At 44.1% G+C, this 144,179-nt stretch overlaps 1 protein-coding gene and 2 pseudogenes across 13 annotated transcripts in view; all 3 read left to right on the plus strand.

Annotated features, from left to right (window-relative positions):
- The first annotated feature begins 30,099 nt into the window (after window positions 1-30,099).
- LOC147636910 (dihydrolipoyllysine-residue acetyltransferase component 3 of pyruvate dehydrogenase complex, mitochondrial-like) lies at window positions 30,100-113,509 on the plus strand. 12 transcript variants are annotated; one of them, XM_086800493.1, is made up of 19 exons: window positions 30,100-30,525; window positions 31,890-31,997; window positions 32,074-32,130; window positions 59,621-59,692; window positions 59,824-59,876; window positions 60,044-60,118; window positions 61,399-61,491; window positions 61,636-61,887; window positions 62,171-62,259; window positions 62,338-62,425; window positions 62,531-62,616; window positions 62,722-62,797; window positions 63,128-63,195; window positions 63,298-63,364; window positions 63,463-63,558; window positions 63,640-63,742; window positions 112,175-112,267; window positions 112,461-112,545; window positions 113,051-113,509. In XM_086800493.1, the coding sequence occupies exons 1-18, from the start codon at window positions 30,456-30,458 to the stop codon at window positions 112,529-112,531; spliced, it is 1,617 nt and encodes a 538-aa protein (XP_086656619.1). In that variant the 5' UTR covers window positions 30,100-30,455; the 3' UTR covers window positions 112,532-112,545; window positions 113,051-113,509. The 12 variants fall into 12 exon arrangements, with proteins under 12 accessions (XP_086656619.1, XP_086656622.1, XP_086656625.1 ...); XM_086800496.1 differs by having other exon boundaries at window positions 62,171-62,243; window positions 62,334-62,425; XM_086800499.1 differs by having other exon boundaries at window positions 62,171-62,192; window positions 62,334-62,425.
- LOC147636911 (puromycin-sensitive aminopeptidase pseudogene) lies at window positions 82,067-83,879 on the plus strand (annotated as a pseudogene).
- A 28,798-nt stretch (window positions 113,510-142,307) lies between the features above and the next one.
- Window positions 142,308-144,179, plus strand: part of LOC147636912 (pentatricopeptide repeat-containing protein At3g26782, mitochondrial pseudogene) — a 4,052-nt pseudogene continuing 2,180 nt past the window's right edge. Inside the window, exon 1 of the transcript XR_015266300.1 lies at window positions 142,308-144,179. This exon is cut by the window's right edge and continues 2,180 nt beyond it. The product of XR_015266300.1 is annotated as a pentatricopeptide repeat-containing protein At3g26782, mitochondrial pseudogene (transcript).

Genomic DNA, 144,179 nt, shown 5'->3' on the forward strand with positions numbered 1-144,179 from the left:
ATGGTGGACCATGTGCACTAAATTCTTAGCTCCAACATTGATCACCTCTATCTTGCACTTTTGGGAAAGCGAAAACATAGGTATGATCTCTAACCCGTGCTAGTGACACTCTCCATTCATCATCATTGTATAGTTTGCAATCCACTTATATGCTTTGTTTTTCTTCTAGGAATCTTTCAATATTGCAATGATTCATGGGATCTCTGACAAGGTGGGGAAGCATGGACGTGTATAGCCTTGGAGGCCTACGCTAGGTGTGGGCCAACAAATCTAGTGCTCTACAAGAACGAGGTTGTTGTTCCTCGATGGAATGTTTTTAGGGAGGTACTTGTGGAGTCTACTTTTATACTTGCTGCAAAGTTCCTATATGCCAATGGCACTATGGTGTGTACTCTACATGTGGAGCACTTGGGGATTGCTATGCGAGAAGCAGGGACTTTGTTCTTACGCTTTCCACGATACTTGTCAAAAGATGGCCAAGAAGAGGTGAGTGAAGGAGTGGTTTTGGAGCTCAATGATTTCCCTAGCATTCTTACAAGTGTGTGCACGTAGGTCACTATTTTGGTCATCGCCATCTTTACTCACCCCACTGAGTGTACGTCTAGTCATCCAAACAGGCTGGGCAGTTGCAGATTATCCAAGTTTCGAGGTGGATGAAGATTTCTTCCTAGAGCCGAAACTACAAGAGGGAACCTCGCCATACTAGTTGGATGCGGATAGGAATCCCATCCAAGATGTTGTTGAGCGTAGCGAGCCTTTTGCAAGGTAATTATTACTCACTTCATTACAATTCGTTTTCAAGTAGTGTAATCATTATATAGTCATTGTCTTTTATTTTGTCATCCACTTAAATAGGCCAATTGTGAACTTTTACTATGGTAGGTGGTTACTCGGGAGACATTCACCAATCGAGAGAGATAAAGTCCTAGATTGCTTTGTCGGTACTGAGACCCTTGCTAGAGCATGTAGGATACTACATCAACATTGCATCAGAGTGGAGAACGATGAGGGGTATGCCTTAGTTTGTGTCTATGACCACTTTTGTACGTTCCTGAAAATTTTGGGTTAATAGTTTTTCAAGGGTGAGTCAATGAGTTTACTTGACAAAAGCAATAGAGGGACATGGGGGCATCGTCTCCACAAGTTCCTCACCCATATCCTCCACCTACCCAGTACCCACCATGAGCCCAACAAGGTCAAGTGCCTCGTCATGGCCACATGGTGTTCCAAGGGAGCCCCAATATTGGCATGTTATGCCACAGATGTCCCCTGTGGGTTCTTTTACAATGCCCTCATCATAGGCACCATGTTCCAAACTTGCGAGGCTGCCATTCCCACCCACACCTACACCATTTGGTAGAGCTCCCTACATGTAGCCACCTTCCTTCTTCCACCAGCACTTGCGGCGTCCTTACTAATGTATTTGACTTGCTTGTAATAAAAGAAATATATTGTTTTAGACATTATTGTGATGCACACTTTTACACTCAAATTATGGCAATGGCATTATTTTTAGCTTTTGCTGTGATTGTTTAGGTAAAAATTGACAATTGAGAGAGATGGAGCAAGATGGATAAAGATCTCAAGGGCACGAGAGAGAGTGTGGGTGAAAGAGAGAAAGAAAGTTTGAGTGAGACCTTAAAATAATTATTTTTATTCTTAAAATAGTTATTTTTGTGCTTAAATAGTTTTTTTTAAGACCTTATAAATACATTAGATTGCCATGTTCTAGTACTCTTCGTCTAGGGACACATCCCACCCCACCCTCCCCTTATATCTTCATACTAGGCATAAACTCAATTATCATGGGTTCATCCAACAATTCCTCTAATACTACTACGTTTGCAAGCATCTTAAGTAAAGCTCTTCATCTTTCATGCACCTCAAAGAAAAGGAACCTAGATCGGATGCCCTTATGGAAGCATGGATAACAACGTCCAAAGTGCTAGGGCTCTTCAAAAAGCTCACAACAGAGAAAGTGGTAGACCTTGTAACATCCATTGGGATATGGAGAGCTTTTGGCATCATTGAAGAGGCAAAAGAGGCTCCTCTTCAAGGAGAAGTTGCCACCTTCATTGCAAATTTAGGGTAGACAGAGAAGGCCAAGATGATAGTTGAGCTCCAAAATGCTATCATGTATTGTTGCATGTGTTCAACATCTCATACGTGTTTCTCATAATATGCTACAATATTGGAATTTTGCTTTGAAATATAACAAAATTTTCATCTCTCTATGGTGTCTATGTAGTAGCCCATGGAAGTAAAGAACATTATGTACACACATGCTTTCATGTATTGTTGTGTGTGTTCAACATCTCGTAGGTGTGTCATGTAATGATGTGGTCTTCTAAATTTGCTTTGGAATATAATGGAAGTTTTAGATCATAATATGGTGTCTTTGTAAATGAATTGCAATGATAGTGTCCCATGGAAGTAAAGAACATTATGTACACATATACTTTCATGTATTATTGCGTGTGTTCAAGATCTCGTAGGGTGTTTGTCATGTAATCCTATGGTCTTGTAAATTTGATTTGGAATATAATGGAAGTTTTAGATCATAATATTTGGTCTTTGTAAATGAGTTGCAATGATAGTGGCACATGGTGTCTAGTGCTCAACATCTTGTGGTGTGACAGTAGAGAGAGAAAGAGTAGATGGAGACAATAAGAGTAGAGAGAGAAACTACTCCCCTCAACACCAAAAAGAGCTCGCTAAAAAATGCTTGCCAAAAAATACACCCATTTATTTCTACCTTAGATAGACCTCCACCATGTCTCTTCCTCTATAAATGTTCCAACAGTTCACCCCAAACCTTCCTCTCATGTCTCTTCTCCTCGACCCTTAACTTACCCACTCTTCTAATAATGCCTTGCATCTCATTAGCAAATTTCCTCCAAGATCCCTCCCGATCCCCCTTATTTCTCAATCTACTAATGGCCTCTTCTCTCAGTAAGGGATATGAATAACTCATACTCATCCTTAAGAAGAAGATTAGTCACCCTCAACTTCCTTGAAGGAAAGTTTATGAGTTCATCTTCACCCCAATCAGCTATATGCCATCCCCATTTCAAAGGCATATGGTCTGATAATATAGAGCCAGACTCCACTTTAGCAAAGAAAGTATGGGGAGCCCAAGAGGCTTGTTGACTTTAAAAAATCCTATCTATTCTTGAAGATGACCCAAAATATTAAAGGCTGAAGTAGGTATGCCCAGGATAGCAGATCCCCAAGCTCCCAATTCCCAACCATCAATAAGCCCCAACTTGCCTCTAAGATTTACCCACTTCTTTTACTCTTGACCCATCAAAATTGTGCTTCCCCCACACCTATCAACATGCTTCTCAAACATATTGAAGTCCCCCATAATAATACATGGGCAGTGAATATCCAGCCTAGCAATACAATCCCACATCCACCCTCTAATCTTATGATTATGAGCTCCATATATATTGACTATATCCACACCTTCTCATCATCTACTTGAATCTCCACAACTAAGATTCTTCTATTAGGATGATTAGCAATAATACTAAGTTTTAAGTACTTCTTAACAATTGTCAAAACCCCACTAAAGCCTGAATTCACTCCCTTATACAAAACCATCCAATCTCGAAAACTCTCCTTTCTCCAACCCTTCATATACCAAATAGATTATGTTCCTGAATTTCCATTTACTTACAACCCCCAAGCCTTCACTAACCCCCAAAAGGTTGAGTTCTTCTTCTTGTTTCTTAATCTCTTAACATTCCAAGTACATCCCTTTTCCTAATCATTCCAAGGCAGTGATCGGGTCCATCTCCACTTCAGCCTCCTTTTCTCCAGTAGATCTTTCCCTTTGCTCCCCTGCTCCTTATTGGACATCCTTCCATGCTGTTTCAAATTGCTAGTTAAATATCCCCATGGAAGATGTTTCACTATCATTACCTGCTAGTGGGCTAAAAGAATTGGAATATAAAGAAGGACTCAAACTGTGCGCTTTTGCCGCACAGGTCGTAGCTGGGGACTTGCCGGACACCGTATGCGAGCCACGAATGGCTGCAAGCATACAACCAGGGAAGGAAGCTCAAACAGAATGCAAAGGGTGTGTCACTCACCGCTCAACCGCCGCCTTGAAGGATTCCCGCGTCGCAGTGAAGAAGGCGCCGCCATCGCCGCTCTACCGCCTCTCCGTCGCCGTGCCGCTACACAGTGCTCGATCGCTCTCTCACTCTCTCGCTCTCTCACTCTCTCTCTCTCTCTCTCTCTCTCTCTCACGCAGGAGAAGGAAACCAAGGAGATAAGGCAAGAGCACTCTTGTATTCACAACACATGAGAATGAGGATTTTAGGGTTACATTTGACTCTTATAGGTGACTTGGCCGTTCACACTTGGGCGCCTATACATGGCCGACCGATCCTAACCCTTATCCTACTGATATTCAAGGTGCGCCTCTCATTGGCGATCACCCAATCCCTTTATCCTTAACATATGGTGCCGACAAGCCCGGCCCATGACTCAGAATATTTAAATAAATGACGTAAAACATAGTACGTCTCAATGTCCGTCTCATGGGTTAACATGCCCCCCTTCCTGATGTAGATTCCGTCCTCCCACTGCTCCATACGGGATTGATACGTTTGAAATGACTCCCCAGTATTACATGGAGGATCATTTCGGGCAAGTCAAGCCTGTATATCAAGCGGCTGCTCTCGCCACAAGAGGGCAAAACCTTAATACCTTGGCGAGGAGACCACCTCTTCAATGCTACGATTGTGGTGGACCGCATCGTGTAGCAGAGTGCCCTAATAGGCTACAGAAGATCTCTACTCAGATGCAACCAAATCAAGGGAGCACATCGGGAATGTCGGTACTTACATGTAATCGTTGTGGCATAGATCATTTGATTGCTAAATGTCCACATAATCCTAATGCACCCAAGATTATGCCATTGAATTTGGTTGAGGTCACCATCCAAGCACGAGGAACCACACCCGTTGTACCCGCGAATGTAGTTACACGGTCAATGCTTCAAAATCAAAACTACATTCTTGAAGAGAGGGATACTGCATCAATCGCTCAGGCAAAGAAAAAGAAAACACGGCGGAAGAGATCGCTTAATGCCACGAGCTCCAAGCCTAGTTCAAAGACTAACATAGGGACAGGAGACGACCCCGTGTATATGAATGATCCTGAAGATGATTTCGATTCAATAGAAACCATGGGGACCAAAGCCACTACCTTAAGGGAGGAACCCACTCGGGAGCTCAATGAAGGAGAATCAAGCGAGTACATAAATAAGGGAAAATAGAAGGAAACTTCCTCGGCCCCACAACCAAGTCAGTTAATGCTCTCTCGACCACCCAAACTGACTGAGACTCCCTAAGACAAGCCACGTCGCCAAAAAACCCTTAAGAAAAAGATTGGAACTTATCCAAACCCAGTTGAGGAGATTGAACAAGTGCAACACTTAAGGGGTTTGGTGGAAGAAACACAAAGAGAACTGGAGCCAAACCCGAGAAAAATCAAAATTCCAGACACAGTGTTTCCTACGCAAGTTCAGCCTCACCGGAACCATAAACCGTTAGCTATACCTAGTATCATTCGGGAAGAAAGTGAGGATAGGACATCCGGAAGTGGGCAAACACCCTTCTTGCTGGAAAGAATGTTTAGTGAGAATGCCTGACCCCATTGAAGAGGAAGTGATTCCATCTTCACCAGTCCCTAGTCAAGGGGTGATGTCTCGAAAAGTACCGTTGAATGTGTCTAAGCTAATGGATTTCATGTCCTCTGAAATCAGAACCACGATCATATCCAAATTATACGGAGATCCTGAGCTATTCTTAGCTCTTCGGGCATTTCTCAATGGAGAACTAAAGGCGGGGCTACCAGAATCTGCAAATATGGATAGAGCCGACACGCTTCAAGATGAGGAGGAACATTGGGATCTACAACCCAACCTAGATGAAAACTCGGTCGTGGAAATACCTGTTAACAAGTTGGGACAGTACTTTGAAGGTGACGAATCTAATGCCACCCTTCCCATTACTACCAAGGGATTAACTCTAAAGGGAATCCTTGATGGTGGTGCAGGAGTGAGCATTGTGACTAAAAACTGTTGGGAATCCATGGGAAGACCTCACCTTGAAGTCACAAACATAGTGGTTAAGATGGCAAACGGAACCGTAGCTAAACCTATTGGAATGTTAAGGGACCTTAAGATCAAGGTCCTGGGATACAAGGTAAAACATACCTTCATTGTAATGGATTTCTCCAAGCATCCTATGTCATATCAAATGATCTTAGGATGTCCTTTCATGAGGGAAGCACAAATGGTACATGACTGGTCGAAAAACCATGTCTACCTACAATTCCAAGACTCTGTCATTCAAGTTGATCTTGAGAATGGTCGTGCGCATCCTTTAGGAAGCAAGGTTATCATCGATAATCGATCGGATACCACTATTCACTCCGCCCCATTAAGGTATTGCTATACATGCAAAAAAGAGACTGATGATGGGAAAGATTCTCCTTATATGGATGTCCTACCAGGTATGACTGAGTCGGATAACGTGGATTGGGTACACCTAGCGGCAACCATAGACACATGGGGAAATAGAGGTACAAGTTGGGTAACACTTGTTGAGGGGCAAGATATGCCACCGTTAGTGCCAATAAACATGATAGGTGTTATGCACTTGACTCCTGATGGCGAGAACATGGCAAACTCCACCAACACTGAAAGTAGCAAGACTCTGACCAATGCAACTCTGAGTATGAATCTCAAGAAGAAACTAACCCTGAGCCTGATGGGGGGGATGAATCAAATAGTCACCCAAATGTGAATACAAGAGTGCTCTTGCCTTATCTCCTTTGTTTCCTTCTCCTGCGTGTGAGAGAGAGAGTGAGAGAGCGATCGAGCACTGTGTAGCGGCACGGCGGCGGCGGCGGAGAGGCGATAGAGCGGCGACGACAGCTCCTTCTTCACTGCGATGCGGGAATCCTTCAAGGCGGCGGTTGAGCAGTGAGTGACATACCCTTTGCATTTTGTTTTAGCTTCCTTCCCTGGTTGTATGCTTGCAGCCATTCATGGCTCGCATACGGTGTCCGGTAAGTCCCCAGCTACTATGACCTGTGCGGCAAAAGCGCACATTTCTGGCGCCGCTGTCGGTGAGGCTGAACTTGCGTAGGAAACACTATGTCTGGAATTTTGATTTTTCTCGAGTTTGGCTCCAGTTCTCTTTGTGTTTCTTCCACCAAACCCCTTAAGTGTTGCACTTGTTCAATCTCCTCAGCTGGGTTTGGATAAGTTCCAATCTTTTTCTTAAGGGTTTTTGGCCCACGTGGCTTGTCTTGGGGAGTCTCAGTCAGTTTGGGTGGTCGAGAGGGCATTAACTGACTTGGTTGTGGGGCCGAGGAAGTTTCCTTCTGTTTCCCCTTATTTATGTACTCGCTTGATTCTCCTTCATTGAGCTCCCGAGTGGGTTCCTCCCTTAAGGTAGTGGCTTTGGTCCCCATGGTTTCTATTGAATCGGAATCATCTTCAGGATTATTCATATACACGGGGTCGTCTCCTGTCCCTATGTTAGTCTTTGAACTAGGCTTGGAGCTCGTGGCATTAAGCGATCTCTTCCGCCGTGTTTTCTTTTTCTTTGCTTGAGCGATTGATGCAGTATCCCTCTCTTCAAGAATGTAGTTTTGATTTTGAAGCATTGACCGTGTAACTACATTCGCGGGTACAACGGGTGTGGTTCCTCGTGCTTGGATGGTGACCTCAACCAAATTCAATGGCGTAATCTTGGGTGCATTAGGATTATGTGGACATTGAGCAATCAAATGATCTATGCCACAACGATTACATGTAAGTACCGGCATTCCCGGTGTGCTCCCTTGATTTGGTTGCATCTGAGTAGAGATCTTCTGTAGCCATTAGGGCACTCCACTACACGATGCGGTCCACCACAATCGTAGCATTGAAGAGGTGGTCTCCTTGCCAAGGTATTAAGGTTTTGCCCTCTTGTGGCGAGAGCAGCCGCTTGATATACAGGCTTGACTTGCCCGAAATGATCCTCCATGTAGTACTGGGGAGTCATTTCAAATGTATCAATCCCGTATGGAGCAGTGGGGTCTATCTCCTCTTCATAATCCCCACACGCACTATGTGACTCACAACCCATCTGGTTTATTGGGGTAATCCTTGGGTGTGGAGGTTGTGGTTCTAGCACTGGCGGTGGTAACGGCACAGACTGGACTACATTCGGATTCCTTGGAACTATGTGCTGTGACAGTTGCTCGACAGGTTGTGCAGGCATTAGCACGGGTACTTGAGGTGTATTTGACCAGGCTAGTGGCTAACATTCGCTTAAGTACTAGGCAATCCTTAGATTGATGGCCGTACTTACCACATGCATTGCAATTCCCATTGAATTTGACTCTGAATGTGGGACATTCACTCGTGCTATGTGGTCCTAAGCACACCAAACACCATTGTTGCTCTCTTCTTGGGTACATATGGCTATTCTGAGGAGCTCGATTACCCCTGAAGTATTCTTGGAGAGCCTTAGTAAGGTCGGTTCACAGACATTTCAGATATCTTGGGCTCCTTGGCAATAGGTTTTACCGTCATTGGCTCGTGCCCAGATACTTGCGAACTAATGGATTTTGTTTCTGAAGACACCTTTTTACCTGCAATCATCAAGTTGTCTTCTAACTGGATTGCATTGGCAGTGACTGCTTCCCACGTTGTAAGACCTCTAATGACTAGGCCATTGTAAATGTCCTCGTGGCGCAATCCTCGGATGAATCTATCGAGGAGTTGGTTGTTATTGAAGCGTTCATCGGGAGTGCAGCGAGAATTTAGATGCTTCAATCGACTTATAAAGTCTCTCATTGACTCCCCTTCCTTGCGTTCAGCTTTTTGGAGTTGAGATGCTACTCCCCCAAAGCACACCCTCACGTATGTATTCTTTCAAGAACAATCTCTTGAGAGTGGGGTAGTGAGTGCGCTCTTCAACCCTTAAGGTTTGATACCAATCTCCGGCCTTCCCACTCAAGGTTAAGCCTAAAGCTTTACACTTATGCAGCTCATTGTGCTCTTCTAAGGAATCACACACGTATTCAAAAACTTCAATGTGCTTCCTAACATCCTCGTTACCCCACTGAAGTTTTGAGTGAGCTTAGCCACTTGTACTGCCTTGCTTCTAGGCTCTCTCTCCGGCATGCCCTGCATGTTTTCCGCAATAGATCATCCGATTGTCTGAGCAAACACTGCGAGATCACCTAAGTGAGCAGGCATAGCTGGTGGAGGCACTTCTGGGATAGCCTGGCTGATAGGAGTTGGCGTTGGTCTAAGTATGTTGGCAAATGACGTAGGATATGATATGTGACTAGGCCTAGCTCCTCTTGGATAAGGGTTGTGATAAGGCGGTCGTGGAGCATACGCCATTGGCATACTAAGAGGCGTAGGAGCTACATGAGCATGAGTAGCGATAGGTACATATGGTTGATAGGCACCAGCACGCACTGTTGTATGTACTGTTCCACTAGGTAGCGGTGTCATACTAACTACAGTGGTAACAGGTGCGCTTTCTGTCATGCTCATCATTGGGGTAGGCATTGTGGATTCCCTAATGGAAAGTTGAGCCAAGGTTGGAAAACTAAAGTTACTGCTCGTGGGCTCAACCTGCATTGAGACTCCAGGCAAAACAACATACGAAGGGTCTATGGGACTCACCGAGGGAGTCTCCAATTGTGATAGGGTTGGTTGTTTGGCCTTGCCCGTATCCAAAAATCTCATAGGGCCAGTGGAAACTAGGTTCACTCTCCTATTTTGCCTCTCAATTTGGATAATTCTATGAATAACCTCACATATCATTTGCTGTTGCTCTTCTAGATTAGTGGCGCTAGATGTAGATCGTAGGACTTCTAACCAACCCACATGGTATGTGTAACCCGTGTATAGGTCCGTTAGAGTCTCTGTGTGTAGATCATATTCCCAATTTTCATTGAGAAATATCCCATCTAGACGGTGTGCCAAACGGTTCTCTTGAAGTGGACGCAATGTCACTTCTTATGGATTGGCTTCTAGGGACCTCTACTTTAGGAAGAGCATCGGAATGTGGTAGCTCAATAGGGCCCTCATTAAACGAAGTGGGTAGAATATCCACATGGACACTCTTTGGGAGCGTAGGGTCTACATGAGATGTGAATGGCGAATCCACTACCCCACCTTCTTCATTTACTTCACTTGTCGCATGTTCAGAGCGTGTAGCCCTACTAAAGGTCTCTATTAGACGACTAAACATGCTAGATCCGGGTTGTGGGGCCCAACCTGGCATATTTTGGCTTGTCTCCTCAGGGTTCTTGGTAGGGTGTCCTTCCATGGCTTCTGAGTCAGAGGACGAGTCACTATCCACTATTCGTGGATCTTGGGTTGCACTCCCTTGGGTTCCAGCCGAAGGCCAAGATGCTAACGTGGAGGGATGGTGTGAGCCTGCGTAAACTGAAACACTTTCTAGTGGTTCAGGCTCTAGCACCCGACCAGAACGTAGATGCATGTGACGTGGGTACCCTACGTGCATTGGTAACTACCCTTGAAACTCACACAAGTGGTTTCTTAGGTGTTTCGCACCCCGTTTTTACTTGTTTTTAGATTGTTTTTAACCCATTTTTGACCCCCTTACTTATGGTCGAACCTGGACTAGGGCGTGTGATAGCTCGAAACGAGCGTATCGTTTAAAGGATCCTAGTGTGCTTGACAGCACCGTGTTCGCCTATCCGGAGCTCTCGTGGTCCTCAAAACAGTCCGTTTCCCTATGGGGGAAGGAGTAAAAGCCTATTTGCTTGTGGAGGAAAGGGTGAGGGCTTTATCCCACATGCTCACTTTACTCCTTGGGGAGTGGGCTACATATAGGGCACAACTTCCCATAAGCTCTCACTTGAAAGAAAGCTATGGAGGCGCACTCTGCTATATATATATATCAAAAGACCGAGGCCGCCGAGGCCGGGGTCGTGGGTCGTGGGTCGATTGGGGTTCTTTCTTTTCAAAAATTTTTTCTCCAAATGAAAAATCTTTCCTCTCCACACGTTTGGTTTTTTTCTTTTTATTTTTTCTTTTTTTTGTTTGGGATAAGTTTTGTAGGCTTTCTATCTAGGGTTCAGCCTTGGCCGCGGTGCAGTTCACACACAGCACAGGTCTGGGGATTCAGAAATCCCTCCTCACACGCAGAAAACCAGATAACAGAATGCACGCCCACACGCAGAAGATAAATTGCAGAAACAGAGATTGAAAACCATAGAAACACCTCAACAGCAACACAGACGCCTTTCCTACAGTGTAAATTAAACTTCACGCAGCAGCCCGAGCTGCAAACTGGAGCTTGGTGCAGGGAAACTCCCCGACAACGGCACCAAAAATGTGCGCTTTTGCTGCACAGGTCGTAGCTGGGGACTTGCCGGACACCGTATGTGAGCCACGAATGGCTGCAAGCATACAACCAGGGAAGGAAGCTCAAACAGAATGCAAAGGGTGTGTCACTCACTGCTCAACCGCCGCCTTGAAGGATTCCCGCGTCGTAGTGAAGAAGGAGCCGCCGTCGCCGCTCTACCGCCTCTCTGCCGCCGCCGCTACACAGTGCTCGATCGCTCTCTCTCTCTCTCTCTCTCTCTCTCTCTCTCTCTCTCACACGTAGGAGAAGGAAACCAAGGAGATAAGGCAAGAGCACTCTTGTATTCACAACACATGAGAATGAGGATTTTAGGGTTACATTTGACTCTTATAGGTGACTTGGCCGTTCACACTTGGGCGCCCATACATGGCCGGCCGATCCTAACCCTTATCCTACTGATATTCAAGGTGCGCCTCTCATCGGCGATCACCCAATCCCTTTATCCTTAACATATGGTGCCGACAAGCCTGGCCCATGACTCAGAATATTTAAATAAATGACGTAAAACATAGTACGTCTCAATGTCCGTCATGGGTTAACACAAACTGTCTAAGGACTCCCCCCCCCCCAACTCTCTTCTCCTCAGTTTTGCTCTGATTTTTCCTAGCCTCACCTTTAACTTGCCTAAGGCTACTTCTCCTTTAGCTTTATCTCTAACTTTAGTCCAGCCATGTTTCCTAGACCCCCTCCCTCCGTGTCCATCTTCCCCTTCCCCTTTTCTTCTTTATTATCATGTTTATCACTAGTCCCGACTTTTCTCCCCCACCTAAGCCTTCTTCCTTCCTTCCCTCTCCACTCGTCTCTATATTTTTATCCAAGCCACAATTTCTAGCTATGTTGCCAAAGCCTCCACATCTAAAACACACCCCCAAAAAGCCCCTAGATTTCAATTTCAAAACCATCTTCCCTAGCTCTTCCAATTCCACTTCAAATACTTTAGGAGTCTCCAACAAAATGTTCCAAGAGATACACACTTTATTCAAGTGGTGCCCATTTTCGTTGTCCCTTGGGACAAACAGCACCACAGGGCCTATTATACTATCCAAGTCCCCCATAGGCCCAAAGTCCCAAAATTTTGACCCACATCAAACAAGCCTCTGGGAGGATCTTATTTACATCAAAAACTGGGCCGAAAGTAGAGTGATTGAAAATTTTGGATAAGTTAATTTAAAAGTTTAAATGGAAAGGATGGATTAGACAAATTAAGAGATTCATACAAAAATAATTGAGTTGAAAAGTGAAATTTATGCAAGGTGTTATAAAGGAATGAAGTAAATATAAAATTTGACTACTATAAGTGTTATAAAGGAATTCAATAAATATAAAATGTGACTCTACTATAAGTGAGTGTGTGTGCGTGTGGGCTAGAGTGTATTTGGTTATGTGTAGGTGTGCTTATGTGTGTGTGTGTGTGTGTGTGTGTGTGTGTGTGTGTGTGCAAGGGCTAGAGTGTATTTGGTTATGTGTAGGTGTGCTTGTGTGTGTGTGTGTGTGTGTAAGGGCTAGAGTGTATTTGGTTATGTGTAGGTGTGCTTATGTGTGTGTGTGTGTGTGTGTGTGTGTGTGTGCAAGCACACGCGTGTGCACGTGCGGTAGAGAGTAAATTTGATAAAGAAAGAGACAGAGAGAGGGGACGAGGGGGCAGTAGATGTGAGTAGACATTTTTGGATCTACTAAAGTGTATTTAGAGGAGTATGTGTGGGTGAGTGTGTGTGAAAATGTATGTGAGAAAAGCTTGACTTTTAGAAAAAGATAAAATTATCTTTTACGATAAAAATGAGAAAAAGAGTGAGTATGCATGAGTACTTTAAAATAACTTACTAGAACTATAAGAGAGTAGTCGAATTAAAAATTCTTGATAATAAAACCGAAGACATAGCATTGTTTACAGATGGATGATGATGTAGCCATGGGAGAAAATTGGAGAGTAACCACTCGATAAAATGGAGGGCTCTATGGTTGAGAGCAATTTTAGCAACAAGGTTGAGTATAGCTTAGAGCACTACGGGTAGTATAGTAATGGATTTGTCGCATTTGGCTATGTTTAAATAGGTCTTCTGGCATATGAAAAATAATGAGTCAACAAGTTAAGGGAAAATAAGGCCGACATAGGCTAGCTTGAGGAGGTTAATGTGGGACTAAAATAATATGATAGTCATTTGTTAATTAGGTGAGGTATGAGCGTGTTGAAGCAACTTTACAACCCAAGTATGTACACGATTAGAGCAAGTACATATTTGGTATGGCTACAAATGGTCAAGATCGGAGTGTTTAATTGGCTATAAACACACTAAACCTAGATAATTATTTTAGATAAGATAATACATCTAATCAAGCTTCATAGATATCATGTGACTCTATAGAGTAGGAACACATATGGCAGAGTAGAGAATGTAGGAGTGATGAATGTACACAAAGTTATCAAGAGTAGGGGTAAAGTTAGCGTCGGCGGGGCTGGTAGTATGGTAAAAGATAATATTTATATATTTATGTTAATTAAGGTCAAGAGAGTGAGATGATGACCATAAAAAGTACATGTAAGAAGGATAGAAAGGGTGGAGTAGAGAGTGGAATAAAATTTAAGTGAAATGGAAAATAAATTATGGGAAGGGTTAAAAAAGAAGTACATGTAAGAAGAAGGATAGAGAGGGTGGAGTGGAGAGTGAAATAAATTTTAAGTGAAAAGGAAAATAAATTATGGGAAGAGTAAAAAATATATATTACTAGAGTATGTGTGTGTACACGTACATGCATATGTATATATGTGTTGAATATCAATGGTCACTTCGTCGTCATCGTAATTATTGTGCAGGTGTGATACGTTACACTATTTTGTAAATCCCCCTATATACTGAGTAGTCGTTGTGTTAAAGGGCACTCAGGCACCTGACAGCTCTTCACAGTACATATTGGCCATATGTTTTTGGATGATTAGGAGATGACTTATGTAGACTTGGCACCATGCTAAGAAGGATGACTAAGAAGGATGAAGGAGATCTTCCTAGGACACCTATTCCTCAAGTTACAGAGCTCAAACGGGCACCTAGATGACCTTGGATGGGTTTAGAAGTTGTACCAAAACCATAGCTTTCTTGTTTGTCTAATCATATGTTCCCAATCAGGTGATGAATCCATCTAAACTAGTAGTAGCATGGCGATGGAGGAACAACCAACATTGGGTACTATGTTTAGACAAGTTTGGTAGCCTCCTTAGCCATATTGAGATCATTGTTGATTAGATCCATCTTCATTGTTGCATTGTGCACCTTTGATTGCATCCAAATTCTACCTAGATCACCACCATTAAAGCTCCTTATGCACGGGTGGGTAGATGCCATCAATTTGTGACTTTGGTTTTATAAACAGTAATTTAATATTATTATCCATCTCTATTGCATATCAAGTTCTTTGTCTTGTGATCACTCTGGGCAAGTTTTTTTAACAATGTGTGTGTGTGTGTAACGGAGTGAAGATGTTGAATAAATTCAACCTCAAAGATCTCAAGGGTGAGACATTCAGTTCAAAGGTTAAAATAGGTTCGAGGGAAGACTTTTTGCAAAATCATATACACAAACTCATGGAGTAGACTATGAGGAAACCTTCTCGCCCATTTCAAAGATGCAACGATGAGAACCATCATTGCTTTAACAGCAAATCAAGGTTGGATATTTCATCAAACGGGTGTAAAAAATGCCTTTCTCAATGATTGCTTGAAGCAAGAGGTTTACATGGAACAACCTCAAGGGTATGAAGACCTACATCATCCAACACATGTGCAACTTAAAGAAAGCTTTATATGGATCAAAGCAAGGACCTCGAGCATGGTTTGATAGATTCTCAAATTATTTGAGAAATATTGTCTTCAACAATAATTATGCAAATCCTTCTCTATAAATATAGAAGGAGGTAACATTATAATTTTGGTACTTTATGTGGATGATCTTATTTTAACACGGAATGATCTTATTTTAAAAAGAAATGATGAAGAAGAGAATGTGATAGAAAAAGCACAAATTTATGAAAAATTCAACATGAAGGACTTGGGAGAGCTAAGGTATTTCCTTGGAGTCAAAATAATCGAAAGAGAAAAATCATAGTGCTTTCACAAAGAAAGTATATCATGGACATGTTGGAACAATATGGTTTGACAAATTGCAAGCCTATAGAAACCATACCTTTGGAGGTGAATGTGAAGTTGAAGTGGAAAAAGGATCAATTTTGGAATATGTAACTTATAAGAAAACTCATTTATCTCACAATTACAAGGCCATATGTTCCACCAATTTGAGATCACTTGAGCCTTGCACAAGGGAGAGAAGAAGATAAATAATGCAAGAGTCCTGCCAGCTTACACCTCTAGCCACTCTTGGTAGAGTAACACTCTCTTGTGAGCTAGGGTCCTCAACCTTGCCTTCCTCATTGTCACCACATGGAAGCCTTGCAAATGGCAACAGTAAAAAATCATGAAAACACTATCTAGAATTAATCCAAACAGAAATAACTACAAATACGAGGCACACTCGCATTAATTATATGTGAATAACCCGCACATGCGAATAACCCGCACCTATCTAATGTCAGCATGTAAAAATGTACTTCAACTAGCCACCAAATGCTAATTAAAGCATTTTTTCTTATGTGCTGTCAGTTCTAGTGAATTAATTTGCTAGATCATTTTGGTCAAGGGTGGTCAAGTGAGGTTGGTTTAAGTGAATCTTGATTTTTTATGAACATTATTACCATGGCTCATATTGACTTCTCAGTCCAATGATAATGTATATCCTCACTCAGGTAGGTAAGATCTTAAATTCCAAGTTGAAGAAGAGGAGGTTGTGGGAAAGAGTGAATTTATGGAAGTGACGAAGCGTCTGGAAGAAACTATTGCCGAATGCCATCATGAGATGGAGTCACTGAAGATGGAGATCTTGACTCTGCACAAAAGGCTCTTTTAGCGGTGTCTCCTGCTTCTACCAAAACAGTTGCTCCATCTTTTGCACCAAAGGTGTACGGCGGTGAGAAAAAGGAGAAGACTCAGGAATGTGTAGATGCCTGGCTCAATAGGTGGACTACACACTTTGCTTTTCATCCATTCACTGATGCGCAAAAGCTGGCGCAGGGGTTATTGAAGGGGAAGGCATTAACTTGGTAGAAGGATCTCAAAAAAGATTCCATTCCTACAACTTGGCGAAGTTTTGAGGAAGCTTTCAAAAAAGAGTTTGTCCAACTAGAGGATGAATTCAAAATAATTGCCAAGCTTGTTAAAAATAGCATCAGTCTTTTGACAATTATGACAAAGTTTAGACAATTAGTTGCCAAAGCCAAGTCTGATGATCATACCTTGTGTGGGATTTTCATCAATGGTCTAGCTCGTGACTCAGTATACGAGGAAGGATCTCAAAAAAGATTCCATTCCTACGAATTGGCAAAGTTTTGAGGAAGCTTTCAGAAAAGAGTTTGTCCAACTAGAGGATGAATTCAAAATAATTGCCAAGCTTGTTAAAAATAGCATGGGAAATTAGTCTTTTGACAATTATGACAAAAGTTTAGACAATTAGTTGCCAAAGCCAAGTCTGATGATTATACCTTTGTGTGGGATTTTCATCAATGGTCTAGCTCGTGACTCAGTATACGAGGTAAAAAAATGCAAGGTCAAAATGACTAAGGATGCTATTCATGTAACTCATGTTTTTCATCAGACTATGGTTGGCACCAACACTTCAAAACCATCGTCCAATAAAAATAAATCCACGTTCACTTTTTAAAATAGTGGACAAAAAAGAAAGTTGGTTTTTACACCAAAACCAAAAATTTTTGACAGCGCTAACAAGAAGCAGAAATTTGTGAGCAAGGATAATATCACATGTTTCAAATACAAGGAAAAGGGACACACGAAGAAATTCTGTACTTTGACCTTTGGCGCCTAGACAAAAGGTGGCACCGAAGAAGTTCATACCAAAGAAATCTGTGCACATTACAAAACTTCAAGGTAAACTTTTTGAAGTCAATATACTGCATCTTGAAGGAAGCCAATGTTTATATTGTACTTTTAGTAAAGACGTTTTTGGTCCAAGTAAATTATTTTGTGTTTATGGATCAATAAATGGACATCAGGTTCATATTTTGTTTAATCCTAGTACTACTCAAAATTTTATTGACAACGTTGTGGTACAGAGAATGAAGCTGGAAACCACACCGAATGATCACATGTACAAGGTCAAGGGGATGACTGGAGGACAAGTCCAATTCTGGGACAAGAAGGTGTCAAAACTACCGTTAAACATCTAGTTGTACTCAAATAGACCTAATTTTCATGTCATAAGCTTGGGTCACGTAGACATCATTTTAGAGATGGAATGGTTTCATCGAAAAAAAAAGGATTTTTATGTTGATTGGGTTAAACATTTGATGTCTTTCCATCACAATGGAAACCTTATTACTCTTAAGGGAATCATTGTTGTACCCAAGAAGGAAACATATTAATGAGCTTGAGTTAATGGAAAATGTTTTTAACTATGAACTTTTCCAATTGGTTATGGATCCAGTGCCTTCATGTGTTCATTTTGATGTCAACACTGTTGCTTTAGATGTTTGGGAAAGTAAAGTGTTAAATTCCATTAAGAGCGAATTTCAAAATATATTTCCTAATGTTTTTAACTATGAACTTTTCCAATTGGTTATGGATCCAGTGTCTTCATGTGTTCATTTTGATGTCAACACTATTTCTTTAGATGTTTGGGAAAGTAAAGTATTAAATTCCTGGTGAGTTGTCTCATGGATTACCTCCTAAACGAGAGTTGGACCATAAAATTAAGATAGCCTTTGGGTGTAGAACCTATTAGTATTCCTCCATATCGGCTTAGCCAGTAGACTGAGGACGACGAGGTAGCAAAGCAACTAGTTGAATACTTGAGGATGAGTCAGATTAGGCCAAGTAAGTCTCCTTGGGGTGCACTAGTTGTTTTGTTTAAGAAAAAAGATCAAGGTATTAGTGGATGTGTATTGATTACAAATGTCTTAACAAGGTTACAATTAAAAATAAATACCCATTGCCTAGATTAGATGATCTTATTGATAGGTTGTATGGAGCTAAGTATTTCACAAAGCTTGATTTGCGAACCGATTATCATCAGATCCATATTGTAGAGAAAGATGTTCCTAAAACTGCTTTTAGGACATGTTACAGCCATTATGAATTTTTAGTGTTACCCTTTGGTCTTACCAGCAACTTTCCAACAAATGATGAATGATATATTTCGGGATCTGTTAGGAAAATGCGTGGTGTTTTTCTTAGATGATATTTTAATATATAGTAAAACTTTGGCTGAGTAGAGGATCATCTTAAAGAGGTTCTAGGAAGGCTTAGGAAGGAGAAACTGTATTGTACGTTATCTAAGTGTGATTTCTTCAAAAAGGAATTGTTATACTTGGGTCATAAAGATGCAGTACGTATATTTTCTTTGGAAAATATTAAAATTTGGCAAAATCTGAGTCCAACTCAAAACCTGGTGAATGAAGGAAAAGCCAACCAATTCTTATTCGGAATGTTCTTTTATTCTGAAATGATAAGGTTTGTGTGCCAGATGTGCCGAAAATTAAACTAAGGATCCTATTTGAGTGCCATGATGCACCATCGGCGGTAGGACATCCAGGCATACAGGGTACCTTGGCTTTGGTTAGAAGGACATTTTATTGGCCAAAAATGAGAGATTTTATTCAGAGTTAAGTGGTCCAATGTCATCAATGTCAGATAAACAAGGCTAAATGCCTTAAATCTGTTAGGTTACTACATCCTTTGGATATTCCATCTCGAAAGTGGAAAAGTATTTCCATGGATTTCATTACGGGACTTCCACGTACCAACAGGAGTCATGAGGCCATTTGGGTAGTCATGGATAAATTCACCCATAGTCTGATGGGCAAACAAAGCATGTGAATCAGATTGTAGAGGACATGCTTCGTGCATATGTCTCTAGAAAACCATTGAGTTGGGAAAAATATCTCGGCCAATGATGAAATTTGCCTATAACACTTCTAAGCATATGGCTACTGGCTATAGTCTGTTTATGCTTATGTATGGGTATCAACCCAGAGAACTTGTTGATGTTGGTCTTAAGGACATTAAGCTTGATGCATCAAGGGATTTCTTGTGTGATATGCAGGAACGCTGACCCAAGCTTAGGATTCTATCAGGAGTGCTCAGGATAGAGCATGGTTTTATGCTGATAGGGGACACTCACCTTGGTCTTTTGAGCCAAGAAAATTGGTTTATTTGAAAGTTCCTAAAGATTCTCAGACTTTGTCAACAAGAAAGTGATCAAAATTATATCCTAGATATTGTGGTCCTCCATTCCGAGTAATACGTCAGATTGGCATGATTGCGTATGAGCTAAAACTACTTCCACATGTTAGAGTTCATCTAATCTTTCATGTCAGTAGACTGAAAGAGAAGCTGGCATAGTTACTCCTCAAGAACTCGTTGAAGTCAAAGATTTATCCTATGTTCCACATGAACCTGAAAAGGTGCTTGAATTCAAGGAAAGGAAACTTCGTAGTCGCTTAATCCCTTAGGTTAAAATTAAGTGAAAAGACAAGGAAATTGAGGATTCGACTTGGGAGTCAGTTGAGAATGTTCTACGCAGGTTTCCTTCTTTTCATTACAAGAGTGCAATGTTTTGAGAGAGGGGAAGTATGTTATGTGTATATACTAGGAGGCTAACCCACCCTAGGTATGTGAGCAAGGGAGCATGGGAACATGCTCTAGTGGGGCAAAGGTTAGGTCTAACCCCTTGAGTTGAGGTTAGGCACGCAACCAAGGGTCACCCATGGAAATGAAGAGTCAAGAGTCACTTGACTGCTCTCCTATATAATAAGGGCATTGTTGCTAGATTGAAGTCATATCTCTTGGTGGTATGGGACACCAAGGTTAGGTATGTGGCACTTCATTGTATTGATGTGTGCACCCTTGGGCTTGGGGGTGGTTGGGTGAATGAGTGTATGCATGTTTATGCATAGTGATTAGCTAGAGAGATCTTTAGGGTTTTATTAATCGGACATGGAGAACCTTGTCTATATCATCTCTCAAATTATTATTATTTTGTTGGCCATATGCCAAATGATTGTACATATTATTTATGATGCGGGCTTGTGCGTGGCATTACTATAATACTAGCACGTGTGTTAGAAGAGTTTTTGGTTATTTACACTTAGTGTGTTTGTCCATTTTGGACTGAATTAGGGTTTTGTACCATGTTGTAAGTGGTTAAAACTGTAAAAAAAGCCAATATGGTTGTAATTTGACTAAACGACAAATTTAGTGAGCTATAGCTTGCTGCCTCCGCAATGATGCATGTGCCACCCTGGATCACACCCTACATGTAGTATACCTCTGTTTGGGATTTGTGCCACATGTCCACTTTCTAGTACACCGCTCAGACGAACTTCGATTGGGATGTTCTTTACATCGACGCGCGTAGGTCTTGGATAGTAGGTTAAGGAAATTCAATTATAGATTTGAAAAAGTCAACCTCCTTTGACCAAAGTTGATTATGCAAAAAAAGTCAACTCTCATGTTTGACCAACTTTCACCAACCCGATTTGACATGGTTGATTACATTGCAAGGGTGTTATTGCTTTGAATGAGAAACTTAGGGTTTATGACTAAATCAAGGTTTTATGCCTAACTATACGTGGGCTTTTGGATGAATTTTGGCACCATCTCCTTTGTATTTGGAGTTGAATCTGAATACCAAAGTGTGCTCTCATCTAATACCAATAGCCGTGTTTGTGGGGTGCTTGCCCAATCATTTGGCATCAAAACATATCATGCATAAGCATCACAATGTCATGCATCAATACATGTAGTCCTTGAAATTTGTAATGCCAAAAGTGTGTTGGTGTATGAGGTTGTTGATGAGCTTTGTGTTTGTTTACCGATCTCCCAGCCAAAAGCCTTCCTACCCTCTTACCGAGTTTTAGTCCAAGGCAAGAGTTGGGGCCATTTCTTTATGTCAGAGTACCTAATCCTTTTCTATATTGCGTCACCCACATCACTCATGGTATGTAAATTTCATGATGCACTCCCCCTTGGCCTCTTTGTCGGATGCTAAGGTACTCTCCTCCCATAGTAGATTCTAATTTCTTTGATGAAATTGCAAAATAAGATCGACTGTATGGAGTAGGGTAAGGATTACTTACATGGCTTGCATGACTCATGCTCATTTAGTAATTTCACTTGACATCTCTTTAGCATGTACTCATGCTTATGCATCACTTCCCTCATCCTTTGTGTAGCTCCAAGGTAGCCAATCACAAACTATCTCACATCAACATGCCCTCATCATGGCATGTAAACATCAAACCAACTAAGATAAGCATAAAGCATGTGTCACATGTAATACACATCATGTCAAACCCATATAACCTCCATCACAAGGTAGGGAAAAACCCTAATACTTGAGATTTGTTGTTATGTGAAGTAAAATGAAGCTTCAATGGTAGAGGTTAACATGGATGGAAAGCTTCAATGATAAGGGTATGCCATGGATAATGGTGAGTATAGCTCTCCAATGACTTCAATGAAGCGTCAAGATTTCCCATGATTCCCATGAACACAAGTTGGCCACCATTTTGTGCCATGCTTCTCTCCTGTTTTTTTTTTGTTCAAAGCATGGTGTATAAGAGTCAATAGGTGAGGTAAAGGAGTGAAAAGGCCTTGGCTAAGCCATTACAAAGGCTAATGAAACACATTAATCTCAAAAACAGGGATGAAGGATGCCTATTGTCAAAAGCTACGCCTGCTTCCCTATGCCCTAGATGAGATGATTAACCCTACTGATTTGCTTAGTAGAGTTGCCATCATGCTAATGATGTGAATCAAGATAATCTAATCAAGAAATGGCTATGGTTTGAGGCTTCACAAAAGCAAGTGGGTAGATCTCAAAAAAATTTAGAGTCATGATAAAAATTTTTAAAAAATTTATGGCAAATGGATCATAAAAGATACAAGTGTAATAATACGAAAAGTGGCATATACATTACACAAAACCAACTAGTATTGACATAAGTAGTTGTTTTAATCTCATCTTTAAGATCCATAAACAGTTGTTTTAGTCTTATCTTTAAGATCCATAAATAGTTGTTTTAGTCTTACCTTTGAGATCCATCAACAATTGTTTTAGTCTTATCTTTAAGATCCATAAACAGTTGTCTTAGTCTTGTCTTTGAGATCCATAAACAGTTGTCTTAGTCTTATCTTTAAGATCCATAAACAATTGTTTTAGTCTTATCTTTAAGATCCATAAATAGTTGTCTTAGTCTTGTCTTTGTCTTGTCTTTGAGATCCATACAAGTTAGATGGATGTGCACATAAGTAGTTGTTTTAGCAAGATCCATAAACAGTTGTTTTAGTCTTGTCTTTGAGATTCATACGGGTTAGATGGGTGTGCGCATGATGGTATAAAAGGCACACATACATTACACAAAACCAATTGGCATTTGATTAAGTTGTTTTAGTCTTATCTTCAAGATCCATACAAGTTAGACATACAAGCTAGATGGCTGTGCACATGTGAAAAAGAGCTCTTCCTCCTGATTTCCTAAAGGGAAAGGGGGGTGTGGGAGGGTTGAGCAGGGGCAGGTCATGGTTGCTATTCACAGGTTTATATTTAATTTTATTTGCCTTGGATATTGTCGAGAGAGTAGATGAAATACCCTCGCCCCCTTGAAAAAAAACCCAACTTGGCATTTCTTGGAGCTACAAACATAATGTCCTTCCATTCAAATGAGCTTTCCCCTTATGATTATGATGTGAATTAGTGATTTTCAGCATGGTACTTCACCTTGTTAAAAATTATGATGTGTGCTTTATTATGACATACACTAGTGATTTTTTAGCAAGGTGCTTCACCTTGAGATGGCTTCCCTCAGAAAATGACTTAAGAGTGTTGGTAGATCATTTGGGGGATGGGCAAGAGCTCTAGGCTTTAATCACCCTTAGGTACCTTCCTGTGATATAATTAACTATGCTGGGACATCTTAGATGACCACTATTTATCTTTTCCATGCCTTTCACACTTTAGATGCCTCAAGTTTCTCTACCAATCCTTCACAAATACGTAAAAACTGGCATAGGATCTCTACATAGGCTTGTTTTGTTGGATGGACATATATGTGTTGCAATTTAATGGGAGGGTGAAAGCTCACACCTTCTAATTAGGGAAATCCCATCACAAGTGAGCTAGAGGGTTCTTTGATATGGTGGACCATGGAAGGTAGGGTAACCTTTTGATGAGTAACCTTGATGACAAAGCAGTTAATTTCAAACATTTTGGAGAGACCAAAATGTCAAAAAATAGCGTTTAGAAGCAAGCCCTAGTAGAGACTCGAAAGCCTTTCTTCTATATCTATACTATATATAAAGGAGACTGAAGTCTCTTTTGACACGTGTCATCAAAGAATGCAAAGAGAGAGAGAGAGAAGAGAGAGAAGAGGAGCGCGCAGCGCGAGCAGGGAGAAGACCACCAATGCGTAGCGCGAGCAGGGCAGGACCAGCGCGTAGCGCGCGCGCGCGCGCGCGAGAGAGAGAGAGAGAGAGAGAGAGAGAGAGAGAGAGAGAGAGAGAGAGAGAGAGAGAGAGAGAGAGAGAGAGAGAGAGAGAGAGAGAGAGAGAGGCCACTCGCGTTCGAAACAGCAGGCGGGAGGGAGGCGACACTTGTTCGAAACAGCAGGCGGGAGGGAGGTGACACACGTTCGAAACAGCAGGAGAGGGAGGCGACAAAGGTCAGCAGGTGGGAGGGAGGTGACACACGTTCGATAGAGGTCAGCGGGAGAGGGAGGCGACAGAGGTCAGTAGGGAGAGGGAGGTGACACACGTTCGATAGAGGTCAGCGGCGGGAGAGGGAGGCGACAGAGGTCAATAGGGTTCCGGCTCTAGGGTTTCAGGCAGCAGTGGAAGAAAATTTTAAAAAAAATCAGGTTTGCAGGTTTTCTCAAGGGTGCAGCAATGGTTCAAGCAACTGTTTAAGGATTTGCAGGTGCTGAATTAGGGTTTTCAGGTGCTGAATTAGGGTTTGAGAGAAAGGGTTTTCTTTGCTTTTGTACATGGATTTGGATGACCCGGCTGCTGCTGTTGGTGGCATGGCTGCCAATAGCCTTAACATGGATCTTATTGAGGAGATGATCGAGAAGGATGTGGGTTATGCTTAAGATGCCTCGGAGCAACAAAAACGTCAAAGGCTTGATGTTGATGCAAGTTACACTCTGGTGAATGTTGGAGAAAATGCAGAGGAAAGTTCTCAGGTACCTTCTCCGGAGTTTGCATGTTTGCTTGCAGATCACTGGTGAGCTTCTGCAAGAATATGTGAAGGCAAATAGCGTGCAAATGGCTGCAGTAGATAATGATGGTGTGGCTGATGTATGCATGGAGACTCCTTTGTTGCTACAACAGCTAGCAGATTTTCATGATTGTGCTGCTATCTTCTTCTTTACTGGGCGTATTCCATTGTTGCCTCGTCTTAGAGCATGGTTGGGCCGCTTGGTGTCGCCTAAGGCACTTGAGGAGATTTATGATGGTCCGAGAGGCTTTTATGAAATACTTTTTCGCACTTCGGAAGCCCGTAGGGCAGTCTTGGAGCAGGTGCCACTCTTTTTGGATGGGCAGTTGGTTCATGTGGTTCCTTGGAAGCCTATGGTAGAGTACCAAGATATGTTGCGCCAGGCTTGCCCAGTTTGGGTTGAAGTGAAACAATTCCCACCAATGTTTTGGCGTGTTTTACCAGATCTCATGCGAGGTATCGGTGATGTCTTGGTGGTACCTCGAATGACATCTAGAAACCGAAATCGTCTATGCATGTTATGGGATACTAGAAGACCTAGGCCGACACATTTGCGTGTCAATATGGCTGGGCTGCAACCTTTAATGTATGAATTGAGGTGGGATACATTTGTTGGCCACTATTTCAAATGTGGTAAGATGGGCCACTTTGTCTCTGAATGTCCTAAGAAAGAACAAGTTGTTGCTACCAAGGATATCGTTGATGGACAGTTGCTCGTGGAAGATGAGCATGATGCTCCTTTACATGATGCCCAGCACATGGATGTACATGTGGATGTTCAGAATGAGGTTGAGCAACCATGGGTGGAAGTACGTGGTAAAAAGACACGATTCATTGCCCCGCGGGGGGATTTCTCAGATGCTGTTTGGCGGGGGCCTTTGCGTACTCATCAGGGGCCCTTACATACATATGCTCGTCGCCCTTTGGGTTCAGGTGCCCAGCAACAAACAACAGACTAGGATTGAGAGGCCGAGAGGCCAACTTTCTCAGGGTTCAGGGGCTCTTGGGGTGGATAGGGTAGAACGCTATCCTATTAGAAGTCGCCTAACAAAAGAAGCACAACAACAATTGCCTCTTATGTTTGGTTCGAAGGGTGAGGTCATCTCGCCATGGGATGGTCATTACTCTTTGGCACATGCTCGGGAACTCCAAGGGCAGTCTGAGATCACAAATACCATGTCTAAAAATGCAATGCTTCAAAAGGTTCGTGATTTGGCAGATTGTCCTTGGCCTAGTACACGGCCTTGTTGATTCCTTTTCTGGGAAGGCTTATGAAAATTGTACAATGAAATGTAAAGGGTATTTCTTCGCGCCAAAAGCAGTTCAGGCTTTGGCGTACAACTTTTTATCGTGGTTGTTGGGATGTTTTGTGTGCAGTTGAACATAAGCAGCATAAGTTGGCTGGCAAAACCTATGTATATAAGGGGTTTCATGTTTTCTACAGCGGACATCCTGGTTCGCAGTCAAGTGTTATGTTTGCTGTTCGTTCACAGTTTCAGCCTTCTCTGGTGATTCAAGATGTTCATGGAAGATTTCTAGTGATACAAATTGGTTGGGATGATACGCCTTTATGGTTATTAGGGGTGTATGCTCCAAATAATGCTCGTGCATGCCGTTTGCTGTGGAATGACTTGTGTGCTCTTTCAATCTCTCATCCTGGCTTTGTGATGGGAGACTTTAATATGTGTGTCTCCGGGGAGCAAGCCACGTCGCCTCATTTTGTAATGGATGGCTCGGAGAGAATGGCGTGGGAAGCTTTTGCAGCAAGGTCGCTAAAATAAGACATGTGGTCTTGGTTGCATCCAGATGAAAGGGGTTACACTTATGCCTCACAACAGTTTCGGGGCACTCATGCTAGATTGGATAGGATGTATATTTTACATCAAGATCTCTTTTTGCCAGAGGTTCTTACTATGATGGTTGATCAGCACAGGTTTTGTCGGATCATTGGCCGCTTGTGTTTGAAATGGTCTATCATCCTGTGGATGCATATAAAGGCTTGTTGGGACGCTTGCCTTTGCGCTTAAATCACACTTTTTTGGAGCATGAAGTTTTTGATGTTTATATGCGTCAGTTGATACAACATTTCTCCACAAGAGTGTCCATGGCTGATTATCATGCTTGGCGAGTGTTCCTATTTTACCAACACTTGGAAATTGGCGCGGCATTATGGTCTTGCTAATGCCTCTATACAAAAACAGCATGTGGCTCTTCTTGAGTCGCTTTTAAAGGGCTTGCAGGCATTCATGTTTACTGACTCTATGGATGCTGAAGTAGTGGATGCCATAGAATGGCTGAAAAAGGAGCTATCTAATGTGCAGGAAGCACAATATGTTCGCTTTTAACTACTTGCACGTCTTGATGCTTTGCGGGATGCTAACTGTCAATCTCATCGCTTCTATGATAAGTTGCATCAAAAACATATGCGTGAGAATATTGTTAGGCTGATGGATGCCCAAGGCAACCTTGTTACTCAACCTTCTGAGGTTATTCAGCATTGCATAAGGTTTTATGAAGATTTGCTTGCCCCTCGAGAGGATGTCTCGCCGGTGTCCTGGCTGCAAGGGAGTCATTGTTTGCTGAAGTACGATATCAAGTTGACCCTGGTGTGGTGGTTCAGCTTGATGCTCTTGTTACTTAAGGGGAAGTGGAAGCTGTTCTCTCCAAACTTCCCATGGGAAAGAGCCCTGGTTGGGATGGTTTGACAAATGAGTTTTTTCGAAAATATGCTGATCAGCTTGCAGAGCCTTTGACACTTATTTGTCAAAGGGTTTGGGATGAGGGATATATGCCTGCCGATTGGAAGTTGGGCATACTTCGTTTGTTGCCCAAAGTTCCTTCGCCTACTTCTTTGGCTCATTGGCGCCCAATCTCACTTATGGGTATTATGTATAAAATCTTTACAAAGATTTCTGCCAATCGCTTGCAGAAGGTGCTTCCTACTCTTATTCATCCATATCAATATGGATTTGTGCATGGCAGGAATATTTTGCATAATATTCTTAATGTTCAAATTGGAGTGGATTATGCCAAGGCAAAGAAGCAAGAGATTGTGATGGTGCAGTTGGATCTTGAAAAAGCTTTTGATCATGTCAGCTGGTCTTTCCTTTCTCAGTTAATGACAGCCATGGGCTTTGGTCCCAAAATGGCTAATTTGGTGCATTTACTTGGCTCTGGCTCTATCACGCGGATTATGCTCAATGGAGGACTTTCGGATGGTATTTCTCTCACCCGTTCTCTCCGACAGGGCTGTCCTCTTAGCCCTCTTTTCTTTGCCATTGCCACTCATCCTATGTTATCTTACCTAGATGCTATGGCATCGCATGGTGAAGTGGTTGGTTTGCATCTCCCGCATGGCAAGCAATTGGTTGCTCAAGCCCTTGCGGATGACACTTTTATGTTTCTCAGGGCCGAAAAAACCAATATAGATCGAGCAATGGAAGCTTGGAATAATTTTGCTTTGGCTTTTGGGCTGAAAATAAATTCAACAAAATCAGCCCTCATTGTATGCACGGAATTTGATCTTGAGGCATTAGGGTGGCAAGGCCGTGTGGTGCATACAGGAGACATTGTTCGTCATCTTGGGTATCCGGTGGGTGTGGATGTGGACCCCCAAGCGCTTCTTGCTTGGATTTCTACTCGGATCTCGGATAAATTTATGTATTGGAAAGCTCAAGGGTGGCCTATGCACGTGAGGGTTAAGGTAGCTCAGGTTATTATGCTTAGCATGATTTTCTATTTTTTGCCTTTGCTACCTTGGACGCACAATTCTCTTCTCCGTTTGGTTGCTCCCATTCGGTTTATGCTTTGGAAGAGGCAAGGAAATATTATGGGTCAAACATGGATAGCTTGAAATCACATTATGACGCCCAAAAGAATGGGTGGGGCTGCTTTACTGGATGTCCGTTTGCATATGGTGGCATGTAGGTGGGCGGTTTTTCAGGATATGTGTTTGCAGAAGCAGCCTTGGGTATTCATGGCTCGTGACTTGATTGAGTTGGAGGGATTGTCACATGGACGGACACATGTGCAGGCTTCATGGTGGGACATTGTGAATGCGGCTCATCCTGTCCGTATTCGCTCATCTCACATTTTATCGCATATTCTCCTTTCTTGGCATGAAGTTCTACTATTGGCTCGGTGGGATCCTGGTCATGAAAGACTACGTTTGAACTCTTTGCAGTTTGAAACATTTGTGGAGTCGCGTGTCATTGTTTGGCCAGACAGAGATGCTTCACGCATACGACTCAACCACATGGTCAGGTTAGGCTTGGTTAGAATCCGAGATGCTGTGATACCTAGTCGTGATAGGCCATATTCGTTTCGTTGTATTCGGCAATACTTTAGGGTTCCTCAGACATTTCAGCCACTATGGGTTGACATCATGCATGCAGTTGAGCCTTTTACTCCATTGCCTCAGCCATCTACAGATCAGCCTCAGCTTGATTGGGCACTATGTAAATCTGGTGACTTGATATCACTTTCAGCTAACCAGGTCTATCATAAGCTCGTATCAGAGAAAGATTGGGTTTTAGCCAAGGCCAATAAGGTGTGGGGATTGCACAAGTCTAAATCATGGTGGCAGAAAACTCTTATGCGTGGTTGGCAGTCTAAACTCCCTTACCAAGGTAAGGTTTTCATTTGGAGGATGTTGGTGGGAGGGTTCAGCTCAGCCGTCGTAAAATTACATTGGCCTCTTGCTTCTTCTGCACGACATGCACTGGAACAGTTATGCATCTGTTCATGAGTTGTCCAGTGGCCCGTCAGATTTGGTCTTTTGTCTCTCGCGTTTGGGAGGCAGTAGAGAGGTCTACTGTTTCGGCTCATCAGTGGATATTTGGGATTTGTCCTCAAGTCATTGCTTCGGACAGTCACCTTCTGATATTCCATTTCCTTAGATGGACAGGACTTTGGCATATTTAGACTACACGGAATGGGTTCATCTTTGATTCCTTGTCTGGAATACATGGGCACATTCTACGTATCTGCGGTTTGCTGCTTTGGCAGTTTTCTTCACTTCTCTCAGCTCAGCTCTACTGGACGTAGATGCTATTTCGTTATGGTCTACGGCGGCTCGGCTGGCTCATCTTTGATGCTTTATCTGGGATGCTTATTTGGCTAGGAGGCTTTCTTATTAGTGTACAGGTTTGCATGGTCATAATCCTTTAGAGGATCTTTTGTGGGGGGTTTTTTTGGGGCCTTAGGTTCTGTGTGAGCCATGTGGCTGATGTACATTTTTTACATATAATATAAAACACCATTTCACGAAAAGAGAGAGAGAGAGAGAGAGAGAGAGAGAGAGCTGACTTGTATATATAAAAAAGACTAAAGTCTCTTTTGACGGGCTTTTGACATGTGTCATCAAAGAATGTAAAGTGCGGAGGGATGGATAGATAGCAGGGGAGGGCTGAAAAGAGAGAGAGAGAGGTGTAAACCTCGTCAGAGACGAGTGAGAGCCGACTTGTCTTACCAATAGATACCTACACCTTACATTTGTTGGAAGGTGGCACATTTATATAGAGGTGTGAGGTGGGCAATTTCTATTGGGTGTGATGTTATTGAGAGCAAAAAGAAAGGCTGGCGTGGACTTTTCAGACGTTCAGTTTGAAGTGTCCTCTGTGTGTGTTCGCTTTGGTTGCCATTGAAAGCCGTGTATCTTGCATCTGGTCCTTGCCAATCTGAGAGTACCATCCCCACCATGAGATCCAGACTCGCTGCTTCTGCAACCCGCGCTTTCCGTTCCAGGGCTTCGCCTTCACCCCTTTCAAGTAAGTCTGCAACAAACCCTAATCTCTTTAACTTTTTGATCCTTTTCAGTCTGCAGACAAGCCCTAATTTTATGCAGTCTGTGACCACCCTAATATGCTGAAGTGTAATTTTGCATGAAAAACATAGTCTTGAAATCGATGACTCTTGGTCCATCATCATATCATCGCCATGTATGCCCGTGCATACCGCATGCCTCTCATTTATGTTGCGAGATGTTTTTTTGTCTGAATCAGTTAAAAAATCAACCCTAAGGGTAGGATTTGGAAACAAGGGTAGGGTTTAGAAGCAATCATACATCATGGGGAATCATTTTACTCTGGTAGCATAAAGAGTAACTGTTTTTCGGAATCGCAAAAGGATATCTGTCCTTTGTCCCCTGATCAAATGCCATTTTTATTGTAGTTTAAAAACTATGGCATGTGCATGAACCTCAATTCAGAGTAGGCACAAGAAGTTAGTGGAGCTCATTGCTGTATGGGCACGAAAATGAAAGTGCACACAGTTCTAAGGCTGATTACACAACATCTCCTAATGGGAGAGGCAAGATTTTGCCCGACGAGCCCCTACAGGTTGCTTGGATGGGGCCCGCTGATGGGTTGTAATTTGAATTTTGCGCAACCAGGATTAGCTACTCAGCATGCCATATTTAGCCTGTCAAATCAGAAACAAAGGTAGAAGCTGCATTTGAAAATTCAGAAGTACGATGATGGATTTCAGCTTCTTGTATAATATGACCTTGCTCTTGAGTAGACATGATATGATATTCAGCGCTGGCTGGGAGTGCCGAGCATAAGACATGAATTTCATTGCCCTATGACACGGGTTTCTTTACACTGGTGGTGGCATGTTATTCAAGGCATCTTGAGGTAGCAAGTAGCAGATCTGAAAGGGTGTGGCAATAAATGCTGCACCAGAGGTCTGAGGGCCGAGGCATTAACCCTGGAAGGCAGGAATTACAGGCTGCGTAGGTGCATGTTATAAGTGGTGGAAATAGCTCTAATCATCTAGCGTGTTATTGTTATGAAGGATGTATATGCACTTTTCTCATCTAGGGGTATGATGCACTATGGTCACGTTGGTGAGACTGCACTGAAAAGTTGTGGAAAACTGTGAATAGCTAGGATCCATCAGGAGAACAAGCTGCTTGTCTCTTCTGTCAATTTCAATGAATCATCTTGTGAAGAGCATATGAAATAATTCATGTACAATTTGTGCTAGAAACTGTCTGCAGGGAATGAGCCTTATATATTCCAAGAAGTGGGCTTCTGGGGTCTGCAAAGTGTCCTGTTTTTATTGCAAAGTTCTGCTAGAGGATGTTTTTGGTGGACTGAATAGTTTCTTTTGTTTTTGGCAATGCCTGCAGATAGAGGGACATTTACGAGCACTGCTTGTTTCAGAAACCATGTTGCATCACCCAACCTTGTTGGAGCATCAGTGGATTATGAGAAATCTTGCAGCAGTTTTTGGAAAGGTCCGTTTGCCTGTGCGGCTGTGGTATGATTTTTATTCGCTTCAAGTCTGTTTACAAACTTTTCTACGATGGGCAGTGAACTCCCAGATGGACGGGCTGAATTGGCATCCAAGTTTGTTTGCCCATCACCAATGTAAGGACTACTCCCAGATCACCTAATACACAGGCATAAGCAAGGTTAGTTCAAACAACATAGAAGGGTGCAAGCTGGGCTGAATTGGCATCCAAGTTTGTTTGCCTATTGCCAATGTAAGGACTACTCCCGGATCACCTAATACACAGGCATAAGCAAGGCTAGTTCAAAAAACATCCCCTAATGTCAGGGTCCACTAACCTAAGCCCTAATCCCAAGGATTAGTGTTAGGCACGTAGCATTCCTCCCTTCTTCATACATTTCCTTTAACGTGCATCCCCGTGGACATATCTGTACAGAAGGTGCAAGACTTAGAGAGTGGTAACTGGCCCTTTGTGAGTCCTTGTCCGAGATGAGTCAGCCAGGAATCCACTATAGAGCATCATGGTCAAGTGTACAAACCCTGTACATGGTCACGGTCAGGTGTGCATGTCCCACACATGAAGTCAGTGCATGTCCTACATGTCTTTGTAACCCTCTAGAATGATGTAGAGGTGGACTGAGTATTGGTTAGGCCTCCAGCCACAAAGCCTTGCACATGGCAGCCCATGGCCCTCCAAAGGGGGCCAACCAAGGGCCAGCCAAAGGCTGAGGACCCAGTCGGCGAGCCCCAAGACCCACCAAGGGCATGGGGGCTAGCCATAGGCCAGCCCACTACCCAGTCGGCCAGCAGCGAGATGGCAGCCCAGCATACATGTGAAAAGCGCAGCCTTTTATGGTGTTGAAACATGCCGACAACAGTTCCAAACTTCCATGAACTGATTGCAACATAGGGAGGGTATCTATGCTGTTAGCATGACTTTCATCATTTTCATCTCCTGTGTTGTGAGAGTAGGAAGATGGCCGACTCTTCGGCTTCTGACTCTTGAGCTTCCGACTCTTGAGGTTCCACCTAGCCTATTTATAGGCACTGCCCCCCATCATTCTGATTGATCAGTTTTGAGTGTTTTCCACCCCTTCCTTCTGCACACGGAGCCCACTCCGTGCCTCAGGCATTTGTATTCAGCTTCTGAAGTTATTCATCGGTGTTTTCTCTCTCTCTCTCTCTCTCTCTCTCTCTCTCTCTCTCTCTCAGCTCCAGCATTTCACTTCTTTTGTGCATCTGTTTCCACTGCCCTCTGACATGGTATCAGAGCCGATGCATTAGATCCTGAACATGCTTCACACCTTCAATTTTCAGCCTGTTTTGCTGCTGTTCGGGGCCTGTTTTCAGCGAGGAGGAGCCTTAAACATTGGCGTTTTCTGACTTGCACTTGCTCGGGAGGTCCTTGATGATTTGTCGACATTTGATCGCTGATTTTCACAGTCGCGTCACTGATTTCCGGCCTTGTACTGCTGTTTTCCAGCCATCTTTGTGTCAGAAACCTCTCCTACACCTGAATTTTCAGCAAACAATCGCTTCATGGGGGGGACAATGTCTTCTCTGGAGTTTAAGCTGCCATCTTTACCCATTTTCCCTCAAGGACAGCATCTGGGCGGGATAAACTTCGATGTTTGGAAGGTGAAGATTGAGTCTATTCTCGAGACTTATGATTTGGAAGAGATTCTCACAACTCCTCGAGTGAATCCGGCTGAAGTAAATCTCAACGACAACGAGGAGAAAGAATGAAAGAAGGAAGCTCTCAAATGGGACAAGCTCAATGCTCGGGCTCGTTCTTTCCTCTTTCTCAATTGCAAAAATGCAGTCCTATCTCACATCAAACACGAGACATCGGCCTCTTCCATTTGGACGCGTCTCGGAGATCTCTATGACCGTGGGACTCCCATGAAGCGAGCTTCACTTGTGGTACAACTCAACAAATTGGACTCTTCAAAATCCAAGACTATGATGGAGCACATCAACAAAATGCAGGCTCTTTGGGATGAGATTCGCTCTTGTGGAAAAGAAATCGGCTCGGATGATATGGCACTGCTGCTGCTTTGTCAGCTTCCCGCATCCTTTGACAACTTCTAATCCTCTTTGATCACTTCCGGATGGATGACAAAACTCAAGTGGGAAGAGGTCGTCTCTATGGTACTTGACCAAGAGAGCCGGAATGCCTCCACCCAGTCTGGCAAAGGGGATCAAGCTTTCACAGGACAAAATAACAAAAACAAGAAGGCTAAAGGTAAAGGTAATCACTCTCAGCCTAAGTCCAAGAACAAAGGCAAGTCTACCTCATTGTTGCCTAGAAGTGCGACTGCTGTCAAAAGGATGGACATAGCTATCAGCAGTGCAGAAAGAAGGCGGTAGACAACAAGAAGAAAGGCTAGGGTCACAGTAGCAATGAAGTGTGTTTCCAACATTTAGGAAACGTGTATGAAATGTGTAGATGTTTCATACATAGGAAACGTGGTTTCAAACAAAGTTTTTTTAAAACCTAAAAACAAAAAATGTATGGTACGAGCTGCATTGTTTTCCACAAGCGAATCTGAAAGTACACCCGCGTTTAGTACGCGCCGCCTTGACTCCTGAGAACGTCGATCTCTGGCATCTGCACTCCTGGGACTAAGCGAAGGTGACCCTGTAGGGTGTCACCCACTCTCTTCTTGTTCGTGCCTGCAGCCTATTCTCTCTCTCGAATCTCATCATGCCAAGAAAGAGCTCTCCTCTGTGGGACAACGTGACCTTTGATGCTGTGAATGCAAGATATGGTGGGAGTGGCACAATGAAATGGGCTTGCAAGTTTTGTTCCGAGAAGCACCGTGGAGTTACTTAGAGATTGAAGGCTCATTTTTCCTGAACAAAGGGCTTTGGCATTGGCCCTCGTACAAAAGTGCCAAAGAATGTTTATGACAGCCTCAAGGCCTGGAAAGCTGAAATGTTGGGCATTTCTATTGATAACGAGTGCCTGCATGGGATCAGCTTGAGACATCTCTCGCAGCTATTCCAGCATCTCAGAGGTCAATGAGCGATGTGAGCAATTACGTTGAGAGCACGTAGGTGTTGCAAGCTGCAAGCTCAAGGCCCTTGCCAACAGCTAAGAGAAGTGCTCTTCCTCTATTCAAGCGAGGAGATATGAGAGCAGCCATGCAAAAGGCAGCTATGAAGGAGTTAACTAGGGAGGTCACGAAGTTGTTTGTGCAATGTGCATTATCTTTTCATATCACTCGGACTCTTCGATGGAAGTCAGCCATGCGTGCTATCTCTCGCATTGGGTGTGAGTGGGAGGGTCCAAACTATGAGACATTGTGCACCAAGGAGCTTCGCTATGAGAAGGAAGCTTTGACAAGAGAGCTGGAGCCTTTGAAGGCAACATGGGAGAAGTATGGATGTACCTTGCTTGCGATGGATGGTCAAATGTGAGAAAGAGGAATGTATACAATATTTTGGTCTCTTCTTGCAAAGGAACCATGTTTCTTTGTGCCATAGATGCATCAGCTGCAGGGATTGTGGTTACAGGTGCATTTATATGGTCTCACTTATGCCAGGCAATCAATAAAATAGGTGCAACCAACATTGTGCATGTCATTACATATAACGGGTCAAACAGTGTGGCCATGGGGAGGATGCTTGAGTTGTTCTCCACAATAGTTTGGACACCTTGTGTCACGCATAGCCTGGACCTCATGGTTGAGGATGTGGGGAAGCTACCTTGGGTGTCTCATATTTTCTCTGCAGCATCAAGCATGGTCAATTTTGTCTGCAAGAGACCCAAGGTTTTGAGCATGTATAGGGCAAACAGTGACCTTGAGCTTCTAAAGCCTTCGAAGACAAGGTTTGTGTATATGTTCATAGTATAGGAGAGGCTTGTTAGAGTACGACATGGCTTGTTGCGTACAGTTGTTTGCCGTGAGTGGCAACAATGGGAATGATCCTAAGGCACTGGCTTTTTGTCGCATGGTCATGAGAGATGCTTGGTGGGAGGATGCAACAAGCCTAGTGAAGACGATGAACCCCATATATAGCGTTCTCCAATTGATAGACATGGAGGGAGCACTATTGGCCTTCTTTATGAACTCATGGACAAAATAGGAGAAGCTCTTGACCTATGTACTGCATTGTCTGCAGCCAGGTACTCATTCTTAGCAATTGTCCATGGCTAAAGAATATATATAACTTTATGTTTTTATTCTCTCTAAACTTTGTTACTCTTGGATTTTCTTATAAAGGGTCCAGGATCTTATGGAAAGAGGGTTGGGATTGGTTTCATAGGCCCGTCCATGCCGTTGCCCATATTCTTCATCCTCTATGGAGGAGTATGTGAACAAAGAATTAGAAGATGGATGGACAGCCTACATGCGTAGGCTTGTGGGAGATGACGAGGATCTGCTCTTAAAGCTGGAGGATGAACGTCTTCTATTCCGCAATCGAAGCGGTGTTTTTGGGTCACGCAGTGCAGAGAGAGAAAGGAGACTCAGTTGTAGCCAGTTTCTTGGTGGGAGAAATACGACATTGAGGCACCTCACTTGGTAAGACTTGGGACTCAGGATTTAGTCCCAATAGTTTGTTGTTAGAAATTTATAGCATGTTCCTATAATATGAGCACCGAGGATGTCTATCTTGTTTTCTTTCAGAGACGGATAGCTATGCGAGTTCTCTCTTAGGACTGTAGCTTTGGGCCTTGTGAGAGAAATTGGAGTACATGGGCCTTACTCCATACCAAGAAGAGAAATAGACTGTCCACAACACAGTTGGAGAGGTTAGTCTTTTGCCATTGCAATCTACGATTGCTTGAGCAAAAGGACTACCCCACAAAGCCCCGCCAAGTCAACCCAAACAAGATAGACATCACAAAGTTGTTAGACATCATCCCCTACTTGCTGGCTTCCTATTTTGTGTCCTACTTTAGCCTCTAGGGCTAACCATGTTAGTCAGAGGGGCTGGTCACCCCTCACATATATTTTACCCATATTTATTCCCCATTTTATGGTCTTGGGATCTTCCCCAGTCGTGGAGATATTTATCACCAGTCGGCTGCCTTCATGTAGAGGTATATATAGCTGGCATGCCTCTCTCATACTTCACTGCTTAGGGTTTCTTGATTGGATTGTGGCTTTGGAGGCAGTTTGGTACTTGAGGAGAATTGCAGAGGGGGTTTCTTGATTGGATTGTGGCTTTGGAGGTAGTTTGGTACTTGAGGAGAATTCTGAATTTCAGATTTCAGTCAGTGTTTTGCTGATTTTGGAGCATCTATACCTGTATTTTGTTCCTGGCTATAATATGCGGAAGCTTCGGAGAAGGATCGGTACTTCAAAACTCAGAAATCAGCACTCTTTTCGCGAGGGAATTAACGCACAAACTGAAAGACGATGTGCAGAAAATAGAGAGAGAAGGGGCGCTGCGCAGAGGTGTGGGACTGCCCCTACACTTGGCTTGACCTGCTGGGTAGGGCTTCAAACCCTGTCGGCTGCCTGTCCAGCAGCCCTAGGGCTGGCCGACAGCCTTTCCAGCCCATGCCTTGGCTGGTGGGCAAAGCTTGGGCCCTCCTGGCCCCTTGGGGGTGGTTCTACACCTCCCCCATGCCCATACTAAGAGTGCAAGTGCAATTCTTCGCACTGGGGTAGCCCTATGGGCTGGCCCCATCTCTACTTGCAAACCTACATGCCTACAGAGGCCTGGCATCCAGTTGCAAACCAGATACACAGAACATCTGACATCATTCCAGAGGGAGACTCACAGCGCGGACTGGCACTGCTTCATGTGCAGGAGAGTGCACACCTGACCTTGGACTCATGTGCAGGACAATGCACACCTGACCTCGGACGACTGAGATGGATCCCTGGCTGACTCGTCCCGGACTGGGCTCACATGGGACCAGTTCACCATCCCAGGTCTTGCACCTTCTGTACAGAAATGTCTACGTGGCATCCAAGTGCGGGATGCACGTGACATCCCCTTCTGCTTAACTTGACGGAAGCTGCATAGCCTCCAAATAATCCGTCAATAATGCCGGATAGTCTTCGAAAAATTCTTTGTCGAGCCATACCGCTTCATGAGTTCCTCGGTCCTAAAACTTCGTGAGGAACTGTCGTAGTCTTCGGCCTGAGCCATGCTTGAAACGGTGCAGAAGGATCTGTTTTGGAACCATTACTTCTGCTTCATCAATAATGTCTGGTTCCGCTTCGTCTTTGACCTCTGAAGGGGGTGGACCTGCATATGGCTTTAACCAACTGACATGAAATACATCGTGCATAGTCCAACTCGGAGGTAGCTTTAACTGCATAGACACCTCATTAATCTTTTTCCGGATGGGAAATGGTCCGAAGCTCCTGAAAGACAACTTTGGGCATCGCTTGCCCACCTGCTTCAATCTTTGCTTCATAATCCGAAGAGACACCCAATCTCCTTCCGAAAACTTCATGTCCCTTCGGTTTTTATTGGCCTGTCGAGTGTAGGCCTCTTGTGCTTTCGTCAATCTGTCTTTAACGGACTCTAGAATCTCTTGGTAAGACTTCGTCACTCTGTTCGCCTCCGGTACTGAAGACGAAGTCCTGGTTAACGACGACTGAAAAGGCCTTCCAAACGCTGCCTCATATGGAGTCCTGCCAATAGCTGAAGAAAAAGAGTCATTCAAAACAGCTTGAACTAAAGGCAAAAACGATTCCCACTTACCTTGCTGATCGTGGACATAACACTTCAGCACATCAAAGGCCAACTGGTTGTATATCTCTGTTTGGCCATCTGTCTGTGGGTGGAATGCACTGGAAAAATTCAACTTAGTACCAAAATTATCAAACAATGCCCTCCAAAAATGACTGGTAAACTTGGCATCTCGGTTTGACACTATGGTCCTAGGAATCCCACCAATCGGGTACCAATGCCGAATGAATAGCTGGGCGACATCCTCGGCGGTCACAGTGGCCCTGCAAGGAATAAGCATAACAAATTTGCTGAACCTATCAACAATAGTTAAACACTGTGTATTACGCTTACTCGGACTGGGAGGCAGATTTGTGACAAAGTCCATCAAAATGTCCTGGAAAGGACCCTCAGGAATTGACAAAGGCTGTAATAACCCTATCTTCTTTCCACGAGGAGCTTTCACCTTTTGACAAATGTCACAGCGTTGTACATATGTAAACACATCACGCCTCATCTTTGGCCAGTAGTATTGCCGTTCTAATTTCTCCAGAGTCGAATTCATGCCCCTATGACCACCTGTAATGGCGTCATGGGCATCATGGAGAAGAGCTGCCCGGAATGATTTCATGACACATAGTCGGCCTTTGTAGAAAAGCCAACCATCGCGTATCAGGAAATGGCATGGTCCTGTGGCATCCAATGCCTGTTCCCACTGCGTACCGAATTCCTCGGAATCCGCGTACGTGTGCTTCATGTCTTCTAGTCCTGTACCAACAAGGTCAAGTCTAGTGGTCTGAATCGCAGATACTTGTCCCTTCCTGCTCAAAGCATCGGCCACTGGATTGGCCTTTCCTGGAAGGTACTCAATCATACCACCGAACTGCTGGAATATCTGACTCTAGCGGTGTTGTCGATCACTCCACTGTGCACTTGGCATCGTCTGAATCCAGCGCAATGCTTGATGGTCAGTGCGGACCTCGAAGTCACGGCCATATAGGAAATGTTTCCAATGTTTCAAGGCCTGAATAACTGCTAGGAGTTCACGATCATAGATTGAGTAGTTCTTTTTGGCGGGCAGTAACTTACGAGACATGTAAGCTACTGGATGACCATTCTGTTGCAATACACCTCCATTTGCGATGTTACTCGCATCGGTGATCACTTGAAATGGTTCGTCCCACGAAGCAAGGGCTAAACAAGGCGCTTCTGACAAAGCCACCTTGAGGTTCTGGAATGCCTCCAACGCTCGTAGAGTCATTCGAATCTTTTGCCTTCTTGTTTTCACTCCCTTTAGCAGATTGGTGAGGTCTGCCGAGAGATCAGAAAACTTGTCAATGTGGGTGGAATATGCCTGGCATATACCCACAAATGATCTAATGTCATAAGCGGTCTGAGGTACTTCCCAGTTAACAATCTCGGCCACTTTAGCCGGATCAAGTCGAATGCCTTCAGCACTAATTATATATCCCAAGTAATGTACCTGGAACAGATAAAATTCTGACTTCTTTTCATTGACATAGAGCTCGTTGCTTTCCAGCAACTTAAGGACTTTCTCCACATCAATGTCATGCTGCTCAACTGTAGCTGAAAATATGAGTATGTCGTCCAGAAATATGAACACACACACTCCAATCAACTCCCGGAAACTACGCATCATCATGCGGTTAAATGTAGCTGGGGCGTTCGTCAATCCAAATGGCATAACCACAAATTCATAGTGGGCCCGTTCTGTACGGAAGGCGGTCTTGGGGATGTCCCCTTCTACAATCCGTACTTGGTGGTACCCACTCTTTAAATCCAGTTTGGAGAACACCTTAGCTCCGTTCAGCCTCTCGAGAATATAGTCAATTCGAGGCATCGGGAATCTGCTCTTGATAGTCAGCTTGTTGAGTGCACGATAATCGACACAACCGAGAAGACCCATCTTTCTTCTTGACAAACAAGATCGGTGCTGCAAATGGCGACACACTGGGGCGGATGAAGCCAGCTTGCAACAAATCTTGGAGTTGGCGGTCCAACTCTGATTCCATTGCCTTAGAAAGGCGATACGGAAACTTGCTCGGGGGTTCCGAGCCTGGGAGGAGGTCAATCTTGTGATCCTCCGGTCTGGACGGGGGGGGGCTGGGGAGGGAGACTGTCCCGAAGAAAAATCTTCTGGAACTTTTCAAGGAGAACCGAGTACTTCTCGGAAGCACTGGCCACCGTCTGGGCTGTCTGGATGTAAATCATCGCACACTGTGCGCCTTTCCTGACTGCTCGCTTAGCCTGCAAGTGGCTTATGAGCGGAAAGTTTGGAATACCTGGCTCACACTTAATGGTCACCGGGGTGTTTGACACATTCCGATCGATCTGGAACGTGTGCTTGTCCCACTTGACATCTGGGAGAAACTTGTGAAACCACTGGATACCCAAAATTATGTCTGCTCCTACAAGAGGGGCAACCATAAAGTCACGCACAAACTCTATGCCCTGAATCACTAACTTAGCACCTAGAGCTTCATACTTGACGCTCGTTGTCATACCTGTGCTAAAACCCTCAACTTGTTTGTCCACCGGAGTCAGCTCGAAACGGGCACGCCTAGCGGCCTGTTCCGTGATCACATCCTCCGTGCTGCCGCTGTCAAACAAGACAACGACTCTCTGGCCACCTATGTAGCCAAAGGACTTGAGCAATTCGTTGCGCTCATACTCCTGGTCATGGGCGCCCTTCTGCTTATCTTCGAGCTCCCGGCTAATAATGGCTCCAACTGAAGCACCGGGGGTTGAAGAACTAGGGGTAGCCGCTGGGGTCTGTGTGGGAGCTGTGCTCACCACGGAAGCTGTGGAGGCGGCGGCGGCCTTTGGAGGCTTCTTCGGACAATCCCGAGAAGTATGTCCTTTTGTGTGACAAAAGTAACATCTACCCTCCTTCCTGTACTGAGAAAGCTCCTCAGCACTCAACTTGCCACCTGTCTTGCCTGCCTCCGCTTTTTGGTCTGGAGTAAGCTTAGACGCATTGTTCGAGTTCTTGGAGCCAGAGGCTCCCGGGCTCTGTCCTGGGGAAGACCCCGTCTGGTTCTGGCTTTTGCCCCCCGAGGCGTTAGCCTTGGGAGAAGCCGGCTGGGAAGTCTTGGGCTTGCCACCATTGTGTTTGATTTCTGCACTCTGTGCAAGCGAGAGTGCGTCCTCAAAGGTGGCCTGCCCTTTCTTGTCCGTATCAGATAAGCCTAATTGCAGACACAAGGTTGAAATTTTATTGGCAAACTGAAGGACTGGTTGCGCGTTCTGACGTGCTCCCCTGAGCTCGTCTTCGAGTCGCTCAAGGTAGTGGGGCGGTAGAAACCGCTGCTTAAGGTTGCGGATGAACTCGTCCCACACATAAGGTGCCATACCTGTTCTGGTGTGGGCATGAGCCCACTGAGTCCACCAAGGAATGGCCTCACCTTCCAAGTACCAACTAGCTAAGATCACTTTGTCAATATCTGTTTTCCTAACTGCGGCAAAGTAAGCTTCAAATTGATGTAACCATGAATACAGAGTAGTGGGATCGAGTTTACCATTATACTTACTGAAATTCATTTTCTCGGGAAAATGATTCGAGGGCGCCGCCGGTGTCAATCTGGCGTCCAAAGCTCTGAGGTAACGCTTGTGTTCCACTTGTCGCATGGCATCGTCTTCTTGTTGTCGAATCTCCAATGCACGCATCTGCATCTCAAGCAAGGAGCTTGGCTGCGGCTGTGACCCCTCGAGAGGGTCCCTGTGACGAGGATCTGGTATCTGGGGTACGGAAGGAGAGGGAGGAGGAGATGGAAAACGCGACGCTGGAGAGCGAGAACGCTCCTCCAGAGCCAAAATCCGCGCCTTCTGCTCATCCAACTTGGTTGTCTGGTCTGCGATTGCTCGCATCATCTGCTGGAACATGTCTGTGACACTCAAGCCGGGTGCCCTAGCTGGGCTGCCTGGTGCACTCTGGTCCCATGGTTCTAGTTCTCTCTCGTCGCCGAAACTCGCCATAGTGGGAAAATGCAATTCCTTTCCGGAACGCAATCTGACCATCCACTATCTGTGTGGGAGACTTCCGGAGGCTTCCGGAGGCTAAAAACCAACCGTCCTTCGAGGGATAGGAGTCACTCCGAAAGGGGTAGTCCACCGGCGTCTAAAAACCAACCACACGAGCGAAAAAATTTTCTGGTTTTCTTTGCTGAATCTTTGTCCTTGAAGTGAGCTCTGATACCACTGTAATATGCGGAAGCTTCGGAGAAGGATCGGTACTTCAAAACTTAGAAATCAGCACTCTTTTCGCGACGGAATTAACGCACAAACTGAAAGACGATGTGCAGAAAATAGAGAGAGAAGGGGGAGATGGAGAGGACACAGTATTGGGTCCCAATTACCCTCTGTAGGGCCCCCACCACGGATGGTGTATTTGCTTTATTAGAATGATGTAAATCTGAAAACAAATACAAAGTACTTGACCTTTTCTTGGCTGGAAAACCTGCCCTTGACCTTCAGTCCTTCACCCCCTTTGCGTTAGCAACCTCTTGGCTGTCCTGGCCCTTGTTTGCTTGATGCACTTGGTGAATTATGAGATGGATTCATGGATTATGGGCTGGAGTATTTATACTCCACTTAGCATCCAGTCGGCTGGCTTCAGGAAGCTCCACGACTGGGTCTTTATTTAATAAAATGCTTTCACACTTTAATAAATGCTGTCCAGCCTGCGCATGCTTTCTGGGACAGCTCCTGGCTGCTGGGCATGCTGCGCAGAGGTGTGGGACTGCCCCTACACCTGGCCTGACCTTGCTGGGTAGGGCTTCAAACCCTGTCGGCTGCCTGTCCAGCAGCCCTAGGGCTGGCCGACAGCCTTTCCAGCCAATGCCTTGGCTGGTGGGCAAAGCTTGGGCCCTCCTGGCCCCTTGGGGGTGGTTCTACACCTCCCCCATGCCCATACTAAGAGTGCAAGTGCAATTCTTCGCACTGGGGTAGCCCTATGGGCTGGCCCCATCTCTACATGCAAACCTACATGCCTACAGAGGCCTGGCATCCAGTTGCAAACCAGATACACAGAACATCTGACATCATTCCAGAGGGAGACTCACAGCGCGGACTGGCACTGCTTCATGTGCAGGACAGTGCACACCTGACCTTGGACTCATGTGCAGGACAATGCACACCTGACCTCGGACGACTGAGATGGATCCCTGGCTGACTCGTCCCGGACTGGGCTCACATGGGACCAGTTCACCATCCCAGGTCCTGCACCTTCTGTACAGAAATGTCTACGTGGCATCCAAGTGCGGGATGCACGTGACACTGGCCTACACGGTTTCCCGGTTTCTACATGTTCCTTGCCTTCTGTTGGCGGTGGAGTGCTATTTTTGTTGGATAGCAGTGTTTTGGCTGCGTTTTGCTTCCCCCAAAATTTTTCTACACTGCGAGGGGGCCTTTCTCCAGCTACTTCACTTGAGGATCAGTTTCGGGAGCTGTGTTGTATCTGTGGAGACTATCTTCTTTGATAGGAGTTTACAGTTATTTGGAGGAGAGCAACGATCTTTTTAGAGATCTTGAGCAGAGTTTATTTTGTCTGAGCTTGTGTTCTTTGCAGTATTTGCAGAACAAAGAGGGTGTTTTGCCCTTTGCGGTGTGATCCTTTCACATGGATCTTTTATCTGTTGCTGATTCTTGGGATTTGGTTCTACTTCTGGAACAGTCTTCTGCTATCTGTGATGCTTTTGAGGACTTTGTTACCACTGTTGTTTATATTCTTGCTTCCCTTCCTCATTGTGAGGAGTCTATCTCTTCATCTCTTTGTGATGCTTCTGAGGATGCCCCTTCCCTTGCCAGTTCTGCTGGCTTGTTGTTTGGAGGATGGTTTTTTGGAGCCAGTGGGATGCTTTGGATCTGTGGTTGCTAACCGTGCCTGGGGCACAGTGGTACTTCCAGAGTTTTTTGGATTTGGATCAGAATCAGGTTGGACTTATATCAGTTCGACGATATTTTTTTTCAGAGAGGGATGTGAGTCCTTTCATCTTGCGATGCCCATCTCAGTGGTGTGTACTTATGCACAGCATTGGGCAACTCATGTTATGGAGTTTGAGGAGATGGACCCTATCTTTTCTACAGAGTCTTTACATCTTGCGATGCCAACCTTTTCAGAGGATGCTTTTGCACAACATTTGGCTACTCTTTGTACAGAGTTGAAGTGACTCTATTTCTTTTGAGGGTTCCAGTGAGGAGCAGTTTGCTTCTCCCAAGATTGATTATATATAGGATCTGATCTTGGTTGGTTATGAGGTTTTTCATACCTTCTCCAGGCTGGATACACGACATTCGACTTTGGGGAGTGTTCTTACACTTGGGTTTGGAACCATTATTTGGAGCAGCATGTCGCAGCCTATATGGTTGTTTTCTTCCAGAGGAGCGGTGTACCTGGCAGCGTGTTTTGTTACTTTTGTAGCTGAGTTGCTGACGAGATTGCTTGTGGAGCTTTCTTGGTACTTGTTTTTGCAGTCTTTCATCTTTGATCTAGGACGATGTCTCTGGCTTCTTCGAGTTTGCTCAGCATCCGGTGCTGAGAGGGGGTGGTAGACATCATCCCCTACTTGCTAGCTTCCTATTTTGTGTCCTATTTTAGCCTCTAGGGCTGACCATGTTAGTCAGAGGGGCTGGTCACCCCTCACATATATTTTATCCATATTTATTCCCCATTTTATGGTCTTGGGATTTTCCGAGATATTTATCACCAATTGGCTGCCTTCATGTAGAGGTATATATAGCTGGCATGTATCCCTCATATTTCACGAATCACTGCTTAGCATTGCTTGTCTAGCTGCAGTCCCTCACTTACGAGGTTCTCCCCTCTTGCTCGGGACATGTATTCTTTTTGGTGATGATATTGAGAGCAGGTTCTCACCTGTGTTTCCTCTCTCTGTCTCTCTCGCTCTCTCTCTCTCTCTCTCTCTCTCATCACCAATCGGCTGCCTTCATGTAGAGGTATATATAGCCGGCATGCCTCCCTCATATTTCACTACTTAGCATTGCTTGTCTAGCTGCAGTCCCTCACTTACGAGGTTCTCCCCTCTTGCTCGGGACATGTATTGCTTTTGGTGATGATATTGAGAGCAGGTTCTCACCTGTGTTTCCTCTCTCTCTCTCTCTCTCTCTCTCTCTCTCCCCCCTGCGTTTCCACTTTCCCTTCTTCCGCTGCACATTCTATCAAAAGTGCAATGAGCTACCTGATATTCCACAGGAGGAGAGGGATATATACACCATGCTCTACGAGGAAATCACTGCTCCATCTCTGGGCACATGATCTCTGGCAGGAGCTTCAGCCTGCTGCTAGTACTTTGCATGCACCTCCACTTGATGAGGATGCATTTTAGGAGTCTTCTGGGAGTGGCACTAGTAGTGAGGATGAGGCTGATGATATTGATGATACAGATGAGGATTTGGGTCTGGTTGAGGGTCAGGCCGATGATGAGTCTTGACTCTTGAGTCTTCTGTTGTAGGAATCAGGACTCAGGGTTTAGGATTTCATTTATAGTTTGACTTGTGTTATTTACATTTATCTTTACTCTAGTCTCTTCATGAATATGTGACATGGTTTATCATTGATGACTCCAGAGTGCAAGGATTTCATTTACATGATTCATATGTAATCTCGTTTGAGTCATTATTCCTCTATTTGAGTCATTATTCGTCTATGCTTCTGCTTAGTGCTATAATCATTGTTGTCTGTTGGATGTTCATTTATGCAGCATGCTTTTGTATACAATGATGAATCATGATCAATTTGTGTTTGCTATGTATCATGTATGAGTCATGACATGAGTCATATTTTGTATATGTATATTTCCAGAGTTATTTTTCAGTCCGAACGAAACCTGCTTCTTACATTTTACGAAACTTATATGAAACCTATGAAACCCGTTTCATACCTCCCGTTTCAGAAATGCTTGGCAACTATGGCCAGGGTTTCGGCTCCTCGGCCTCCCCCGCCGACGGAGCTGCTTGGGTACATCTTGAGGAGCTTCCTTCTACTACTGCTCAGGATTGTTATTTGAGATGGCACGGACAATGATGGAGCTATTTCTTCCATGACTCCGTATGAGGCTTACTTTGGACGGAAGCCAAATGTCTCTCATTTTCGAGTAGTTAGTTGTTCAACTCACATGCATGTTCCAAACGTTCATAAGTTGGATTCCAAATCCCGTACTCTCGTCTTTGTGAGGTGCACCACCACTTCCAAAAGCTACCGCCTTTATGATCCTATTGTTGAAAAGATCCTTCTCAGCTGTGATGTTGTATTTTCTGAGGGATCATCTTTAGAAGGGGTTCTTCCGTCTTCTAACACATCCTCTTCTCCACCCTCTCATGAGCTTCCGGAGGTGGTTATGGAGCTTCCTCCTCTAGCTGTTGCAGCAGAAGGTAGTGTTAGAAGTCATCTCCTGTCTATACATATACACCAGGGCCTCTGTTGTGGGTGTGCCCGCCCTTATTAGGTGTTTTCTCATTTTTCCCCACTCTCCGTATTTTTCCCCCACATTTTTCCATTTTTTATGTGGCTTGGGAGGCAGCCCTGAGGTGGCAGGATGTCCTTGTCTGTAGCCGACTGCAGCTGTATGCATTAGTCTACTTGCTGGAGGTGGCCGATTGTGTATGACAGGTCGTGGACCTCACAGCTTGCTGCCCGACAATGCTCAGCTGGTCGATTGGTGTTGTTGCTGGTCGTGGAGTTCTACAAGTCTTGTCGGCTGCCCATGAGTAGGCCGATTGCATGCTTGGGGCCATATAAAATGGCCCCACAGCCCCTTGCCACCAGTATTGTAGCATTCCGGGATTCTTCTTGTGTATATAGAGCAAAGTTACACGCCTCTATCTCTGTCTCTCTTGTGCTGTTATTTTCTGTATTGCGTTTTGCTCGTGTTCCCAGATCTGGTCATCATCTCCGCTGCGTATTCTGACATGGTATCAGAGCCCGGGCGTGTGGTCCTGGGCGGCTTAGGCGTGTGTGGTCCTAGGCGATCCCCTCACGCCTCGGTGGCTTGCGGAGCTCGAATCGAGGGAGGGTTTGGCGATTTCGAGCGTGTGATCTATGGCTAGAAGGTGCCTTGGATTATCCCATAAGTGGAAGCATGGGAAGTTGAAGAGCCATATATAGGCTCTAGATAGTTCTTGGGATTTGTGTGAGCAAGAGGGGGACTGTTGTGTTGTTGATTGGTAGACTGTACGGGACTGTTGTGTTGCTGATTGGTGGACTGTACGGGACTGTTTGGGAAGAGGAGAAGCAAGAGGACGGCGGACTGATTTGCTGGACAGCCACTTGCAGGTGTAAGTTCTTCTTTGTTCCCACCCACCCACCCTTTTTCAGAGTACATCCCCGCAATGGCAGATTTGTTAGAGATGGCCGGAAGGCATGTGAAGATCCCGACACTCTCCATGTTCCCGGTGGACCGTCAGTTGGACGGGAACAACTACGGCATATGGAAGGTTATGATGGAATCTGTTCTGGAGTCTTACGACCTTGCTGATTTCGTCATTGTTGGGGTTCCACGGGCGGAAGTAGAGGAAGGGGAGTTACCGTCGATCCAAAGGGACCGGGAGGCACAGGCACAGATGAGGGATCGTGTCAACGCCAGGGTCCGTTCGTTTATCTTCCTCAACTGCACACCGCAGGTAATCAATCATGTAAAGCATATGACGCTGGCCAGAGGTATATGGCAGCATTTGGCTTCTCTTTACAAACAGGGTATCGCCCATGAAGAGGATTTCCTTGGAAGTACAGATGCGGGTTATGAGCCCTGCAAAGTCGTCGACGATGCGGGAGCATATTGACAAGCTGCAGGCTCTTCAGCAGGAAGTTCTTCAGGCTGGGAAGGAGATATCATCAGAGGACATGGCCATAACGTTGCTGTTGCATTTGCCCTCTTTGTACTCAGCATTTTACTCGTCTTTGATTACTAGTGGCAGGCTCAGCACCATCACGTGGGAGGAGCTTGTGCCCAAGGTCTTGGACTAGGAGGAACGATTCACGAACCCTCCTCAGGGTGGAGGTTTGGAGGCCTTAACCGGCCAGCGGTCGAAAGGCCGTAACACGGGCAAAGGGAAGGCTTTATCGGAGAAGTCTTCTGAGAAGAAGTCCGTTACTGACTGCGAGAAACTAAAGGCAGAGAGGACCTGTAATGATTGTGGCGAGAAAGGCCACTATTGGAGGCAGTGTCCCAAGCGGAAGACCGAGAAGGGTGAAGATTCCTCAGTAGCAATCATGAAGACTCCGGCTTTTGTGCACCTGGAGGTGATAGACACCGATGTTTCATTTTCTTTAGGCAGGGAGGAGGTTGAAGGATTCTCTGCAACGGATACTCGGGAGTGGATTCTAGACAGTGGTGCTTCCAGGCACATGACTCCTTCCCGTTCAGATTTACAGGATCTCTGCAAGTATTCTGGTCACATTCTTACTGGGGATACGTCCACTATCCCAGTTCACAGTGAGGGCAGGTTGGAGATAGTTCCTGATGGCAGAGGGGGGAAGCATTCCTCCCAGGTGTTGTATGTTCCGTCACTTGGTTTTCATCTGTTGTCAGTGCATCAGGTTTGCAAGATTGGCGTACGGGTGGAGTTTGATGAGTATTTTGTTGCTCTCCGGGACAAAGCAACAGGCCAGGTGGTTTGGGAAGGCGGAGTGGAGAATGGAGTTTACAAGCTTTCAGCACTCTCTCTCCGAGGTCCTTAGGTTTGTGATGAGTGACAGTCTGGTAATGGCCACCTAAGTGTGGATACGTTGTAGGTGCAGGCTTTTCGGGACCAGATGGGGGATAGCTTGCCAGTTGATGGCAGTAGTTGGCAGGAACTTTCCAGTACTGATGTTGGTAGTTCTTGTGTTTGTCAGTCAGAGGAAACTGAACAGGTAACTTATGCTCTGATGTCTCGTAGTATTCGGGACAAAGAAACTCATGTAGATGAGGATGTTCTTTCCACGGGGACCTCTCGGAAAGCCAGGCAGGTGGCAGTTGATTACTTGCAGAAGGAGGTGCATACTCCAGGCTTTGTGGTTCCGGATTCAGAGGGGGTGGTTGACAGGTTTCAGAAGGCCTTGCGTGGTCTACAGCAGGTTTCCAGGACTAGGCTTTGCACCATAACAGGTGTTGATCCTTGTGAGCAGTGTGATGCCTCTTTGACTCAGAAGCAGAATGGTTCATTGATTTGGTTGATGGACACCAGATTGGACGGGAGCTTCTTGATGAGGCAGTTGAGCTCATGGTTGTAGATGACTGTTTGGGAGGCAGGATTGCATATCCTATGGTTTCTGCGACATGCAAAGGATTATGGACTCTTTTACACAAGAGGGGGATTGATTGATGGAGTCCGACTCCACGGTTGGAGTGACTCAGTGGGGAGGAGATCCGGACACGAGGGGATCTACTTCAGGCCTAGGAGCAGTTTTATGGAGCAGTAAGAGGCAGTCATCTTTTGCCTTGTTTGTCGACAGAGGCAGAGTACCGGGCTGCTTGTGATGCTACTTGTGAGGTAGTGAGGTTGCATTGCAGGATTGGGCTTCCATTGGAGGAACCCATGGTCATCCAGAGGCACTTTGTTCGTGAACAGATCGTTGCTGATGACATCTTGCTAGAGTTCTGTTCGACGGAGGACAGTACGGTGGACCTCTTCACGAAGTCGCTATCTCAGGATTTGCTCAGGTGGCACCCGAGCTCCCTGTGGTTGGTTTCACAGCCAAGAGCTGAGAGGGGGTGTTAGAAGTCATCTCCTGTCTATACATATACACCAGGGCCTCTGTTGTGGGTGTGCTCGCCCTTATTAGGTGTTTTCTCATTTTTCCCCACTCTCCGTATTTTTCCCCACATTTTTCCCATTTTTTCTGTGGCTTGGGAGGCAGCCCTGAGGTGGCAAGATGTCCTTGTCTGTAGCCGACTGCAGCTGTATGCATTAGTCTACTTGCTGGAGGTGGCCGACTGTGTATGACAGGTCGTGGACCTCACAGCTGCTGGCCGACTGGTGTTGTTGCTGGTCGCGGAGTTCTACAAGTCCTGTCGGCTGCCCATGAGCAGGCCGACTGCATGCTTGGGGCCATATAAAATGGCCCCACAGCCCCTTGCCAGTATTGTATCATTCTGGGATTCTTCTTGTGTATATAGAGTAGAGTTACACGCCTCTCTTCTCTCTCTCTCTCTCTCTCTCTCTCTCTCTCTCTCGCGTGCTGTTATTTTTTGCATTGCGTTTTGCTCGTGTTCCCAGATCTGGTCATCATCTCCACTGCGTATTCTGACAGGATTATTATCAACATTATCTATTTTATGCAAGACATGATGCAGTCGGCCAGCTTTCAGCTAGCCGACCAGAAGCATGTGCATATAAATAGCAATCATTGTATTCACTCATTCATATCATAATCATTGGACTCCAGCGTTTCTTCCTTTGGCACAAGGAGCATCCACGAGTGAGCATTCAGCATCTCATCAACAAAACGCAGCACTATCAGCAGCATTCAGCCACTACAATACCTTGCATTTTCAGCATATACACAGTTTTCAGCATTCATTCATGTCATCGTTTTGCTATAGCCCTTCTGGTGAAGGTAAAACGCATTCATTCATTCATTCATTTTCAGCATACATTCACAGCCTAGAACAGTCCCAATCAACCCCTTCTCTCAACCTCAGATTTGCAGCCTTCCTACATTCCATTGGAAGAGTGCATAGGCTTGAGATCGATCATCATTGGTGCTTCTACAGCCGTGTACAGTTTAGTCATACTCTTGGTCTTTCAAAGGTCTTGCGTCTAACTTATCTACAGTCCAAAGTTAGTCCCTCAGTCATTCTCTTCAAAGATAATAAAGCAAATACTCCTAGCAATAGGAGGGGGTCCTTCAGTGGGTAATTCGGGACCCAATAAGGTGTAAAGTTCTCTCTCTCTCTCTCTCTCTCTCTCTCTCTCATCTCTTAAAGTTTGAAGTGCTAAAAGTGGATTGCTAAAGACTCACGAAACTCAGGATAAAGAAAGTGGTGTGAGACTTGTGTGACAGGATCCTTCACTATGCATAATTCTACTGCATGTTACATGGTGGTTAGCCGAAAAGCTTTTGGGCATTGCACTGAAGACTTGGAAAGAGTTTAAAGAGACCTTCCGCAAGCAGTTTCTACCTCCCCATTTCGAGAGAGAGATCACTAAGGAGTGGGATTCACCTGGGCAAAAAGAGCATGAAAAAGGACAATCATATCATGCACGCTTTTGGAAAGTTTTCTTCAAAGTCTTACCTTTTCTACATATCTCTGAGGCAAAGAAGTTGAGAAAGCTTGAAGCTGGCTTGCAACCCATCATTGAAGACAACTTAGACCTCTACCCTGGTGCTAATTTTGAAGAGGTATTTGCTTTAGCCATGGCAGCTGAAAAAGTTCATGTGAAGCATCTCATAGAGAGGATAAAATGCATGTTTGGGTAAGGACCATAAGGCTGGTCCGAAATTGCAAAAGTGGGATAGGAAAAGAAGCCCGAATCTTGTGATTCAAAGGGGCGAAAGAGGGCTGCAAATGCTGAATCAAATTAACCCCCTAAAAAGAAGGAAAAAGGGGACAATTTGGGTCTCTCTAGGCAAGACAAAAATATGAAGGAGGATAAATGTTTCAGATGTGACAGTAAAGAGCACGTGCTTAGACATTGCCCAAAGTGGAAAAGTGAGAAGGAAAAGAAGCTGCAAGTTAATACTATACCGGATGTACAAGGCAAGGCTTCCCATGCTCGAGTTGAGCGACAGTTATTTAAAGCATGGGGTCAACTCAAGGATCAGCGTGTCCTCTCATCTCAGATGGCTACTTCTTTGGGCGTTAACATGGATGATATGGAAATAGAGATTGATGTGTGGGGATTTGAGCTGTTAGGGTTAGGGTTTGGAAGGTACTTCAGCAAGAGGCGTGAGAGACAGAGAGAGGAACACGACTGCTCATGTATTGAGTGTTGATAAAAATGAAGTACAATAGCCACATAAAGATGTGACCTAAAAGTTGTGTTCACATGGTCCGGCCATAAAGTGTGCCATGTGGACCAAATCACTTATAAACCATAATAAGTGAAACTAAGCTAAAACTGGGGGAAAAAACCTCCACTAACTGAAGTAAAAAGTGCCCCAGTAACCTACTGATGATCACTAGCACTCCCCTGGGTGCATACACAACATAAAACCCAACAAACCCCCCTGGAGTGATATGTGATCACTGTACATCATCCACCAAAAGGAAACAAATTCAAAGTAGTGCGGAATGCTTCGAATTTCGGACGTGGTAATGCCTTGGTGAAGATGTCTGCCACATTCTGATGTAGGACAGTAGATCAGACTGATATCACCTGCTTGGAGTCTCTCCCGAACAAAATGATAGTGAATCTCAATGTGTTTCGTGCGAGCATGAAACACAGGATTCCTGGCCACGGCAATGGCACTCTGACTATCAATATAGATAGGTGTAGGCTCCTCCATTGAAATATCCATATCAGTCATAAGACGACGCAGCCAGACACACTCAACGGTAGTAGTATAAGCTGCTCTGTACTCTGCCTCACAAGACGAAGTGGCCACTGTGGTTTGTTTCTTGCTTAGCCAAGAAATACATGAAGAGCCAAGAAAGAAACAATTGCCACTAGTGGAATGTCTGGTATCAAAATCACCAGCCCAATCTGAATCGCTGTAAGCATATAACTGCATGTCAGGCTGTGCATGAATCTGCTCAATTGAGATACGACATACTGAATATTTGGCCGTGTAGTATACAAGTCAATAAGGCACCCAACAGCCTGAGCATATGTAGTGGCATCAAATAAAATACTGTCATCCTGTAGTGACAGTTTCATCCCAGGCTCCATAGGAGTGCTAATAGGCTTGCAATCCTGAAATTTAAACTTCTCCAGAAGTTTAGCAACATACCGAGATTGCAACAACCCAATGCCTCTGTTATCCTGCACAAAGTGTATGCCCAAATAGTAGTGTACAAGCCCCAAATCAGACATGTCAAATGTCTCTTGAAGTATCTCTTTAAAAGCTGCAATTTTGTCATCATTTGATCCCATGAGCAAAAGATCATCTACATAAAGGCTGATGACCAGTAGATCTTTCTCTTCTGATGGACTGTTCACAAAACCTTGAGTGAGTAGGAAAGCATCTAATAGTTGCCAGGCGTTGCAGAAACGGCAGGTATGAAACGGGTTTCATACGTTTTGAAACGTTTCATAAAAGGTAAGAAACGGGTACAAAAAGGTTTCATACAAAATAGAAAAAACATGTATATTTTTAACTTGAAATATAGGAAAGAAAAAACTGTTGACATAACTTATAAGAGACCACATTGAATTCATTTCAATAAAAACAAAATACATGTAAGATATGATGATATCACAAATCACGTGGGTGATCACTGATGACTAAGCAGAAATCAAAAGGATCACCACGTGGGTGATGAGTCATGACTCAAAATCCAAGATCAAAATAAATAGCATGTCCAAAGTTCAAACTAAATAACATGTCCAAATAAAATGATACTGGCAGCAGCTGCTAGCTACTATCTGCATCCTCATCTGCATCCTCATGCTCATCCTCATCTGCATCTTTTGCCTTTGCAGCCTCACTCTCAAGGTCACTGCCGGTAGCCGAGTCCTCAAATGCCTCATCCTCTAGAGGTGCAGGTGCACTACTAGTACTAGCCTCTCGAGAAGATCGTGTAGTGCGAGCCGGAGCCATGATCTCCTCATAGAGCATAGAATAGATGTCTCTCTCCTCCTGAGGAATGTCGGGAATCTCCTTGCACTTCATGATATCAATCTTATCTGGATTCACTTGGCGAGGCTCAATGGGATGACCCTTTTGTTCTAGCAATCAGAGATTACAATGACAAAAGACAAGCCTCTCCAATTGTGCTGAGGAGAGTCTATTTCTCATTTTCGTGTGAAAAAGAGCCCATGTACTCCAGTTTCTCTCACAAGGCCCTGAACTGCAATCCTGGGAGAGAACTCTCAATGCAATCCGTCTCTACATTGTACACAAAAAAAAATAAAAAATAAAAAATAAAAAATAAAAAAAAAATAAAAAAAATTGGATGATGAAAAAAACGCGTTTCATACATGACGAAACGTTTCGAAACGTTTCGTACGTTTCGAACCTGTATGAAACGCGTTTCTGACTGTATGTCTTCAATGATGGGTTGCAAGCTCAGCTTGTTTCAAACCATACAAGGCCTTTTTCAGCCTGCATACTTTTCCTTCATGACCATGTTTTGCAAAAACTATGGGCTGATGTACATAAACTTCCTCCTCGAGGTCCCCATGTAGGAAAGCAGTCTTGATGTCCAACTGATGAACAACCCAACCACGATGTGCAGCCAATGCAATGACACTCCTAAGTGTCGACATACGGGATGTAGGAGCAAATGTCTTCTCATAATCAATGCCCTTCTTCTGTGCATAGCCCTTTGCAACTAGACGTGTCTTGCATATGCACACATACCCAAAGAGTTGAGGAGGAAGTTGGATGATAAAGCCACAAAATGTATTTTTGTTGGGTATAGCCGTGAGAGCAAGGGCTACCGGTTATATGACCCACTATCCAAGAAGATATTCACTAGTCGGGATGTTATTTTTGATGAAAAATCAGAAATATCCATGGCTGGTTATGATGTAAATCTAAATCAGGCTGAAAATGATGTGTTTGAAGGTCTACTACCTATGGAGTTTCATTTCACAGTTGGTGATCCAACCCATGAGGGTCCAGGACAGCCAGCTAATCATGAAGATGGTGCAGAAATTCAGCAGGCTGTTGAGCCAGAAGTTGAGCCAAATATGGGGCAGCAGGCTCCACAGGTCAGACACATACCTAGATGGTATTTGAGGACATTACAAGACAGCCATCTTTAGGGTCCTCTTGCTGGCCGTACTCGTAGGGAGACACGGACCAATGAGCATGCACACATCATGGATTTAAATATGGTTATGGCAGCCAGTTTACAAGATGATGATGAGCCTGATTCATTTGTGGATGCACGAGAGAATGTGCATTGGAACAAAGCCATGCAGGATGAACTTAATTCTAGTAAAAAGAATCAAACATGGGATTTGGTTGATTTGCCCAAAGGCAAGAAAGCCATTGGTACTAAGTGGGTCTATAAGTTGAAAAGACATGCAGATGGATCCATTGACAGGGGAGCTTCATGCTTCAGTAGGATAGACTTGAAGAGTGGATATTAAGTCAGAGTTGCACCCCAAGATGTGCATAAGACTGCTTTCCGTACTTTATTTGGCTTTATGAGTATTTGGGCCTGATCTTCTCAACATTCAAAAATGGGCATTCAATTCGATGCCCAAATTTGGGGGTTTTTTCCAATTTGGGACAAAATCCCCTAATTGGTTGCCCAATTTGAGCAAGTCTAAATTTGGATTCCCAAATTGGTTGCCCAATTCTTCCACAAATTTGAGGGTTTGGGTAAAACCCTTAAGTTCAGGTTTAATTTCGGTTTGGGTAAAACCCCCAAATTGGTTGCCCAATTCTTTCACTAATTTGAGGGTTATGATTGATTGATTATTGAACTGTTGGTGTGTATACTTTCAGCTCTTTTGGCACCATGTCCAACCTTCAGATTTTATGTATATAATCGTTTCGGTCCATCATTTCACTGGCCACCTCCCGGTGGTGAAAAGTTTCATTCCAAATGAATCGTTTCAGCAATGTTTCGTTTCAACAGTGAAACGTTTCGCGATGACCTTGCACTGGTCACACACGGTTGACACTAATCTGGCTCCCGTCCATGTGACACGAAAAGATTGGCCCTTTCACATGGGACACTGGCCTGTCCCCATGTGAAAATGGCACAAATCTGGCCGCTCTATGGAGTGATAGTCCCATAGAAGTGGCTCCAGAAATGGAGATGGACCAAATGGTGACACTAGTATGACTGGGAACACTGGTTCTCGGGGTCATCTAGTATGACTAGACCCCTGAGTGAGATACATGACTTGAGAACGGGGGATTTCCAATGTATATTTACATATGCATTTCATTTTGTGTATGTGCGAAGATAAAAAAAGATTTATTAGAAGCATGACCTGTTTTCGTGTCTTGCATGCTTGCTGTGTCATCCGCAAGGGCTTGAGCAACCAATTGCTCAAGCCATGAGGGAGATGCAAACCAACCACTTCACCATGCGATGCCATAGCATCTAGGCGAGATAACATAGGATGAGTGGCAATGGCAAAGAAAAGAGGGCTAAGAGGACAGCCCTGCCGGAGAGAACGGGTGAGAGAAATACCATCCGAAAGTCCTCCATTGAGCATAATCTGCGTGATAGAGCCAGAGCCAAGTAAATGCACCAAATTAGCCATTTTGGGACCAAAGCCCATGGCTGTCATTAACTGAGAAAGGAAAGACCAGCTGACATGATCAAAAGCTTTTTCAAGATCCAGCTGCACCATCACAATCTCTTGCTTCTTTGCCTTGGCATAATCCACTCCAATTTGAACATTAAGAATATTATGCGAAATATTCCTGCCATGCACAAATCCATATTGATATGGATGAATAAGAGTAGGAAGCACCTTCTGCAAGCGATTGGCAAAAATCTTTGTAAAGATTTTATAGATAATACCCATAAGTGAGATCGGGCGCCATTGAGCCAAAGAAGTAGGCGAAGGAACTTTGGGCAACAAACGAAGTATGCCCAACTTCCAATCGGCAGGCATATATCCCTCATCCTAAACCCTTTGACAAATAAGCGTCAAAGGCTCTGCAAGTTGATCAGCATATTTTTGGAAAAACTCATTTGTCAAACCATCCCAACCAGGGCTCTTTCCCATGGGAAGTTTGGAGAGAACAGCTTCCACTTCCCCTTGAGTAACAGGAGCATCAAGCTGAACCGCCACATCAGGGTCAACTTGATATCGTACTTCAGCAAACAATGACTCCCTTGCAGCCAGGACAGCCGGCGAGACATCCTCTCGAGGGGCAAGCAAATCTTCATAAAACCTGATGCAATGCTGAATAACCTCAGAAGGTTGAGTAACAAGGTTGCCTTGGGCATCCATCAGCCTAACAATATTCTCACGCATATGTTTTTGATGCAACTTATCATAGAAGCGATGAGATTGACAGTTAGCATCCCGCAAAGCAGCAAGACGTGCAAGTAGTTTAAAGCGAACATATTGTGCTTCCTGCACCCTAGATAGCTCCTTTTTCAGCCATTCTATGGCATCCACAACTTCAGCATCCATAGAGTCAGTAAACATGAACAGTAGGGTTTCCAGTAGGTAGTACAAGCATTACAGCCGGTACAGTAGGGTTCCCAGCAGGTACAACAGGTACAATAGGGTTCCCAGCAGGTACAGTAGGTACGGTAGGGTTCACAGTCAGTCACAGCAGGTACAAGGGTGCCCACAAGTACACAGCAGGTACAGAAGGTGCCCACAGTAGGTACACAACAGGTACAGAAGGGGATACTGTAGGCAGCTTCAGCACAGTAGTTACAGTCGGGTTCTGCTGATGCAACAGTGCTGGTACAGCAGGTACAGCAACAGGCGTCTACAGCAGATTCAGCATGTACAGTAGCTGTCCACAAGGGGAGCAGTCGACCAGCAGAAAAAGAGAGGTAGAGAATCATGAGGCCATGTGTGGGTGCCCAGAATTTGGGCTGGCCACACTTTTAACCTTGGGCCCCGGGCACTGGGCAAGTGGCCGATGCCCAACTTTAATAAGTGTGAACTGGTAAGGTTATAAAACCTTTACAATAATAAACAAGGGTTAAATGAATACTTACCACCCGTTCACAATGCACATGCCACAAACCATGTCAGAATACAGGGCATTCACATTGGCTCATGAGGGGGCGTCCCCTGCCCGTGAACTGAACATGTCATAGTAGGCATTCACACAAAAACAAGTCAGACAAAATCATTTTCAGGGAAGCAGAGATGCGTGCACATTGCATTATGCAATGGATACATCTCCCATTCCTGGAATGTGTAAATAGCAGGTCTTCCCGAGCATGGAATTGGCTCAGTGGGAAGCTGAAACTGGGATCCCTGACAGTGGGTTCCATGTCCTGGCCACACTAGGGGTCCCGTAGGTGACGTGAGTCCTGGCCTCAGTACGGGCAACACGAAGCTCCTTGGCCTCTTGTACCTTGGCACGAAATAGGGGAAGACCACTTTGGCGGCCAAATGGTGATATATGGAGCCGGAAGGAAGGGACTGGCCACTATGGACGCTTGATATCTATTAAAGGATAAGGTAAGTATGGTTTACAGTTATAGCTTTTAATTTATTGTGCCTCCACAAAGCATTGTATCCAGATTTCTAGAAAAAAGAATACTCGAGAGTTGAAAGGGAAGAATTGGCCCATATTTCGTTCCCTATTGCAATGTCTATGCATGAATCACACATAAGCACACAACAAATTTTCTATCGCATAACATATTTGGATCATCTCGTTGTCAATCAAGTGAAGTTTTAAGTATCTTATGGGCAAACCCTGATACAACTTGTATTGGACTGCTGAATAGTGGCTGAGGACTGCGCAAGGGGATGAATGGTAGGGTTCTGGTTCCCTAATGACCAGCTTCCACCCTTGAGTGCTTGGTTAGGGGCTTGTAAGCAGCTCAAAATCCTGCCTCAATCTTGCATTTTCTTTGCCCGTATTAAAATCTGCCCTCCTTCAACTGTCAACACCTTGCCCCATCTATTCCAAGGGTGTCATTGTCATAGGCCTTTGCCGTAGGATCTGGGTAATGTTGAAGTAGAGCGTTCCCCGAGCGGTCCTTCGTCTGCAAGAAGAAGGACCACAGCGAGGGCTGTAACTCAGAGAGCGTGCTGTTAAAGGCCTGTATAGGTACTTCAAGAGGCTTTAATAATGCATTTCATTGGACTTATATTATTTCTTCCCTCAAATCGATATGTCACAACAAGATGGTTTTTAAGTGCAGATCTGAACTTAAATAGTGGTGTACCTGTTCTCATCTTTGTATGCAGATGTTTATGTCCCATGTTTTACTCGCCCTCATGGCCTTTCGACTAGCCTGAGGCTAATATCCTCCACTAGAGGTGAGTTAAAGGTTTCAAGTCTTTTATGTATCCTAGAGACTAGGCAGAGATTAGCCTACTAGGTGAAAATTAAGTTTGTTTTGTGCTACTGGCTGCATATCAATTAAGCAGATTTTGTTCTTTCCTTTCAGCAATCCAACATCAAGAGATTGGTATGCCTTCATTGTCACCAACAATGACGCAGGTTCAGCTCACTTTCTGTTTCATGTGCATAGTCATTCTCTTTAGTGTCCCTTAAAAGGGTCTAGAAGTAAGCTTTCTGTGAGAGTAATGCATCTGCACAATGGTCAACCCTATATAATAACATTTAGGTTAACCCTATTTAATATCATCTAGATCTCCTTTTTATAGGGAAATATTGCAAAATGGTGCAAGAAAGAGGGCGATCAAGTTGCACCGGGAGACGTGCTTTGTGAAATCGAGACGGTAAAAATCTGGCCCTTGCATTTATCTCATTTTACTTGTGAATACTTTTTTGTGGCAGAAATACTTATTTGCTAGTCTAAAGAAGAGTTTTTGTAATATGGAAAAGATGGAAAGTAGTCAATCTAACTGAGAACATTGTTGGGTTTTGAATGTGCTAATGTGTTCACAACCTCCAGGATTTATGTTATCTGCCTTAGTTGCATTTATGAATCACACTTAGTTTGTTAAGCAATGTTTGTTGGGCAAAGTTAGCTAGGCAGCCTACTATTACCTTTTGTGAGTGCCTACTGTCTTATTGTCGTTATAAGTTAGGGCTTCAGCATGGGCTGATTCCTTTGCTAAATCTAATTTACCTAGTAGCCCTATCATGACACATGTTAGAAGCAACTGAACGTGAGTTCAATAGTTAATATAATTAGTCGTTGATACCAAGGTGGGTACGTCTTTCTATGTAATCCTTACATGTACTTTTTGGTGTTAATGGGGGTAGTAAAGATGCCATAACAGACAGTGCTGTGTGTGATCAAGTTGTTGGTGGTCTAAAGCTTTGTAAGTAGATTCTCAAGAAGTCCAGATTGTATTTCTCCATTGAGTTTGGGAACCTTTTCTATGAGTATATGTGCCGGCATGGGCACTTGCTCGTAACTAGTTAAGAGATTACATGAATTTCTGTGATGAATTCAATATATTTCAAAAGCTGGGGCTGTGCCATGAGAGGCTATAAGTTTTGTATCTCATTTCCCATGAAGTCCAATAAGGTCTCAGATGCTAATTTTAGGAAGTTGACATTATATCTACTCAATTGTTCCAAGAATAAACTATGCTTTTTCCATAGAGTTTTTCAAGATATTGAAAGAGGACTCATCTCAAAATTTTGGAAATTTTGAAGGGGATAGTTGAATGAGATGTTATCGATGTGCATTCAGAGAGGAAGGATATGATAGTTCACAGCAACAATGTGTGCTTGGATGGCTTTATACTTGCAACTAAAAGCTTATTTTTGATAAAGTGTAAATGCTATGACCCTGTTGGCATATTGTGGTTAGTGTCATCATGGCTAACTTGAACGTAAGGATGAATTACATTTGCGCTAGGCTTATGGTTCCATTTGATTGCATTGATGGGCTTTTTGGATGCATTAAGGGCTGGGTCTGTAAAGCAAGCGACAGATTTAGCTTGGGTAAATCTGCATCAGTTTTGTTGCCGTTTTTCCACTTTTGTGTCCTCAAGTATCATATAAATTCTTCTCATTGACATTTCAGTCTATATAAATACTGTAGGACAAGGCGACATTGGAAATGGAGGCTATGGAGGAAGGCTATTTGGCAAAGATCCTTTGTGGAGATGGGTCCAAGGACATTCCTGTAGGACAGGTATATTCTTTGCTGCTGCAATGGTGCTGGCCATTTGTCCTGCCTACCAACCGTCAAAGAGCAGTCAATCTAACTAACTGCATTTGCATGGGTGAAAGCTATTTGGTTGTGTCTTGATTGATCTTTGGTGCTGCTTGCTAACAGGTTATAGCTGTTGTTGTTGACTCTGAAGCGGAGGTTGGTAATTTCAAAGATTACAAGGCTACTAGTGATGCATCCTCCAAAGCTCCTCCCCCACCTCCTAAGAATGAAGACATTCCCAAAGCAGAGGCACCTAAACCAAGCACTGCTCCACCACCCAAAACAGAGGCATCAAAGCCAGAACCTACTGCCCCTGGTGCAGAGGACCGTGTTTTTGCAAGTCCTTTAGCTCGGAAGCTCGCAGAGGAAAAAAATGTATTTTTTTCTTTCATTAACATCCACTTTTTTCGATTCTATGTAATCTTTAGCTATTTCTTTCTTAAATTCATACATATCTTATTTGTCCACATGTCCTTGGATAGAAGATGTTAACACATCCCCTCTGTCCCTGCATGCTCGGACCAGTTTCTGTCTAGAATCAGACAAGCCTACTCTTTAGGTGGTGGTTGAATTTGTTTTTCTTTATGGGAGGTCAAATCAAACCGCTCCACTAAGGATGCTGCCCTCTCTAATGACTTATTGTGGCATTATACTGCAGGTACCTTTGTCAAGTCTAAAAGGTACTGGTCCAGATGGGCGCATCTTAAAAGCTGATGTTGATGAATTTCTAGGTAGTGTTCAGCCTTTTGAGTTTGTGCTCACATTGTATGTTTTTTGAGCCCATTCATTGTTTTGATGGTATGGCATTTTTTCGGTTGTAGCATCTGATTCTGCTCCTGCACTTCGTAAATCACTTGAGAAGCCGCTTCAGGCTCTGGACTACACAGACATTCCAAACACTCAGATTAGAAGAGTAGGTTATGCTTTTTTAGTAAATATATCCCTGCTTTATAATGTAAAGCTTTAATTGCTTATACTACAGTGGGTTTGAGGTATTGGCATTGATGTATGCTGACAGATTACTGCACAAAGGCTTCTTCTGTCTAAGCAAACTATTCCACACTACTATCTGACAGTTGATACACGTGTGGATAATCTGTTGGCGTAAGTACATGTATTTGTATGCTTTTGGCCTTCTTCTGATTGAAATTGGCTTGCAGTTGTATTTGCCAAGAGAGTATTTAACAGTGGTCCCTTGGTTGATCTCAGTTTGAGGAGTAAGCTGAACACCCTGCAAGAAGCATCAGGAGGCAAGAGGATTTCTATCAATGATTTTGTCTTGAAGGTGCTTACCATGGGCAGCCATCACCAATCCTCAAATTAGTTTCTAATGAAATGGTTAATCGTGTGTGGAAAATTATGGTTAAAGAGGAAGAAGACTCAAAGTTTTTGTTTTAAAAGCTTAATTATCCTCTTAAACCAAGCTAATTCAGGTGAAGAAAAAAGAAAAGAGGGGGAGGGGGGGGGGGTTGTGGAGAATGCCTCTTACAAGGTGGATTGCTGAGATCTTGTCTCAAGAGTCGAGATTTAATCTTAGTCCTCCACATGTCTTAAAACTCCACCTTACACTAGTCAACCTTGCGGTTGATAATTGTTTGATGCACTGTTTGTGTAGGCAGCAGCCATGGCTCTAAAAAAAGTCCCAGAGTGCAACAGCTCTTGGACAGATGACTTCATTCGGCAGTAAGAACTTCTTTCTCTTTTTACATTGCATGCTGTTTAGTGGGTCCTTGCAACAAGGAGCCCTTGTTTCATGAAGATGACTTAGACCATTCATGTGATCAGGTATCATAACATAAACATCAGTGTTGCTGTGCAGACGGATTTTGGTTTGCTTGTACCAGTTGTGCAGGTAAGTCAATGTAGCTAGAATGACTATCTTACATGTCCACACTTAAAGATGCAGGCTTGAGGTCTTTGCCTTACGTCAGTGGTTTTTATTTGGTCCAGAATGCGGACAAGAAGGGGCTGGCCACAATTGCAGAGGATGTAAAGACATTAGCAGACAAGGCCAAGAAAAACAGCTTAAAACCTGCTGACTATGAGGTGAGTTAAGGTACATGAAATAAGCTTTGTTTTCCGCTTTAGTTGTAACATGATTTCAAAGCTTCCTCTTGAACTTTGTAGGGAGGAACATTCACGGTCTCGAATTTGGGTGGCCCGTTTGGAGTCAAGCAGTTCTGTGCTATCATTAACCCACCTCAATCTTGCATTCTTGCAGTGGGTACAAGTAAGTATTATCCATGCATAAGCACACCAGAACAAAAGCAGCAGACTTTAACACTCCCACACACTTGCATGAGCAAGTACTTCAATATAGTCTTAGAATGAAGCGTAGGTTAGAGCTTACACAACATTACATGAAGAAATTTGCACTGTATCTAAATGAAATGCTGCACAACATTAGGAGCATGAAGCCACGTTCTAGGGGCTAACTTCACCATCTATCTAACAAAATTTACCAAAACAATAAACATACTCAAGAAAAAGGCAATTGTCAGGTTTCTATGATTTAGTCAAAGTGACTCATGCCCTCATGCCATTGCTTCCTTGCATGCTGTGCCTGGTCACTTTACGTACTTCTACCTCCACTATTACACATTTACCCACTCCAAACGGTGCCTCACACTGTCCTTCTATTTCTTGCCTGGCTGTGCATCATCCCTTACACATTTTCAGTGAAAAACAATTCAAACTGAGCTTGATCAATCCGTTGTAGCTGATAGCTGTCATGCCAAGATTGTCGGAAGTAGAAGTTCTTATCAATCTTTGATGAATGAAAAACCATCTGATTGTGAGCAACCCATATAGTCCATGGTGCCCAAAATCTTAGCTAGGCAATAAAGAGAGCATATTTATCCATTCGTTGTGCGTATTTTCCAAACATCCAAAAGTTGCTGGAAAAAGTGATCATAGGAAGTCTTACCACAAGTAATCTAGGAAGCCTTCGCAAACAAGATCTACTGTCTAAACAGTACCAAAATAAATGCTGCACTATTTCTTTTTGATGTTGACAAGAAGGGCATTTAGCAAACACAATATGCGTGCTTTCCAAAAATTCTCCAACGTGGAATACTCCAGCAATATATTTCCACATGAAAACCTTTTGCTTCAGAGGTGAATTGCTGTCTCAGATCTTGAGCAAATTTTGCTGCAGTTTGATGGATTCCCCAAAGATGATTAGCATAATCAGAAAACCATGGTTGTGGGGGAATCAATCGATATAATCTAGCAGCAGCGAGCTGTGATTAAGGGACCTTAGGGAATGAATGGTACTTGTTCCATTCTTTGCAATTTTCAGTCTTCAAGCTTGCCCTTCAATAGGGTCATCCAATAACTCGCTGTAGCTACTCTCTAATTAGTGTCCAAATTGGTCCGCAATGCATGCCCAAATGCCAACGTTGCTGTGCTTTTGGAAAAGACATTACTCTTCCTTCATTGGTGATGACATCTTGACACACCTTTGTGGACAGGAAGTATGCCTTTCTTGGAGAGTGCAAAGCAATTGGATGATCAAATGCTGGACTCCAATGTAGACTTTCTTGTCGTAGAGAATTTCCCATCTCTGGGGTTTTGCTCGACCGATGAAGATATTGTAGAATCTTTTGCCAATCTTTAATCAGTTGAGTAAGAATAAGGGCATTGCAGTCACATGACCTACCAAAATCTCACAGGGAGTGAGCTTCCATTTACCAAAAGAGTCAACTTTAAAGTTTCGACACATGTGAGAGATCATTGAAGTACATGGTTGACTCTGTGCAAAGTATGTGGAAAGCATAGTGCCTTTTTTGGCCAAGATATGATAATGAATATTGAGAATATTCAGCCCACCACGCATTTTGGGGGAGTAAATACAATCAGATTTCAGCAGACTCAAGCCTTTTTTCTGGTTAGAAGTCTTCCAAAAGACTTCCATCACTTGAGATATAAAAGAATTAAGTTGTCTTTTTGTCCACACCCAAAGTGGGAGGAAAAACATATGTATGCCATAAGAATTGATTGCACAATTCCGAGGTGAACATGCAAAGGCCATGTAGATAAATGGCAGTAATCCAGCTTGACATGAAGTTTTTGCATAACCCAATGTCTGGCATCTTTAAAAGAAATATTCTAGCCTAAAGGATAACCTAAATGGCGCACTATCTCATGATGCTGGCATATAATTCCCGGCCACAAGAAAGCATGCCAGTCTGCTTGTTTGAGAGGCAACAAAGTAGACTTTCATGCAAGCATTACATTTGTTTGGAGAAGCATCATCCCTTACACACACACACACACACACACACACACACACACACACACACTTTTTTAATGTGAAAACACACACACACACACACACACACACACACACACACACACACACACACACATGCACACATGCACCTCCTCCTCCTCTTCCCTTGCCTTACATAGGCAACATTAGGATAATCGTGTGGGCACAGGCAACACCTCAAAGCCCCTTTGTCCGCAAGTTTCTCTCTAATTTACCTTGGGAGTGGGCTTCTACTCATTGAGGGACTTGTTTGGTACCACCCCTCAAGACTAAACCTTTTCGGTAGTCTTTGTGTATACTTCGACTGCATGAAGACAATCCCATCATCACGTTGTGTGAAGTGAATGCCCAAAGCAATAGATAGTCCTCATCGGACTGCATACATCACTATGTACAACCTGTAATTTTTGGACAGCCCTCACTGAACCATCTTTGGGAAATGGTGTCCGATGCATTTTTTCCAATATGCAACCCTCACATACATGTTTGATGGGTGTGCTGCAAGTGGAGGCAAAGCAGAAACCATATCATGCTTTTGAAGGTGAAGTAGACTACCCAAGTTCAAATGTCCAAACTGATTATGACATAGCTCAGCATCTGTCGTGCTAGACGTGGTAGCAGCATCATGTGCAGCTCTCTCATATACATCAAGCATGTAAAGACCATGACATGAAGTACCCGGGGCAACAATAAGATCTCCATCATTGCAATCATGTATAGTGCATCTGTCATCTACAAACCGGACAGCCATGCCGGACCCAACAATGGTTGGGAGATTCTTTTTTATTCATGGCACATACAATGCATTGGAGAGCGTGATTGTCCAACCATTGGTAGTAGTGAGCACAGTCTTCTCAACTCCTTTGACTGGATAAGAGGAGTTGTTGGCACATGTAACAATACTTCCCTTGGGTGCATTTGCCAATGAAGTAAACAAGTGGCGCTGTGGCGTAATGTGCTTGCTAGTACCACTGTCGAGATACCATTGATGTGTATCTACCATCGACATGCATGCATCATAAAGAGAAGATTATAGCTACAATACCCATTCATCCTGAGCATAGTTAGCAGATTCCTTCTTTTTAGCACTAGGTGCTGATGCATCGGCCATAGACATACCCGAATCTTTTTTCTCTCTCTCTTTTGCAAGCCTTTTCCTACATTCATTAATGTAGTGACTTGGCTTCCGACAGTCGTTACATTTGCCCTTCTTCTTGGGCTTCTCATTTTCACCCTTGTTAGCATCTTTACTAGAAGAGGTAGCCAAACCACCCTTAGGCTTCTTGCCATTGGTAATAAATGCTTTGCCTTTTCCCTTTTCTTGGGCAACAAAGGCTTGATCCCATGCCTTATGCCACACTCGTTCACCCTGGATTGTTTCTCATGTAGGAGTAAAGACACCAACTCATCAAATGAGAATGTGTTGGGATTGCCCTTCATCAATAAAGTGAGTGTAGTGGCACAACCCTTGGCAAGCCTTATCATGTATGCCCACAATGGGTAATTTGTCCCATCCAGTTTGTCCTCCGTTGTAAGCATGCCAAATACATCATTGCCAGCCATTGTTTCTGCAAACAAGTTCTCTGACCTACACATTGGAAGTGTCCAAACATACCGCTAATGCAATTGTCAAAACCCCAAGATCTCCTCATAGAGCAATCCTGAAACAAGACCCGAAACTTGAAAAACAAAGCCATAAACTGTGAAGGGGGTGCAAGTATGACTCACCACCCAACCATGATAGCCGTGGGCAAAGCCCACAAGTCCTGGTTGTCCCCATCGAGCCACGAGCTGAGCTAACTAGCTACCAGTCTCTACTCCATGACGTCCCATACCGCCACGAAGCTACCCTTGAGATTGCTGTCGGCCTTGGCTGCACGAAGCAGGTGCACGTCTGCACTAGATCTAGGCTCCTAACCAGAGAGCTCTCGCATAACCTCGCGAGAATCTGACTAACTGACTGGCCTTGGCCACGCTTTTATAGACTCTTGGCTGGCGTCCACATATGGGCACCCGCTCGTCAGTCCATCCCTAGCCTAGCTAGCCAATCAGCTTGCCTAGCTCCAAGCTACCCTAAGCCTTGAAGCTAGTCTTGTGTGCGTGCTGCACATGGTAGATACACTCTGTGCACATGACAGTAATGTCTACTTAATGCAACCAATAAGGTTGCTTAGTAGCTCATTGATGGCTATAAACCCGCAAATGTAATGAAAAAGCAAGTGTAGGGATAGAGAGTAGTACCGGTCAATTGCTAGAATTAATGTTGCAAGATGCCAATTTTGTGACTTGATTTTTTTCCCTAAAAAGTCCTAAATTTTGATAGGAGGGCAGAGGAGGGTGGGCAGCTTGTGTGAATTGGGTTGGTCGGATGAACTAGGCGGTGGGTGAGAGCGAGTAGATGGACCTCGTTTCCAAAAAAGTTTTGATCAATTGACTGCTAGACTTGAGGAAAGAGGCAAAGAAGCGGTGGCCCTTTAAGCACAACAATTGAATCCAACTGGTGTCAGTTCGTCCTTAAAAGTCTTTTTTGGTCATATAGGGTTAATACAATGTTGAAGAAAAGATGAAGATCTGACATTGCAAAAGTTAGCAGTTGGCAGAGCAGCTCTGAGACTCCTCCGTTTGGGGTTGAGCACGATCTTGCCTTACACTTCAGCAATTAATACAATTAAATAAGTTGAAAATGGCACCACAAAATGAAGCTTAACAACACTGGAATTGAAATCACTTGGACTGTGTATTAGGGCCGGAAAGGGCCTCCCTTGTAATAGATAGTATTATCAAGGTTCCTGTTACAACACATGCCAAACTGTCCATAGGCATTCTTGCAAACAAAAACAGCATTGCAAACATGGTTGTTGATGGGGTTGATTGCTTCCATAGCTTCTATTTGATTTCACAGTCTCACTCCTCGATCCCGCATAGCTAATCAAATGCAACTATGGTCCATTGGCATCCATACACAAACATTATGTGTGCCAAGATTGAGACATAGCGCCATAATGACTAGTATTCGGATCCTGAGTATGTGAAAGAGAGCTTAAATGAGCTCTTACCACAATTCTGCTTCTTGCCTTTTGAGTACAACCATCGTATGGTTGATGTCCATGCTTTCAAGGGTCCATTTTCACTCCTGGCTGAAATTAGGGTTTTCAGCAGATATTCGACTCCAAAATTGGGGCTTTTGGGTGCAAAAGATGCCCAAAGCAAAGGGCTATAAATGTACTATGGCTGCCCCAAAATTAGGGTTTCTAGCAAATTAGGGTTTACAAAAAATTTGGGGGCGATAGAAAACTTAGGAGGCTCCATATTCATGAATAGAAGAGGAATTTTGCAAATTGGTGATTATATGGAGACTACATGAGTAGAAGACAAGATTTCTCAAGCTTTCATGGCTATGGGAATCATGAAAAATAAAAAAATCAGCTTTTTCATAAGTGTGTGTGTGTGTGCAAAAATGAACCCCTCATATGGTTGGTGCCTGTCACAAAATTCTTTACAGCTTCTATTTTTCTACTGTTCATGTGTGGCATGTGGAGCCTGACATGACATACATGTATGGCTGGTGTAGCCTGACATGGTGTGTCTGTGTGGCATATGGGGCTTGACATGACAGTACATGTATGGCTGGTGTAGCTTGACATGATAGTACATGTGTGGCTTGTGGAGCCTGACATGGTGTACATGTATGGCTCATGGAGCCTGACATGATGAAATTCTCTGGGACTAGCTATCTTGGAGATCTGTTTCTTCCAGTCTAACTGCACTCATGTGTGTGCATGACTTTTTGGACCCAAAAAGCACACGTTTGAGCTATTTTCGGTAGGGAGCTCTTATTACTGGCAAAAAACTCAGATTTGGAGATGCGCCTGCTTTTCTAGGTGCATGGGAGTTGGACGACCAGTTTTTGCAGCTGTGGGCAGCCTTTTCTCACCATCCATTGCGACGGAAACCATCCACGTGTATGGTAGAAGTTGGTCGACTACTCCTGGGAGCCTTTCTTGTTGCTGGCCGCCTGTTTACAGCTCTTAAAAAAGCTGTTGGTCAGGGCACAAAAAGGGGAGAAAGCTGGCCGATTTGAGGGAGAGTCATCTTTTGCTAATCGGAGTGTTCCTGGAATGTGTGTTCCCTTCTGTGGCTTTTGAGAGCTGGTCGACTGTTGCTAACAGCCCTATAAGGTTGGTCGACTAGTTCTATGAGCCAGACATGAGGAAGATGAAGATGCAAAGCTGTCCCGGGCTCATGTGGGAGTGCTATGGGCTGTCCATAGTTGTCCTACATATGCTTTATGCCGCGAATGCTCACTTGTGTTGAGAATTATCAGCAAATTCAATTTATGATATGTTTTCTCGTTTTCATATTGTATTGGAAGAAACAGGTGCAGCTAGTGGTGAACCCTGGGTACCCGCAAAGTTGTTTGGTAATCTAACCATAAAGGGGGGAGGTCAGCGCATCTTCTGGCCCCTAGTGTGGTATATTGTGCAGATTTGTCATCTCTTTTTGTCTGGCATGCTTATATGTATTTTCATTTTTCATGATTGATAAGTTTTTCGGTGTACAGTTGCCCTTTTGTTTACGGTGCCCACTTCTAGAGAGAGGAGAGAGAGGGACGTTAAGCTTTCCCAACGTGTAGAGGATGAGTGAAGGGTGCCTATTGGGCCACCCATCCAATGCATCCCTCCTCTTGACATGTGGGAGACTGCCCAAAGCTCATAACATGTAGAAAAGGGCGCCTGAATATGTGCTTGGCCGACCTGGAGTGGAAATCGGTCCAACCTTTTTATGAATTGTCCGCCCGAACTTCAATGAAGTGTGGACGTCCAAACTCACTTATAACTAGGACGGACACACGTATTAAAGTTTGGACCTTCAAAATAGAAAAATTTGCCATTTGCTCATAAAATAAGCAACATAGAGAGAAGTAGTATACTTATCACCTGTCTACATCCCACAAGGGAGGTCAGAAAACAGTTTCACTAGCATGGTTCACAAGAGAGCGTCCCCAACTCATGAACTACATGAACAATTCATGCATGCAACAAAACAATTCATGTGAAAACAAGTTCAACAAAACCTTACACGCATAAATGCAATGCAAGAATGCACCATGGAACAGTTTTCCATTTCATTTAGCTAGTAACCCATGGTACCATATTCTGGATATGGGTGCGGATCAATATCCCCAGCCCACATAACCAACCTACTGGCTCTTAGTGTTGACAAGTCTTCGACCATGCCAATCCATCTTATGGAACTCGTCCATAAACCTGAAGCGTAGAGAATGTCCAAATAGTGACATCCCCCCTACTTCTAAACGGTTGACCGCAACTGAAATGCTTCTAGGCGGATACTCTTGAAAGTAAGTTTCATCTTGCCACTTTACGTCCATGGAAGAATAATTCTTGAATTTCATAAGATAGTGTCTTTGTAGTTTGCCACCTGCAAGTTTACGCTCTTTATGAAAGACAATTTGTTTGGGTTGCAAAACCTCTTCTAGCTCATCCACTTCCGGTGGATCCTCTAGGGCTGGTTCCAGAGGTGGAGGTCCCACATACTTGCGCAAGAGGCTCACATGGGATGCATTGTGTATCTTCCAATGATCCGATGAAGCAAGCCGGAAAGCCACATCATTTATCTTTTTGATCACTTAGAAGGGTCCATAATACCTGGTAGAGAGCTTAGGGCATGCTCCCTCCTTACTAGGTCTCTTACTAAGCCTGGCTTTCTCAAATTTCAGCAATACTAAATCATTTTCTTTGATATCCAATTGTCTTCTATGCTTGTTGGCAACCTTCTTATGCTTTGCTTGAGAACGTTCAATGGCTGTTTGAACCTGTGCAAAGGCAATATTAATGAAGGCAACAGAGGTGTTAGGGTTAGGGTTTAGAGAAGCTTCAAACAGGCGTGGAAGCCAACAGAGAGAGAGAACACGACTTCAGTGTATTATGCTTGATAGAAAAAAGTGAAGTACAATAGTCACATAATAGTGACCTAAAGAGATGTGTTCACATGTCCGGCCATAAAATGTGCCGGGTGGACCAAAACACCTATAAACTGCATATAAGTGAAACTGAGCTAAACTGGGGGAAAAAACCTCCACTAACTGAAGTAAAAAGTGCCCCAGTAATCTACTGATGATCACTAGCACTCCTCTGGGTGCATACACAGCATAAAACCCAACAAACCCCCCTGGAGTGATATGTGATCACTGTACATCATCCACCAAAAGGAAACAAATTCAAAGCACTACGGAATGCTTCAAATTTCGGACGTGGTAATGCCTTGGTGAAGATGTCTGCCACATTCTGATCTGTAGGACAGTAGATCAGACTCATATCTCCTGCCTGGAGTCTCTCCCGAACAAAATGATAGTGAATCTCAATGTGTTTCGTGCGAGCATGAAACACAGGATTCCTGGCCACAGCAATGGCACTCTGACTATCAGTATAGATAGGTATAGGCTCCTCCACTGAAATATCCATATCAGTCATGAGACGACGCAGCCAAACACACTCAATAGTAGTAGTGTAGGCTGCTCTGCACTCTGCCTCACAAGACGAAGTGGCCACTGTGGTCTGTTTCTTGCTTAGCCAAGAAATGCATGAAGAGCCGAGAAAGAAACAATTTCCACTAGTGGAATGTCTGGTATCAAAATCACCAGCCCAATCTGAATCACTGTAAGCGTATAACTGCATGTCACCCCCTTCAGGATAAAGCAATCCAAGAGACAAGGTACCCTGCAAATAACGGAATACACGCTTCACAGCTTGCCAATGTGACAACCGCGGGCTATGCATGAATCTGCTCAACTGAGAGACTGCATACTGAATATCTGGCCTTGTATTACACAAGTAAATGAGGCACCCAACAGCCTGAGCATATGTAGTGGCATCAAAGGAAATACTGTCATCTTGTAGTGACAGTTTTTTCCCAGGCTCCATAGGAGTACTAATAGGTTTGCAATCCTGAAATTTAAACTTCTCCAGAAGTTTAGCAACATACCGTGATTGCAACAACCCAATGCCTCTGTTATCCTGCACAAACTGTATGCCCAAATAGTAATGTACAAGCCCCAAGTCAGACATGTCAAATGTCTGTTGCAGTATCTCCTTAAAAGCTGCAATTTTGTCATCATTTGATCCCATGAGCAAGAGATCATCCACATAAAGACCGATGACCAGCAGATCTGTCTCTTCTTTCTTTACATACAGAGTGGCTTCTGATGGACTGTTCACAAATCCCTGAGTGAGTAGGAAAGCATCTATTTTTGCATACCAAGCTTGTGGAGCTTGTTTCAAACCATACAAGGCCTTTTTCAGCCTGCAAACTTTCCCCTCATGACCATGTTCTGCAAATCCCATGGGCTGAAATACATAAACTTCCTCCTCGAGGTTCCCATGTAGGAATGCAGTCTTTATGTCCAACTGGTGAACAACCCAACCACGATGTGCAGCCAATGCAATGACACACCTAAGTGTCGACATACGGGATGTAGGAGCAAATGTCTCCTCATAATCAATGCCCTTCTTCTGTGCATAGCCCTTTGCAACTAGACGGGCTTTGTACCTGTCAATGGATCCATCTGCATGTCTTTTCAACTTATAGACCCATTTAGTACCAATTGCTTTCTTGCCTTTGGGCAGATCAACCAAATCCCATGTTTGATTTCTTTTAATAGAATCAAGCTCATCCTGCATGGCTTTGTTCCAATGCACATTATCTCGTGCATCCACAAATGAATCAGGCTCATCATCATCCTGTAAACTGGCTGCCATAACCAGATTCAAATCCATGATGTGTGCATGTTCATTGGTCCTTGTCTCCCTACGAGTACGACCAGCAAGAGGACCCTCTAAATGGCTGTCCTTTAATGTCCTCAAATACCATCTAGGTATATGTCTGACCTGTGGTGCCTGCTGCCCCATATTTGGTTCAGCTTCTGGCTCATTTTGCTGCTGAATTTCTGCACCACCTACATCATTTGTTGGCTGTCCTGTACCCTCATTAGTTGGATCACCAACTGTGGAATGAAATTCCATAGGTAGTAGACCTTCAAACACATCATTTTCAGCCTGATTTGCCTCATAACCAGCCATGGATATTTCTGATTTTTCATCAAAAATCACATCCCGACTAGTGAATATCTTCCTGGATAGTGGGCCATATAACCTGTAGCCCTTGCTCTCACGGCTATACCCAACAAAAACGCATTTTGTGGCTTTATCATCCAGCTTCCTCCTCAACTCTTTGGGTATGTGTGCATATGCAAGTCACCCAAAGATACGAAAATGCAATACAGAAGGCTTGCGGCCATGCCAAGCCTCAAAAGGAGTAATAGAAACCAATGCCTTTGTGGGACATCGATTCAAAATATGACAAGCACACATGACAGCTTCCACCCAAAAGATATGTGGTAGCCTTTTTGCCTTTAGCATACATCTGGCCATCTCCATGAGTGACCGATTCTTCCTTTCTGCAATCCCATTCTGCTGTGGAGTGTAAGGAGTAGTATACTGATGTTTTATACCTCTACTCCCAAGAAAGGAATTCAGCATATGTGACATATATTCCCCCCTCGGTCTGAACGGAGAGTCTGGACCTTGCATCCTGACTCTGTCTCAGCAAGTGCTACAAAGGCCAAAAATGCATCATATATCTGTGATTTCTGTGTCAAAGGATAGACCCAGCATATACGAGAGAAGTCATCAATAAATGTTGCAAAATAGAAGCAACCACCTAATGACTTCGTCTGCATGGGACCACAAAGATCACTGTGTATAAGCTGCAACTTTGCAGTTGCTCTTAGAGCCTGATCACGTGGCAAGGAAAACCTATGCATTTTTCCCAAAATACATCCTTCACAAATGTGATCTGGAGGCTTCTCCATGAGAGGTAGATCTGTAAACATGTTATGTCGCTGCATAAGCATAAGACTACCAAAATTTACATGCCCCATGCGAGCATGCCATAACTCCGCATCAACCATAGCTGGAGTAAGAGTGAATGCATTATAAGCAGACTGATCCACTGGCTGAAATGCATCCAACTGATAAAGTCCATGACATAATGTACCAGTAAGCATCAAGGTCAAGGCATTAGCTTTGTCTTTGACCATGCATTTATCATCATCAAAGTGAACTTGCATACCGCAATGTGCTAAAGAAGAAATGGACAACAAATTCTTCTTTATCCTTGGTACATATAAAGCATCTGTAAGGCGGAGAATGGAGCCATCAGTGGCTGTAAGCTGAATATCCCCAATGCCACGAACTGGATATGAAGCATTGTTGGCACACTGAACAGTTTTGCCAACAGGGGCAGGGCCAACATGACTAAACAAATCCCTGCGAGATGTGATATGCTTTGAGGCACCACTATCAAAATACCAAGTACATGCATGCTCTGTCATACTGAGTGCCTGTGAAGACCAAGAGGCATCATAGCTGCATGTATAAAAACAGTAATCCCTGTCCTCAACAAAAGAAGTAGTCTCTGGAGGAGCTTTAGAAGCATCATTAACAGACATCCCAGCTTCCTTTGCCTTCTCTTTGGCAATCCTCTTTCTACATTCAGTGATGTAGTGACCTGGCTTTTTACAGTAATGACATTTGCCCTTCTTCTTGGGCTGTCCATCACCTTTCTTGGTATCCTGTGAAGAACCACCATCACCTGAATTTTGATTTGAACTCTTTGGCTGAGTTTTTCCTTTCCCCTTTTGACCTGTAGTAAATGCTTGTTCAGCATTTGTGTTCATATTCATATTCTTCCTCATTTGCTCCTCTTGTAGTAAGAGAGCAACAAGTTCCTGATACTTGAGGGGTTCAACAGCATTCCTCATGCTGAGGTTCAAAGAGGTATGAAAAGCCAAGTAAGATCTTGGCAAAGAGTGCAAGATGGTGGACACAAGCTGTGTCTCAGGAATAATCTCATCCACATTGATGAGTTGCTCTCTCAAATCCTGCAGCTTGTTTAAGTGGCTAGACATATCATCTCCTTCATTCATTTTCTGATTTTCCAGCTCTCTTTTCAAAAATGAGATCCTAGCCTCATTACGAGCAGCATACATCTGCTCCAAAGTCACCCATGCATTATGTGAAGAGCCAGCTGAACGAATATGAGGTATTATGGACCTCTGTACTGACAATGCAATGAGTGACAAAGCTTGTGCATCCCTGGCATCCCATGTCTTTTGAGCATTTGTTCTTTGAACAGGCAATGGCAGCCCTGGAGCCTGTACCTGTTGTCCTCGTCCACGAGCACCCCCTTGGGGAGGAGTCTCTGGAGCCAATGGACCTGGACGTGGTTCATCACCACTAACAAAATCCCAAAGACCTTTTGCCACAAGCACATTTTTCAGCATAAAACTCCACAAGGAGTAGTTCGTGCCGTCCAATTTGTCTTCCTTAGACAAATACGTAAATACATCACTCTGCTGTTGATTTGCCATTATGCCTACGCACAATGTTGTACCTGTGTATCAAAAAACCCAATAGCAAGAACCCTGAAAACAACTGTACTCCACTGAATACAGTTCACCCAAATATGCCTGCACTCTCAATCCTCTGAATGTGCAGCTCAATGCACCAACGACTGAGTAGAGCAGCAAATGGCGTACACAATGCCAAAATGCCCCAAAAATGCCCAAATTTACTGTGTGGGAGAAGGAATTAGGGTTAGGTTATGTGGGAGACATACACAGAGAAAAACAAGGGGAGAGAGAGAGAGAGAGAGTTGTGGGGATAAGTCAACTCATGAGGCATGAGTGTGTGACTCCCCTATCACACATGTATATTGCACTAGTACACATAGTGCACTTAGTACATTAAAAGTACTAAGTGTACTATGTACTATAACTTATGGGCTTGTACACACTATAAGGGTGGGCATAACGCCTTTACCCCAACAACCTCCCACTTAAAGGCAAAGTGCCCTTAAGTAAAGGAAAAGAAAAATCAGCATGTACATGATAATATACAAGGCCATATCAAGGCTGAAAATGGCCTCATCCAATGCCCATCAAGTGTCTGCAATGAGCAAACCGCTCCGGAGGCGAACTCTTTGTCAACAGATCAGCCGGGTTGTCATCCGTATGAATCTTAACAAGCTGAATTTGCTTGTTCTCTATCACCTCTCTGATGAAGTGATACTTCACATCCACATGCTTCGTCTTTGCATGAAAAACAGGGTTCTTTGCCAACTGAATGGCACTCTGACTGTCACAATGCAACAATGGAATATCCCCTGTATAACCCAAATCAACCACTAACCGAGATAGCCATAATGCCTCCTTGCAAGTCTCTGTGGCTGCAATATACTCGGCCTCTGTAGTAGATAAGGCTGTGCACTTCAGCATCCTGGATATCCATGACACAGCACCTCCTGTGAATGTAAACACATAACCGGTAGTAGACTTCCGGTTATCTGGATGACCGGCATAATCCGAATCCGTGTAACCATGCACTAATGCATCCTGTTTGCCAAAGCAAATGCACAAATCCTGTGTGCCCTTCAGGTATCTCATGACACCTTTCATTGCTTCCCAATGCTTCTTGCCAGGGTTGGCCATGTATCTAGAAACCACTCCCACTGCAAATGCAATGTCCGGCCTAGTAGCAACCATGGCATACATGAGACTGCCACAAGCTGAAGCATACGGAATCTTGGCCATATCAGCCCTGTCTCTATCTGACTGTGGGCTGTCCATAGCACTGAGTTTCACATATGGAGGCAAAGGAGTACTAGTCTTCTTCCCCCCGTCCATATTGAACCTCTGCAAGACTTTGCCAATGTATTCCTTCTGAGACAAATACAACACATGTTGATTTCTGTCCCGAAGTATCCGCATACCCAAGATGTGATTTGCATCACCCAAATCCTTCATATCAAAGGTTTGATGCAGCCTCTGCTTCAAGGCATCCATCTCTTTACGAGATTTCCCGGCAATCAACATATCATCAACATACAAGATGAGGATCAATAGACTGCCATCCAAAGCTTTCTTGGTGTATAAGCAGTGATCTATGTCACTTCTCCTGAATTTCTGGGATTTCATGAATGTATCAAATTTGTGATACCATTCCCTTGGTGCCTGTTTGAGCCCATAAAGACTCTTTTTCAGCTTGCATACAAGCTTCTCCTTTCCACTGACTGCATAACCCTCTGGCTGCTGCATATATATCTCCTCACCGTGAAGAAAAGCAGTCTTCACATCCATCTGAATCAAGTCCAGATCATCATGTGCAACCAAAGCTAACACAGCTCTAAGTGTGGTCATTTTGACCACTGGAGAGAAGATCTCATCAAAGTCCACACCATATTCCTGCTTGAAGCCCTTAGCCACTAACCTGGCTTTGTATCTTGGCTTTGCATCTGGTGCAACTTTGAGCCTGTATACCCACTTGCATGGCAAAACCTTCTTGCCTGCAGGCAAATGCACCAACTTCCAAGTTCCATTTTTATGCAGAGAATCCATCTCTGACTTCATGGCACGCTCCCAAAGAGCCTTGTCTGCCCTCTGTAAAGCCTCCTTGTAACATGAGGGCTCCCCACAGTCAGTAAGCATCAAATAGTCAACCCCTGGAACAAACCTGTCAGGGGCTCTGGAGGGTCTTGTGGACCTCCGTACCCAATGACCATCATTTGCAGGTTGCTGTCCAGCCTGCATATCACCTATTGGTGGCTCCTGTTCCATGCCATAAGGCTGAAATATAATGCCCGGTATCTCCTCTAACTGTGGTATATCCATAGGGATATCTTCTCCCATCTCTGGCTGTCCATTTGGACCATTTTCAGCACCATTTAAGGGCTGGTTTTCCTGCTGTAATGGCTGATTTACAGCCCTTTGTTGTTGTCCATGATGTCCATCATCATCAAAGATGACTCTGCCAGGCTCCTGTTGCCTTGCAGGCTCCTTATACATGCATGTTTCATCAAAAATGACATCATTGCTGCGTATAATCTTTCTATTCACGGGATCCCAAAGTCTATACCCCATTTCACCTCTGTCACCATATCCTAGGAATATGCATTTGTGAGACTTAGGATCAAGTTTGGTGCGCATTTCCCTGCGTATGTGCACGTACGCAACGCAACCAAACACTCTCAAGTGCTTGTATGACGGAGGCTTCCCTGTCCATACTTCCTCTGGCACTTTCCCACCAAGCCTCGTGTTAGGCGACCTGTTTATAAGGTGAACGGCTGTCATAACAGCTTGCTGTATGGTCCTGTTCATCCTCTCTGCTGTCCCGTTTTGTGGAGGATCATAAGGAGTAGAGAGCTCCCTCTTGATGCCTTTAGCATCACAAAAGTCCTGAAACTGTTTGGACATATACTCTCCACCATTGTCGGAACACAAAGCCTTCAGTGTTTTGCCAGTTTGATTCTCAACATGAGCAACAAACTTCTGAAACACTGAGAATGTATCACTCTTCAAATGAAGAGGATAAACCCACACCTTGCGTGTGGCATCATCAATAAAAGACACAAAATATTTTGCCCCTCCCAAAGAAAGCTGAGGCATCTCACATACATCTGTATGCACAAGCTCTAACTGAGCATCTTTCTATCCAAGAGCTTTCTTGTGGGGGCACTGTAGTTGCCTACCATATATACAATGCTCACAAAATTGAAAACTTGAAAACTTTAGAGAAGGCAAGTAACCCAAACGAGACAATTGCTCCATTCCCTTGACACTCATGTGTCCCAACCGGCTATGCCACATAGAGATTTCCGGCAGCTCGGTTGCATTTACATTAGCATGGTGACAAACACCTGCATGCATAAAGTAAAGAGTGTCCACTTTAGAGCCTCTGGCAACAACCAGTGAGACCTTACTAATTTTCCACTTTCCACTACCAAATGTGGTAACATAATCAGCATCATCAAGCTGGAAAGCAGATTCTTCTTGATCTCAGGCACATGCCTGACATCATGGAGCATAAGCTGTGAGCCATCTGAAAATACAAGCCTCACATCACCTCTGCCAAGAATCTTGCATGCATGGTTATCACCCAAGTAAACCACTCCTTCATTGCCAGCAGTGTACCTGACAAACAAGTCTCTGCAACCTGTGACATGAAAGGAGGCACCTGAATCAATGATCCATGAGTGCATACCATGACCACCTGTAAGAAGTGAATGGGCATCAAGTGAAGAAGTAAATAGGACCTCATCCTCACTGCCACCTGCATGTGACACATTGATTTCTTCAATCTTGACTCCACTTTTGCCCTTTGGCTTTACATCTTTGGCTTTACATCTTTGGCTTCATCTTTCTCTTTGTCTTTGCCTTTTCCCTTTTCCTTTTTATCATTTTTCCATTTGTAGCATTGCTTTTTAATGTGTCCCTTCTTGCCACAATAATGGCATTCCAAATCCTTTTTGGAGCGAGACTTGCTTCTTCCCCTTTCTTGGCTTTTCCCCCTTTGCTGGGATCTCCCACGTGCATTCATTGCATTGGACTTTCCAACAGAGTTGTTTTTCCTGTTCATCTCTTCTTGAAGAAGAGCACCCTCAACATCTGCATATGACAGCATAGCATTCGAATTGCTAGTGGCTGTCCTGAATGTGTCCCAACTCTCTGGCAAAGTGCATAACAAAAAAGTGGCTTTAAACTCATCGTCCATTGCCAACTTTTGATTAATGACCTGGCTGACAATACCATTAAACTCATTTAGATGGGCTGTCATAGACGCCCCTTCCTTCATCTGAAGACCTATGAGTTTCTTCAACCAATACACTTTGCTTGAGGCACTTTGTTGGGCATACAAGTCCTGCAATCTCTGCCACATTCCCCAAGCTGTCTTCTCTTCACGAATGCTGAAAAGTAATGAGTCTGACACAGACAACATGATGGTAGATCTTGCCAGCTCATCCATATCTTCCCACTCTTCAGCAGTAAGAGAAGCGGGCATTACACCCCTTTCTTTGATAGGGTTGTGCTGCTTTTTCTGAAGCAACACATTGTAGCACTGGGTTTGCCAAATATCATAATTATGCGAGCCTTCAAGCTTCTTGATGTGAAGCAATGAAGAACTCTCACCTGTGGTTGCCATAGCAATATGCAACCTTTAATGCCTGACTCCCTGCAAATGTGCAAACACTGCACCCAAGATGTGCAAACACTGCACCCAAAAGCACACAAAGTGCTCACAGTTTTTCTCCCAAGCTTTATCTCCCACTGCGGAAGCAAGAATGCAACTTTTCTCCCACTTTATGTGATGAAATCACCAAAATCTGGTTGCTGCAGATTTTGGACAGCACCTTAAATGTGCTCTGTTGCCCTTCCAAAGTACTGTACAGCAGTACCAAGTGCTTACCAATGATGTACCAAACCGCTGTCTGCATGAAAGGAGTGTCACTGAGACCATGTACCGGCAAGTACAGCAGCTGAAATTGAACCTTTTGGTCACTCAAAACAGTGTACAGCCATGCCAAAACTTGCACAAAGCTGTGCCAAATCTGTACCAGCAGGTACAGTAGCAATAAATGCTCTCCTGGCTGTCCAAATGAGTGAAAATCAGACTTTTACAGTCCTGTACACTGCATACAACAGTCCCGAACAGAAATTGGGCAAAAGCCCCTTGACTGCAAGCTGATTTTTGAGGATTCAAGGCATAAATGTCTTGCCTGCTGCTTTGCCAAGCTCAACAAGCATACGAACTTGAAAAGCCCCTTGATTTAAGATCAATTTCTGATCATACATGGTACATTGGCGCACATGAAGGCATCCAGAGTGTTCACGATGCTTCCCCCTGGCCACATATACATCCAAATAATGAAAGCCCCTTGATTTACAGGCACATTGAGTGCTTGTAAGGCATCAACACATTATCCACAGCATCAACTGCGATTGCCTGCATGCAAATCAACTCAATCGGCACAAAAGCCCCTTGATTTGCACTGCGATTTGCTGCGATTTGCTGCAATTTTGCCCAAATGTGCGATTTCTCACATCATACAGCATGTATGAGTGCTTAATTGCACAATTACATCAAAAGCCCCAAATTTCGACATCCAATTTCCTGCAAATTGATCCTGATTGTGACCAATGTCACCCAATTTTGCCAATTTTGCTCAAAATTGAGCAATTCGACACCTGTATCTGCTCAATTGTTGATTGTACCTGCTCAATTGCAAGTCCCCAAAAAAAATTGAGGAAAATACGTTGTAATTTTCTAGAAAATACGTTGTAATTTTCTAGTTTTTCTCTGATTTGCAGGCGGGTTTTGTTGTTGCAGGAAAAGGGATGATGATGCTGCTGCTGTTCTGTGCAGGTGGGGGGGGCACTTCTTGCTGATGTTGCTGCTGCTGAATGACAAGAAGCTAGTGATTGATAATGGATTTGTCAATGGACTGCGCAGCATTCTTTGTGACTCAACCTTAGACAAGGAATTTGTTGCAAAGGCAATAACCCTCCCGGCAGAAAGTGAATTGATGGATTTGATGGAAGTGGCTGATCCTGATGCAGTTCACACAGTCCGTCGTTTTGTTGTAAAGGAGATTGCCTCAAGCTTGCGCCAAGAGTTTCTTGATGCAATTAATGCTAATCGTAGCAATGAGGCATATGCTTTCGATCATGAAAGTATGGCAAGACGGGCTTTGAAGAACGTTGCCTTAGGCTACCTTGCATCTTTGAATGAGCCCGAGAGGACAGATCTGGCCTTGAATGAGTACAAGGCAGCAACGAACATGACGGAACAGATTGTGGCGTTGGCAGCCATTGCTCAAAATCGTGGGGAATTGCTGTCCAAGTTTTACGAGCAATGGAAAAGAGACTCTTTGGTTATCAACAAATGGCTTGCTTTGCAAGCTATGTCAGACATTCCGGGCAATGTGAAGAATGTGAAAAACCTGCTCTGATACCAGTTGTGTGGGAGAAACAGAATTAGGGTTAGGTTATGTGGGAGACATACACAGAGAAAAACAAGGGGAGAGAGAGAGAGAGAGAGAGTTGTGGGGATAAGTCAACTCATGAGGCATGAGTGTGTGACTCCCCTATCACACATGTATATTGCACTAGTACACATAGTGCACTTAGTACATTAAAAGTACTAAGTGTACTATGTACTATAACTTATGGGCTTGTACACACTATAAGGGTGGGCATAACGCCTTTACCCCAACATTTACTGCACCCAAACTGTGCAAAAAAAAACCTGTAGAGTTCTTTGCTAGAAAGTCTGCCTGTATTTGCCTGTAGATTTTCACAGAGAAAATAAAAATGCCCAATATTCAAAACTTGTAATGCTTACCACAGTGTGATGTTAACAGGTACAAGTTGATTGTAATGTGTCTGACTTGACTGTTGTACTGTGCAGGTACAGTTTACTGTACGGAGCAGGTTGCAGGTACAGTTGAAGTATGGCGGATGTACTCAGACGGAGCACTGTACTGAACAGTGCGAACAGGTACTCTGCAGGTAGGTACAGTACGGGTACAGAAACAGTCGAGTGTAGGCAGGTACTGGTCAGGCACGGAACACTGTGCGCAGGTGTGTACAGAGGACTGTTTGGAGCAGGGCGACCACAGTACCGTACTGAAAAAGTCGACCAGAGCTGGTCTACTGTATTCAGGTACAGTCGGCGCTGTCTTGTACAGTTGGCGCAGGCAGGTGACAGTTCGTGCTTACAGGCACGGAGGCTGCAGTACAACGGCGCTGTCAGGTACAGACGTACGTAGCAGGTACAGGCGCTGACAGGCGCAGTCGTTCGAAGCTGGTACACGTGTGATGATAGGAACAGAAGCTACAGTACGGCGGACTGGTACGGACAAGTACTTTTGTACGGGCTAGACAGAAACTGAAGGCGACTGTGTACTGCAATGGCAAGCCTTCAAAGCTCTGATACCAAATGAAGGCAACAGAGGTGTTAGGGTTAGGGTTTAGAGAAGCTTCAAACAGGCGTGGAAGCCAACAGAGAGAGAGAACACGACTTCAGTGTATTATGCTTGATAGAAAAAAGTGAAGTACAATAGCCACATAATAGTGACCTAAAGAGATGTGTTCACATGTCCGGCCATAAAATGTGCCGGGTGGACCAAAACACCTATAAAGTGCATATAAGTGAAACTGAGCTAAACTGGGGAAAAAACCTCCACTAACTGAAGTAAAAAGTGCCCCAGTAATCTACTGATGATCACTAGCACTCCTTTGGGTGCATACACAGCATAAAACCCAACAATTAAGGTCCCTTACGTATTCATTGGTAGCAAGAATCTTATCATTAGTACGTAGGATGGATGGCAATACCACTTTGCCATACATGATCTCAAAAGGAACCTTGCCTGTAGAAACATGTACCGTCGTATTATCGTATGCAAATTCCACAAGTGGTAGATACTTTTCCCAAGAAGATTTTTGATCTGCCACATAGCATTTAAGCAAATCCAATAAAGCTGAATTTGCGGCTTCACTATGTCCATCTGTTTGAGGATGATAAGCCGATGAAAAATTCAGCTTGCTGTCCATGTTATCAAATAGAGCTCTCCAAAAGAGGCTCGTTGTTTTGTGATCTCTATCTCCCACAATTGACTTAGGCATACCATGATGCTTAAACACCTATGACATAAAGAGTTTGACCATATGCATAGCTTTTATGGTCTTCCCGACAGGTATGAAATGTGCTTGCTTGCTAAACTTGTCCATAATGGTCCAAATTGCATAATTACCATATTGTGTACGAGGAAGATCCATAATGAAATCCATTGCGATGCTTTTCCATGGTTGGTTAGGAATAGGTAAAGGCTGAAGTAAACCAGGGCCTTTTGCCTATCAAACTTTGCCTTTTAACAGGTGATACATGCACGAATAAAAGTTTCTATCTCTTTCCTGATGCTTGGCCAAAAGAAATATTTTTCAGTTGTGTGTAGTGGGAAATATTCCCCTATGTCTTGCATACGGAGGTGCATGACATTCATCCAAAACTTTTGGCCGTAAGTCTTTTACCATGCATAGGCAAGTATCCTTCATAAGATAGCCATCTTTAACCATATAAGATAGATGTGCATGACCAGCCATCAAATCAGCCCATATATCTTCAAAATCAAGATTCAAATGATACATTTCAGTCCTGATGAGAGGCAATTGAAATTGCAGCCACACATGGCTTTCTTGATAATGCATCGGCCACCACATTTTTCTTGCTAGGAGTATGCAAAATCTGAAAATGAAACATTGAGAGGAAATTGGCCATCCTCATTTGCTTTTCGGAGAGTTTAGTTTTCATAAGAAAGTATCACAAACTTTGATGGTCAGTTTTGACCACAAATTCAGCTCCCATTAAGTAGTGTTTCCACACTGTAAGTGCATGAACAACGGCCAATAATACCTTCTCATAAACGTCAAGTATAAGCTTGGCATCACATCTCCTGCTTTCATATGCAACTGCATGTTCCTCTTGATTTAGGACAGCACCAATACAATTGCCACATGCGTCACATTCAACAATGAATGGCTTATGCAAATCGGGTATAATCAAGACTGGCTTAGTAATAATGCCATTCTTGAGAGAATTGAAAACATTAATTTCAGCTCTCATCCATTTGAACATAGCATGCTTGGTCAATTTATGCAATGGTGAAGCAATCATTGCAAAATGGAAGAGAAATCTCTTGTAGTATGAACGTAAACCAAGAAAATTGCATACTTCATGTATGGATTTGAGTTCTGGCCAATCTTTGATGGCTTGGATCTTTGCGGAATCCATTCTCACACCGTCTTTAGAGACTACATGTCCCAAATAGTGAATCTCTGAAAGAATTGCCATTTATCATAAGTTCGTGTTGTCTCAATTTATCAAAGACCACTCTCAAGTGCTTCTTGTTCTCTTTCTTATTCTTGGAAAACACAAGAATATCATCAAAGAAGACACTTGTAATGATTTTTTTAAATTCGGTCCATCATGCGACTTAATGTAGCTGGAGCATTGGTGAGACCGAAAGGCATAACCAAGTACTCATAGAGACCAAAAGAAGTGTGAAAAGCCATTTTATGTACATTCTCTAGCATCACTCGCACTTGATGATAGCCGCTTTTTAGATCAATGCGACTAAAACATGACGATCCATCCAATTTGTCCAAGATGTCATCTATTCTTGGAATTGGAAACCGATTTTTGTTATCTTGTTTAATGCCTTGTAATCCGCATACATACGAAATGAACCATCCTTCTTTTGCACAAGGAGAACGAGTGAGCGAAATGGTGATGAACTTGGCCACACTAAGCCCTTCTCTAATGGCTCCCCAACCTATTTCATGATCTCCTCTTGTTTGCAAGCACTCACACGATATGCTAGCCTATTTGGCGGTGAACTTCTTGGCATTAATTCAATACGGTGGTCTTCCGGTCGAATGGGAGGCATACCATTTGGAAGAGAGTCGGCAAAACAATCCTTAAACTCACTTATAATTCAGCCTATCATGTGTAAGGGTATCCATATGTACATTAGCATGTTCCACTTCATCACGTACAAAAACCAAGTATGAGATACAAGGGGTATAGTGTTACCCAACACACCGGCATCTATACAATGCTCTACCTTTTTACATAAAAGAGATCTTGTTGGTTTTGTAGTTTTAGGTGGGCTCAAAGCATGCATGCCATGGTTTTTCAAGTAACACATCGCATCTACTAAGAGGCGCAATGAGAAAGTTCTCATGGTCGAGACAGCCTTGGATGTGTATTCTCAACTTTCCAATGAGAGGAGTGACCTTCACATCCTTCTCAATAAGGCTGAAAATGCATTGAATTCGGGTCCCATTTCACCTACTTCAATCCCCAAGGTGGCAGCCATATGAGTGGAGATGAAGTTGTCAGTAGAGCAATCATCAAACATGAATAAGGCGGGCTGGTCTTTGAGTTGCCCCCATGCTTTGCATACCATTCTATCCATGCTTGCATGGCCCGTATTATCCTGCACATCATGTATCATGTTTATACGTGGTTTGGGGTCTTCTTGTTTGGGCATTGAGGAGAAATGTGGTTTTTACTACCACATCTAAAACATTTCCCTTCATGCATATATTGCATTCTTTGTTGCAGAGATAACCCAAAAATGCTCTTTTTGGGTGGTTGCTTCTTCTCCTTTGCATCTTTTTTTTTTTTTTCCGAGAAAAGATCCTTTCATTAGTTATATAAAAACGCCCGAAGGGCTACAAAAGATCTCTCCTGCTCCTAAGAGAGAGAAGAGCAGCGAATACATCATGGCAGCCCGGGAGACTCTCCCTAGGTGCTGCAAAATACAAGCATCAGTATAAAGAACTGAGCGGCTAAATCATACAATAGGGGGGGGGGGGGGGGGAAGAGCCAAACAGGTGGCCTGTAGTGCCAACGGGGGGATCCCGTGTGTAAGGTGTAGAACGAGCCACAGCGCCAAGTGGTGTGAAAGGCCTGGCGCCGTAAAATCGCCTCATCCGAGTCTCCCCGGATGCGGTCGTACTGTCCTCGCAGGGTGTGGATCAACTCCTGCCAAATCCCCCGAACAGTCTCTGCTGGTTGCTCTAATCTCCCCTCAAAGGCCGTAAAGCACCGGGCCCTCCAGGTGAACCAGATGGTGAGGCTGCTGAGGAGCTCCCATCGTAAATCCCTCTCCTGTGTCCAGCTGGCGGACGAGAAATCCGGTGCCGGAACCAGGCGAGGCTGGCCCCTAATAAATCTGATGGCCTGACTGCCCTGCTCCATCTCATAGCCCATAGCAGGCTTTGACGAAGTCGACCAAGCAGCGGCACCCCACGTAAACATACCCTCTGGAGAGAGGGGGGCCAGAATACGCAGCATCCGCAACCAAATCTACTGTGCCTGAGGGCAGTCCCAAAGGCAATGTCTCTGTGTCTCCATAGGGTGGCCGCATCGGACGCAGGCCGCCGGAAGACCACTGTAAACAAGCCAAGTGCCAACTGCTGAGCCCCTGTGGGCGACCAGCCACTGAAAAGCCGAGATCCTGCGGGCCTGCCGGCTAGCCCAGAGCCGAGCCCAGAAATCCTCCAGGAACTCCTGTGAGAGTCCCTGCAATCGCCAATGCCCCGCTGCCGCTGGAGAAACCGTCCTCCTCGCCGTCAAAATATGCCGTCCCAACCGAACTGTATACTGGAAAAAGGTGATCTCTGTGGCCTCAAGGGATGCATAAGGATCATGCCACTCGTACTCCCCGGGATCCCATTGTAGCCGGGCCAAGGGGCGCGCTGCATATGCCCATATGCGCCAATCCGGGAGCACATCAGCAGGGTCGGGGTCAATATGCCACCTCCGAGAAGCGGCAGCCACTACCCGAATCCTCTGAAAGGTGCACTCTGCAACCAAAGGCGACTCCTCCTCCACACTCTGGAGTCTGCCCTCATCCTGAATCTCATAGTAGAGGCATCTGCCATCCTCAGTGCTAGCTCTGACAGCAATCAGGATCTCCCGAATCCTCTGAAAGGTGCACTCTGCAACCAAAGGCGACTCCTCCTCCACACTCTGGAGTCTGCCCTCATCCTGAATCTCATAGTAGAGGCATCTGCCATCCTCAGTGCTAGCTCTGACAGCAATCAGGATCTCCAACTGTGTAAAGGCTCCCATCCACCGTGGGGCCACTGTCTCGAGAGGTGTGAACCACTCCTCTGTGAGTGCCTCCTGAATATCATCCCTCATAATCAACCCCCCTCTGAAGTGACTCAGCCTCTCCACCTGGATCTCCTCTGGTAGACTGCAGAAAGCCTGCCAGTCTCCAAAACTACGAGCTGGGCCTGCCGCTAAGGGTCCCCAGGCTAGACGAGGCCGAGAACCCAGCATATGACCCTGCTCCGAACGAACCGCTGGACTCCAGATGAGCGGCTGTCTGGCCCGCTCCTCAACACAAGAAGGAGGCCGCTGAGAGAGCCCCGGTCTCAGCAGCTCCCAAGCTCTCAGGATGCTCAAAGCAAATCTGTCCTCCCATCCTCTACTGAGGCCTGTCCTCCTCATCTCTATGAAGATCCAGCGAATCTCTGGTGCCCAGGTACCCCCTGCAGGGGGCGCCCGAGCCTGCAGTCGCTGCAAGAGAAGCTCTTTCCAGGGCTCAGCGCCTGGAAGCAATCCCCGAACAATAAGCTTCCCCAATAAGGCTCTACTCTGATCGACTGGATCTATAATGCCCAAACCGCCCTGAGCCAGCGGAAGTGTAATAACTGCCCATGCAACCTTTGCCCGAGCTGGCTGACCGTCCCGCCCAGACCACAGAAAGTTCCTGATCAGCCTCTGTACCTGGCTGATGCAAGAGCTCGAGAAAATCCAGCAAGACGTAATGTACCACATGGTCGCTAACAGCACCTGATTGGCCACCACCACCCTCCCAGCCAAGGATACTCGAGCTGTACTCCAATAGAATAGCTTCTTCCGAAGGCTCAGAAGAAGCGGGGCAATCTGCTGCTCAGGTGACAAATCAAGGCCAATCTGGCATCCCAAATACCGCACTGCTGTGCCTGGAGGAATCCATCTAAAACCGGGGTCCGGGCTCCATGCCGGAGTGGGAGCACTACTGATCCAAAAGGCCACTGTCTTGCGCCAATTGATCAATGCTCCCGAAGCTGCACTAAAAACCTGGAGCGACTGCTCAGCCCGAATAAGATTGGCCTCTTGGCCATGCAAAAATAAGCCTGTGTCGTCTGCAAACTCAGCATCCAGCAAATCCTCCCCCCGGACTGGGAGCTGAAGTCCTCTCAAGCCAACCTCCTCTGCCGTCAAATACATACTCATAGCCTCCGCAAAGAAGAGAAAAAGGAAAGGGGCGAGAGGACACCCCTGACGGACTGATCTGGTCAGCTCAAAACTCGGCCCTCGTCCTCCTGCAATCAGCACCTGGCTGCGAGCTGTGGAATACAGAGCTGCCACCCCTCTGATCCATCCTGGCTCAAAGCCCAGACGAAGCATAGTGCCCTCTAAGAATCCCCAATCAACTCTATCGTATGCCTTCTCAAAATCGAGAAGCATCACGACCAAATCCTCTCCAAGAAATCTAGCTCGGGCCGTCGCCTCCCAGAAAGTAAAGATGTTGTCAAGGATACTGCGCTCCTTGACAAATCCTGTCTGAGTAGCATGAATCAACTCCCCCAGGAAGGGCTGGATCCTCAAACTCAAGGCCTTTGCCAAGACCTTGTAGACAGTATTGAGGATCGTAATAGGCCTCCAATGCCGAATGTCATCCGATACTCCCTCCCCCTTGGGGATAAGATAGATCAAGCCCTCTGAAAAGCTCTGCGGCATCACCCCAGTGTTTAAAACATGCTGAAAGCCCCTGCGGAGGCCAGGCCCCAAGAGATCCCAATAGCGCATAAAAAAGGCCGGTGTCAGTCCGTCCTCCCCTGGGCAACTATGTCGCGGCAGGACCCTCAAGGCCTCGGCAAGCTCAATCTCTGACAAAGGCGCACCTAGAACTGTACGCATATGGTCTGTGACCCTCCTCTGAACATGGGCCCACACAGTCTGTCTGCAAACATCACGATCCTCAGTGGCAGGCTCCGCTGAAAGCAGGTCACTATAAAATGCAGTGGCAATGGCTCTGATCTCCCCGAGCTTAGTAGCTACCGATCCATCCGGTCTACCAAGCTGGCGGACTCCTGCTCGCGCATGACGGGGTCCAGTGATCTCAAAAAACTCCCCAGTCACTCTATCTCACCAAGCTGCGTCCACTGAGAGGCCTGACAACGATAGTAAAACTCGTGTCTCTGCTCCTCTACCTCTCTAACCTCCTGGCGTGCCTGGCTCAGCTGGGACGCCACCCACTCACATGCAGGCTGCTGCTCCTGAAGGCGCTGTAGCGAAGCAAGGGTGCGTCTCAGCCGTTGCTCCCGCTCGCGAATCTCTCCCAGTCGTGTCAAAGCTGCAGCATGCAGAAAAGAGCTAAGATCCAAGAGTCCCTAGGCACACTGGCCCGCTGCATCCTGGTCAGAGCACTGACTATCATGCCAGATCCTCTCAATGTCCTCAGCGAAATTGGGATCTGCAAGCACCCTCTTTGGGATCCTCAGCTGCAAGCTGGGTTCCCGTGTCCCCTCCTCCAATGTCAATATGACTGGCGCATGATCTGAAAATGAAGTGCCAGCGAGAATGCCGACGAAGCCCCCTCGCTCCCCTAACCAGTCGCCCACATAAAAGCGATCAATCCGTGAAAGATTAGTCCCTCCCTGCCGGCGATCCGACCGAGAGAAACTAAGACTGTCCTGAGACCGGGAAAAAGCCCCATGCTGCCATGCATCAGTGATCCTCAGTGACATGCAAAACCGGTCCCAAGCTGCAAGCTCCGTGCCATGCACTGTAACATGACTGCCTCCCACCCTATCTGCCGGGTCCTCAAGCATGTTGAAGTCTCCCCCAACACACCAATGTGCGGCCTCTGGCAATGCATCTGTAACCTGAGTCCAGAACTCTGCTCTGGCACTAGCATGATTGGGCGCATAGATGATGAGCACACCCAATAGCTCGTCATGCATCCTCAAAATGACATACTGTGCTCTACCAGGCACAATGATCCCTCGATCCACAATGGCCGGCCGCCATGCATCTGCAATAACCATGCATACTCCTCCCTGTCCACCCAAAGGACCAAACCCTGCAAACCAGAAAGTGTCCCATCTACCAGGCATCACCGAACCATATCTCCGGATCCTGCTCTCACCCAAGTGGTGCTCCTGCATCATCAAAATGTCAATGGTGCCACCAACCAGGCATCTCTGAAGCTCCTGCCTCAAGCAGCCTCGATAGCGTATAAAGTGTGCTCCGCCGAGGCCCTGTACATTCCATGAGATGATCCTCATGGATGCCCTGCTGAGGAGGATGCTGTCTCAGCCGTACGACGGGCCTTCGCCAGTGGTTTGGATGGAGAGTAGTCCCCATCCGAACGGCTGCGAATCTGCCCACCTGGTGTACTGCAAGAATCCCGGATCAGACGCCAGTGGCTGTGACCCATGGCGACTGCCTCCTGCTCTGACATAGAAACCTCGTGTACACTCACATATCCAGGGTCGCGTGCCAAGTCTGCCACTATGCGCACGACCAAATGCCGAATCCCTGAGGTATCCACACTCCCGGGATCCAAGAAAAAATGAGCCAACTCCCAAAGTCGGCCTATCACATCTGTCACCTCCAGGTCGCTCATGTGGTGGGAAAACTCAACTGCCTGAGTCTTCAAAGTGCTGAGAGCGAGCTCAAGAGTCCACTCCCGATCACAAGGTCCACATAGAGGGAACGAGAAGGCCACCGCTGAGTCTAGTGCCTCCTCCCCGCGGGCCGGAGGTATCACTACATGAACGCGAATGGGTGCTGGCTCATGGGGGCCCTCTACTCCAAAAAGCCGTGTGGTTGCTTCTTCTCCTTTGCATCTTCGGTCTTATGCATGCCTTTAGTATCCTTAACACCAGAATTTTCAGCCTTATGCTCACCTTTTGCATTACCAAAATCTCTTCATGGTGGCTGTCCACTCCTTTGAACAAAAGGGCCAGCCTTGTCCTTGCCCTTTCCCAAGCTCACATCAATCTTGGATTGCACCCATTTAACATTGAGCTCTTCCGAAGCCAAGACGGAGTTTATAAGGTGGCATAAAGTTTGATTGGGATAAACTTGCAGCCCTAGTTGGAAGATGGGTTGCAATCCCGATTCAAACTTCCTCTTCTTTTCTTCTTCATTTATCTTCATGAAGGGACATACTTGCATTAGCAACTCCCAAAACTTTGACACATAAGAGGAAATAGATTGCCCTTCTTTTTGTAACCTATCCCATTTCTAGCATATGTCTTTGATAAAATTTGGAGGAAAAAACTGCTCATAAAACTTCTCTTTAAATTTAGCCCATGTAGCAATGGTATTGCCTGCAGGTTTCTCGGCCAACCACCAATGTGGAGTGGTGTCCTTCATGTACATTTCCACATGTCTGAGTTTTAAACTCTCAGAATAGTTGGCTTCATGGAATGCAATTTCAAATTGGGAGATGAAAGATAATGCTTTACCCAAATCATACTCTCCATGATAAACCTCAAATTTTACATGTTTGTCACCCACATCAAGTTCTTTGGCTTTCTTTCTGTGGCGGTGGGTTTCTTCTTCATGTGCCATGGCTGGCCGCTTCCCTGTATCCAAAGCATAGTAACAGAAAAACCCGTTTTGCCCTCTCGAAACGGCACGAAACGTTTCTAGCACGAAACGTTTCGAAACACAACGAAACCTGCCCATCGAAACGGTGTTTCGTCCAAATGTAAAGTGCTGGTCAAAAAAACGGGTGGAAGGTTTTTTTTTTGCAAATGTGATTTTTGCCGTCGTTTCCATCCTTGTTTGCTGCCCATTTGCCACTTCACGCATGCGACGCTTCTTCTCGGCCGCAACCTGTTGCTCCGCCTCTTCTCCTTGTTTTCGCTCCTTCACTTTTTCTCCTCCACGCCTCCTCTTCCTCTTCCCTTTTCCTCTTTCTCTCTTCTCCTCCACGGTCCACCCCTCCTCTTCCCTCCTCCTCTTTCTCTTCTTTTCTTCTCACCTCCTTCCCTTTTCTTCTCACCTCCCTCTTCCCTTCCAACTTGTTTCTTTCCTCCTCTCTTTATCTCCTTTTCTTTCCCAAATTTTGAAAATACCAAAAAACCTACTCGCAACATCATGAATTTCATACCCACCAGTCCCAAAAAATGCATCTTCATCTTTCTGTTCGGTATGTTATAAATTTGGTATGTGTATATAAGAAGTGTCATTTGGAAACCTTTGCGTTTTGTCCAAAACAGACGAGACGAGACGAAACGAAACCTTCGAAACGATGAAACGGACGAAACGTTTCATGTTACTATGATCCAAAGTAGGCACATGTTGATTTATGCACATGCTCTTTGGAAAGGTTTTCAAGTGGTATAGGAGGAGGCCTACGAGAGGAAGTGGCATGTGTGGTAGAGGCATAATGAGAGGTTGCAGACACCTCTTCTCTTGTCCTATGCACAACCGATTTCAACTTTGATGCCACAAGAGAAGGTCGACTTACATTAAGTATTTTTGAACTTAAGCCCACCTTGTTTACCTGTGATTACATCACCTTGTCCCACAAGATAAGAGATGGCCATATCTCTTGGCTGCACTTCCAAGTCCAATGCAGCATTTTCTAATGCATTATTCACAGCGGCGGGCTGCCTTGACATATGAGATACATTCTTACTTTGTGAACCTTCATGCATGCTTTTGAGTTGGCCTTGCATTTCACATAGTTGAGTTGCAATTTTAGCCTGCATAGCATCATGTCCTGTTTCCTCCAAAGCCTTCTCCTTACCATGGGATGACTGTCCCAAATGTACATATGTTACATGCTCTTTCACTCTAGCATGGGACGGTTGTCCACCATGCACTTTCATGAACTGCATGCAAGACATTTTCAATCATATCTTGTTTGTGCGTATGAGGATCACTATGTACATTCTCTTCTCCATGCTTCACATATACATATTGTTTGGTATTTACATCCCATATAGTACCTGTCTGGCTTGCCATATTGTCTAACAATGCTAAATGCTAGTGTTTGCAAGATTTTGGATCGTCGTTCTCCTAAGAAGAGAGAAGATCCTAGGCTTTGATACCAATGAGACTCCCCCGTTCGGGGTTGAGCACAATCTTGCCTTACACTTCAGGCTTCAGTAATTAACACAATTAAACAAGCTGAAAATGGCACCACAAAATGAAGCTTAATAAAACTGAAATTGAAATCACTTGGACATTGCACTACGGCCAGAAAGGGCCGACTCCCCTTGTAATAGATTATATTATTAAGGTTCTTGTTACAAGCTTCACATGCATTCACATGCCAAACTGTCCATAGGCATTCATGCAAATGAAAACAGCATTGCAAACATGGTTGTTGATGGGGTTGATTGCTTCCATAGCTTCCATTTGGTTTCACAGTCTTACTCCTCGATCCCTCAGCTAATCAAATGCAACTATGGTCCATTGGCGTCCATACACAAACATTGTGTGTGCTAAGACCGAGACATAGGACTATAATGACTAGTATTCGGATCTTGAGTAAGTGAAAGAGAGCTTAAATGAGCTCTTACCGCAATTCTGCTTCTTGTCTTTGAGTATAACCATCGTATGGTTGATGTCTATGTTTCCAGGAGTCCATTTTCACTCCCGGCTGAAATTAGGGTTTTCAGTAGGTATTCAGACTCCAAAATTGGGGCTTTTGGGTGCAAAAGATGCCCAAAGTAGAGGGCTATAGATGTACTATGGTTGCTCCAAAATTAGGGTTTCAAATATAATTAGGGTTTTTGTAAATTAGGGTTTACAGAAAATTTAGAGGTGATGGAATACTTAGGAGGCTCCATATTCATGAATAGAAGAGGAATTTAAATTGGTGATCATATGGAGACTATATAAATAGAAGACAAGATTTCTCAAGCTTTTATGGCTATGGGAATCATGAAAAAGAAGAAAATCAGCTTTTTCATAAGTGTGTGTGTGCAAAAATGAAAAGAGAAGTCTTCATATGGTTGTCGCCCACTTCCAGAGAGAGGAGAGAGAGGGAAGTTAAGCTTTCCCAACATGTAGAGGATGAGTGGAGGGTGCCTACTGGGCTACCCGTCCAAACCATCCCTCCTCTTGACATGTGGGAGGTTGTCCAAAGCTCATGACTTTGAGAAAAGGGTGCTTGAATATGTGCTTGGCCGATCAGGGATGGAAACTGGTCCAACCTCTTTATGATCGTCTGCTCAAACTTTAATGAAGTGTGGACACCTAAACTCACGCATAACTTGGGTGGACACACTTATTAAAGTGTGGACTCGCAAAGAGAAAAATTTGCCATTTGCTCATAAAATAAGCAACATAGAGAAAAGTAGTATACTTACCACCCGTCTACATTCCATAAGTGAGGTTAGAAGATAGCTTCACTCGCACAATTCACAAGATGGCATTTCCAACTCATGAACTACACGCACAATTCACGCATGCAACAAAACAGTTCATGCGACCTTACACCCATAAATGCAATGCAAGAATGCACCATGGAACAATTTCCCATTTCATTTAGCTAGTAACACCCATGGTACCATATTTTGGATATGGATGCGGATCAATATCCCTAGCCCAGATAACCAGTCTACTGGCTTTTAGTGTTGACAACAAGTCCTCGATCATGCCAGTCCATCTTATGGAACTCGTCCATAAGCCTGAAGCGCAAAGAATGCCCAAATAGTGACATCTCTCCCTGCTTCTAAACAGCTAACCGCAACTGAAATGCTTCCAGGTATGCTCGAAGGAGTTGCGGATACTCCTGAAAGTAAGCTTCATCCATCCACTTTGCATCCATGGGAGAATAATTCTTGAATTTCACAAGATAGCGTCTTTGTAGTTTGCCACCCGTAAGTTCATGCTCTTTATGAAAAGACAATTTGTTTGGGTTGCAAAACCTCTTCCACCTTCGGTGGATCCTCTAGGACTGGTTCCACAGGTGGAGGTCCCACATACTTGCGCAAGAGGCTCATCTTCCAATGATCCGGTAAAGCAAGCCGGAAAGCCACATCATTTATCTTTTTGATCACTTTGAAGGGTCCATAATACCTGGTAGAGAGCTTAGGGCATGCTCCCTCCTTACCAGGTCTCTTACTAAGCTTGGCTTTCTCAAATTTCAGCAATACCAAATCATTGTCTTTGATATCCAGTTGCCTTCTATGCTTGTTGGCAGCCTTCTTATGCTTTGCTTGAGAACGTTCGTTCAATGGCTGTCCGAACCTATGCAAAGGCAATATCAAGGTCCCTTATGTATTCATGGACAACAAGAATCTTATCCTTAGTGCGTAGGATGGGTGGCAATACCACTTTTCCATACATGATCTCAAAAGGAGCCTTGCTTGTAGAAGGATGTACCGTATTATTTGTTGGGGTAAAGGCGTTATGCCCACCCTTATAGTGTGTACAAGCCCATAAGTTATAGTACATAGTACACTTAGTACTTTTAATGTACTAAGTGCACTATGTGTACTAGTGCAATATACATGTGTGATAGGGGAGTCACACACTCATGCCTCATGAGTTGACTTATCCCCATAACTCTCTCTCCCTTGCTTCTCTGTGTATGTCTCCCACATGAACTAACCCTAATTCTTCCTGTTTCTCCCACACAACTGGTATCAGAGCCAATCTGCAGCTCTCTGCATGTGCAGTATTCTTCCAACACGATGGTGGGCGTGGAGCGGGAGACTAGGCAGTCGGTAGAGTCAAGCGTAGGCTACAGGGCGTAATACAACAGGCTCTAATCGTGTAGGCGCTAGGCGAATACGTCAACAAGCGCTACACGGCGAAGGCTGGCGCTAGGCGAACGAAGTCGTCAGGCGGGCGTGAAGCGAAGGCTATCACGTCATCTGAAGTTCAGCACCACTAGGCGAAGGCAGGCGTTGGCGAACAGCGTGGAGCGAAAAGGGTTGGGCGAAGGCGTTTGCGAATTCACGCGGGCTACAGCCGGCTTGAAACCCAACTCGTCACCGGCGCTCAAGTTGGGTGGCAGGCGTTGAATCATTAGCGAAGGCAGGGCGGGCGTCCGTCAGTGTCTGTGCGCGCAAGCTCTCGTTGTTGGAAGGAAGCAGAAGCAGGCTTTTCTTGTGTATATTTTGTGAAGAGGTGAATGGGCGGGGAGGAGCGCGTGGTGTGCGTGGCCTCCCTGCAGTTCGCCTGCACCGACGATGTTGAAACCAACGTCCAACATGCGGAAAGGTTGGTGCGGAAAGCTCATGCCAAGGGCGCACAAATAGTGTTAATCCAGAGCTAGGCGTCTATTAAGGAGCGTAAGGCTGCAACGCTACGTGGTTTTGGTCAACATAACGCTCAGGTTCCCAGCCTGCACACCTGAATCCGTACCTGCACAACAGCTCCTTCAATTGCTCATTTCTGCAAAAGCAGCACCTAATTCCCAGCAAGTTGAAGAAAAATCAGAAAATTATAAGGTATTTTCCTCAATTTTTTTTTGGGATTTGCAATTGAGCAAGTACAATCAACAATTGAGCAGATACAGGTGTCGAATTGCTCAATTTTGAGCAAAATTGGCAAAATTGGGTGACATTGGTCACAATCAGGATCAATTTGCAGGAAATTGGATGTCGAAATTTGGGGCTTTTGATGTAATTGTGCAATTAAGCACTCATACATGCTGTATGATGTGAAAAATCGCACATTTGGGCAAAATTGCAGCAAATTGCAGTGCAAATCAAGGGGCTTTTGTGCCGATTTGGTTGATTTGCATGCAGGCAATCGCATTTGATGTTGTGGATAATGTGTTGATTCCTTACAAGCACTCAATGTGCCTGTAAATCAAGGGGGTTTCATGTATTTGATGTATATGTGGCCAAGGGGTAGCATCGTGAACACTCTTGGATGCCTTCATGTGCGTCAATGTACCATGTATGATCAGAAATTGATCTTAAATCAAGGGGTTTTTCAAGTTCGTATGCTTGTTGAGCTTGGCAAAGCAGCAGGCAAGACATTTATGCCTTGAATCCTCAAAAATCAGCTTGCAGTCAAGGGGCTTTTGCCCAATTTCTGTTCGGGACTGTTGTATGCAGTGTACAGGACTGTAAAAGTCTGATTTTCACTCATTTGGACAGCCAGAAGAGCATTTATTGCTACTGTACCTGCTGGTACAGATTTGGCACAGCTTTGTGCATGTTTTGGCATGGCTGCACACTGTTTTGAGTGACCAAAAGGTTCAATTTCAGCTGCTGTACTTGCCGGTACAGGTTTGGTACATCATTGGTGAGCACTTGGTACTGCTGTACAGTACTTTGGAAGGGCAACAGAGCACATTTAAGGTGCTGTCCAAAATCTGCAGCAACCAGATTTTGGTGATTTCATCACATAAAGTGGGAGAAAAGTTGCATTCTTGCTTCCGCAATGGGAGATAAAGCTTGGGAGAAAAACTGTGAGCACTTTGTGTGCTTTTGGTGCATTGTTTGCACATTTTTGCAGGGAGTCAGGCATTGACAGGTTGCATATTGCTATGGCAACCCCACAGGTGAGAGCTCTTCATTGCTTCACATCAAGAAGCTTGAAGGCTCGCATAATTATGATATTTGGCAAACCCAGTGCTACAATGTGTTGCTTCAGAAAAAGCAGCACAAGCCTATCAAAGAAAGGGGTGTAATGCCCGCTTCTCTTACTGCTGAAGAGTGGGAAGATATGGATGAGCTGGCAAGATCTACTATCATGTTGTCTGTGTCAGACTCATTACTTTTCAGCATTTGTGAAGAGAAGACAGCTTGGGGAATGTGGCAGAGATTGCAGGACTTGTATGTCCAACAAAGTGCCTCAAGCAAAGTGTATTGGTTGAAGAAACTCATAGGTCTTCAGATGAAGGAAGGGGCGTCTATGACAGCCCATCTAAATGAGTTTAATGGTATTGTCAGCCAGGTCATTAATCAAAAGTTGGCAATGGACGATGAGTTCAAAGCCACTTTTCTGTTATGCACTTTGCCAGAGAGTTGGGACACATTCAGGACAGCCACTAGCAATTCGCATGCTATGCTGTCATATGCAGATGTTGAGGGTGCTCTTCTTCAAGAAGAGATGAACAGGAAAAACAACTCTGTTGGAAAGTCCAATGCAATGAATGCACGTGGGAGATCCCAGCAAAGGGGGAAAAGCCAAGAAAGGGGAAGGAGCAAGTCTCGCTCCAAAAAGGATTTGGAATGCCATTATTGTGGCAAGAAGGGACACATTAAAAAGCAATGCTACAAATGGAAAAATGATCAAAAAGAAAAGGGAAAAGGCAAAGACAACTTCACTTGATGCCCATTCACTTCTTACAGGTGGTCATGGTATGCACTCATGGATCATTGATTCAGGAGCCTCCTTTCATGTCACAGGTTGCAGAGACTTGTTTGTCAGGTATACTGCTGGCAATGAAGGAGTGGTTTATTTGGGTGATAACCATGCATGCAAGATTCTTGGCAGAGGTGATGTGAGGCTTGTGTTTTCAGATGGCTCACAGCTTATGCTCCATGATGTCAGGCATGTGCCTGAGATAAAAAAGAATCTGCTTTCTACTGGACAGCTTGATGATACTGATTATGTTACCACATTTGGTAGTGGAAAGTGGAAAATTAGTAAGGGCTCACTGGTTGTTGCCAGAGGCTCTAAGGTGGACACTCTTTACTTCATGCATGCAGGTGTTTGTCACCATGCTAATGTAAATGCAACCGAGTTGCCGGAAATTCTATGTGGCATAGCCGGTTGGGACACATGAGTGTCAAGGGAATGGAGCAATTGTCTCGTTTGGGTTACTTGCCTTCTCTAAAGTTTTCAAGTTTTCAGTTTTGTGAGCATTGTATATATGGTAGGCAACTACAGTGCCCCCACAAGAAAGCTCTTGGACAGAAAGATGCTCAGTTAGAGCTTGTGCATACAGATGTATGTGAGATGCCTCAGCTTTCTTTGGGAGGGGTGTGGGCGGGCGAAGCTAGGATCGCCATCTCCACCGGCCCGGAGTGGCGGTGGAACAGCCGCTGGACTGAACTTTGGCCTGAACTCTGGCCTACCCAGCTGCGCTGCCCCGGGGCAGTGGGTGGTCTGGCGAAGTATCCTGGAGAGGCCGAGGGAGGGATGGGGGCTCGCGGCGAGGAGGGGGGAGAGCGAGGAGAGGATGGAGAGGCATCTGCGAGAGGATAGGTGTCAGGGGGGGCCGCCGGGGGAGGCTGGAGGGGGGGCTGGGGGGGAGAGGGGGGGTGGAAGGAGTGCTCTCCGGGTGAGGGGAAGGGGAGCCGGGGGTCGCAGAGTGCGGCCCGGGATCCTCAGGAATCTTCTCCAAGGAGGGGGCGGGGCCCCCCGCGGGGGGAGGTGGGAGCGGGGTCTCCACGTGGGAGGCTCCACCAACCGCCTCAACGGGCACTGAGTCTGAATCCTCGTCCATCGGGGTGGGACCTGCTGGCCGCCTATCCCTGACTGGAGCATAAGTGCGGGTAGGTGCCTGTACGCCAGCCGGAGTCGCCTGTCCGCCAGTCTGTGCCACCTGCTGGCGTCTGCGAGACGGTCCCTGCGGGCCGGGCGTTTCCGTCGACGAACCTCCTGCCATCCGCCAACCTCCTGGGTCTGCGCGGCATCCTCCGCCAGGGCCTGCTCGTCAGATGATGGCGCTTGCTGTGGCGAGCCAGGGATGTCCGGTCTCTGAGGTGGATCTCCACCACTCGGGTCTCCTGCAGGGGGTCCAGAGGCGACATAGCGTGAAGGATGAACCCCCTTGCGGGGGCAGGCGCGTGCGAGATGGCCCATCTCCCGACATGTGTAACACTGGCCGGGGAGGCCCGAATACTCCACGCGCTGTCAGGAGTCGCAGCGGCACTGCTTATGGGATTGCCCACAGGCACAACAGGTATGGCAGCGCGCTCTCAGGATGGTTTTTGCAGGCTCACCAGGTGAGATGCTGGTGACGTGGGGTGCGGTGGCTTGGGCCACGGACAGCGGCCCGGCCCTTGGATATGAGGACGTCCCTGGCAGTGCCACCTTCCAGGTCTCTGACAGGGCGATTTTGTGTCTTTTATTGATGATGCCACACGCAAGGTGTGGGTTTATCCTCTTCGTTTGAAGAGTGATACATTCTCAGTGTTTCAGAAGTTTGTTGCTCTTGTTGAGAATCAAACTGGCAAAACACTGAAGGCTTTGCGTTCTGACAATGGTGGAGAGTATATGTCCAAACAGTTTCAGGACTTTTGTGATGCTAAAGGCATCAAGAGGGAGCTCTCTACTCCTTATGATCCTCCACAAAACGGGACAGCAGAGAGGATGAACAGGACCATTCAGGAGAAGGTCCGTTCTATGTTGTCTCATGCTGCATTACCTCATGGTTTTTGGGCTGAAGCTGTTATGACAGCCGTTCACCTTATAAACAGGTCACCTAACACGAGGCTTGGTGGGAAAGTGCCAGAGGAAGTATGGACAGGGAAGCCTCCGTCATACAAGCACTTGAGAGTGTTTGGTTGCGTTGCGTACGTGCACATACGCAGGGAAATGCGCACCAAACTTGATCCTAAGTCTCACAAATGCATATTCCTAGGATATGGTGACGGAGGTGAAATGGGGTATAGACTTTGGGATCCCATGAATAGAAAGATCATACGCAGCAATGATGTCATTTTTGATGAAACATGCATGTATAAGGAGCCTGCAAGGCAACAGGACCCTGACAGAGTCATCTTTGATGATGATGGACATCATGGACAACAACAAAGGGCTGTAAATCAGCCATTACAGCAAGAAAACCAGCCCTTAAATGGTGCTGAAAATGGTCAGTCAGAGATGGCAGAAGATATCCCTATGGATATACCATAGTTAGAGGAGATACCGGGCATGATTTTTCAGCCTTATGGCATGGAACAGGAGCCACCAATGGGTGATATGCAGGCTGGACAGCAACCTGCAAATGATGGTCATTGGGTACGGAGGTCCACTAGACCCTCCAGAGCCCCTGACAGGTTTGTTCCAGGGGTTGACTACTTGATGCTCACTGACTGTGGGGAGCCCTCATGTTATAAAGAGGCTTTACAGAGGGCAGACAAGGCTCTATGGGAGCGTGCCATGAAGTCAGAGATGGATTCTCTGCACAAAAATGGAACATGGAAGTTGGTGCATTTGCCTGCAGGCAAGAAGGTTTTGCCATGCAAGTGGGTATACAGGCTCAAAGTTGCATCTGATGCAAAGCCAAGATACAAAGCCAGGTTAGTGGCTAAGGGCTTCAAGCAGGAATATGGTGTGGACTTTGATGAAATCTTCTCTCCAGTGGTCAAAATGACCACTGTGTTGGCTTTGGTTGCACATGATGATCTGGACTTGATTCAGATGGATGTGAAGACTGCTTTTCTTCACGGTGATCTCCATGAGGAGATATATATGCAGCAGCCAGAGGGTTATGCAGTGAGTGGAAAGGAGAAGCTTGTATGCAAGCTGAAAAAGAGTCTTTATGGGCTCAAACAGGCACCAAGGGAATGGTATCATAAATTTGATACATTCATGAAATCCCAGAAATTCAGGAGAAGTGACATAGATCACTGCTTGTACACCAAGAAAGCTTTGGATGGCAGTCTATTGATCCTCATCTTGTATGTTGATGATATGTTGATTGCCGGAAAATCTCGTAAGGAGATGGATGCCTTGAAGCAGAGGCTGCATCAAACCTTTGATATGAAGGATTTGGGTGATGCAAATCACATTTTGGGTATGCGGATACTTCGGGACAGAAATCAACATGTGTTGTATATGTCTCAGAAGTTATACATTGGCAAAGTCTTGCAGAGGTTCAATATGGACGGGGGGAAGAAGACCAGTACTCCTTTGCCTCCATATGTGAAACTCAGTGCTATGGACAGCCCACAGTCAGATAGAGACAGGGCTGATATGGCCAAGATTCCGTATGCTTCAGCTTGTGGCAGTCTCATGTATGCCATGGTTGCTACTAGGCCGGACATTGCATTTGCAGTGGGAGTGGTTTCTAGATACATGGCCAACCCTGGCAAGAAGCATTGGGAAGCAGTGAAAGGTGTCATGAGATACCTGAAGGGCACACAGGATTTGTGCATTTGCTTTGGCAAACAGGATGCATTAGTGCATGGTTACACGGATTCGGATTATGGCGGTCATCCAGATAACCGGAAGTCTACTACCGGTTATGTGTTTACATTCACAGGAGGTGCTGTGTCATGGATATCCAGGATGCAGAAGTGCACAGCCTTATCTACTACAGAGGCCGAGTATATTGCAGCCACAGAGGCTTGCAAGGAGGCATTATGGCTATCTCGGTTAGTGGTTGATTTGGGTTATACAGGGGATATTCCATTGTTGCATTGTGACATTCAGAGTGCCATCCAGTTGGCAAAGAACCCTGTCTTTCATGCAAAGACGAAGCATGTGGATGTGAAGTATCACTTCATCAGAGAGGTGATAGAGAACAAGCAAATTCAGCTTGTTAAGATTCATACGGATGACAACCCGGCTGATGTGTTGACGAAGAGTTTGCCTCCGGAGCGGTTTGCTCATTGCAGACACTTGATGGGCATTGGATGAGGCCATTTTCAGCCTTGATATGGCCTTGTATATTATCATGTACATGCTGATTTTTCTTTTCCTTCATTTAAGGGCACTTTGCCTTTAAGTGGGAGGTTGTTGGGGTAAAGGCGTTATGCCCACCCTTATAGTGTGTACAAGCCCATAAGTTATAGTACATAGTACACTTAGTACTTTTAATGTACTAAGTGCACTATGTGTACTAGTGCAATATACATGTGTGATAGGGGAGTCACACAGTCATGCCTCATGAGTTGACTTATCCCCATAACTCTCTCTCCCTTGCTTCTCTGTGTATGTCTCCCACATGAACTAACCCTAATTCTTCCTGTTTCTCCCACACATTATTGTATGCAAATTCCACAAGTGGTAGATACTTTTCCTGAAGCTCTCCAATGAAGCTTTTGCTTGTCCTTGATCTGCTGTCCACAACACAGCTTAGTGTCACCAATTTAAGTAGCCTGCACAGCCCTCACTGATGTCTAGGTTACGAGTCCCCAATCAGCCCATGTAAACTGACCATACAGAAGCCAGTGACCTTCTGGTGAACTTCGTCTTTCCATCCAGGCAGAAAAACAGATCTGGCATGCAACCCACTAGGCTGGCAGAACTTCTTTCTCTGCAGCACAGACCTACAGCCTGTACCTTGCTAGACATCCGTACGGTTGTGCGGACTGCTGTGTTTGCTGTTCATGTTTCTGTCCCCACTGGTTCTTGCAGGGAGGGGGAAACTCTTTGTTTCTTTCTTTTACCAACTTTGACTTAGTTAAAGAACCTTAGGGCCCTTAACTAAGGATTTGGGGCCCTTTAAATAATACCATGCAAAAGCTATAAATCCATAATGCTAAAGACCGTTTTATTTTTTATTTTTTCCGAGAAAAGATCCTTTCATTAGTTATGTAAAAAACGCCCGTAGGGCTACAAAAGAGATCTCTCCTGCTCCTAACAGAGAGAAGAGCAGTGAATACATCATGGCAGCCCGGGAGACTCTCCCTAGGTGCTGCAAAATACAAGCATCAGTCTAAAAAACTGAGCGGCTAAATCATACAATGGGGGGGGGGGGGAAGAGCCAAACAGGTGGCCTGTAGTGCCAACGGGGGGATCCCGTGTGTAGGGTGTAGAAAGGGCCGCAGCGCCAAGTGGTATGAAAGGCCTGGCGCCGTAAGATCGCCTCATCCGAGTCTCCCCGGATGCGGTCGTACTGTCCTCGCAGGGTGTGGATCAACTCCTGCCAAATCCCCCGAACAGTCTCTGCTGGAGGCTCTAATCTCCCCTCAAAGGCCGTAAAGCACCGGGCCCTCCAGGTGAACCAGATGGTGAGGCTGCTGAGGAGCTCCCATCGTAAATCCCTCTCCTGTGTCCAGCTGGTGGACGAGAAATCCGGTGCCGGAACCAGGCGAGGCTGGCCCCTAATAAATCTGATGGTCTGACTGCCCTGCTCCATCTCATAGCCCATAGCAGGCCCTGACGAAGTCGACCAAGCAGCGGCACCCCACGTAAACATACCCTCTGGAGAGAGGGGGGCCAGAATACGCAGCATCCGCACAGCCAAATCTGCTGTGCCTGAGGGCAGTCCCAAAGGCAATGTCTCTGTGTCTCCATAGGGTGGCCGCATCGGACGCAGGCCGCCGGAAGACCGCTGTAAACAAGCCAAGTGCCAACTGCTGAGCCCTTGTGGGCGACCAGCCACTGAAAAGCCGAGATCCTGCGGGCCTGTCGACTAGCCCAGAGCCGAGCCCAGAAATCCTCCAGGAACTCCTGTGAGAGTCCCTGCAATCGCCAATGCCCCGCTGCCGCCGCTGGAGAAACCGTCCTCCTCGACGTCAAAATATGCCGTCCCAGCCGAACAGTATTACTGGAAAAAGGTGATCTCTGTGGCCTCAAGGGATGCATAAGGATCATGCCACTCGTACTCCCCGGGGTCCCACTGTAGCCGGGCCAAGGGGCGCGCTGCATATGCCCATATGCGCCAATCCGGGAGCACGTCAGCAGGGTCGGGGTCAATATGCCACTTCCGAGAAGCGGCAGCCACTACCCGAATCCTCTGAAAGGTGCACTCTGCAACCAAAGGCGACTCCACCTGCACTCTCTGAAGTCTGCCCTCATCCTGAATCTCATAATAGAGGCATCTGCCATCCTCAGTGCTAGCTCTGACAGCAATCAGGATCTCCAACTGTGTAAAGGCTCCCATCCACCGTGGGGCCACTGGCTCGAGAGGTGTGAACCACTCCTCTGTAAGTGCCTCCTGAATATCATCCCTCATAATCAACCCCCCTCTGAAGTGACTCAGCCTCTCCACCTGGGTCTCCTCTGGTAGACTGCAGAAAGCCTGCCAGTCTCCAAAACTACGAGCTGGGCCTGCCGCTAAAGGTCCCCAGGCTAGACGAGGCCGAGAACCCAGCATATGACCCTGTTCTGTACGAACCGCTGGGCTCCAGATGAGCGGCTGCCTAGCCCGCTCCTCAACACAAGAAGGAGGCCGCTGAGAGAGCCCGGTCTCAGCAGCTCCCAAGCTCTCAGGATGCTCAAAGCAAATCTGTCCTCCCATCCTCTACTGAGGCCTGTCCTCCTCATCTCTATGAAGATCCAGCGAATCTCTGGTGCCCAAGTACCCCCTGCAGGAGGCGCCCGGGCCTGCAGTCGCTGCAAGAGGAGCTCTTTCCAAGGCTCAGCGCCTGGAAGCAACCCCCGAACAATAAGCTTCCGCAATAAGGCTCTACTCTGATCGACTGGATCTATAATGCCCAAACCGCCCTGAGCCAGCGGAAGTGTAATAACTGCCCATGCAACCTTTGCCCGAGCTGGCTGACCGTCCCGCCCAGACCACAGAAAGTTCCTGATCAGCCTCTGTACCTGGCTGATGCAAGACATAATGTACCACATAGTCGCTAACAGCACCTGATTTGCCACCACCACCCTCCCAGCCAAGGATAGTCGAGCTGTACTCCAATACAATAGCTTCTTCCGAATGCTGAGAAGAAGCGGGGCAATCTGCTGCTCAGGTGACAAATCGAGGCCAATCTGGCAGCCCAAATACCGCACTGCTGTGCCTGGAGGAATCCATCTAAAACCGGGGTCCGGGCTCCATGCCGGAGTGGGAGCACTACTGATCCAAAAGGCAACTGTCTTGCGCCAATTGATCAATGCTCCCGAAGCTGCACTAAAAACCTGGAGCGACTGCTCTGCCCGAATAAGATTGGCCTCTTGGCCATGCAAAAATAAGCCCGTGTCGTCTGCAAACTCAGCATCAAGCAAATCCTCCCCCCGGACTGGGAGCTGAAGTCCTCTCAAACCAACCTCCTCTGCCGTCAAATACATACTCATAGCCTCCGCAAAGAAGAGAAAAAGGAAAGGGGCGAGAGGACACCCCTGACGGACTGATCTGGTCAGCTCAAAACTCGGCCCCCGACCTCCTGCAATCAGCACCTGGCTGCGAGCTGTGGAATACAAAGCTGCCACCCCTCTGATCCATCCTGGCTCAAAGCCCAGGCGTAGCATAGTGCCCTCTAAGAATCCCCAATCAACTCTATCGTATGCCTTCTCAAAATCGAGAAGCATCACGACCAAGTCCTCGCCAAGAAACCTAGCTCGGGCCGTCGCCTCCCAGAAAGTAAAGATGTTGTCAAGGATACTGCGCTCCTTGACAAATCCTGTCTGAGTAGCATGAATCAACTCCCCCAGGAAGGGCTGGATCCTCAAACTCAAGGCCTTTGCCAAGACCTTGTACACAGTATTGAGGATCGTAATAGGCCTCCAATGCCGAATATCATCTGATACTCCCTCTCCCTTGGGGATAAGATAGATCAAGCCCTCTGAAAAGCTCTGCGGCATCACCCCAGTGTCCAAAACATGCTGAAAGCCCCTGCGGAGGCCTGGCCCCAAAAGGTCCCAATAGCGCATAAAAAAGGCCGGGGTCAGTCCGTCCTCCCCTGGGCAACTATGTCGCGGCAGGACCCTCAAGGCCTCGACAAGCTCAATCTCTGACAGAGGCGCACCTAGAACTGTGCGCATATGGTCTGTGACCCTCCTCTGCACATGGGCCCACACAGTCTGTCTGCATACATCTCGATCCTCAGTGGCTGGCTCCGCTGAAAGCAAGTCACTATAAAAAGCAGTGGCAATGGCTCTGATCTCCCCGAGCTCAGTAGCTATCGATCCATCCGGTCTACCAAGCTGGCGAACCCCTGCTCGCGCATGACGGGGTCCAGTGATCTCAAAAAACTCCCCAGTCACTCTATCACCAAGCTGCGTCCACGGAGAGGCCTGACGACGATAGTAAAACTCATGTCTCTGCTCCTCTACCTCTCTAACCTCCTGGCGTGCCTGGCTCAGCTGGGACGCCACCCACTCACATGCAGGCTGCTGCTCCTGAAGGCGCTGTAGCGAAGCAAGGCTGCGTCTCAGCCGTTGCTCCCGCTCGCGAATCTCTCCCAGTCGTGTCAAAGCTGCAGCGTGTAGAAAAGAGCTAAGATCAATGAGTCCCTGGGCACACTGGCCCACTGCATCCTGGTCAGAGCACTGACTATCATGCCAGATCCTCTCAATGTCCTCAGCGAGACTGGGATCTGCAAGTACCCTCTCTGGGATCCTCAACTGCAAGCTGGGCTCCCGTGTCCCCTCCTTCAATGTCAATATAACCGGCGCATGATCTGAAAATGAGGTGCCAGCAAGAATGCCGACGGAGCCCCCTCGCTCCCCTAACCAATCGCCCACATAAAAGCGATCAATCCGAGATAGATTAGTCCCTCCCTGCCGGCGATCCGACCGAGAGAAACTAAGACTGTCCTGAGACCGGGAGAAAGCCCCATGCTGCCATGCATCAGTGATCCTCAGTGACATGCAAAACCGGTCCCAAGCTGCAAGCTCCGTGCCGTGCACTGTAACATGAATGCCTCCCACCCTATCTGCCGGGTCCTCAAGCATGTTGAAGTCTCCCCCAACACACCAATGTGCGGCCTCTGGCAATGCATCTGTAACCTGAGTCCAAAACTCTGCTCTGGCACTAGCATGATTGGGTGCATAGATGTTGAGCACACCCAATAGCTCATCATGCATCCTCAGAATGACATACTGTGCTCTACCAGGCACAATGATCCCTCGATCCACAATGGCCTGCCGCCATACATCTGCAATAACCATGCATACTCCTCCCTGTCCACCCAAAGGACCAAACCCTGCAGACCAAAAAGTGTCCCATCTACCAGGCATCACCGAACCATATCTCCGGATCCTGCTCTCACCCAAGTGGTGCTCCTGCATCATCAAAATGTCAATGCTGCCACCAACCAGGCATCTCTGAAGCTCATGCCTCAAGCAACCTCGATAGCGTATAAAGTGTGCTCCGCCAAGGCCCTGTACATTCCATGAGATGATCCTCATGGATGCCCTGCTGAGGTGGATGCTGTCTCAGCCGTCCGGCGGGCCTTCGCAAGCGGCTTGGATGGAGAATAGTGCCCATCCGAACGGCTGCGAATCTGCCCACCCGGTGTACTGCAAGAATCCCGGATCAGGCGCCAGTGGCTGTGGCCCATGGCAACTGCCTCCTGCTCTGACAGAGAAACCTCGTGTATACTCACATATCCAGGGTCGCGCGCCAAGTCTGCCACTATGCACGACCAAATGCCGAATCCCTGAGGTATCCACACTCCCGGGATCCAAGAAAAAATGAGACAACTCCCAAAGTCGGCCTATCACATCAGTCACCTCCAGATCGCTCATGTGGTGAGAAAACTCAACTGCTTGAGTCTTCAAAGTGCTGAGAGCGAGCTCTAGAGTCCACTCCCGATCACAAGGTCCACATAGAGGGAACGAGAAGGCCACCGCTGAGTCTAGTGCCTCCTCCCCGCGGGCCGGAGGTATAGGTGAGGCGGGCGGAGGGGGAGGAGGGGGAGGCGAGGGAGGTGGAGAGGGAGCCGCTGCCGAAACCGGAGCGGAGGCGGGAGGAGGCGAAGGTGGAGACGAGGCGGTGGGAGGGGACGGGGGTGGCGGGGGTGAAGAAGGGGGAGCTGGCATCTCCTGGTCCTCAGTCGCTGCAGGGGTCTCCTCCTGAAGGGGAGCAAAGCTGTTCCTCACGGGAACCCAGTGAGGCTGAGACTGTGGCTGCTGCTGCAGCGGTCTCTGTGCGTGCTGCTGTGGCTGTCTCCCTCGGCGGCGCCCCTGTCCAGGCTGCCACTCCGAGGTCTCTGTGGCCTGAGCAGGTGTCCCTAAGGCAGCCTGTCGAGCCGAATCTGTGGGCGGGCCATCAGTAGCCTGCTGCTGTGGTGAGGGGCGAGGTCTCCTGCGAGGGCAGGCCTTGGCCAGATGACCGACCTGCCTGCAAATGAAGCACTGGTTCGGGAGCCCCGAGAACTCCACTCTCTGATCTATCCACCCCCCCCCCCCCCCCCTATCCTAGGTAGCTGAATGACCTTAGGAAGGGAGGAGATGTCAGACACCAACACTCTGACCGAAGGTAGCCCCGCTGCTCTGGCCACCACTGAAGCTGCTGAGGGGCCCGTCTCTAGTACCGAGCCCACCAATGCTCCGAGCCTGGGGAGGAGCGGAAGATACTCCCGGCGAAGACCAGGGAAACAAACTGTAATATGGAAGAGGCACTCTCCCTGCTCCGCCGCTGCTGGGTCAAATCCATGCTGCCAAGGTCTGAAGAAAGCCCGAGCACCCCTGATGTCCAGAGGACTCATGGCAAGGACCTTGGCAACGCTCTGGGCGGCCTCGAACTCGATCTGATAATGGCCCCGGCCCAGGAGCTGTACATCCAGGATCTTGCCCACATCTGCAAGAAGGCGAGCCTGAAGAAGATCCCTGATCTCCCCTCTGCTGGGGCGAGTGCCGACTATACGGCAGATGGTGGAATGAGCCTGGAGGCGTTCCACCTCTGCAGTGAGGCTCGCTTCCTCTTCTGGCGAAAGAGAAAGCCTGATGGGGATGACCTCGGGGACGGGCGAGGGGGCTGCGGGTGAGTCCCTCTGAGGCGAGGCGGGAGGAGTCTCCATCAGAGTCTGAAGCTCAGGCGAAGGCGAGGCGAATGCGGAAAACCTGCAAGAAACGGGCTGCACCCAAAGAGGCGGAAGACCGGATGAAAATGAAGAAAAACAAAACCCCCTGGGGGTGAACAACACGAAAGAGGAGGGAGAGGGGGAGAACGAAGGAGAAGCCCTGGGGTGGGGGGGGGGGGGGGGCGGCAACAAAGCGAAAGGGAGGGGAGGCGGGGCGCTGCTGAAGGGGGGGGGCGGGCGCGAACAGGCGGAAAGGAGGGGGCGAACAGGCGACAGAGGGGATGGGAGGGCGAACAGGCGAAGAGGGGGTTGGGGGCAAAAATACGAAGAGGCGGGGGGAGGCGCAGCAGCGAGGCAGGAGGGGGGGCGCAAAAGCGAGCAGAGGGGAGCGAAGGCAGGCGGGGGGTGAAAAAGCGAACAGGCGGAGAGGAGGGAGGCGCACAGGCGATAGAGAGAGGGGGGGCGTGCAGGCGGGCGCACAATGCAGGGTGGAGGCGGGAGCTTCAGCGAGCTACGAAGTGCGATCGGTCCAGAGGTCTCAGCCTTCCAGATTGCTACAAAAATTAGCTTCAAAGACCGTTTTATTTTTGTTAGTGAAATTGGAAAAAGCATGAATAATGCTTTTGTTTTTAAAAAAAAACCCGTAGTGTTATGCAAGTAAATTGAAAGATTGCTTACCTCTTGCAAAACTTATAAATTCGTACATGTTACTTGTCTTTGTACAAGTACACACTTGCGTACGGGTCTGTAAGAGGTTTCACTAGGCAATGTCCAGACTCCACACCCAAAAACGAGTCATGCGCTCATTTTCAATCATCAAGTATTCACACTTGACAATCGAACCAAATTGAAGAGCTTTTTTTCTAATTAATACATAAAATCCCCCATGCTTTGACACATCGTTACCTCTTTTGCCTCTGCTGTCAGAACAAGCTTCCCTTATCCCTTTAGGATAAGGTTGTCAAAATAATTTATCCCTCTAGGACAAGTTGGTCAAAATGTATGGGTCTTTGTGAGATCGATGACAACTTCCCACATTGTACCCTAGTGAAAATCGGCAACTTGCAAGGGTCATTGTTGTTGTAAATGTATAAATTTTTTATCTCGTACCACTTTGCAATGTCAGTACTGCTACTGTAGAATCCCAACTTTAGTATCACTGCATTTCAAGTGGCTTCAAGAAAGTTTGTGGTCTTACAAACAGATCCTCAACCTGTCAGACTGGCGAGGGTTTTTGGATGGGGGAAATCCCTCTTCTGTGAGGGACAGGCAGGCGAGGGCTGTCCTTTCGATAGAGGCCTAGGGGGATCGGTCTATAAGCCCCTTAGTCTACTTTTGCCGACAGTCAATAATGAGATTTGATGGTTTTTTGTTTTTTTTTCCTGCAGCTGACAAACGTGTTGTAAGTGACTCGGAAGGCGGATTCACAACAGCATCATTTATGTCCATTACACTGAGCTGTGATCACCGAGTTGTGGATGGTGAGTTTCTGCCCATGATTATGTTTGCCATAGTGAGTCTCTCATTTACAAGTTTTTTTTGTCTGGATTGTCCCTAATCATATCCGCAACAATGATGCTTTTTGTTTGCAAGTCTTTGCGGAGACTGCTTCTATTTGCTAAGGTTTAATAAGGAAATTCAGTTAACCTGATCCAATTCATTATCTCAATCTAGGGGCTATTGGAGCTCGATGGCTTGGTGCTTTCAAGGGATACATCGAGGATCCAATCACTTTAGTTCTTTAAAGGATCACCAGAATGTAAGTTCTCTTCTGTTTGCTTATAAGACTGGTTGAGATGTATTTTCCAAGGCATTTGGGCCTGTGTATTTTGCAATAATATCCACGGGATAAAAAGCCTGAACACAACTTCTGCTGGGCTACTTTCTCACTTTTGAGGAACTATCTATGCTGCAAATATGTGGAGAGGGGGGGTTATGCCCAAAACAGCCTTGCTCATTTTTCCCTTGTGAGCATAACTCACTTGGAGCCAGGCCTTTTTATGGATTTTGAGTTAATAGGATCAAGGCACACTTTTTTCTGACACTGTTTATTCTTACTGGGGCTTCATTCAATAGAGTTCAGCAACTGGCAAGCAGATTCTGTTTTGAATGCCTTTAAGAGTTTGTTGGGTGGGTTTCTTTTGTTCTTTCCAGCAATGGTTTTTTTTATGCAAACATAACATTCACTTTGTGCAGAGTGGTTGTTCATAATTGTGAATGCATCATATTGATGTAATATGAAGCAACAAACGTTTGTTTGGCAGCATAAAGCTTTAGCCACATTAAAGAAGCGGGCTCAACACATTCAAGGACAATTAACATAAGATAATGCTGTCTTTTTCCACAAGGCCAAAGTTGTAAAATTGAATGCCCAAGTGCTTGCCACTCTCTCTCGTTTCATGTTTAATTAGCCAAGGCATCTCGTGCAAGTGAAAGGTCATTGGAGGCCATAAGTAACTGAACAAGTTTTCTCAAGTGGTCTTTTTACAAGATCGGCAATCATTTTTTGGAACTTCTTCCATGGGTACGTTTGTGTTGACTGGAGTCTCTCAGCATTAAATAGTAGTACTTTTTTGTTGGCTAAGTGTCCAGAGATGCACTTTTCAGGTTTTACAATACCATCTAATTCTTCTTCCTGCGTCATGTACTGCATAATTATTGATTTTTTTTTTGACAATTCTCCAAAAAAAAAATTCAAATAAAAATATAATTGGTTGGTGTAATGATATTTTGTAATGATTTTTTATCATGGCTGTGTGCGTAAATCGCATTTGAGGTCTATTGTTCTTCATGTAAGCAAATGGACGAGTAACCACATCAACGCTTTGAAAGTTACTGTTTAGTAGTAAGATTGGTTGTTTTGGACAGTATCATGCTGACAAGTTTTATGTTGCATGTCATGTTATGTGGATAGAATCCTTCTTTTTGGTTGTTTTCATAGGAACATTAAACTTTTCGTTCGTTTCATCGTTTTGAAGATTTTGTTTTGTTTCGTTTCGTTTCTTTTGTTTTAGACCAGACTCTTTTGTTTTAGACCAGACGTAGAGATTTTGAAATGACGTTTCTTATACATACATATGCCAAATTTATAACATAGCCAATAGAGAGATAAAGATGCATTTTTTAAGTAAAATCTATTTCAAAATAACAACTTGAATATAAAAGAGGCTCAAAACACCTTCTAAAGTTAAAATTTAATTCAAATCCAAGAGCCTAGATTTATCGTTCAAGTAAGAGTCAAGACAAAAAGTGTATTTAGGATGTAAAAAGTGTATCTACGATGTGAAATCACATGATAAGTCATCAAAGTTCACTTACTAAAATCTTAATTCAAGTCAAATAGAAAAATCCAAGATATTAAAATAAGTAGTTGTTAGTTACTAGCATCATGCATGGAAAATAAAAAATGCTAAATCACTCTTGTGAGTTGCTACTATGAGCTCTCACCATCATTATTTGCATCTAAACCATTGTCACGGAAGGAGTCCTCTTATCTCTTCTACTCTTGTCACCATCTACTTGAAAGAATTGCTAGTATGATCATTGGTGGCAAGAGTTTCATAGTTCAACCACGGCCGTGGCAACCTCGTCATATGTATGTGTGGAGTAGAGGAAGTGTCATCCCTTGTAATCAAGGGTGAGTCATTTGTTGTAATCAAGGGTGCACTAGTGGATACTTGTTTAACTGTCCTTGATTGTGCACGAATGACGCGTTGAAAGTGTCTCTTGTCCTTTTGAAATCATAGACCATGTTCTCGTGTATTTCTCTGGACAAATGATATGTCAATCTGCTTCCCTCGTTCAAGGCCAAGCTCCAATTTCCTAAGAACTTCAAGATTGATTTCCTTCACCTTTCACTGCAACATATCTCCTCCATTAACACGGGTGAAAGTGTCTGAGCCTTTAAGTTGCTCCAAGAGACGAATGTTGGCATGTACATATGCCAACCTATCAAGTTAAGATACACTCAACATGTAACAAATTCAAATCGTTAGCTAGTTGATGTGATATACTCATATAACGAACCACATGTGGTTCAAAATTATGATTAAATTTAATTTTGTACTTATTTCTTTTCTTGGTATGTATATTGATACATATATTCCATATGCCCTCAGTCGCTTCACTAGTACACTCTTAAGAGAGAACTCGAAGAGTCAATGCCTGCAAAGTGGGAGTGAGATGTCTATTTATTTTTCACCACGATATTGTTGGAAATATTGTTCATCTCCAGATGGACTCGCTGCATGCTTGTATCTGGCCAATTTATAAGGTCTTGCATTGCATATTTTTTTGTTGTTTTTTGCATGACTTTTTGGGAGCCATTTTTAGCATTTTATGGATTTTTGTTCTAGTCGGCATGTAGGAACTAGCCGACTAGCTCTAGATGCCTCAGTTCTATTCATGATCATCTCGCTTTTCTACCTTGATCTATACATACCAATACTCACGGCCTCCCTCATGTTGTACTTTCAATCGTATTCAAGTTCTTGATCATCTGCAGTCCACTGTCTATAAATATTTGTTGTTTTATTCTTTGCTTTCAGATTTACATCACTAGCACATAAATCTCACATGGTATCAAAGTCTAGACCTGCTTTAGGACTTGTTTTTTTCTTCATGAATCTATTGTTTACAGATTTCAGTACATAAAGACCTGGGTTTTTAGATCTAGGAGTTGCGTTTTCATCTGAGAGCTGCATTTTTCTTAGAGGTGTGTTTTCCTCAATCAGATTGCGTTTTTCTTCACAGAGCTGTGTTTTTGGCATCTGTGTTGCCATTAAACCATGGAGAGCCGCTTCTTTTCTCTCCTTCTGGTTTTTCCCACCTTGCCACCTTGCATTCCTTCTTCCTCATCCTTATACTAACTGTGCTTAGTTTTAGAGGAGGTCTATTTGCTTTTAGCCCTATTTGAAGAGGAGGATTTTGCGTTTGGAGGATATGGCTTGTGGAGGTTAATATTCTAACTTCTCTGGCCTTCTTTTCTCCTCCTAGGGAATCCTTTCCCCTACTTCCCAGGCTACCACTTCATCGGTACCCTCTCCCTCCACCCCTTTGGTAGTCCCTCATCCTTTTCTGCAACCACTTCTTCTCTTGTTTCTCCCCTCCCACAGAAGCTCTTCCCTTCTTTCTCTCATGTTCCATCCTACTCTCCTCCCCAAATTAGGGATTCCATGAAGCTTACAGCCACTAATTATCATACTTGGCCATATTATACCTAGTTGCTTCTTGAAGGTGCTGGTGTATGGACATCATTCATGACACTTGCCTTGGTGGATCCAGCTTTATGGGGGGTTTTGGATGCTTGTGCACGCCTCATCATCATTCATTGCATGACTGCTGCCATACATGCACAATTTATTTCTACAAGGAGTAATGCCCAACAGATGTGGCTTGAGATTCAGAGGAGGGTTGGTGTTGTTTCTTCCGTGTGAAGATTGCTAAGCTGGAGGGGGATCTTGAAAAGATTTCCATCTGTGAATCTAACAATTTCACTGATAAGATTGGGGATTACTCTTATCAAGCGGCAACTTGAAGAATATGGGAGCGCAATCAACAACCCAATCCACAAGCTGGTTGGTAAATTGCCTCCCTCTTTTGATTCCTTCAAAGATCATATTTATTGTCACCAGCCTCTTTCATCTTTTGAAGAACTTGTGAGTTATTTGCATAACAAGTGTTTGATAAGAGGCAAAGGAAAGTGGGAATATGCTTTTGTTGCCCAAGATAAGGGCAAGAACAAAGGAGAATGAGGAGACAACAACACCACCACCACCAACAAAAACAAGAACAGAATAAAGGCAAGAAGGATGCTATAGAGGCCAAAGGTAACAAAACCTTGGAGTGTTCTTTTTGTGGTAGATCAAGCCATACGGAGGAACGATGCTTTGCTCGATGTGGGCCAAAGATAACTCTCAGGATTATGACAAGGACTCTAATAAGACCAAAGGCAAGGAAAAGGTGAAGGACGAGGGCAATGCCAAAGTGGCATGCATGGCAGTTACATATTCTCCCCCTACCTCTCCTTAGGATACTTTCCTCATGATATAACTTCTTTCGCAAAGGTTAGTCGCAAAGGTTAGTGAAACACCAACACAGGTTGAGTGGGTTAGTGATAGCGGTGCTTTCACCCATATGACCAAACATTCTCATATTTTGGAGGATTACCAGTCGCTCTCGTCTTTGGTTCTCATTGGAGATGACTCTTCATTACCCGTTTATTGGTATTGTTAATGTTTCTCTTGGTTCCTTTGCTACTGTCCATGAAGTGTTACATGTTCCTTGGCTTTCAAAGAACTTGTTTTCAATTCATATGGCTGCTGGGGGAAGAGACTTGGAGATAATTTTGATGATGATGTGGTTGAGGTCATTGACATATAGACACCCTCGGCTATGGCCAATGGAGTTCATGATGGAGGCCTCTACAAAATCACCACTTTCTCCTCACAGATTCCCTTATCTAACTCTCATATCCATCAACTATTCTCTCCTTCTCATGCCTTAGTCTCCGTCATCGATGAGACATCTTTGTGGCATTGATGATTTGGTCATGTACATATTTCTGCTTTACAGAAAATGTTTTTCCAAAACAGTTGGTTCTTGGTTTACCTAAGCTCTGTCATCTACCACATATATGCTCGGTTTGCATGATTGGCAAACATCACAAAGATGCTTTTCCAAAGGAGGCTACACAAAAGCTCAAGCTCATACATGTAGACTTTGCTGGACCTATGGAGGTTGAGTTCCTTGAAGGGGATAAATACTTCATGATTTTGGTGGATGATTTTACTCGAAAAGTGTGGGTATGTTTTTTGGCTCGGAAGTCTGATGCTTTTGCTAGTTTTAGGACTTGGATAGTCATGGTTGAGAATCAGTCTCACTCTTCAGTTTCATTCTTTGCGAACTGGCAATGCTGGTGAGTTTGTACCCTTTGATGAGTTTCTTGCATCGAAAGGTATTCAGTTGGATAGACAATAGTTCCTTATTCTCCTCAGTAGAATGGAGTAGTTGAGAGGTAAAATTAGACCGCGAAGGAGATGGTGAGATCTTTGTTGCATCATTCTTGTCTTTCCCTTGGGTTTTGGGGAGAAGCTGTGGCTACTTCTGTTTATCTCATAAACCGCTCATTCACGAAGGGGGTTGACATGCTAACATCGCAAGAGGCATTTTTTGGACATAAGCCATCTGTATCACATTTTTCGTGTTGGTTATGTTGCTTTTGTTCATGTCCCAAATAAGAAGCGGACTACACTTGCTCCTGAGTCCAAAAGGATGATTTTCACACGCTATACCTCGAGATCCAAAGGATATTGGTTTTGGAATCTGGATGTGGAGGATATTATCATATCTTGAGATGCTCGGCTTGATGAGACATTATTTAGATTTGATTCTTCTTCCATGTCTTCTGAGTAGATTTTAGACCCATTTCCAACCAATATTGGAGAGTTTTCTCATCTCCTACATCAAGCTTCTTCTCTAGTAGTGATTCCGATGTCTTTAGCACTAATTGAGGCTATTGTACCCTCTATTTTAGCCCATGTATCTGTTGTGTCCAGCCCCTTACATAGAGTTGGATTGCCTCTTGCATCTTCTCGATCGGTCTCCGTAGCCATTATCTTCTTCACATTTAGCTACTTCTTCATCCACTGTTGTCCTGGATGCGTTCTTTTTTGCAATAGTACCTTCTTCTTCTTTCAAATTTGAGAGGAGGTATGGTCCACCCACGTGGGTCGAGAAATAATTACAAGACTCTAGCCTTTTTGATAGCCAGTTGCATGCGTAGGCATCTGCTCTATCTTCTGGACCTCAGAGATCTTCTCGGCTTGCTTCTTCCACTCATACCGTGAATTATGCTCTTTTGAGTACCTTACAGGATATTGATGAGCCGAAGATTCCTGAGGAGGGGCTTGCTTTTCCTGCAGTGGTGTGACATGCTATGGAACCAAAGATGTCTTCTATCGAGCAAAACAAAAATTGGGAGTTAGTTCCACACTCATTGCATATCGAAAAGTAATCGATGTTGTCAAATGGATTTTCAAAGTCAAGTTTCATTCTGATGGTACTTTGGATAAGTACAAAGCTCATCTTGTTGCTCATGTAGTTATGCTTAGAAAGTTGGTGAGAACTTTAATGAGATGTTTGAACCTATAGCAAGGTATACTACCATTAGAATTGTTTTAGCCTTGGCTGCTCATTTTGGATGGCCTGTCTTTTAAAATGGATGTTAAAGCTACCTTTATGAACGAAGATTCAAAGTTTTTTGGTATTTTCAAAATTTGGGCAAGAAAAGGAGAGGAGGAAAGACATAAGTTGGAAGGGAAGGGCAGAAAAGGGAAGGAGGTGAGAACTTAGAAGGAGAGGAAAAGGAGGACTGGAGGGAAAGAGACGAGGACTTAGAACCCGTTTTTTGACCTTGACATTTGGGTGAAATGCCGTTCTGATTCAGAGGTTTCGTAACGTTTTGTGCCGTTTCGAGATGGTTGTTTCTGAGTGGTGCTACCTTTGCACCTCCTTTTGTTACATATGCTAAATGATTCCTCCTTAATTGGTTTAGTACACATGTTACATAAATAACTCAATTTGAAGTGAATGCAAATAAAGTCAATGGCTGTGTAGCCTAGCGGTGTGGATTTATGATAGGGGAGTGAGAGGCCTTGAGTTTAAATCTTCGTAGGCTACTCGGTAGCATCCGGGCATTTGTAGCCATAATTGTACCACCTTTGGGCAGGAGACCAAGTTGCCTTCGGGTGCTTAAGTTGATACTACATAAGGATCTCCTCGAGTGAAAATAAAGTGAGTGTAAATAAGTTAGACAAGAAAAAATTTCTATGTATGTAATATTATAACTTGGGTATTGAATTTCCACCAAACAAGACTACAATTTTACTTTTTGTAGCACTTTCTTAAGAGCACCACACCCGAGAGTTTTCACAACCTTACACCATGGCAAAATTGCTTCTTGAAATTTCTAGTTTGTAACTATTTAGAGGACATGCTTCATTACGATAGTTGTGCAGTTGTGTAGCTTCATTACGATAGTTGTGCAGTTGTGTAGCTTCTGTTAAAAGGAAAACACCTTTCTTTAATTGCATGTTTATATGACCTCTTTAACTCAAAATGTTTATGCTTTTTAGAAAGGTGAACATTTATTTATTAAATATTAAAGGCTCACTTTTACATGAGTTAAAAACCAACAGTCCACTAAAAAAAAGTAAGATTGTAATGTAAGACATTTTCATAAATGCAGTTTCAAAGAATAATTTTTCAAAAGAAGAAGTATGTAATGTGATATTGTAAACAACTTTATGAGTTAGTTATGTGCCTAGATTTACAAGAAGGGGGTCACCCTTGAAATGCATATGACATATAGGGGTTTTAAATAGTGATGTATAAGTCATTGGAGTGGTTGAGGGTATTTTGTTACACAAAGTGTGCTTAACATCTTTCATGTTGTCCCCTCGATTATTACATATTGTGCCACCCCTTTCTATGATTTATTATTTGTTTCATATTTTTTCCCTAGATTTAATCTTCGTCTCTACTTATCTAGTGATTTTTTATTGTTGCCCTTGGGTCTGTGCTTGTTCTTCTTCTTGGCACAGAGAAGGAGAAGCCAAAATTCATCTTTTTTTTTATGCCACAAAGAGAATGACAAAAAACAAAAAGAAATAGAAGTCCTCTACTTCTTAGTCCTCTTGAGATATAAATGAAGGTGAAAGTACTCTTATACTTATTGTGAAGAATAAGCAAAGAGGAGGAGGAGGAGGTGCAAAAGAAGAAGAAGAAATTTCTCCTTTTCTTATATTTGTCTTGGAGAACAAGAATATAAAAAATATATAGAAGCAGAAGACTTTGAACATTACTAACTATCATTGCTTCTTTCTTCAATGATCTTGATGTTGAGCATACGTCACAAATTTGGGAATCCCTAATAAATCATTATAAAGAAATTCCCTGTGGGATTTATTTCACCTTTTCACAACTCGTCTCACTCCCATCTGGTGCCACCAAGAGGCCACACTCTTGCCCCACACCACTAATACATTGGACTTCAAGCTCACCAAAGAGCCCACGCGTCCCATCTAGTCATCATATGAAGATTTTTGGTTATCAAATGAGCTTTGTAAAGAGGCATTTTGGTTGGCCTACATGACCAAATTAAATGCTTAGTAGACAAGAGAAATCATGCTAGGTAGTGTTAAACATTGGTTAACATGACCTTTGCATGCGTGGGTGTGCTTTTATCACTTTTTTTGATAATTAGAACTTTCATTGTAAAGAATTTTGGAATTTGGCCAAGTCACGAGCTTATGTGTATTATAGATTATTACACTATTTGTATATACACATAGCCTAGGAAGAGTCTTTCCCCACCTTGTGAGAAACACAAGGCATTTTAATAGAGGTTGAGCTTCTCTAAAGCTAGACTCTTTTTACTTACTCTATATCCACTTTTGCAAGACTTCCATAGAGTAACAAACATTAAAGATGCAATGTATTGATCTAGCTTCCCCACAAGAGGGGATTGTTCTCATAAGATAGCTAGGTTGCATAGTTCCCTAATCGACTCTTGCATTTGTATTTCCTCTCGTCACCAAGGCTATTATATTGTTCCTTTGTTGAATATATTATGTACTTCCAACCACTCCGTAGGTTAATATGGTTTCACTTGCACGGCCTACTTCAAGGCACTTTGCCATCTTACTACTTACTTGTTTGATCGGGAACTACCTTTGTAAGATGATGTTGGAATTATAAAGCAGCCTTAATTTATGCTTAATGTGAAATAGGAAAAGTCTTAATTTATGCTTAATGTGAAACAGGAAAAGCCTATGGATTCCATGTACATACTTTTCTAAAGACTAGTTATAGAGGCTAGACCATTTTTAAGTTTGGCTGGCCTAGTGTGAAAACTAGTCACTTGTATATAAGTCAATTTTGACAATCAGCAATACAAAATTAGTCCTTTGCAATAGAATACTTGTGAGCTCCCCTTCTTCTCTACTCTTGTTTGCTTGTGCTTTATTGAACTTGCATGCTTGATGGATGCTTGCTAGATAGGATTGTTTGTAGGTTTTTTGCTTGCATTAGCTTCTTTTTCTTCCCTCGCCTTTTGTGAGAGAGAACCATCATAAAGGGCCAATATATTTACCTCCATCTAGGCAAAGAGACCTCTCCCTTCACCTTATTAGCGTTAAGGAGCGTTCCGGTTTGAAAATGGAGTGAGGATGTGAATAGGCGAGGTAGCACAAGCACATAGGGAAGTTGTAATTGTAGCTCTAAGGCAAGGCCCAATGACACATGCTTTGGCAATGCTAAGCTAAGCTCTTGACGTGATTTGGTGCTACTACCGCCTAGGGATTAGCTTTGTTTATCCATCCATTCCAAGCTATTAGGATTAGCCAATATTGCTTGGTGTTAATTTGGAGATTACACTCTTAAGAAAACATATAGTTTTAGAGTCTTGGATGTGTTAGGTTGTTGGTTTTTTATTTTGATTTAATGTTTATTTGGATTAGCACATTCTATTTTCATATCTTCGGAGAGAAAACCTTGATTTCATTGGTGATTTGCATGATTTTGGAGCCGAAGAGGCTTAAATTTCATTGCGTTGAGCCTAACAGTCTTAAACCACCGAATGGAGTATGTCCCATCAAGATCCACATGCATGAAATAAGGCCAACTTATCTTGATTCACCAAATATGAGTACTTCCCATCAAGATCCACATGAAGGAAATTAGGCCAACTTACCTTGATGTGAGTTTGTCCCATTGAGATCCTCTCATTCATAGGTGCCATTACCATAGTGTGCCTCCTTTACATGGTATGGCCCCAACCATCGTGGTAAATACTTCTTATTAACCCACTTTTCATGAGTATCCAATCCCTTTACAATGTCACCTCTCTCAAACAACGTTGTCTGCAATTTTGCATATCAACAAATGCCTTCTTTTACCTAATTTGTGCCTTCAAAACATTATTCACAGCTACATGATGACATTCATCAAGAAGATAAGGAAAAACAATGATGCATAAGAGATTCCTCCTCTCCTAAGTGATCTATGGTTTAGGTTCCCTCCAAGAAGTAGCAATATCATACTACATAGTTACGGTTTTCTCCAAGTAGCAATATTATACTCCTAAGTGATCTATGGTTAAGGTTCATAGCTACATGATGACATTCATGAAGAAGATAAGGAAAAAAAATGATGCATAAGATATTCCTCCTAAGTGATTTATGGTTAAGGTTCTCTCCAAGAAGTAGTAATATCATACTACATAGTTAAGGTTCACTCCAAGAAGTAACAATATCATACTACATAGTTAAGGTTTTCTCCAGGTAGCAATATCATACTCCTAAGTGATATATGGTTAAGGTCATAGCTACATGATGACATTCATGTGAAGAAGATAAGGAAAAACAATGATGTGTAAGAGATTCCTCCTCTCCTAAGTGATCTATGATATAGTTCATAGCTACATGATGACATTCATCATCAAGAAGATAAGGAAAACCAATGATGCATAAGTGATCTATGGTTAAGGTTCTCTCCAAGTAGCAATATCATACTCAATTGGAAGCATCCCCTCCAATGTTATAATCCAACCTAAAAAGGGGTAAAACTAATAAAAGAGCTAGGAATGTATCTACACGACATCATGAGAAACTACGTTCAAGATGACTTTGACGTTCATGTATTAAGAAACCCGATTCCAGCATAGATAGAGGAAACTTTGTTGGGGACACAACAACCCGAAAGGTTCTCCACGCCGTGAATTATGATGGCTTATACTCTTTGGAGATTAGTCACCAAAGCTATGTAGAATACTGACTACCAAGCTCCTCTACGAGAATCAGATTACTCATTTTGGTTGTGCACTAGAAATAGCAAGCGATCATGGTACACATTTTATAAACAAAGTGGTGGAGTTCTTGCTCAAAAAGAATGAAAACTTACTACAAGAAGCCGAGAGGATAAAAAAGACTTTGTGCACTATTCTCACCAAGACAGTAGAGGCACCAAGAAGTCTATGGACCTACGACACCGCATATAAGGTGCATGTCAACAATAGCATGCTTTTCCCAGCATTCGGTATTAACATAGTCATGCCAATGGAACACTTGTTTCCAAGCCTTTAAATTGCAACAAGGCAAAACCTCAAGGGAAACCCTCTCACAGAGAGGTTAGCTGCATTGAAAACTAAGTGAGCAAATATTTCAATCCATGTATGGATTGATGGTTAAAAAATTACCGCACAAGAAGTGATTTGATGACCAAGTGAAGGACAAAAGCCTGGAGTAGGTAGGAGACATGGTACTTATGTACTTATGTACAATGTCAAGAACAACAAATGAGAAATCAAGTACAAAGGCCAAGGTCCCAAATCATAGACATTGCTCCTCAAGGGTGCATCAATAAAGATAGAGACCTTAGATGTGGGGTTTAGATGAAAGCCTTGTAGTAGCAAGCTAAACTATGCATGTTACTATGGACCTCTCACCAAGGACATGCTCTATCAAATTCACAGGAAAAAGGAAGAGAAACAAGAGGTAGACAACAAAAAAATGGAGGGCATGATTTGAAGTAAATGCTTGTCATCAAAAAGGAACCAAGGAGGCCATAGAACCCCAAACATACATCTCTATACATCACCCGATCTTCATGATGTGGTTGAGACAGATACAATGGTGGGACCTTCTTGCCTTCTTGTGCTAGACATCCCTCATAAATCTTGTCGAGCTATGTGGCACCAAGGCTAGTCACAATAACTTGTCATGGGAGGCATGGACCTCATATAGATCTCTGTGCATGCACCCGAGACCTTCACGATGCGGCTGAGACAAATACAATAGTGGGACCTTCTTGCCTTGAGCTAGATATCCCTCATAAAGCCCATCAAGCTATGTGGCCTTTTTGGTTGACACTAAGGCTAGTTATAATGTCTTGTCATGGTGGGAGATGTGGACCTCATTAGGCTACCGACCCCCTCTCACCATCTGCTATTATTACTATGGTAAAAAAATTCCAATCCATGACCATCGTCAGTGGTTTTAGAAGCAAAATCTTTCATTGGATCTAAACTTTCATCTTGGAAGTTATATTATGTGAAAGAATGCATCATCCTCAGAAGAGGATGGATTGTAGCCATGATTACATAGTCAAGAAGAACTATGACACTCAAACTGTCCAACAGAATGGTGGATGAGGACATCATGAATCCTTTCAACATCCCAAGCCTTATCATCAAATTATACACATCATCATCTCAAGTAACCACTAACACTTAACATTCCTCTTATCTTGATGCATTAATCACCCCCTTTAACCATTATGTAGATCCAAAACCTTATCGAGACAAAGAGGAATACCACCCCCCAAATCTCAACCATAACAAACCTTAGGGGAGGTCATTAAGAAGGAGTGGATACCTAGGCTAGCCAAGGCAAGTGTGATGCCAAAGTAAAGACCTAGGTCAACATAGCTTTTATGAGGAGAACCCTTTTGTTTGGGCCTAAAATTGTCACTACAATAACCCCCTAATCTAAAAAGAGTCAAGTGATGGCCACAACATCCAATGCCACACACCCTAGCAAGAAATACTTTGATGGATCCCAACAAAGCTACTTGAAGCTCAAGGCTTCTTAAAAGGAAACCCCTACATTTGCATTTCCAAGGTTAAAGAAAATCATACCCCAAGAATTTACAATCACCCCTTTTAAGAAGCCTTGAAGCTCGAGGCTTCTTAAAAGGAAACCCCTACATTTGCATTTCCAAGGTTAAAGAAAATCATACCCCAAGAATTTACAATCACCCCATCAAATGTCAAATCCAGGATAGAGTGGAGACCTAAATCCATGCCTCCAATGGTTCTCCCAAAAAATAGTTTAAGCATGAGTAGTGAGAAATGGTGCCACCTTGACTCATGTGCTGACTCCACCTTGACTCACGTGCTGACTCCACCTTGACTCATGTGCTAACTCCACCAATGAAGTGGTGGTCAAAAAAGCTCGTGGACATATCACCAAGCCCATGTGGTGGCCTGCAACCTTGTTAATTTAAAGCTAAGAAGATCCAGTCTTGGAGCCAAGAGAGCCATCACACATATACACTTACTTGGCACTACCAAGCGACCCCCAGGCTCAAAGGGTCACATTGGTCCTACAACACCCTTGTGTGCTATGCTGAAAGACCAACTCTTGCCAATTCTAAGGCCAAAGTTTAAACAAGCACACCAATGAGGCTTGTAGCAATAGCATCAAAGATTTTGTTGTGTATTAGCAAGAAGCTCTCTACCTTTACTCATTGAGTCTACATGGTAAGCCTTAACCTTTAAAACCCCATCCTATATATGTAATGTAATGACTCCAACCAATTATATAGACACATCTACTATAGTAATGATTAAAAAACCTAAAAATTAAAACAAACCCCTACATGTGCACATCACCCCACACACTGTATGTGGATACACCGTTCATTCCCTAACAATAGAATACTTGTGAGATCCTCTCTCCTTTACTCTTGATTGCATGTATTATATGAATCTTGCTTGCTTGATGGATGCATGTTAGATAGGTTAGGGATAGGTTTAATTTTAGGTTTCCATCTTCCATTAGTGTCTTCCTTATCCACTTTTGTGAGAGAGAATCACCACACCAGCTATCTCCTTCTTACCTTCATCTAGGCAAGGGAAGATCTACCTTCAACCCCTTAGCAAAGGAGAATGTCAATGCGACAATGGATTGAGGCTATATCATTCTTGCATTCATCCAGGAAAGGGAAGATTTACCTTCACCCCCTTAGCAAAGGACAATTTCGGTGTGACTATGGATTGAGGACATGATAGATAAGCTAGCGCACCCACATTGGGGAGGTGTATATGGCTCAAAGGAAATCAATGACACATGATTTACCAAGGCTAAGTTAAGCTCTTGACTTGAATATATTTGGCACCACTACCTTGGACAAACCTGAGTCTCATCTACTCGATCATGGTAGTCACCACCACCACGAAGACCCTTGTTCATGCTGAGGAGTGAAGTTAACCTACTTCTAGCTTTTTCACATGCCCAATAACTAATACAACTCATAGGGCATCCTCCCCAATTATTATCAAATAGTCTACACTTACCTCGAGAAATCCCTCACCATTGGAGATGCCACCATTCACACCATCCATGTGGCATACCCACAAGACATCTCAATCAACGAGGCATAAGAGGCCTATGCCTTTTTCCAAAATCACAATCCTACAAGTGAAGAGTATGACCTTGAAGATTCCTCAGAAGAACGCAAGACCTAACCCTCTAGAGAAGAAGATCCGAAGTAGATGAGGCATATTCTTCTAGTAGTCAGGGTGACAAAGCAAATCCCTAGGAGCAAAACCCAACCCCAACAATAAGCAATCCCAAAGCCACATGACCTTCCACTTCACCCTATACAAACCTACATCCCATCCATAACCCTCCCAAGATTATACTTCATCGACATGGAGTGCCTACTTTTGCATCATCCTCCACATGATTATGTACTTTGTCCACAAGGAATACATACTACATCATCCTCCATAGGGACTACCTACTTCTACATCATCCACCATAGGGAGTGTTGGGCCACTCTTTGTAACACTTACAAAGAGTGGCCACTCTTTGTAACACTCACTTTATTGAGGTAGTTGAGTATCTTACCAAATGGGATGAGGCAAGACCTATCAAGAATTCATCAAGGGAGTAGATTGCATGCTTCATGCATGAAATAAACATTACTCACTTTGGATGAGGAAAGACCTATCAAGAATTCATGAAGAAAGGAGATTGCACACTTCATGTATGAAATAAGCATTAAACACTTTGGATTCCCAAAGGAGATATTGTCTGACCAAGGTAAGAAATTTCTTTGATGAAGTAGTGGGCATCCTTTTGATAGATAAGATTTTTATCAAGCATTGTGTCACCACATCTTATAAACGTAGCACACATGGATATTGGTCAAGAAGACTAATCACACTTTATGTAGAATGAGATTGCTAAAGAAGATGGACTTGGAAGATAAAATCTCATGGGATAAGAAGGTTTATGCTACATTGTGGTCTTAGTTCTTGACCCTTCTTGTAAAGCATTCCAAGTATCCAGTGATAGGGGGCCACCTTCTTGATGAGGCATTTGGTTGTGTCCTTGATTTGTCAATTGAATGATGGAGAACTGTGGTGACAGTAACCTTTTTGAGGTGAACATACACTTTAAGTGGTCTGTTCTTCTTGGAATGGTCACTATATCCACTCGGTATGCTTAATCTCATACACAAATCCTGTATCAATGAGCTTATCTAGATCTTCTTTGACCATTTATTTGTACTTGGGATTCATGTTGGGATTCATGTGATAGACTCTCTCTTTGGATGGTTTTGTGCCTTCATGGAGAGGGATAGTGTGTTTCACCACTTCTGGAGGAATTCCCTTTATGTTAGCGTACTTCTAGAAAAAAACATCCTGAAATTCCTTGAGCAAGGGATAGTGTGTTTCACCACTTGTGGAGGAATTCCCTTCATGTTAGTGTACTTCTAGGCAAAAACATCCTAAAATTCCTTGAGCAAGGCTATCAAATCTCCTTCGTGATCAAGGGTGCGGTCTTTGCCAATAAAGCCTAGATTAGGTTCTTCACCTGGGCCAGTGAAATTTACTTCTTTGACCTCTATGGAGCCATCATATGAAGCATGAGCCTCTCCATCACCTGGGCTTCTTTGATTTCTTTTAGTGTGTATACCACTCTGTCCCTAATGTTGTAGGACTTAAAAGTACTCGGGCACTTGTCTTAGATCTTCTTCTTGAGGCTCGGGGATCTCTTTGAGATTGGCTTCCTTCTCTGCCTCACCCTTGACTTTATTAAGCTTGTGCCTAGTAGGTCGACATGGTGGCTCAATAGTAGAGCTTGGCTTGATTAAAGCTTGTGGGCTCAATAGTAGAGCTTGGCTTGATTAAATCTTGTGGGCTCCTCATCGCCTTTATTGGCACTACATTAGCCTAAAGGGTGATCTTATTTATTTTGGCTTCCCACTATCTTTACAAGTAGGTATCATGTGAATCCACAAATCCATGACCTTGACATGGCGAAGCCAATGAAGACCCGTTTCCATGGGGGAAAGATACTTCTTAGGCTTTTTATGTGGTTTTCTTCCTACATGTTCAAAGTCACTGCTCACTCCCAAGAGTGATACTACACTCAGCATGAACATGGAGGTAATTTCCACCCCATTAAGTTTTGCAAACCTTGTCCCAAGCTTTTGTGTGGGGAAGAGTGTTCATGGTTTTCCATAAATGAATCCACTCCTCAAATTTATCACGCTTTAGAAGAGGCTCATAGTCTTGGTTCTTATGGTATGGTTTCTGCCTGGTAGGCTGTGATCCTTCCATAATTGGAATCGTATGTTGTACCACCTCAAGCGGTACCCCTGAATTTCCTTATAGTTCGAGGCGAAACAATCCTTGTATTCCTTATTGAGAAGAGCAATAAGCTCTGCTTCTTCTGTAGAGGTCAAATATTTGGCAATATATACGAATCTTGCTTCTTCCCTTGATTCCACAATATCAACCTCCTTGACTTCTGCGGGCCATCGTATGATGTCGACATCCCTTCCTCTCTTAACCTAGTGGGTGTGTATGCAAGCCTTATACAAGCCGTTACACAAGCCTTGCATAAAGCTTATGCATAAGGCCTTAATAAGCATGAAGCCTTATGCATGAGGCTTTATGCATAAAGCACTATGCATAAAGCACTATGCATAAGGCCTTAAGCATGAGGCCTTATATGATGCATAAAGCACTATGCAAGCCACGCTAGCCTAAACTAAACCATACCCTGGTACTATACATCAAGCATGCATGTATAGAGCTTAATGCATGCATAGAGGTCTATGCATAGAGCTTAATCTATGCATAGATCTCTATGCATTATGAATGCATGCATAGAGCTTAATCTATGCATTAAGCTTTACGAATAGAGCTCAATGCATAGATTAAGCTCTATGATTAATCTATGCTAAAGCTTATGCATAAAGCATGCATGAGGCTTTATGCGTAAAGCTTTAAGCATAATGCTTTATGCATGAGGCCTTATGCATAATAAAGATTTAAACATAAAGCATTATGCATAAGGCTTATGCATAAAGCACTATGCATGAGGCCTTAAGCATAAAACCATACTGAGGCCTTATGCATAAAGCATGCATGAGACCTTATGCATAAAGCCTATGCATAAAACTAAGCACGTTTTTGTTGAACCCCCCCTGGGATGATCACAGAGAGTGTTAGCCTTTGGTTGTATGGTGGCTGCGCTATCAGACATTTGTATTGGGACCCCGGTGAGTGGGTGTGGAAGGATGCTTGTAACCCCTTGAAAAGCATGCCTTTTTTCAATTATATGATGCGGAATGCCATACATCTTATCTTGGGACACATTCAGATTGTCCCTACTCTTAGACCCCATTGGGAATCTTACGGCATTTTGATTGACATTCAGAGGGTTTTTTGGCGGAGATTATGGCATTCTTATAGGAAGCCACAGATTTCCTTCTTGGAGAAGTGGGTAAACATAGAAGATGACGATGTAGAATTCACATAATACATTAAACCAATGCTTAAGTGTATTGGAAGAAAATTAAACCCATGCTTAAATACTAGACAAACATGATCGTAGAACTTGGGAAGCCGGCTATTCATACAAAGGCTTGTATATATCTTTTTTGCAAAGTAGTCCTTAAAAGCGGTGCACATCAATCTTTGAAAGGTTGTCGGGGCATTTGTAAGACCGAACGACATAACCTTGTAAAAGCGAATGTTCCCCACATGGCATTGAAGGCAGTTTTATGTTGGTCTTCTAGTGATATGGACAAGAAACTTTCTTAAGATCGACGCATACTCTCAATTTTTCATTCTTTTTAGGCACTATCACAATGGGTGATAACCAATCCATATGTTCAATCTCATAGATAAAGTTAGCAGCAACAATGAGCTTATCAATTTCCTCCTTTACAATTTTTGGATACTTTGGATTCATCTATAACAAGCGTGTCATCATGTTTTACACCCCCTATGACTTCGATCCCATCGGGCTTTGGTTCCTTGCCCTAACATTCCCACAAATCCTATAAGTACCAATCCTTTCCTGAATGCCCACACCTTGGACATACTGACTAGTCTAGGAAGGGGAGTGGCCCAAGCACTCACTGAGTCTCTTCCTACAAGAGCACTCACATACGGCCTCAGTGACTCATACAGAAATACGACCGTACAAATTTCCAAAAGTATGGGCAAATATGACGGAACAACAAACCTTGTTCAATTCATTCGAATGTTTGAATAGAGATGTGAAGCCTTTGGAAATCCCAACTGCCCCACTAAGGTACATGCGTTGAACTTATGATTAGAGGGAAAAGCTAGTTGATGGTTTATCGCATTGATGCCGGCGATCAAGACCAACTTCAAAACCTTGAAATCAGCCTTTATACATGGCTTTTCCAGACAAGGTGATCGATGGAGTCTAGTAACAGAACTCTATTCAATTGAGCGTCAACCCAATGAATCCATTAGAGATTTTATTCTTTGGATAAAACTCTTGGACTCACGTTGTGTGAGTAATGGAAAAAATTAAATAATGTTCAATTGAGGAGATGTTTCATGATGGGCTTGAAGAATAACGGCTTACATAACTTGATCATTGTATCCAATCCAACATTCGATCAATGTTGTAAAGAAGCAATACGTTTAGATGACAACATGCTAGAAGATGAGCATGCTACGAGGTGTTCCTCATCTAAACCAAGTGAAGCAATGGCAAAAGAAAGATCGATCTTAAATTGACATTCCTTGAATTTTATGCAGCCTTGCTTAAAACCTTATAGCAAACATCTCTAAGAGAGGATGAAAAATTTCAAACCCAGACATCCTTAATGCCTCTAAAAGTGAGGAGCAAAATGCCTTGTGTCGACGAATGCAATCACTATGACCATCCCAATCCTCATTGTGCATACAAGACACCTATCCTTTTATACTGCATATATTGTAAAACCTTTGACCATGATACTAAAAAGTTTCCCACTTCATCCATAATAGACTCAAAACCTCCATCTCTCGTGCACCAAACAGAAACAGTCCTAAGGGTAGAAACTGATCAGGAGGCAGTTAATCAAACACTTCAGTGTTTCTATTGTCATGGACCTCACAAGTTGGCAGCTTGCATAGTTTGGAATACTTCCATGCCCATAGTCACTGACATCTTGCGACCAATGTGTGAGCGATGTGGGATTGATCACATGTTCCAAGATTGCCCAAGACGAGTTGCTTCAATGCAACTTGTCTCACAAAATACAAATCTTAACATCTTAAGTGTACAAAACGGGCAGTTGTCCACGGTGCCCTTGAATGTGCTTACACTCTTACAAGCCAAGGCACAAGAAACAGTTTTTAAAAAAATGTAAAAGACAACACCTCAACATGGGTAGAAGAACATGCTTCAAAACAGAACCCAAAAGAAGGAGCAAAACCTTCTAAAACCAAGAAAGACAAGGGGGGACAAAAAACTATCGAAACCAAGGTCGAGTTAAAAGACAAGGAAAAGAAGTCTGTAGAGGCATAAACCCAAAAGGGGACATAAACACAAAAGAGCCAAAAGCTATACATGATGTAGAAGCATCCATCTCAAAAGACACAATACAAACCACAACACCCATACGTGGACACAGGATACGAAAACCCAAAAGAAAATTTGATCTCGTTGCATGGGTAAACATAATGAAAAACTGACAAGCCAGAGAATGAAACAAGTTCTAGTACATCGCTAAGTGAGGATGAAACAAGTTCTTACTCTTCGCTCAATGCACCACATAGACCAATCAAGAAACTAGAACCCACCCAACCACCCCAAATGGATAATGATAATCACATGACATATGCGAAATGCAAAAAGCAAGCTCAAGAGAGCATGCTTAGCTTGGTTGAATGTCTTATAGGGTCACCGGTTATGATTGAGCTTCATAATGCCAATCCTAAAGAGCAACCAAGATACAAAGCCTAGAAGAGTACCGCTTCCCCTTTCAAGAGGAAGACATATTTTCTATAGAAGAGTCATTTGAAACAGACTGTATGAACTATAGGCTTGAGAAAGCACGTTAGGAATTCGAAAATTCCCTTACAAGATTAAAAGTCTCTCAAAACCTCATTCGGAGGAATGCTCTTCTCTCATGTGATAAAGCCAACATCACATTAGCACTTGCACCTTTAATGGCTCAACTTGAGTTATACAAGGACATAGTGAACTCCATAAAACAGGACTGTGAGGATTCGCAAGTTTCCAAACAGAGGGCCAAGTGTGCCAGTGTATGCATTGGGTACTCTTGAAAAAGCTGAGACCTAAACAGAGGATGAAAGTGAATGGGAATATGAAATAGAAATGGGATCTGAAACCGAGTCAATAACTGAAACATCCATGGTTCCTTTGGAAGATTCTATCATGGTATGGATTTCCCTACAGGCAATGATGTTAACTACAAACACGCATTGATTAACCCTCGAGCTAGTTATAACATCGTGACAATAGACACTTGGGCGTCATTGGGATAACCTAAACTCATCCTTGCAAAAGCAATAGTCTTGCAAGAGTAGCCAGTGGACAAAACATTGAAGTTCTAGGTTACTTTAGATACACTACTCAAACAAACGATGGCGATATGGAATTTACATTCCATGTTATCCTAGATTCCCTTGAGTATGATGTCATCCTTGGTGGAACTTGGATAGGTGAATCGTTGTATTCAATAGATGAATCCATGCAAACAGTCACCTTGAACACTCATGCAAGCAATGTAAAATTGCAACTACCAGGAGGAAGAAACCTTGCACGATCTGGAACTTCCAGCATATCTTACAGAAAAGATCCCTAGGATTCTAGTTGGACTGGACATTTCAAATAAAATCACCACAGCTCAAGCGCAACTTTATCCAACATGAGAACACAATCTCATGACTCTTGAGCTATGGGATTTGTGCGGTCAACCACACTCAGGGCACATCCTGAAAGGATTAACTTTACACAAGACTTGAACATGCGATGTTTGGGGTACTTTGAACATACAATGTATATTGAAACTAACCCCCTCACTTGCAAGTTTTTTGTGGTTGAGTATTTGTTGGAAGCAGATTTAATCTTGGGGCATAAATGGACTATTGCTACCCAAGCACCACTGTGCTTTGCTAGCGCAATAGAGTCATCATGATGGTCAACTGGATAAAAAAGTTGACAATACCATACTTCCAGGAGAGGATCCAACTTTAATGGATATCTATGATGCTGAATGCAAAAGGATACAAGCCTCTTCCACAAAAGCTCCTCTACACAATGACCTACCATCTGCATCAACAACCAACTCCGATAAAGCCTCTACTCCTTCAACCCCATCCTCACCTACGAAGTTCAATGCTAGAACCTCGCAATCAACATCTATTCCTGAAGAAGTTCCCACAGCCAAACCATCTATCTCTAACAGGGAACTCAAAGGAAAGGCCTCATCATCAACAACCAATCCACAAGAGACTCTAACCTCATCATCAACAATGCCAATGAGTCTCAAACCTGCAACCTCAGCACCAGCCAAAGTCAAGGAAGGCCCCAAACCTTCCACATCAACCCTAAAGAAAACTCCACCAAGACTCCCACAATCACGATATCTTAATAGTATCAAAATGTGGGTGGAGAAGCAACTACTTGTAGCTCAAGGCTACTATGAAGGTGCCAAAAAAATTTGGGTGCCTCGACAGTCAAAACCTCTTCCTCAACGCAGCACTAGGAGGCCAAGGAAGAAGAAGAGTACTCCACAACACCGTCCACAACAAAAGCCTATGCGAGTTCCTCAAAGAACTCCACCAATGCAACAAGTGTAGGTACCAAAAACACTACTACAAGCATAAGGGTACTACCAAAGAAATACCAAAGCTTGGGTCCCCAAGCACATCGCAAAGTCCCCTAAGCTTGCACAAAGAAGAAAGCCTCAACACTAAGCACATCGGCAACCAAATTACAGTGTTCGTCAAAGATGGGTGCTTGTGCATGTACTTCAATGAGACAACAAGGATACCATGATAGTAATTCCATCATATGGTTGCCAAAATCAAACAATGTGAAGAAAACCTCACCACCGACTTCAACCCCAACAACTTCCCCTATAGTTCCACAAGAATGTAGGCCTAAGCAATAGCAAGAAAATCCCTCAACCACTCTCGTCGTGCATTCAGCACCAACACAAGAGCTTGTCTGTTCAAGAAAATTCAAGAATCAATACAGAGACTTAGGAGCACATCAAGAACAAAATAACAATGCTATTGTCACCCCTTTGGAAGTGAGAAATGAGTGCACATGGAGCTGTTGCTTGCAAATCATGACTAGATGACCCATAATTTAAAAAAAACCTCGAGGTCAAAACTTGCAAATTCATGGCACGAAATTACAATTCACGGAGTTCCATCTCACGTCTTAAGAACCAGCACTATCACGATTTAAGCCCCATCACGGATTAAACAATATCACGCAATAGCCACTATATGTTTATTAAGCTTATTGCTTACTATTCTTTTGGCTAAATTAATGTAGCAGCTGCTCCATGTGAGTACATATCCATACTCATGCAAGCACCGGAGAACATTTGCACCAAAGCCTCACCATCGATAACTTCCAGGTACATTTCTGGATGGGAGGGCCATGGTGGGCGGAACCATGGCCGAAGCCTGGTCAATAGTACAACCCATCACCTGGGATTTTACTTCAAATTACAAACCTCTCCAAACGACACCATAATCTTCACAACTCAATGATTTTCAATCCCTAGTAAAGATCTCTATATTAGCCTCGCAAGTCGACGTAATTCTTTCAATCCTCACCAACAAGTGACTACTTCAACACAGAGTAGTTCAATAAGAGTCTATATGACTCAATTCTTGTACTTCATGTAAAGATCTCTATATTATCCTCGCAAGTCGACGTAATTCTTTCAATCCTCACCAACAAGTGGCTACTTCAACACAGAGTAGTTCAATAAGAGTCTATATGACTCAATTCTTGTACTTCATGTAAATCTGCTTCATAAGAGCACTTAAATATGCATAAAAACATAAAAAGCACATGGGCAGAAGAAGACATGATCAGGTCCTACTCAACAACATTTGACAATATCCTGCCACATAAAGGGATATCATCACAAGCCAATTCCTTTAAATGATGAATGTCGCTTCAATGAATCAAATGAGGAACTGAGAATCATCATCTCATTTTGATGATTAAGTCTACATTCCTTCAGATCCTTCTCTCTCTTCTCTCCCATTATTAACATCTCTTAGTGTCCCCACTAACAAAAATCACATGTAACCTTGCTAATGATTGTTAAAAACAAAGTGAGTAAAAAAAGAAGAAGAAAAAAAGAGCTCACACAAATATAAAAATACAATCATTCGCAAAAACCCCCACCTCATTTTAGGAAATCTCACCACTAACCTCTTCATTCATTAACTAGCTTTTCTTATTCCTTCTAGAGAAACAAAGACCATTGAACGTCATTCAACATCAAAGCCATTGACAAAGCTTGTTCATTCTCCCCACACAAAGGTCTTCAATGCGATCGTGCGGACGTGATCACCATCAGGAAGCGGGGAATGTTAATCCAATTCTGGGATTAACAAGAGCTACTATCATTATCTTACATCAGGGAGTCATGGTAAATATACCAAAGGGTCATACATTCAAGATATGAAGCAATAGTGTCCAAAGCTACAACTTGGACGGGCGCCCGTTAATGGTGTGACGGTTTATGGCAATTCCCTTCTTCAAGAGCGTGTGGTAGCAAGTTAGGATGAAGTCCTAAGTGATTTACTTCATGGATATATTAAGAGAGTAGTCACTGTAATAGCATTAGGCCTCTTATGAGCCTAAAGTGCTCGGTCGGCCATAATTTAAGTGAGTGTGAACACTTATGGCCATGTATATAAGTGAATTTCTCTCATAATACAAGGGACTCTCCCATTGTGCAATTGAGTCTTGCTCTTGCTAATCCTCTTGCTAATCTCTCTCCCTAATGCATGCTAGTGAGTGTGTGTGAGTGAAGTGAGGTGAGAGGAGTGACGAGGACCCATAGTGCAACATGACAGTGTGACAACGCTCATGGGAGACGCGGTGGAATTGCTTCTCAAGGAGTTGTAGAGCTTGGAGACCTCAAGGGTTATGAGCTCGGCCATTAGAAAGATCCTCACGATAGTTGCGGTTCACCAGGTAATCTCTTTTTGGATGTGTTTCAAGGAGAGTTAGGGTGAGCCATAACAGTAAGATGGCAAAGGCACTTTACAGTAGGTCGCACAGGTGAAACCATGTTAACGAACAAAGTGGTTAACAAATTCTAATGCCCTTATCCATCCTTTTGGCTCAAAGTACTCCCAACAGATTACAAAGCAACATCTGTGTACACTAAAAACTCTCTCTCCCAATTAGGTAAACTCAGAACAGGTACACTAGTGAGTGCTACCTTAAGCTTCTCAAATGCATCATATGAATTATCATCATAGGATAAAAGGGTATATCCTTCTTCAAGAAATTGGTGTTGAGAAATTTGAGAAAAGCCTTGAATAAACCTTCCCCCACATACACAAAGTGACCAATAAAAGGCTTAAACACCCTCTTCATGAACCTTTGAAATGTAGTGGTAGCATTACATAAACCAAAAAGGCATCACCCTCTTCATGAACCTTTGAAATGTAGCATGAGCATTACATAAAACTAAAGGCATCACATGATAGGTAAAAGTACCCCATGTTATTGCGAAGGTTATCTTTAGTAGCTGATCCATAGGGTAGTGATCCTTCTGAGTCACACATTTAATTTTTAAAATCCACACATACCCTTAACTTTTCATTCTTTTTTATAGAGATTATAATAGGAGAAACCCAATCAGACTCTTTCCACAGGGAAAAAAAATCTAACTTGAAGAAGCTTGTCAATTTCCTACTGTACAACTAGTGAGAAGTTAGAGTTTATATGTAATGCCATAATACTAGTTGTGTCCTATTCAATAAATCAACTTGATGTTTCACCACTGTGACTTATTTGACAACAATAAGATGAACATAATGATGAAAAGAAGAGAGGAAGTTTTCCCTTTCATGATCAATGATCATGTCTCCTAGCTAAATGGGTCGAAGTCAATTCTTGATCTCTCCATCATTAGAAAGATAGTGCCTATCATTTGGAGCCCAAAGGCTTGGAATCACCTCAAGTGCATGCAAGTCCACCTCATTGTCTTCATCCACCTCTGTGTCCATGTCACTTCCTCTTGTGTAGTCTGAAGAGTATCCATACTTATCTTCTTCACTCTTCTCACTTTTGAAACAACAACAATAGAAGGTGAGATAAATATTTTCTTCTTTTGGGGGGATTCTTACCAATGGCCATGTACCATTCACTCTAATATTCCCTTGCATGGACACCAAGGCCTTCCAAGAAGGATAGGATAAGAAGTTTGAGCCCTCTGATAGTTTGGAAATAATACTCCCATGACAGAAACCACCCCACTAGCGACAACTTCTTCATGTTTCACACTTGCCTTCTTTTCCATCCCTAGGGTAACATTAGCCTTGTGACTATTTTTAAGCCCCAATGTTTCCATTAAACCTTTAGAAATGACATTGACTGTAGAACCATCGATTCCACGGCATATCCCTCTTTATCCTTCTAACATCAATTCCACTTCTCATCTCCCTCCTCAAAGAAGGGGCTAATACAATAAGTTGGCCATAAGTGATATTTTCTTTCTGCATCCCCATATCTTCCATAATGGAACAATGCCCTTCACCCTTGGAGAGGCCAAAGTCAAAACTCCCACAAGTGCCTTCTTCTTCTTTGAACTTCATTGCTTTCACCCTTTTCCTTCACTTTTCTCTTTTGAAGAGGCTTCTACATCCTTGTCCTTTGTGGGTTTCTTCACTTGAGCACATACATAAACAATGCCTTTACCTTTATCTCTTCAACAACAACACGTTCTTCCTTTACCTTTATCTCAATAACACATTCTTCCTTAGTAACATCTATTCAATTTACAGGATATGAGGAAGAAGAAGCTCTCTTCTAGAACAATCTCTTTGATGATTCCCTTTATCTTGGCACCCATAGCATGTCATGCAAGAAAGATTAAGAGGGCTATGATTTCTTACCGTGTTTGTTACATCTACTTGCCCTCGGGGAGGGCCCATTTTTACAAGCTTGTAGAAGGTCAACCCACAATTGGTCCTTTGCCATGAGTTGAGATACCACCGCATCAAGTGCATTGGGAATTGGTTCTGGGTTCATTAAAGTAACCACTTTAAGAGCATTAGAATAAGATGGTGTAGCCATTGGTGTGGGCAAAAGTGGCAATACATGAGGTTTTGATAAGTCTACATCCTCCTCCTCAAAACTTGATTCTTGGCATATAGTTGTCTTCATGGCTCCTTCTAAGTTTTAAGCACCTTCTAAGTTTTAAGCACCTTCGTACTTCACCATTTATCTTATCCTAGGCTTCAATCTAGTGATAAAATGTTACAAAATCAACCCATCAATCCCAACCATGACTATGACTGCTGACCTTTATAAATGGGTTGAATGCACTCCCTCAACTTAGTGGTTCTTTCACCATAGCCCTTCATAGAGTCAAAACTTTGTGAGTGTTGTGAGACCTCAATCAAGGGATAATACTTTTCCTCTGGAAGGAATTCATCTAACATTGTAGTACATAGCTTATCCCAATCCTTAGCAATTCTTCATTTTTTCCCTCTACCATTTAAGAGCTCTTCCCTCTAAAAATGAAGGCAACATCTTATGTCCACACCCCTTAGGCTTTATGTCACCATTGTTAATATAAGCCCCCTTAAACTCCCTTAGGTATGTATCTTCCCCAGGGCTACCATAAAACACATGAATGTTTCCCATTGTGGCTTAAGGAAGTGGCTTAAAGAATGTGTGTGGATGATAAGAGGAAGAAGAAAGACGAGAAGAAAGAAAACCCAAATAATAATCACACCCTATTATTTTCTCTAAGATATATGCCACCCCTTACTTGTATATCAACTTGATACATAGGGTAAACAATATGGCTAATCTAAGACTTGTATGCATATGAAAATATTCAAACTCCTCTCAAATAAAATGTCCCTAAATATCTTGGGCAAATGAGAGTATCTATACATTGGGGACAACAACACATTTCTCTTTCTCTAAGAAATTATAACAATACTAATATATGTACATCCCAAATTATCTCTCATACTTTTGATAGGAAGAATAAGAGGTTGAGTTGATTGTAAGAGTTCTCCAAATCCCTCGGCACCGAAAATAAATACAATTTATTGTTGATGGAAACTCTTTTGACTCACCATGAGATTCACATACAAGGTAGGGGAGGGTTAGAAGGGTTGATTGGGTTGAATGTGAAGATTTGGGTGAAACATTGAGCCATGAATAGGATTTTACCTCCCCTTAGAATAAGATCGATCTCCTTCAAATTTGAGCCAATTCATATATAGGTTGAAGCCTTCCATTGGCTTTACCAACACACAAATCAACCACACATATCACCTTTGTATAAAGCATACCAAGCAAGGTAGTTTGTACTCCTTTCTTATTGTAGTAACCCCTTCTGCAGTCTGTCTCAGAGGTAAATGCCTATTGCATATGAACTCAAAAAATGATGCCCAAAGACCTTTTTAAAAAGTATTACAATTTTGTTTCTTGAAGCACTCCAAAATTCCTTCATTTGCAAAAGTTAAAGCCAAAATTGTGAAGCTAGGTGCCAACAAAAATAGCAATTTTGAGAAGCCTTTCCACATCAATTGTGAATGCCCACTTCTACTTGTCAAGCTCGAGCTTACCAACAATCCAAGGTGCTGAATAAAGACATTTATTAGAACTTCCAATTGCATATATCAATTTCAAAATATCTCCTTTGGTGGTGCTTAATTACGTAACCCACAAAGTTACATTTTGAGTCATCTTTGGCCCTATCCACACAATCTACATATCTCCTTTTGTGGTGCTCAATTACATGACCCAAAAAGTTACATTTTGAGACATCTTTAGGCCTCTCCACACAGTCTGATGAGGTTAATATATTATGTATATAAACTCAAAAAGTGGTATACATAGGCTCATTGAAAAGCTATCAAAAATTAATAGAACTTTGCTTTTTAAGGCACCTTAAAATTCTTCATAGTTTGAGAGATATGATCAAAACTGTGAAATACCTCCCACGTGTGAAGAAGATTACTCACATAATACACCCCCATTGAGAACGATCTTGGTTGCTTTAATTTAGGCTTTGTAGTGCCTTTGAATCGCCCACATCAATTTGGAAGAAGTCCCAAAATTGATGACTATGAAGTAAAGCTCCTCTCCTTCTCCCTTGAATTTGATGAGATCCCAACAATGGAAACAAAAGATTTAGGATCTCACAAATCTATATGCTCATGCTCCTCACTTGTGACCTTGTTAAATGCACAAGTATTAAATTGCAAGAGAGGAGGGAAAATGTGTAAGTAGATACAAATAGAAGTGGCCATTAGAGAGAAACCAAGAAAGTGCTATCACATCACAAGTATTAGTCATACCAAGAGATCTAATTAAGATTACTAAAGAAATATATCACTATAAAGAAGTGGTCATAGAGAGACACCAAAATGTGCTATCACATGACAAGTATTAGTCATATCAGGAGCTTTAATTAAGATTACTAAAGAAATATATTGCTATCAATAACATGATTGGATTAGGATTCCATGACTAACAATCAATTCAAACAAATAAGCATGAGGAAAGATACACTAGTATGAGAACACTAAGTTACATGAACTATGGAAGCTTGATCTAAGCAAAGCTATGATCAAATGTTCATCACATGAATGGTGAATAGTGTACAAGAGAGAGCAAGAGGGCTCCTTTTATAGAAATGCTCATGCATGATGAGGTCTAAAACAACATCCATGGTGGACATTAGTGGTATAGATAAGTCATAGTAGAGATAATGACAAGCTTTAGGATCATACACATTGAGGAGTTGTCCTCATTTTGATTGGTTAAAAAAAGGTTTTTATTAAGAGTTTGGGGGGATAGATGGAAATAATTAGGAGTTTAATATAGCTAAATCTAGACCTAAGGTGGGCATAGTGATGGCATGTTGGATGTGTAAAATGAATGGAGAGAGAGATAGAGAGAGAGTTTTCACATTTTAAAGAAAATTATCGTCATTCAATTAGAAATACTTAAAGTAGTTTATTTAATTAGTTTATAATATAACAATTAGATAGTATGAATTTGTTGCAATAAAGATAACAGCATTTTCTTTGATTCAATTTATTTGTATATTTTTAAACCTAAATATATATTTAGTTCACTTGAAATAGGATACTTTAAAAAAACCTAATCTTGTCTTATTTAGTTATGAATTTATTCTAAGGGCTATGAATTTGTTGTAAGGGCTTGTCTTTGTTTTTGGAGCACTCCTTTTGGATTCCCACAGAGCATGCTGCCGTGATTCGACTGCCCTTCGATCGCCATAGCTAAACAGCAAGAGATGTCGACTCCCTTAATGCACAGCATTGTCTGCTCTTTGCCCTTTTGTTCCCAGGAACAGCGCTTTAAAGAAGAGCTTTATCTCTCTGGCTCGAGCAGAAATGGAACCCTAATGTCCCTGCAGAGAGAAACAGCAGAGCAGGTATGCCCAAAATTTGACTGCTGGAACAACAACAAGGAATTCCCAGGGTTTGAACAGAATAATAGCCTTTGGAACGATGGCTCCAAGGATTTTCACTGTACAGAAACAAGCCTTCCCCCTGTTACTGATCCCACTCGGCTGCACTTAACCACACTCGAGAAGAACTTCTCATTGTGGAGCCCTGGTGTCATGGCTATGGATGAGCAGCGATCTTATGAACATAGCAAATTGCGTGAATTGAAACCCCAGGATGAGACATTTGTACCTTCAGAATGCATGCATGATGTGCACGATGAGATCTCACCATGGGAACTCAGCCATTCCCTTCTGCAGAGGTGCACTGATACCAATGACCTCGCCGCTGTCAGGCAACTGCATTTCAATATGGTTTTCAAGGGAGTGGACTCATTGGTCTCCTCAGGGGACTGCCTCATCTGGCTCTATGGCACATGCGGAAGGCTGCAAGATACCATTCAAGTTTTCCGCAAGATCTCAAATCCAAGTGTTTCCACATGGCAGGCCATCGTTTCAGCATACTCTTCGCAAGGAGAGAATGCCGTAGCTCTTGAGTTGTTCTTTGAAATGCAGGAAGAGGGTATAATTCCAGACTCTTTTGCATTCCTCTGTGTTTTGAGAGCATGCGGCAGCATCAGAGACATGAAGCAAGGCAGGTTGATACACAAACAAACTGTTCACAGAGGTCTTGAGGTAGATGTGGTGGTAGGCAATGCATTGGTTGACATGTATTCCAAATGTGGAAGTATGGAGGAGGCCCATAAATTATTCCAAAAATTGCCAAAACAAAACATCGAATCTTGGAATGCATTAATTTCTGGCTATGCTGGGCATGGGCATGTTGCTCCAGCTTTTGAACTTTTCGAGGAAATGCAAAGGGAAGGGTTTAAACCAAGGAGATTTATGTTCTCGTGCACCTTGAAGTTATGTGGAGAGATTGGAGCCTTAGAACATGGCAGGCTGATACATGATCAGGTCATTAGAAGTGGGCTTCAGTCAGATGTGGTCATAGGAAACACCCTTCTCAACATGTACACTAGATGTGGAAACCTGGAGGAGGCGCGTCATGTTTTTGAAGACTTATCAAATCGGGATATAGTGTCATGGGGAACAATGCTAAGAGGGTATGTTCGGCATGGCCACGGGGCTAATGCTTTAAGGCTTTTTGAGAGAATGCAACAGGAAGGCCCAAGACCTAACAAAGCTGCTTTTTTGTGCCTCTTGAATGCATGTGCTAGCATAGGTGCAATATCACAGGGCAAATCATTACATGACCAAATTATTAATAGAAAACTTGATCTAGACGTGGATGTAGGGAGTACGCTTGTTGACATGTATGCCAAATGTGGGGACTTGAAGGAGGCTCGTGAAGTGTTCAATAATTTGCCAATTCGAAGTGTAGTATCATGGAATGCCATGATTTCTGGGTATGCCAAAGAAGATCATGGTCTATTGGCACTAGAGCTCTTTGAGAGAATGCAACATGAGGGCTTTGAGCCAAATCGCATCACGTTCCTATGCACCTTAAAAGCATGTGGCAATATAGGGGCCTTAGGCCAGGTTATGTCACTGCACGACCTGATCCTTAGAAGCCTTTTAGAATCAGATCTA

The sequence above is a fragment of the Cibotium barometz genome, chromosome 7, assembly GCF_041138505.1.
Source record: "Cibotium barometz isolate CiBa-2024 chromosome 7, ASM4113850v1, whole genome shotgun sequence".
Taxonomy (NCBI): Eukaryota; Viridiplantae; Streptophyta; class Polypodiopsida; order Cyatheales; family Cibotiaceae; genus Cibotium; species Cibotium barometz.

Excerpts from the sequence above, each read along its gene's own strand:
- LOC147636910 (XM_086800493.1), top strand. The coding sequence starts at position 30,456 with ATGAGATCCAGACTCGCTGCTTCTGCAACCCGCGCTTTCCGTTCCAGG. Across the intron at positions 59,877-60,043 it reads TGTCACCAACAATGACGCAG|GGAAATATTGCAAAATGGTG; the intron begins GTTCAGCTCACT and ends TCCTTTTTATAG. Across the intron at positions 63,559-63,639 it reads TAAAACCTGCTGACTATGAG|GGAGGAACATTCACGGTCTC; the intron begins GTGAGTTAAGGT and ends TGAACTTTGTAG.